The sequence below is a fragment of the Pteronotus mesoamericanus genome, unplaced genomic scaffold (genome assembly GCF_021234165.1).
Source record: "Pteronotus mesoamericanus isolate MK-2021 breed Mesoamerican mustached bat unplaced genomic scaffold, CSHL_Meso_final contig_35, whole genome shotgun sequence".
Classification (NCBI taxonomy): Eukaryota; Metazoa; Chordata; class Mammalia; order Chiroptera; family Mormoopidae; genus Pteronotus; species Pteronotus mesoamericanus.
Genome location: NW_026555139.1, coordinates 644,424 through 760,368, shown reverse-complemented (window position 1 = coordinate 760,368; position 115,945 = coordinate 644,424). Strand labels below are relative to the sequence as shown.

Below are 115,945 nucleotides of genomic sequence, written 5' to 3'. Positions count from 1 at the left end.
TTTGTCCCTAACAACCCTTCCCCCCAAGTTGGCCCAAGAGTAAAGAATTCACTAGCCTTACATCCCATGAGTCTGTGAGCTCCTAAAGATAAGGACCATGTCTTTTCATCTCCCAGGACTTTGCACATAGTAAGTGTCCAATATCTATGAACTGAATTGATTAAAATAAGAACATGCAAGAATCCCTCCATTGTCTAAAATCTTTGCCGCTTGACCAGCTCCTCAAGCACACACCATGTCTGGTTAAATTTACTGTCTGTCATAATTAAGCTTTCTCTCTGGTTTCTGGTTTTGCTCTAGTACAGATATCAGCCTTGTGCAAGTCTCCTGCCATGTCTACAGAGTAGGTTATGGTACTCAATTTACGGTGAAGTAAACAGCAACTCAGAGCCTCTCCCAGCACAGGACTTGGTATGAAATTAAAGCAGCAGGATTCAGGTTAGCTGTCATTTCTTTTAAAGTGTTATTTGACTCCTCCATTAGAATTGTTTTCAAAATAATTGAGGTTCCATCAATGGACTTAAATTGTTAGCTTACTGTTATTTTGACTGCCAAATCAAATATTAAATGTATATAATTTGAATTTGGAGAGAAGATAATGCATAATGCAAATTTTATGGCAGATAATGGATGACTTACTGGGGCCTCTAAATTAGTAATTCCCTTAGGGAAAATACTAAAGTACAATTATGGCGTGAATAATATCAGAAGAATGTAGCTTTTCTTGGGAAAAGAAAAAATTTTCCTTTCAAATCTCCAATCTGATGCTTTAAAGAAAATTACAAATCTTTCCCACTCCTCTAGGCTTCCTTTGCGTCTCTGCCAAAAGCAAGAGATGGGGCCTGACTCCATTGCTACCGCAAACCTGTTTTCATTTCAGTTGTCTTCCTACAGAAATTTTTTCTCTCACAGCAGGGCCACACTGCCTCCAAAGGCTCTAGAAAAGCATCCTTTCTTGACCCTCCTAGCTTCTGGTGGTTGCCTGCAATCTTTGACATTCTTAGGCTTATAGATGTATCACTCCAATCTCAACCTCCATCTTTATATGGTATTCTTCCCTGTGTTTTCTTTGTGTACAAATTTCCCTCTCCTTCTAAGGACACCACCCTAATCCAGTATAATCTTATCCTGACTACATCTTCAAAGACCCTATTTTCAGATAAGATCAAATTCATGGTTCTAAGGGTGAGAATTTGAACATGTTTTGTGGTTAGGCAGAGTTCTACCCATTATATATTTCAACCTCGTCAATTTCTGGTAAATACAAGTACTACTCTTTCTGCATTAAACTCTGCCATCTTTGCTCAGCCTCTTTTTTGGGAGTAAACATAAACAGATACAGGCATTAAACATTTCAAATAATCCACAGATTTTCCTCTGTTTCCCAGCATTTAACTGTAAGCCCAGGAACCGTGATTGCAAAACATTCTTTCTTGCTCTGTGACACCTTTCTGCAAATTTAATGAGAGTCTTTGCAACTTTGAATGAACATCAGAGTATTCAGGGCTATTTGTGAGATTCCAGAGGACTCCTCTATTTATAAGCAAGTTGATTCTGTCCTGTATATATCTTTGCTTTCTCTATTATATTTGATGCATATGCCAGGTAAGTACTTGACACTGTACTCAACACTGATAAGGAAAAAATAATTGGAGCAGAACCTGTTAAAATTCAGATAGAGCTTAACTACCATTACTCAAATCTCCCCAATATCCCTTGAAGCCAGAAGCAAAAGAAGGGGGGTCAACCTGTAGTTGAAGCCTCAGATCCAGAGGTCTTCTCATGCCCTGCTTTAGCCCTTGTAATACATGCATCCTGGAGGTAAAGAAACCAAGTGGACAAGGACATCCATTTATTTAAGACTAAAGGGCCACCAACAAAATCACTGTTACTCATTTCCTCAAACTCAGATACCATCCTGCAAACTGCTGGGGGCCACTTTGAGTGGCATTGAGGACTGTAGTCCCAGTCAAGCTGGGGCCTGGGAGAGGCTACTTAAGTCTTTGGCAGGAAAACTGGTAATGCGCTTGATAGGTAGGACCCGATAATAGCTCTGAGGGCCCCCAGGGGGAAATCAGGCCTAGAAGTAAATTACACTCCTTGAAGCATGCTTTCTTTCTCCCTCAAGCTCTGTTATTCTCACACCAGATAACCAGCTCACGCTGGGAAGGAAATTTACGTTATTCATCAACCCTGACCCTAAATCATTTGGCACCATTATGTTTACACTCATCTTGGAACCAAGCAATTTCATGTGTTTCTTGCCATTTGTCGTCTTCAAACATCACCTATTCTCTGTAAACATTAACATACTTATGTAATTAGATTACCTATACATTCTTGCTACCTATCCCCCACTGGTAACCCTTTCAACAAAAGCCATTGAGCATGGGGGCTCGGGGCATTCCCCACTAGAGGGAATCACCATCCCCCTTCCTTGACAGGCAAACTGAGTCTGGAGTGATTCTTCCATCCGCAGCAAATCTGGGGACTTCGTAGGCTGGAGTCCCCCATATCAAACCACTTGCTGAAGCCCCTTGCTGTAGTGAATCTTTACTCAGCTTTTTCCAGTGTGCTCATGGAACAGGACAGTCAATAACTTTGTATATGTGTGTGTGCGTGTGCATAAAATTTATTATTTTAACCATTTTTAAGTTTACAGTTCAGTGGCATCAAGTACATTCACATTGTTGTGCAACCAGCACCAATTTCCATCTTCAGAAATTTTTCACTTACCTAAACGGAAACTCAGTATCTGTTAAATACTAACTTCCCACTGTCCCTTCTCCCAGACCCTGGCAAACACCATTCAACTTTTGTCTCCATGAATTCACTACTTTAAGTACTTCATATAAGTGGAATCATACAGCATTTGTCTCTGTGTGCCTGGCTTATTTCACTTAGCATGTTTTCAAAATTTATCCATGTTGTAGCATATGTCAGAATTTCATTCTTTTTAAGGTTCAATAATGACGGTCAATAGCTATTTGCTTTTATCTGGGGAGGACAGCAGTCCTTCTGGACAGTCATTCCTTCAGGGTTGACTGAAGCTTACTGCTATTTTATCCAGGTCTTTGATCAAGGCTTAAATAATCATCCCTGGCTCATGTGGCTCAGTGGATTGAGTACCAGCCTGTGAACCAATGGGATGCCAATTTGATTCCCAGTCAGGACATCTACCTGGGTTGCAGGTCAGGTCGCCAGTAGGGGACGCTTGAGAGGCAGCCACACATTGATGCTTCTCTCCCTCTTTCTCTCTCCCTTCCCCTCTCTAAAAATAAATAAATAAAAATTTTTTAAAAAAGACTTAATCAAAAATTTCCTTGTGATTCAGTTCTTACACAATTTGTAGAAGGTGTTCTACTTTGCTGAGAGGATTCCATTTATTCTCATCTTTAGCAGAATATAGGCATAAAGTTTCAAAAGATAAATTATAATTTTGCCAAAACACAGTCCATGTTTTAGGACATGACTCTTCTCAAGGAAAAAAACAACAACAAAACACTCTCTTCTGGTAGACTAAACACTATCCAAATCTATTCTGGACCCCTCACAAAGTTACATTTAAGAGGAATTTGAGGTTTAACTAGTTATTACAGGCAATGGGGTACCAAATTTTTTCTGCAATTGTGTCACTTTTTAATGAAATTTTTAAATTAAAAAATGTTTAATTACAGCTGGCATTCAATATATTTCAAATTAGTTTTAGATGTACAGCATTGTTGGGAAACACCCTGCCTGGTTTCAGGAGCTATAACCCTGCCAATAGGCTAGAGGGCCTCAAGGCTGGAAATAATCAGGCAGCCTTGGAGAAACAGGCTCCTGAGGAGCCTTGAACTGTCCCCTGCCTCTCTGCTTTGCCATGGAGGACTGGTGATCAATTATGGGTAAGTTACCTTGAGCTGAGGTATACAACCTAAGACAGGTCCCAGTTGATATTGGCAGCAGACAAGAAACTGGGGAACACGGAGAAGAGGCAAAAAGGCCCCCACACCTCTTGGCTTGACTTGAACATGGCCAGAGTCCTCATTACAGCTGAGAAGCTGTCTCCTTATCCTTTGGTGGTTCCCCCCGTCCCCCACCCTGCCTGGCTCAGGCTTGAAACAGTGCAGGAAAAACAGCCCTAAATCAGATCTGGTAGGTCCTGGTGAAATCAGGTCTAAAAGTAAATTCTTTAGAATGTGCTTTGTTCCTCAAATCTCTGGTCAGCTCATGTTGCATAAGACCTTTACTTTATTTATATGCCTTACCCTATATCCTTAGGACATTTACATTGTTTACACTACTTACCCTATATCTTTAAGGGGCCTTTAAGTCTACTTTCCCCTTATCGATAGTCTCTATTGTTGATTCTAGTCTCCTCTTGGACCCATGTAAATCAGTGTACCTCTGTCACTTGTCTGTTAAAAACATCATATATTCACTGTGAAACTTACCATACTGATGTAATGAGATAACATATGCATTCCTGTTACATACCCCACTGATAAGATTTTCAGCAAAAGCCTTGGAACAAAGGGTGACAGGGTCTTCCCCACTAGAGCAATGTACCACGGCCTTCTCTAGTAAGAGGGAAGTGCCCCTGTCTGCTCTCCCAGCAAACAGAGAAGTATTTGCAACATTTTGTGTTTATCCCCCTCTTCCATGACAACCCCAGGATAGGCTCTGTGGGATTCAGAGCCATGCCCCCTTTTCAGCTGGCCCCTGCTGGTTTCCCTCAGGTTCAGGGAGCCCTGCACTCTCTGCGGTGCTCCCCCGCGGAGGCACGCCCCGTCTAGCCGCGCGCAGTGTGACACACAATAGTGGCTAGACATTTATATAACCTACTAAGTGATCCTCTGATAATTCTAGTGCCCACCTAGCCACAAACATTATACAATATTATTGACTATATTGCCTATGCTTTACTTTATAGCCTCTTGACTATTTTGTAACTACAAATTTGTATTTCTTCATCCCTTTACCTTTCCTTCACAGTCCCCCATCCCCCTTCCATCTGGAAACAATCACTCTGTTCTCTTTATCTATGAGTTTATTTCTGTTTTTGTTTGTTTCTTTATTTTGTTCTTCAGAGTCCTAATAAATGAAACCACATCGTATTTGTCTTTCTCTGCATGATTTATTTCACTTAGCATAATACCCTCTAGGGTTTTTCCATATGGTCACAAATAGTAAAATTTCATACTTTTTTTTATGGCTGAACATATGCAGTCATCTACTGATAGACACTTAGGTGGCTCCTATAACTTGGCTATTATAAATAATGCTGTGATGAATACAGAGTACATGTAATCTTTTCAAATTAGAGTTCTGCATTTCTTCAGATAAATCCCAGAAGTGAAATAGCTAGGTCATATGATAGCTCTATTTTTAATTTTTTTGATGACCTTCCATACTGTTTTCATGGTGGCTACACCAACTTGCAATACCACCAACAGTACACAAATGTTCCCTTTTCTCCACATCCTCACAAACATTTGTTGTTTGTTGATTTATGAATGTTAGCCATTCTGACAAGTGTGAGGTGACTCATTTTAATTAGATTGCTTGCTTTTTTTGGTGTTGTATGAGTTTTTTTTTTTTTTAAGTGTTGCATACTAATGCCTTATTGTATGTCTCATTAGTAAATAGCTTATTCCATTTAGTAGGGTGTCTTTTAGTTTTGTTGATAGTTTCCTTGACTGTTCAAAAACTATTTAGTTTAATGTAGTACCAATTGTTTATTTTTCCTTTTGTTTCCCTTGCCTGAGAAGATATATAAGAAAAAATATTACTAAGAGCAATGTCATGGATTTTACTGCCCATGTTTTCTTTCTTCTAGGAGTTTATGCTTTTGGATATTATGTTTAAGTCTTTAATCCATCTGGAGTTTATTTTTATACGTGGTATAAGAAGGTGGTCTAGGGATCCAAGATGGTTGTAGAGTAGGTGAAAGCTACACACATACCTTCTCCTGGTGCCAAGCCAGATTTATGGAGCAATAAACCTGAAAAACCAACTGAAGGACAACTGAAGAGGAGTATTATATCCACGGGTTTATAGAAGAAGCTACCCAGAGACTGGTAAGAAGGGTAGAGATACGAAGAGGACTGGTCCCTGCACTGAGATGCAGTGGGATATCTTGACTGCAAAAATCCCCCCTGAGAAGCATGGGGTCTCAACCCCATGTGGGGACCCACAAACCAGCACCAGGGCCAGGAAGGGGAACCTGCATAGCATCTGGCAGTGAAAATCAGTGGGGACTTTGCTGGGAAGAGGAGGGAATCTGTTAGAATCCTGGGCGCTCTATTAAAGGACCAAAGCACAGGAGCTCACTCTTGGGTGCCAGGGCTCAGGTAAAGGGAAGGTGACTCAAGGCATATGGAGGTCATAAAGAGAAGATCTGGGTGGCATGGCTCTGGAGAGAGATTTGGAGGGTCAGCTACTGAGATCCCTGTCCTGAGTCCGTATCCCACACCATCCTCAGGCACTATCTCCCAGGGTCAATCAACCCTATTCTTACTGTACCAGCAGGAGGAAGTGTGCTAACCTGGTTCTCCAAATACTGGTGACACCACCATGCCAAGCTGGAGTCCAACAGAAAGGACTATTGGCTGTATTCAACAGGGATCTCTGGTGCACCCTTTTTCTGGAGAAACTATAGGCAGAATCTCAGATGGTCATTGAACTGTATGGCTTTGCAGCAGGGGTTAAACTCTGCCACACCCCCACCTCCTCACAGGCTCAGCAGGCATCATCCACAACAGAAGACTCCTTTGTCAGGGTCACTGGCAGCACTGCTACTGCTACTGCTACTGCTACAGCTACTGCTACTGCTACTGCTACTGCTACTGCTACTGCTGTGGAGCTAAGAGAAGGCATGCAGCCTGTTCCCCTCATACAGGCCTGCAACACTCCCAAAAGAGGGCTGCCTTGATGTGGATTCCAAATCCCACTAGCCCCATCCTGCTGAGCTGAGCTTTGCAGGGGAAAGGGGCAGAGCTCAGGGCTGGAACCTTTGGTGATAACCCCTCCGACCTCCACTCAGGGTCTCTGGTGGCATGGCTATGGAACTAGGGGGAGGCATGCAGCTTGACCCCATCGTGAAGGCTAGTGCCATCCCCAACTGAAGACTGCTTTGATTGATTCTTATAAGTCCCTCTGGCCCTGTTCTGCTGGGCTAAGTTCCCCAGGGGAGGACATCTCTGCCCAGAGCCAGAACATTTGGAGTGCATCTCCCTCAGAAGCTCCAGTCCCGAACTGAGCAAGTGTGGCTACAGAGTTAAAGGGAGGAGCGCAGCTCATCCCACTCTCATGATACAGCCAGTGCTAGCCCCAGTGAAGAGCTTTCTTGATCTGTTTGCCCAAGTCCTGGTGGCCCCATCCATCTGAGCTTGCTCCTGAAATGAGGACAGCTGGCTGCACCCAACCTGAACCTGTGGTGCACTCCTCCTGGGGCACCTAATTTGGAAAATCTAGCAGAGATTGAGTGGTGTGGCTCTGGAGTAGGGGCCACATTCTCTCCATTGAGTACATGATGGTGCTACCTCCAAGTAGGGAACCCACTAGTCCTATCCTCCCAACCCTGTCATCCTGCACTACAAGCTTAAGCCATATGGAATGGTCAGTGAGGCATGGCAAGCTTGGGCCCACTATACAACCTTTCTTCATAAGACTCTGGAGGAAGTCCAGGCAACCTCAAGGCGGGGGTGGAGTAGGTGACAGGTATGTGCTGACCTCAGAAAGATTTGGACATTTATTAATCTGCCCCCCAGTTCAAAACTTTATAAAGCTTACCCTTGAACACAGCTTGGCACTTCCCACACATACCCAAGCCCAGTAGATGCAGCCACAAACAGTAAATAGCAAGGTAGTTCCAGACAGGTAGCCTAACGCTGGTTACATACAACGTCTAACATCAACCTTCACCAGAGCCCTGGCCAAGGGTACCCAGTACCAACATAACCAGTGGTGGGCTTCAAAGTACACCATAGCTTGACCCAAATAGCCACACAAGCAGCAAACCCAAAAGGGAACTCTGACAGATACCAGACCCTGCTGGAAACAACTCTGCCTCTGGGCGCAGCCCCTAAACAGTGGGTCATACGCACTGAACGAGGTCAATCTTTATAGTCACCCAGCCTGAGTGTTAACTCTACCCACAAATTGGCCAACAGCATTCAAGAGTTAACCCCTAACAGGAGAGGGCACATAACACACACAAGAATCACTCCTGGAGCACCTACCTCAGGTGATCCAAGAATATTGCGCCACTGAGACCAGCAAAGCACCTATATTGGGAGTCATAGCAGATCTACCTAATACCAGAGGCAAACACAATAGGGCAGACAAAATGGAGAGACAAAGAAATATTCCCAAAATTAAATAACAAGAGATATGATCAAGAGGAGAATTAAATAAAACAGAAGCAACCAAAGTACCAGATGCAGAGTTTAAAATGATGGTTATAAGGATGCTCATGAATCTTAGGGGAAGAATGGATGATCTCAGTGAGAGTGTAAACAAAGGGATAGTAAGCATTAAAAAGGATATAGAAACCATAAAAAAGCACAAGTCAGAAATGAAGAATACAGCATCTTAAATGAAGAATACACTAGAAGGAATAACGGCAGGTTCGATGAAGCAGAAGATAGAATTAGCAATTTAGAGGACAAGATAACAGTGAGCACACTAGCAGAACATCAAAAAGAAAAGAGGATTTTTGTTTTTAAATGAGGACAGTCCAAGGGACCTCTGGGAAAACATCAAGAATAACAACATTCACATAATGTACCAGAGGAAGAAGAGAGTAAGCAAGGGATAGAGAACCTGTGTGAAGAAATAATGGCTGAAAACTTTAACCTGTTGAAGGAAAAAGTCATACAAGTCCAAGAAGCACACAGAGAGTCCCAATCAAGATGAACCCAAAGAGGCCTACACCAAGATACATTATATTAAAATGCCATAGATTAAAAACAAAGAGAGAATCTTAAGAACAGCAAGAGAAAAGCAACTAGTTACCTACAAACGAGTTCCCATAAAGCTGACAGATGGTTTCTCAACAGAAACACCAGGCTGGAAGAGACTGGCATGAACTATTAAAAGTAATGAAAAGCAAGACCTACATCCAAGACTAGTCTATCCAGCAAGGCTATCATTTAAAATTGAATATGAAACAAAGAGCTTCCCAAAGAAAAGCTAATGGAGTTCATTACCATAAAACCAGTATTGCAAGAAATGTTAAAAGGCTTGCTTTAAGAAGAATAAGGAAAAAAAATAGAAAAGAACATATGTGTAAAGAATAAAATGGTGGAGAGAAGATGGTGGAGGAGTGAATGGGAGTCACGCTGACCTCCTCCCAAAACCAAACTGGAATTGCAACTAAATAATGGAGTAATCACCTGGAAAGCAGTGGAGCGATACTGGGAGAGGAGCCTTGGTGCCGCGGACAGTGGATTCTACTCTCACACATCCCAACGGGTGAGAATTGCTGTGGAGGCTCGAGAGGGTGGGCTGGGTGCCCACAGGCACTGGCACCAGAGGGACATTGAAACGGCCAGTTAGCTCCCCCCGAGAAGAACGGGGTCTGAATCATAAACAGGAACCCCTAAACTACAGCAGCTAAAGCCAAGAAAATACAGACAAAACGCAACCCCAAAAAGCTTAGGGGCGCTCTCTGCCAGAGACAGGTGGCTGGGGATGCAAAAAGACATTTAAAGGGCAAACGCAAAAGTTGCAGTGGCAGCCACCCTCCTTGGTCGCTGGGTAGAGGCGGCAGCAGGGTGGGCTGGTGCCTGGGAAAAGAATGGTGAGGAAAACTTTGTGAAGAGAACTGACATGGCAGCCGGCAGCCGGTGGAGCCCGGGTGATAACGCACTTCCCACTCTGCAGCTACCATCTCGCTCAGGCGTAAGGGAATCAATTAACCTGCCTTTTGTGCGCTCTGCACACAGCTTGTACACATGTTAGCTGCGGGGCTGAGTGCAGACTGGCTGGGAGAGCCTTGAGGAGAGACTGGAGACGGAGGCGTTGGGGAAAGAACGGGAGGAGGAACTGGGGAGTCCCGACTCCCTCCCCGTTCCGTAGTCTCCATTGTGGGCTGGAAAGGTGCGACCCCAAAGAGGCAGAAGCAGGGCGCGCATGAACCAGACTGCCTGTGATTGAAAAGCAGTCCGCACAGGGGGTGGATCCTTGCCCGAAGGGGTCACAGAACTGCCCAGACGCCCCTGAGGGGAGACTAGAAACGGAGGCATTGGGGAAAGAACTGGAGGAGGAACCGGGGAGTCCCGACTCCTTCTCCTTGCCATAGTCTCCATTGCGAGGGAAGAGGCCACACCCCCAAAGAGCCAAAAGCAGAAAAGCACACATAGACACCCCCAAAACACCCAGAGCAGGCACGCACACTTGCGCCAAGTGACCGGCGAGGGTTGGCGAGCGTGTGTGTGACCCACGTGGGCTGGCGAACGCTTGCACCGGCCGGCAAGACCTCCCACAGACTGGCACCCATACGGCCTGCGAGGGAGTGCGCAGAGCAGCAAGGGCAGGCATAAATTGACCTGCCCGCCGCTATTGCGGAGCGGCCCACAAAATTAGGAGAGCTGCCCAGAGTCTCTGGAGGAGAGACCAGAAACAGGATTAACCGGAGAGTCCTAGAACTGATTTCCTCTCATTTCCGTAGTCCCCATTTGGCGAGGGCAAGCAATGCACCCAAAGAGCCAAAAGCGGGGAAAATACACAATGGAAGACCCTAAACTGACCAGTGCCGCGAAGATCGCGTGCCAAGGGGAGCCAGATGAGTACGCGAGGTTGCGAATAAGCCCCCTGGTCTGGGGCAAGCACATGCAAGCCCAGGCTGGTGGGGGACCCTGCCGCGCTGGGAACACGCTCAAGGAGCTCTCGTGAGAGCGCAGAGAGATCCCAAAAAATAGCCCAGCCCTGACCGAAGGGGTCACAGAGCTGCTCCAAGCAGGAGTCAGACACAGGCATTAGACTCCTGAAAGGCTCAAACAAACAACCCAAGGCCCTATAGAGTGAACAACTGACATCATTAGAGGCAAGCCAAGAAAGAAAAGTAAAGGACAAAAATACTTAACAGACTCTCACAAAAATGGGAAGAAAAAGAAGTTCCCCTCCAATGAGTGGAAAAGGGGACTCCCCACAGAGAGAGCTCAATGAAATAGAGGCAAGGGAAATATCAGATATGGAATTTAAAACAATGGTTCTAAGGTAGCTCAATGAGCTCAGCCAGCTCAAAGAGAACTATGAGAAACTGTAGAGAAACTATAAGGATCTCACAGCAAACTATATCAGCCTGGAAAAGGACATAGAAACTATCAAGAAGACACAAGAGGATATGAAGAATACGATTTCTGAATTGAAGAACACAGTAGAAGGAATCCAAAGCAGGCTGGATGAAGCTGAGGATCGAATCAGTGAGATGGAAGACAAGGTAGAAAAAAGCTCCTGGAAAGAACAAGAAATGGAAAAACGGCTCAAAAAGAATGAAGAGGCATTTAGGGAAATGCAGGACAACCTGAAACGCAAGAATATCCGTATAATAGGGATACCAGAAGAAGAGGAGGAGCAAGGAATAGAGAACCTCCTCGAAAAAGTAATGATGGAAAATTTCCCTAATTTGAGGAGAGAAAGGCTCTCATGGATCCAGGAGGCACAGAGGACCCCACTCAAGAGGGACCCAAGGAGGTCCACTCCAAGACACATCATCATTAAAATGGCAAATGTCAAAGACAAAGAGAGAAATCTCAAGGCAGCAAGGGAGAAGGAGAAAGTAACATACAAGTGGGCCCCAATACGCCTAGGAGCTGACTTCTCAACAGAAACACTACAAGCCAGAAGGGAATGGCAACAAATATTCCAAGCCATGAAAAGCAAGGGCCTACAGCCAAGGCTGCTCTACCCAGCTAGGCTCTCCATTAAAATACAAGGGGAAATACGGAGTCCGAGACAAGAGAATACTAAAAGAATACATCTCCACCAAACCAGCACTCCAAAATATGCTAAGGGGACTGGTTTAAGAAGATGGAGGAAAAGAATGAGACAGAGAGGAACACAAGTACAAAGAGAAAAGATGAGTAAGTTTCTATCAGTAATATCTCTCAATGTGAATGGACAAAATGCCCCAATCAAAAGACACAGGGCAGCTGAATGGATAAGAAAACATGACCCACACATATGCTGCCTACAAGAGACCCACCTCAGAGCAAGAGACCTACACAGATTGAAAGTAAAGGGATGGAAAATAATATTCCAAGCAAATGGGCATGAGAAAAAGGCTGGCATTGCCATACTTGTATCAGACAAAGTAGATTTCAAAACAAAGGCCATAAAGAGAGACCCAGAGGGGCACTTTATCATACTGAAAGGAAGAATCTATCAAGAAGACATCAACATTGTAAACTTATATGCTCCCAATATAGGAGCCCCCAAGTTTATAAGGAAATTGTTGGATGACTTCAAAAAAGATATAGACAGCAACACACTGATAGTAGGGGATTTCAACACCCCACTGTCAAAAATGGACAGATCTTCCAAACAAAACATTAATAAACATATCGTGGCGCTGAATGACACACTGAATCAAAGAGACTTAACTGACATATATAGAACCTTACATCCCAAAGAAGAAAAATACACATTCTTTTCAAATGCTCATGGCAGTTTTTCAAAGATAGACCACATGATAGGACACAAAGCAAGCCTCAGGAAATTCAGGAAAATTGAAATAATACCAAACTTTTTCTCAGACCACAAGGCCTTGAAACTCGAAATCAACCTCAAAGAGAAACTTCAAAAACTTGCAAACTCATGGAGACTGAACAGTAGACTATTAAACAATGAATGGGTCAATAATGAGATAAGAGAAGAAATCAAAAAATTTCTGGAAACAAATGAAAATGAACAGACAACTGTCCAAAACCTATGGGACACAGCAAAGGCGGTCCTGAGAGGGAAGTTCATAGCAATACAGGCTTACCTAAAAAAGATAGAAACATTTCAAATAAAAGACCTAACACTACAACTTCAAGAACTGGACAAACAACAACAAATAAATCCCAGAGCAAGTAGAAGGAAGGAAATAGTCAAGATTAGAGCAGAACTGAATGACCTAGAGACAAAAAGAACAATTCAGAGGATCAACCAATCCAGAAGCTGGTTCTTTGAAAAAATAAATAAAATTGACAAGCCTTTAAGCAGACTCATCAAGAAAAAAAAGGAGAGGACCCAAATTAATAATATCAGAAATGAAAGAGGAGAAATAACAACTGATACCACAGAAATACAAATGATCATCAGAAACTATTATGAAAAATTATATGCCAAGAAATTTGAAAATCTTGATGAAATGGACAAATTTTTAGAAAAGTATAATCTTCCAACACTGAAGGAGGAAGAAACAGAAAGCTTGAACAGACAGATAACAGCTGGGGAAATTGAAGCAGTAATGAAGAAACTCCCAGCACACAAAAGCCCAGGGCCAGACGGTTTCCCAGGAGAATTTTACAGAACATTTAAGGAAGAGCTAACCCCTGTCCTTCTCAGACTATTCCAAAAAATCCAAGAGGAGGGAAGACTCCCAGACTCCTTCTATGAGGCCAGCATCACCCTGATCCCAAAACCAGATAAAGACCCTACAAAGAAAGAAAACTACAGGCCAATTTCGCTGATGAACATAGATGCTAAAATCTTCAACAAAATATTGGCAAACCGCATCCAGCAATACATTGAAAAGATTATCCACCACGATCAAGTGGGATTCATCCCAGGGATGCAGGGATGGTTCAATATACGCAAATCAGTAAACATGATACATCACATAAATCAAAGAAAAGACAAAAACCACATGATCATCTCGATAGATGCAGAAAAAGCATTTGACAACGTACAGCACCCATTTATGATCAAAACACTCAGCAAAATGGGAATCAATGGGGCATTCCTCAACGTAATAAAGGCCATATATGAAAAACCTACAGCTAATATCATACTCAACGGGCAAAAACTGAAAGCTTTCCCACTAAGATCGGGAACACGACAAGGATGTGCACTCTCACCGCTTCTTTTCAACATCGTATTGGAAGTCCTAGCCACAGTGGTCAGACAAGAGAAAGAGATAAAAGGCATCCAAATAGGAAAGGAGGAAGTAAAACTATCATTGTTTGCAGATGACATGATAGTGTACATAGAGAACCCTGTACACTCTACCAAAAAACTCCTCAACCTAATAAGTGAATTTGGCAAAACAGCAGGATACAAAGTCAACATTCAGAAATCAAAGGCGTTTTTGTACACCAGCAATGCAATAGAAGAAGAAGAAATCAGAAAAAAAATACCATTCGATATAGCAAAAAGAAAAATAAAGTACCTAGGGATAAATTTAACCAAAGACACAAAAGACCTGTATGCAGAAAACTATACAACATTGAAAAAAGAAATTAAGGAAGACACAAAGAAATGGAAGCATATACCGTGCTCATGGATTGGAAGAATTAATATCCTCAAAATGTCCATACTCCCCAAAGCAAGTTATAGATTCAACGCAATCCCTATTAAGATATCAATGACATATTTCACAGAAATAGAACAGACATTTCAAAAATTTATATGGAACCATAAACGACGCCGAATAGCCGCAGCAATTTTGAGAAAGAAACACAAAGTAGGAGGGATCACAATACCGGACATCAAACTCTACTACAAAGCCACCATACTCAAAACAATCTGGTACTGGCACAAGGACAGACCCATAGACCAGTGGAACAGAATAGAATGCCCAGAAATAAGCCCAGGTCTCTATGGGCATCTAATATTTGACAATGGGGGCAGAAGCAGAAAATGGAGCAATAACAGCCTCTTCAACAAATGGTGTTGGGAGAGCTGGACGGCTACATGCAAAAAATTGAAATTGCATCATCAGCTGACACCATGCACAAAAATAAACTCAAGATGGATAAAAGACTTAAATAGAAGTCGCAACACCATCAAAGTCCTAGAGGAGAACATTGGCAGGAAACTCTCAGATATCCCACGCAGCAATTTTTTCACTGCTATGTCTCCTAAAGCAAGGGACATAAAGGAAAGAATAAACAAGTGGGACCTCATCAAAATAAGAAGCTTCTGCACGGCGAAAGAAAACATCAGCAAAATGAAAAGGGAGCCAACCATTTGGGAAAATATATTTGCTAATGATACATCAGATAGAGGTTTGATCTCCAAAATATATAAAGAACTCCCTCGACTCCACTCCAAGAAGACAAATGATCCAATCAAAAAATGGGCAAAGGACCTGGGCAGATGCTTTTCTAAGGAGGAGATACAGATCGCCCAGAGGCATTAGAAAGGATGCTCAGCATCACTAGCCATCAGAGAAATGCAGATCAAAACCACCAGGAGGTACCACCTCACACCAGTCAGAATGGCCATCATAAACAGATCCACAAACAACAGGTGCTGGCGAGGCTGTGGAGAAAAGGGAACCCTAGTACACTGTTGGTGGGAATGCAGACTGGTGCAGCCACTGTGGAAAGCAGTGTGGAATTTCCTCAGAAAGCTGAAAATGGAACTGCCTTTTGATCCAGGGATTCCCCTGCTGGGACTATACCCTAAGAACACCAAAATGCCAATACAAAAGAACCTCTGCACCCCAATGTTCATAGCAGCACAATTTACAATAGCCAAGTGTTGGAAGCAACCTCAATGCCCATCAGTAGATGATTGGATCAAAAAGTAATGGTACATATACACAATGGAATACTACGCAGCAGAAAGAAAAAAGGAACTACTAAACTTCGCGACAGCATGGATGGAACTGGAGAGCATCATGCTAAGCGAAATAAGCCAGGGGGCGAAAGACAAATACCATATGATCTCACCTATAAGCGGAACCTAACCAACAATGCAAAGATGCAAGGAAAATATGACCAGCAACACTGAAAGGAAAAGAAATCAACAGAGACAAGAGGGAAGGGGTGGGGCAGGGAAAGAGAAGGGAAGGGGAAAGTCAAGGAACATATAGCAAGGACTCATGGACAAAACCATAGGGGAAGAGCTGAGGGAGGGAAGGAGGGATGGGGCAAGGGAAAGTGGTGAGGGGTAGGCAGAGACAAATGTATTTAAAAAGTAAATAAATTTAAAAAAAAAGAAGAAAATGGCAATAGATAAGAACCTATCAATAACTTTAAATGTGAACAGATTAAATATTCCAATAAAAATACATAAGGTAGCTGAACGGATAAAATCACCTAACCCATATGTATGCTGTCTTTAAGAGACCCACCTCGGACAAAATGTACACACAAACTGAAAGTAAAAGAATGAAAAAATATTCAATGCAAACAGGAACAAAAAAGTAGCTGGAAGAGCAATACTTATCTCAGAGAAGGATAAAAATCACTTGGTCATATCAATAAATGCAGAAAAAGCATTTGTTAAATTCCAGCATTTATTTATGATAAAAAACTCTCAGTGAAATGACAAGAGAAAGAGCACACCTCAATGTAAAAAGGCCATATATGATAAAACTACAGCCAACATCATACTTGATGGGCAAAAATAAAAGTGTTTCCTTTACGATCAGGATCAAGAGAGGGATGTCTGCTTTCACCACTATTCAACTTAGTACTGGAAGTCTTAGCCACAGCAATCAGAGGAGGAAGAAATAAAAGGAAGAAATTGGAAAGGAGGAAGTACAACTGTCATTATTTGCAGATGACATGATATCGTACATACAAAACACTAAAGAATCTACAAAAAAAAAACTACTAGACCTAATAAGTGAATTTGGAAAAGTAACAGGATATAAAATTAATATTCAGAAATCGGGGGCATTCTTATACACCAGTAATAAACTATCAGGAAAGAAATTTTTAAATATATCATTTACTATTGCAACAAAAAATAAGGTACCTAAAAATAAATTTAACCTAGGAGGTAAAAAGACCTGTACTCAGAAAATTATAGGACATTGAAGAAAGAAACTGAGGAAGATATATACTGTATTTATGGATTGGAAGAATTAACATCATTAAAATGTCCATACCACCCAAAGCAATCTATAGATTCAATGCAATTTCTATTAAAATACCAAAGACAACTCTGGCTGGTGTGGCTCAATGGATTGAGTCCCAGTCAGGGCACATGCTTGGGTTGTGGACCAGGTCTCCAGTTAGGTGCATACAAGAGGCAACCACACATTGATGTTTCTTTCTCTCTCTTCCCCTCTCTCTAAAAATAAATAAATAAAATCTTTTAAAAAATACCAAAGACATTTCACAGACATAAAATATTCCAAAAATTTATATAGAACCTAACAATATCCCAGTTAGCCTCAACAATCTTCAGAAAGAAGAACAAAGTCAGAAGTATCACACTACCTGATATCAAATTATACTACAAAGCCGCTGTAAACCAAACAGCCTGGCATTAAAGAACAGGTATATAGATCAATGGAAGAGAACGGAGAGCTCAGAAATAAATCCACTTCTTTATTGTCAATTAGTATTTGACAGAGGAGATGAGAGTATACAATGGAGAAAAATAGTCTCTTTAATAAATGATGTTGGGAAAATTGGACAGCTACATGCAAAAAAATGAATTAATAAATAAATAAAACCAGACCACAACTTACACTATATACAAGAAAAAAACCACAATGAACCAAAGACAAGTGTAAGTCACAAAACCGTAATAATACTAGAAGAAATCATAGGCAGTAAAATTTCAGTCTTTCCTTATAGAAATATTTGCTGATATATCTCCTCAGGCAAGGGAAACAAAAGAAAAAGTAAACAAATGAGACTACATCAAACTAAAAAGCTTTGCAGAGCAAACAAAATCATTAACAAAATGAAGAGGGAACCCACTGATTAGCAGAACATATTTGCCAATGATGCATCGGATAAGGAGTTAATTTCTAAAATATATAAATAACATATACAATTCAACAACAGGAAACAAACAACCCAATTAAAATGTGGGCAAAGAATCTGAATAGACAATTCTCCAAAGAGGACTTACAGATGGCCAATAGAAATATGAAAAATGCTCAGCATTACTAGCTATCAGATGCAAATTAAAACTACTATGAGATATCACCTCACACCTGCCAGAATGTCTATCATCAATAAATCAACAAAGAACAAGTATTGGTGAGGATGTGGAGAAAGGGGAACCCTTGTGCAAGAGCCATTGTATGTAGGACAACGACACCTCAGTCCCCTTCAAAGTAGGAACTTTGGGACCTCATGCAGTTCTCCCAATTGCCATCAGCTATCCCATAGTATTTTCCTGAATCTCAGTGAGGGTCTGAAATCTCTTCCCTTTCAAAGATTATTTTAATTTTGGGAAAAGCCAGCAGTCGCGGGGTGCCAAATCTGGGCTGTAGTGGGGCTGAGTTACCTGGGTGATTTGATGTTTCACAAAAAAACTCTGCACAAGATGTGATGCATGAGTAGGTGTGTTGTTGTGATGAAGCTATCAGTCACCACCAGTTGCCCATAGCTGTGGCCTTTTGAATCATCTGAATAGTTTCCATGGAGGAATGTTCAAACTTAATGCAAAATTTGATGCAGATTCATCGCTCTACTTGCTCAGTCATTTTGAACGTGATGGCCACACAGTGCAGATGCTCACTCAATGGTGTGTGCCACTCCCACTGACTAGTACAGCAAGTTGTCATTGTTCACACATGCACATTCCAGTCTATTCTCCTTGGCTGCCAGCTTACATCAATGTCACGCAAACCGTTTTCATTGTATTAACAATGGCTGAGCTTTTTTGTGTATATATAGGTATATACATAAAAAATATATATCACATAGACACAGATAACAGCATTGTGATAGCCAGAGGGAAAAGGGGGTGAGGGGGAAGTGGAAGTGGGCAAAGTTGGGAGATGGGGATGGAAAGGGACTTTGCTTGGGGCAATGGATACACAATGCAGTGTACAGATGATGTTTCATTGAGTTGTACACTTGAATTTTGTATGGCTTTGTAAACCAATGTCACCCCAATAAATTCAATAAAAAACAAGGTGATCCAGTTTGATTTTTGCATGTATCTCTTCAATTTTCCCAACACCATTTACTGAAGATACTGTCTTTACCATTTTGTATATTCTTTCTTCTTTTGTCATATACTAATTGACCACATAGGCATAGGTTTTTGCCTGGGCTCTCTATTCTGTTCCATTAATCTATGTGTTTGTTTGTATGCCAGTACCATGCTGTTTTGATTACTTTAGCTTTGCAGTATAGTTTGATATCAGGTAGCATGATACCTACAATTTTGTTCTTTCTCAAGATTGCTGTGGCTACTCAGGGACTTTTTTGGTCCCATGTAAATTTTAGGATTATTTGTTCTAGTTTTATGAAAAACACCATTGGTTTTTAAATAGGAGTTGCATTGAATCTATGGATTGCTTTGGCATAGTAGGAACATTTAAATGATGTTAATTCTTATTATCCATGAGAAGAGAATATGTTTCCATTTATTTATATATTCTTCAATTTTTTTATTCAATGTCTTATAATTTCCTGAGTGTGTCACTCCTTGGTTAAATTTATTACTGGGTATTTTTTTATGCTATTGTAAATGGGATTGTTTCTTAATTTCTCTTTCTGATAGTTAATTCATGATGTGTAAAAATGCAACAGATGTCTGAATGTTAATTTTCTATTCTGCTGCATTACTGAATTAATTTTTCAGGTCTACTAATGTTTTGGTGGAATCTCTAAGGTTCTCTATACATTGCATCATGTTATCTGCAAATAATGACAATTTTACTTTCTTTCCAGTTTGGATGCCTTTTATTTTTTCTTGTTTTGTTTATGTTTCTAGGACTTTTTATATTATGCTGAATAAGAGTGGTGAAAATGGACATCTTTGTCTTGTTCCTGATTTTAAGAAAAACACTTTTACATTTTCCTATTGAGTATGATGTTAGTTGTGGATTTTTCACAGGTATGGCCTTTATTATGTTGAGGTATCTTTCCTATATTTCCACCTAGCTGAGGAATTTTTTTTATCGTAAATGGATACTGGATTTTGTCAAATGCTTTTTCTGCATCTATTTATATGATTATATGATTTTTATTTTTTGTCTTTGTTTTTGTGGTGTATTATTTTAATTGATTTCCAGATATTGAACCACCCTTGCGTCCCAGGAACAAATCCCACTTAAGCATTGTGTATGATCTTCTTAATGTATTGCTGATTTCAGTTTCCAAATATTTTGTGGATTATTTTTGCATTTATGTTCAACAGGGATATGGCCTACACTTTTCTTTCTTACTTTCTCTTTCTGTTAATGTCTTTGGTTTTGGAATATGGTGATGCTGACCTTGTAAAATGAGCTTGGGACTCTTCCCTCCTTTTGGAATAGTTTGAAAAGAAGAGGTGTTAATTCTTTTTTAAATGTTTGGTAAAATTAACCTGTGAATCCATCTGGTCCAGGACCTTTGTTTGTTGGGAGTTTTTTGATTCCTACTTTGATTTTGTTAGTAGTAATTAGTCTATTATGATTTTTAATTTCTTCTTTGATTCAATCTCAGAATATTGTATGTTTCTAGAAATTTTTCCATTTCTTCTAGATTGTCCAATTTGTTGTCATAATTGTTCATAGTATTTTATTATATTCCTATGTATTTCTATGTGTCAATTGTCACTTATCATCTCTCACTTCTATTTTATTTGGGTCCTTTTTTTTTTCCTGATTAGTTAAATTTTTATCAATTTTGCTTATCTTTCCAAAAAGCCAGCTCTAAGTTTCATTTATTTTTGTATTTTTAAGACTCTATTTTGTTCATTTTTTGCTCTGTTTTTTATTATTTCCTTTATTTTACTCAGTTTGTGCTCTGTTTGGGCTTTGTTGTTCTTTTTCTAGTTCCTTTAAGTGTAAATTTAGATAGTTTATTTGAGATTTTCCTTGCTTCTTGAAGTAGGCTTATACTGTTATGAATCTTCCTCTTAAGATTGCTTTGGTTATGTCTTATGGATTCTGAGTCATTGTGTTTTTATTATTATTTGTCTGAAGGTATGTTTTTATTTCTTCCTTGATCTCACTGCTAACCTATTCATTGCTTAGTAGCATGTTATTTAGCCTCTGTGTGTTTTTGTATTTTTCAGTTTTTTTCTTGTAATTGATTTCTTGTTTCATACCACTGCGGTTGGAGATGCTTGATCTGATTTCAGTCTTCTCACATTTACTGAGATTTATTTTGTTCCCTGACATGCAGTCTATCCTGGAAAATATTCCATGCACAACTGAAGAGAATGTATATTCTGCTGCTTTGTGGTGAAATGCTCTAAAGATATCGATGAACTCCACTTGGTTTAATTTGTCATTTAAGGCCACCATTTTGTTGTTGGATTTTCTCTCTGGAAGACCTATCTGTTGATGTCAATGGGGTGTTAAAGATTCTTCCTATGACTCTATTACTGTCTATCTCTCCCTTTATGTCCTTCAATATTTGCTTTCTATATTTAGGTGCTCTGACACCTCTTTATGAATTGACCAAATTCTCAGAAGTTGGTTCTCCCCTCTGAAAGCCCAAATATGAACAGGACTTCTGGAACCTGAAGACAGCTGCTCAATGACCTCCTTCCCTAAACATCCATAACAACTGAAGCTGTTTTGCCTATTTGTCTGCGAGCAATCTCGACTTGCCCTCAGAGTTTCACGGGTCCCATCCCCAAACTTCCTGCTTGCTATAGCCTTCCCTTGACTTGGTTTAAAGGCTTATACACCTTGTGATTAGCCACAAAATTTGTCGATGCTTCTGCTGAACTATTTTTAGGCTTCTTAGTTGCCCTCTTGGTTCTTCCTACAGGACAGACATTACTATTGACTGAGAACGCAGCACTTATTTGCCAGCTGATTAACCTCTTATAAAATTCTATTACTCTTCCTCTCCCTCTCACATTGTTATTCACTGTTGCAACACCGTGAATTCTGCCACTCTCCTTCTCCAGTAGAAGAAGGAGACCCTTGTGGTTATCTTACTTCAGATAATTAGGGAACTCTCTGGACCTCACTCAGATTTATTAGTGTCCTATTGAGAACCCTTATCTAATACTGTTTGTTGATAGGTCAGAACTAAAGCTGGAAGTTATCAAACAGCATATACTTCCACTAATTTATGGTTCTTTTAAAGAATATAGTCTGAGGGAAAGGTCAGCTCAGATGGAAGAACTTACTGAATTTGTTGGAGCTTGTCAGCTAGCTAAAGAGTAGGTAAACAAATATACAAATAGCAAAAATGCTTTTATAGTAGTATATGACCTTGGGATGCTAGAGCCCTCACCAAAATGGACAGCAAGTTAAGCAACTTTTAATTGCACTCTGCTTTCTAGAGAGGTAGCTATTATAAAGGTTGAGAACCATGCAAAAAAAGAGATAATGTTGAAACTAAAAGAAATGTTCTAGCAGATTATTGTGACAAACAAGCAGCCTTAACCAAGATCATGACCCTATCTGAACCCTCAAAGGATAAATACCTGCACAGACTGAGAGAGGCCATCATAAATATCAACATTTAGTTTCTGCTTCTGAAAAGGGAGGGTTGAAAGAATCTGATTGTGCTCCTCATTTATATAATCTCTGGTGCTCCCAAGATCGCTGCTTCGTAGCATCAGATGAGTTCAAATGGATATTAGCTAAATTTCTCCCTGAAACTACTTATCGGGTATAAAATGATTAATAGCTTAAATCAACATTGAAAGAGAAGCTTTAAAGGGACTAGATGTTATTTTTGGGTCATGTGTGACCAGTCAACAACATAATCCTGGAAAAAACTATAGTAGTGGGACATGGCCAGGAACCAAAGCCTCAAGGGTTCTTTGAACACCTTCAGATGGATTTTATTGTTGCCACTCTCCGTGGGGTTTGAATATGTTTTAGATTTGAATCTGTCACAGCAATGAAACTTTATGGCATCAATTCTCGGGTTCATGTTTACAGATGAGGAAGAAATCTGGAATTCCAAACAATTGGAAAGCTACTCAAATTGGCAACTTCAAACTGAGGATTCTCAGAGACCTCCTAAAACAGCCAGTCTTCAGAAGTAGACAGCTGATTCAAGACTTGTAGAATGAGCACATGACCTAAGATTGTGGACAACTTTTGCCCAAGATAGTGGACTAAGACTCCTGTCTAATTCCTGTTTTGTGTTTTATCTGTTTCATTGTAAGCATTCTTCTTATTTCCTATAGACCCCTGGTTGTCATCCACCATTTTCTCCTGTCTCTCCTCTTTATATAATTGTTAGGTGGGAATAAACTAATTCTAATGCCATTGTTAGATTTCCCAAACAGTGTGTATTGCCCTAGATCTTAGAAACTGCCATCCATCACCAAACCTCCACAGTGAAAACCTCTGGGAAATTCCAATATCATCGAAGGAAACATTAGGGAATTATAGCATATGGCAGATCCATTTGCAGCAACATGCACAAATGACTTCAAAAATCTTCTCTGTGACTTTAACAGTATCTCACTTTCCCAGAAAAAGAACCAGTTATTACAGTCTATCAATCATACAGCCTTCAGAAGATGATGAGTCAAACACTTGCTGCCAACAGGAGACCAAGAGAGGTCCAAATATGTAACCAGCTACTGTAAAGCCTGGTTCTGGCTTTCTGTCATTACCAGATTTTTTCCCCTAGATTCCATGTGTCCCTGCCAGATATTAAAACTTTTATGGTCAGGATGCCTGGTTCTGTTTGTGTCACACTAACATCTTATGCATGTAGGAATAGTATTTCAAGACTTGTCTGTACATAGTGATCCTAATTCTATACACCATCAAAGCTGAAAATTCTAATTCAGACACAAGTTCCAAAAGGAAGCCATCCTTGAAAATTCAGCTCTCTGGGTGGAATGACATACCTGGGGGAATCACTACTCATTGTTTAGCAGATTCTCATTAGTGGGAGTTAAACATACAGCATTATAAGAAACTTATTAGTAACTCTGGCAAAAGTCATTAATGATACGACGTCTTCCCTGGATGAAACACAGATCAATCTCAACTTTTTGGCACGAACAATGATGGACATTACTCCGCATTTTTTGTTGGTTCATCATGGCCTGTGCAATTCCTAATACTGTACTCGGATCAGTGAAACCAGGAAGTTGGGACAGGGAATATAATGCTTTAAGGCAAAAACTACTTGGCTCTCTAAAGTGGATCGTCATGTCCTATATAGAACTTGTTTCTGGCCTGGGTTGGAGTTCCTGGTTCAAAGCGCCTTACAGGAATTATTAATTTTTCTTGTCTTTGTTACAGTGATCATGATGTTGGTCCCTTACATTCTATCCGGTGTCTGAAATGCTCCTTATAGCCACTTTCTTGTCAAATGATCACCATGATGACATAACATAAAGACCTCATGATATAGTTAACCATAGAGATAACTGAACAATCGATCTCTAAGTGGTAAAGATCTGGATTTTTTGACTTCCTTGAATTTATCAACCTACAAGCAAAAAAAAAAAACAAAACCCAAGAACAAAAAACAAAAACAACAACAAAAAAAGACCAAAATTGGGGAATTAGAGACTGAATATGCAAATGGACAATGGCTAGACCATACATAACCAAAGAACTCTTGACTTTCCAACCTGTGCAGTGATCAGCCCAGAACAATCAAAGCCTTGATCAATGACTGCCAGCTTCGCAATTTTTTGCTCCCATTTCCAACTTGGAACTCATCTAAGAGAGCCAAATATGTTCCCCAGGTGAATCACATAACATGTCTTGCTTCTAGTTAGCCAGCCTCCAGCTTCACCATGCCAATCACCTCTGATGAGAGTGCACCTGGAACCTCCCCATCTTTTTATTTCTACTGTCGAGGTCATGCAGTCTTGATAGTAGCCTGCCTTTAAGTCTCTGCCAAAAAAAAGTGATAGTGGAATACCTTGCTATAGCCAGTTTAGGATAAATAGCTTCTGCTTATTCTCATTTGGGTTTGGACAGTCTTTGTTTCTACAATGCTAAGGTTATAGATCATTGGACCTCTCAAAAAATACAATATTCTCCCACAACACTTCTTTTACTTCTTTCACTTTTTTCAATGACTGTCTTGAGAGAGACCAGAATCCTCCCCTCCTCTGTGTTATTCCTACTCTTAAAAAATCATTTCCCATAATCTTCCTTTCTCCCACAGACATTCATGAAGTCTCCCAAACCCTTGGGCTGTTCCTGGCCTCTCAGGCCCTATGGCCACAGAGTTTCCAGGAAAATTTTCAAGCTCTTTAAATCTCTCAAAAGAAAGGCACAAAGTATGGAGCAGGTCATAGGACCTTGGTGAGAGGAGCCTCTCAGGACAGGTACTGTGACACAGGCGCTGTATAGACCCCCTGAAGTCCTCTGGACAAAGTCTCTTGCCTCAGGCTGTATACTCTTCTTTTTCCAGGGCTAGGCCCTTTCTCAGCCCATAGGAATGATTTTCCTCAGTAGGGGAATGAAAAGTGAAGAAAAGGACTGGAGAACAGGTGAAAAACAAGAGAAGCCAAAAAAGAAAATAGTTTACTTTGGTACTGTTTAAAAAATTGACAAAGAACAATAAAAACATGGACACAAAATTAAAATGGACTTTGCATTTTTATTCAAGAACTAAACAGTGTGCCTGATAAATATTGTCTGTATGAAACATCAAAATGACTTCCTTCTCAAAAATATTTATTTATTCATTCATTCATTTAAAGTTTTAGAATGCACTTTCCTTACTTTGCCTGACCACATTTTGAATTTGAATTGTTCAGTCATTGGAAGGATGTAGGATTATGGTCTTTCCTTGTGTGGAACAGAACTTCTGAAGTCAGAGTGGTTGGGGTAGTCTCAGATCATTGCTCCCTCCACACTGCCTGGCCCAGTTCTTTGTGATGTTGATGTTCCTGCAGTCTGCAGCCACCACAGCCTGATTTCCTACCTATCATGCTCTTTTGCCTGGGCTCTCGTTGAGAGATCTTGGTTGGACAGCTCCTGTGATTTAGCACATCTCAGAAACATCTGCAAATACATCTTGTCGCTTGGCATGACAATCAAAACATGACTTGCAAGGATTAACTGTATTTTTTGAGGAGGTGTTCAAAGTGTGTTCCTCATTAGCTTGAGGAATGAAACTTATTCTCCCAGCTGTTAGACAACTACCTATCTAGCTTCAGCTGCAGGACATGGCAGTGTGCTCTAACTTGAAAACTTCTCTACCTACAGGTTCTGGTTTTGTATCATTTTAGCTAAGATAATCCTTCACATGAGTCCTAGCTCACTAAAGAGATGGGAGACTCTACAAAGTTCTAACAAGGCTGTTGAGACTGCTGCAGTGGAGAAGGGTTGGGGACAGGACAAGCGGCCTCAGTGGTGAAGGTGCTTTCTGTATATAATGGCACATGAGCAGATAATAAACTCCACATGTGTCTTTATGCTGAGTGAGATGTAAGGGGCCTGAGCCCCCTGCACGTGCCCTTCATACCCACTCTTACTACATCTTCCAGAGCCACAGAGGTAAGATTTCTTAGGCACTTCCCATAACCACCCAAAATACCACCAATTAAATATCCTTTGTGTGAATATGCTGGAAGGAGAGAAAACCTGCCTTAGAAAAAAGCTTTATTTATATTGTAGTAGATTGTGCTTTTCCTTCAAATTTTATTTTATGTATAAATTATTTGTCCAAGCCTGTTCTCAGACATTTTATTCAACTAAATTTATACTCAAATAAGCTGGTCTTGTAGTGGGAAGGGATTGCTTGTGGAGGATATCAGAGAATGTGCTTTTTAGGAAAAATAAACCAAACACAAACACTTCTAGAGCAAGTTCTATGCTCCTGAAAAGGGGCTGTTAGTGTTTCAGTATTAGTTTTTCTCATCATGGGTTTCTAAGCATTCAGAGGTAAAGGCTGTAACAAATAATTAACCCTAGAAATTAGGTTTATTTCCAGGCCCTGTGGTCCAGACTCAAGGAAGAAACTGAAAGCAGATGCAGGTGCCGAGGGCTAGCAGCTGTAGGACCAGGGCATGCGTAGCCCTTGGGTGAGGCACGAAAGAGCCTGTGTGTGCATATGTGTACGTATGCACTCGGGGAATGACATAGGCCCTCAGCAACCACAAATCAGATTTATGTTGGTAACAACTCATGTTTGACAATTGACCGACCTGCTCCTTGTCAGGCATTTTGAGGAGGAGCTAATAGAATTCTGACACAGTCAAAAAGGAGGATGGAAACAGAAGAATTTCGTATTTTAAACTTCACAGTGGTTGGGCACATAATTTTCCTCCAACTTCTAATGGACTTTCAGTTAAGACCATAGTCTTCCACATCCTCTTTCACACAACTGTCCAACTCCAGCTTCAAGAAATAAGCAGCAAGTAGGTCTGGCTGGTGTGGCTTAGTGGATTGAGCACCAGTCTGCGAACCAAAGTGTTGCTGGTTCGATTCCCAGTCAGGGCACATGCGTGGGTTGCAGGCCAGGTCCCCAGTAAGAGGTGTGCAAGTGGCAACCACACAATGATGTTTCTTTCCCTCTCTCTCTCCCTCCCTTCCCCTCTGTCTAAAAACTAATAGAATCTTAAAAAAAAAAAAAAGAAAGAAAAGAAAGAGAGAGAGAGGAAGGAAGGAAGGAAGGAAGGAAGGAAGGAAGGAAGAAGTACATTGCCAGGGAACCACAAACATCCAAACCTGACACTGGCTGCTGCTCTGTTCTTGAGAAGGAAACCTGAAGGAATTCTTTGAACGGCAGAACTAGTGAGATTTTAAGTTTCTATAATGTGCATGTTCACATACATACTGTATGAGACAAATTGCTAATATCACCAAGAACTTCCTAACCTTCCATCACTGTTAGTTCCTCAGTGGTTACTCCAATAGATTCACCTGTAACATTTTAATCCTTGCATTGAAAATTCAAAATAAAAAAACCTGATATTTCCAACTAGGATGTTAAATAGAGGAAATTAGTTTGCACATTTTATGACACAACTTTATTTACATAACTAAAATTGTTTTCTTAATTACCCTGATTTACAAAAGCAAATTAACATAGTATGGTTTAAATAACCTTTCACAAATAGATTTTACAAATTTTAATAACTGACAGATTGCTACTTAATACTCAGTAATACTTAATACTTAGTAACTTCTGCATATATGCATGGAAATTCTGAAAAGACTAAAAAGTATGAGTACTTTTATAGCTCAGGACTAGACAAATAAATTATTAGTTAAGAGTTAATCAATGAGTCAGTACTGAGACCCGAGGTTATCACCCTGATAATAACAAACCTGCTATAGCAACACACTTATAGGGTAGGCATAATAATTTGAGTTTATCCCTAATTAATGACTAGCATTAAGCACATCTGAAAACCAAAATCTTACAACCAGATATTTGTAAAAGAACTAATCATAGTGTATCTGAAAAATGGCCCCAGCTACAAGCCATGTTATATCTTCAGTAAGTGCTTTTCCAGCCCTCTCTCTTGGTGTGTATACAGAGGCACGCACACGCACACCATGAGGCTCCAATGCATGCTCAGCCAAGCCTTTTTGGCCACAAAAATGCCATAATTTTACTGCTTTTGTGAAATGCCAATAAAATACATTATTGTGATAAAACTACAGTTGAGTCGTTTCACAGTGCTTTACATCTCAAGATGAGGCAGTGTCTTGGTAACCAATCCTCACCTGTAAAGTTACAGTGTTCAGACAACAGAAAAGCCATCAGGACTTTCCAAAAACTACTCCCACAAGATGGAAGGAGTACAGTGTCTGTGACCACAAACAAGCAGAGAGGAATGAGAGGAAGCTTATGAATCATGGACAGATTCTAAAAATGTCTTGCTATAGCAGCATTAAATTACAAACACAGGAAAAGTGGATACATGTACTTTTTCATACAAGCTCTGTAAGAGCCAAAACACTGTCTTTTTCACATCAGAATTATAATTGGAGGTGTAGTGGTCCTTGGTAATTGTCAATGTTACTTCTAGCATAATGAAATAAATAGTCCCTTTTAAACAGCACCAGCTCCACCCACTCCTCATGTGTAATATGAGCCACTGCTTTTTGGTTCTGGACATACAGTGTACTGACGGCTGGGGGTGGGTTCACAGCAGCCACATCTCTGCTGTCAGCAGTCCCTGAACTGGAGGTTACTCTACTCCAATGCCCCTTTTCTTCATACTGTTCTAGACAGGGTAGTGACTACTCAGAAATAGAACAAATATGTCTGTGAGCCCTCTTCCCTTACACTGCCTGTCTACACGCCAAATATGGCATCAAATCTCTCCATTGTGCTAAACCTAAGAATCATTTAATTAAAAAATATTCCCAGGATCTTGAATGCTGAACTGAGGCCTGCCCCAAGATACTCTGTCCCACTCCAGCCCTGGTATGGTTTTGACACCACCACTGGGCCTTGCCAACGCTCCCATTCTCAATAAGGACAGGTTGTTTGGGCCAATATTTTTCCTTGCTGTCTTTGTGGGGGGCATGTGTATGTGCTTCATGTTTAAATATTGTTGCCGAATTTGGTAGCAACAAGAAAAATCAAACAGACCAGGTAGTAACTGAGGGACCCAAATGTGTGAGCACAGAATATGGTGATCTCTGGTGAACACAGACCAACACTGGTGCTGCCAAAGGCTAAAGAGGAAGGAAGGACCTGAACACTGCACTAGGAGTGCCCATCCAGAGCACAACGTTTGCTAGGAGGAAAAGTCACCAGACAAAGGAAAGGGCTAAATGAGTGACCGGTGACAGTCTCAGCATGTTTCCTTTCCTTATAAGTCCATTACCTTTTACAAACAAATGTTAACTATCAAATGAGTCCATTAATTGTGCCGCTGAGCGTGAAACCATCCAGTTAGCATATACACTATCATTTGCATATCTTGGACACCCAGGGTTAATGCCATCGGCTCTCGTGAGTGGTACAGGACTCTCTTCAGGCCAGTTCGGGTCTGACATGCCTAAAAATGAAAACAGATCATTTGTTCTGCACTGAAGAATCAAAATTTCATGTGCAGACAGTAAGGCCTTGGCAAAACTCCCTTTGAGGTTCAAACCAAACTTCTGGTTTCTGTGCCAATTACATGAACGGTTTCATGCTCCAGGTTTCCAAAACACGTATTTAGAGGACATATCATGAGCTCTCTTGGTAACTGTAACTTAACAGAAACTACCAATTTTGACTTTTATAAGCTTCAAACTCTCAAACCTGACATATTTGTTGGCCTGTCTCTTTTTCTAAGGCAGTGTAAAGCATCAGCACATTGCTGTACTAAATGTCTCCCAGCAGCAGGCAGCTTCTATAAAATGTCTGTAACCCTGGTGGAGAGAACCTCCCAGTTCAAAGGTGCACAAGGGTGAGTTCCACAGCAGTGACAGGACAAATGGCATGTAGCACCAGGCCCAAAGCCAGCAAGGAATCAAGTGACTCAGAAGACATGCAAAAGGAAACAATATCAGCTGCAAAATGCTTGAAACTCCAAGATTTCATAAAATAATCAATGATGAAGTTAGGAAACAGTAACATTTTTCAAGTATTTAATTGAAGACAAAAGAAGGAGTTTTGGCAAGAACCGCATTTACTGTCCATTGCAAGACCACAGCACCACAGACTACATTATTTCAAAAAGCATTTGCTTTAGCTTTTAGCACTGACTTCATAAGTGACAACCCTCATGACAGTGTGTAATGCAAAGGATGTGAAAACAGCAGCTTATGTGTGACCTCCCCGATGTGGGACATGTGGCTGGGCACCTCCCACCAAGGGGTCTCCCAGAACTGCCCACCCTCCCAGATGGGGTTGGGGGACCACTGGCTGCATTCAGTGCAGGCAGGGTGGTGGGGGCTCCTTCTTTTTAAATTACATTCTGCACCACACCCCCTCTCCCAATTGGGTAAGTGTATCCCAGTAGTTAAATTAGGAGTACTATGAATTGATACCCACCCCAGAAATGACTTATTCATCATTTTCTCAATATCCCCTGAGTGTATTGCCCTGCTTTTTATCATCTTAAATTGCTGAGCAGTATGGTAATTACACTTATTTTCACATCCTTAAAAAAAAAACACACACACACACACACACACAGCTGCAAAAATGCCTAAATGTGAAAGGATGTAAAGTCAGACATTACAAATAAAAAGGTTCAGAGTAGACTTTGGTTTCATTCATACCAGGAAGACTCTTAAAAAGCATTCCAGAGAGTAAGGATAGTGCAGAGAGGAACAATGTCGTTAGAATCTAGTAAAGGCATGTGAAATTCTACCATAGAGTTTGTTTTCAATCCACGTGGAGGGGAGGGTTCGAGGGAGGGGAGCATTATTACAATCCACCAGGGGCGTCTCCTCTTCTGAGAGGCCATCATCGTAAAGCAGAGAGTCAGATGGGGTGGATGCAGCCAGATCCAAGTAGTCCTAGAAGAGATAGATGGCTGGTCACCACCCCGCAACATGTGCCACTACTGGACATGTGCCACTACTATACATCTCCATAGGCAGAAGCCCTGGCCATGTCCCATCGCATACCATCCTATTGGTTTCTCTGAGAGCTGTCAGCCCCTCACCAGATTACCAGCATTAGAGGTCCCCACAGCCCTTGCCCCACCTAGCCCTGTTCCATAGTCCTCATTGCTCCCCCTCTAGAAAGTTACCTCCTTGGGGGCAGAAATGTCCTCCTTTATTGTTCTGGTCCTATCTCTGCAGCACTGAGCAACATGCCCCACACTGGGGAACTGGTTTGTTTGTAAAACCCAGGGCTCTGGGGAAGCTCGCTGCAGCCCCATTACTCATGCAGAAGTGCTAAGGCACATCCCCCTTCTGCGGGACACTTTCCAGCTTTCTTCCAAGAACTTCTGCCATCTAAAACATCACATCAGGACTCTGAAATCCACAGTCATTGATGTGGATTTTTCATAGGCTTCAGCCCCCAAGCATGACAATCCTGCAGTGCCTGCTATTCCCACTGCTCTGGTTAAATGTGTAAAGAACAGTCTCAGCATTTTCCTCTCTGCTTCTCAGCACTGTTTTTAGGAAAGGCCATCTCTTGGCATCTGCTATCACTACTATCACCTCTTGTTTAAGAGGACCCTTCATTCACAGGATTTGGAGGCTCTGCCTAAGTGATACACTGATGTTAGGTATTATTACAAACGGTCTAGACCATGAGTCTTACTTTTCCTGTTTGAAGAAATTACAACTGTCAGTAAATGTGAGGATGAAACTTCTATGTATACACTGCAAGGGCAGGGTCTTTGTTAGTTTAATTGCATTTCCACGGTCTAAGACAGAATATGGTGCACAGCAGTTGCTCAATGAATACTACTTGAAACTTTGTTGACTCTCTCATTTTCCGGCAGAGTTGTAAACTGGAGGCACACATTGGGATTTTGAAAATTTAAATGAGTTGCTAACATTAAAAACTGGGAAACTTAACATAAATATCCCTTAAAACTCAGAAGATCTGGCATGCTGAATTCATTTTCCTGTGGGTCACATGCAGCTACAGCAAGGGGTCCTTTAGCAGGGGCTGGTGTGCTATTCCCTAGTCATTTCCCACCTTACACAGGCCCCTCAGAACATCTGAAGTTAGGATGCTCACATCAGCTCTTCCAGTGATTTTTGTTTGGCTTTGGAATATTTTCCTCCTACACCCATCTTTTGGGAGCTCTTCTTAAGTGCCAAACTAAGAATCTTGTTGCCTTCATGACTTGAAAAGAAGCCCAAGGGGCCTGGTGCCCTCAGAAGTCAGTATGACAATCTTCCCCTGTATAACCTTGTTCTGTACCTGGAACCAGAAACCTCCATGGACCTATTTTGAGGCTGGAAACACCCCACCCATTCCCCCCTCCCACACCCTACTGCCACGGTCAGCTTGTAGGTGGCCAGCACTGGGAATATGCTCTAGGTACTTACTCTTCTCTTAACCATCATCTTCTCCAGGTCTTTGCTGATGTCAGCAAACACTGGCCTCTTGTCTGGCTCCTGCTTCCAGCATTGCAGCATCAGACTGTACCTGGTGGGAAGTATAGATGGGTGGCTACAACCCTGTCATGGCCAACACACCCAGCAGTGCTTGGGGCTTGCGGGGCTCTGTTCCCATACCCAAAACCTGTTTCTGTATCATTACATCCTTCTCTGAGCTGGGGCAAGGTCTGAGGGGTCACTGGGGGCTCAGCGTGGTCTGTACCATAAGCTTCCCTTTCCTTGAGAGAGATTTGTTTTCATGTCCCTTTCAGGAATACTGGTAAATAGCTAACAAGATGCTGCGCTCACTATGGTGGCGGAATGGGAAATGCCAGCCCTTAAAACTTTTATGAAGGATGAACTAGATGTGGAAATAAACAAGAACTTCTGCCAACCACACTTCTGTCTTATACCTTTATCACATCCTCACTTCTGTGGGGCCCCAGCCTGGCTGCAAGGCCTCCCGTGCTGCTATGTGTGAAGCTCTGGGCAGCTGGCTACCAGTCCAGGCTGCCAGGGTGGTGGTGCCACTCACCTTTTAGCCCCGAGCTGGGCACATGGCAGGAGCACACTGACTTTGTGGAATAAATGGACCAGTATGTCTCTGCATGCAGACAACCCTTTTGTTCTGAGAATCATCTGAGAGAACCTCTGTGTGTGAAACTTGTGACTTTTGGTTGAAGTCTGGGTTTACACTGCTTACCCTTTGCCTGACTTTGCACCTCCACTTGGACACTCCCCAGGAAGTGTCCAATGGGCCAGTCTGAATTACCTGCCCCTCTCCAAGTGACCTGAAGGGATAGGTCTCTGTCCTTGGGCTCAGCTGCTCTCTTAGTCTGAAGTTCATCTAATTCTTCCCACAACCTCTCCCTGGGCTCTACTCTGCATCATCCACCTCCCCCAGTGGAGTTGGATCCCCAGCATCTGCCACTATGGCCAAGGGTCGATTTGTGGCTTCTGCCCTGCCATGATCTGCCCTGTCACTGCTCACCGCCCAGCTCACCACAGACTGGCACCCAGGGCTGCTCAGGAGTAGGGAGAGAATACATGCATGAGCCCTTTCCCTCTCAGACCCAGGGTGTCTGTATCAGGGAGGCTGGGCCCACTCAGAGCCTGCTCACATCTCCTCGCTGCAGTTGTCAGGCCTCTCCATCCGATAGCCTGTCTTCAGAAGGTTGAAGAGCCGCTCAGGAGGGATTCCTGGGTAGGGGTTGCCCCCCAGGGTCACAATCTCCCATAAAAGGACACCAAAGGACCACCTATATGGAATAAGACAACCAGTGAGTGGCCACACCAGGCCTGCTGCACCCTCCAGGAAGCTCAGACATCCATCTGCCCAGCAGCTACTCACCCATCAGCCCCAAGTCCCCCGCAGCCACCTGCAGACAGCAAGTCTCAGCCTGGATCCCACTGCACCAATGTATGCAGGATGGAAGTGGGAATAGCAATCTGTCTGCCCTGTCCCTGCTGCTGTGATGCTTCCTAACTTGGCCTCCACACCCAAAAGGGGCACTGGGCAATGGTTCCCTGAAGCAGCAGGGATGGCCCAGAGCAGCCCAGCAAGTGCAGCAAGATGCAGGCTGGAGTAGTTACTTACGGATCCAATTGACTTTTCGTCTCTTTATCATGCTTTAGTCTAAATTTTCCAATTGTCTTATAGTTAACTTCCATCATCAAAAAACACTTTAATACTGTAAGAACTGCCTTGTCACGGCCCACATTATTCAAGATATGTACATCTGTTGATGTCAGAACACTTAGAAGAAACAAGTCGGTTGTGTTTTTGAAAATGATCAAGTCTGTAATTTGACCTGGAAGACTGAGTTTTGGTTCCTGTCTTTGAGCAGTTTGGGGCACAGCAGCCTAGAACTTACTCGAAGCCATTTCCACCTGTGTCAGGGACAAATCCCAGGGCCCCAGCCTGAGCCCAGTCCTGCTGAGGCCCACAGGATAGGAACTGTTTGACTGGACCCGGGTGTCACTAAGACTTCCACAAAAAGGAGGGGAGCAGAGGGGGGAAGAGAAGATAGGGAAGGGAAAGGGATTTGCAGCTACTGCTCACTGCTCTCATGAATGTTACTGTGGCTTTCAGAACTACTGCCTGGGCCCTGGTCATCTGCTCAATGAAGACATGAAGCTCCCTCAGGTTGGGGGGTCACTGCAGATTGGTAGCATGGCCTGAGAGGCATGCAGGGCCAGTGCCTTTCCCTAGCTGAGTTGCCCAGACAAGTCTCATAGTCCCTTTAACACGTAATCTCCACCCCAAGAAGGCAACACCCACACTTACACATCACTTTGGGTGGTATAGATATGATCAAAAAGGGACTCAATTGCCATCCATTTGACTGGAATCCGACCCTAAAAAGGGGATGAAACAAGGGCATTAATGTAGCTCTGACACCTTGGGAACTAGAGGAGTGAGTAGCCCTGTCCTAGACACTTCCAGCTCTGGGGGGTACTGAGTAATGACACCCAGAATACTCCTGGGTGCACATCTGGCAGCATGGTTTGGAGGGGCTGGAAATTCAGCCTAGGCCTTCCAGGCATGGCTGAGATGCTAGAGGGAGTCAGCTGGCTTGTCCATGGATACACAGGGCTTGCTTGTCACATAGCACATTCCTGCTGAGAAGAAACCCAAGGAGTTGATACCAAGCCCAAGCCAGGTCCTCTACGGCCACATCTGAGCAGCTCTGGGTGCTGCTGCCCAGTCATGGGACAAGGACATCATCCAGCAAGATCTGCCCTAATATCCAAGGGTGAATGACGTTGGGAGACTTCATGTGCAAACTAAGGCACTAAAGGCTCTTGTGAGAAGTTCTGAGAGAAGAAATCTGCTTGTGTGCCTTGAGGCTGGTTTTTCTCTCATTTTTATGCCAGGACCCTTTCAGCACTTTCTAGAAGAGTGCCCCCTCTACCCCCACTGCAGAGGTACTGGCATCAGACATAACAAATCATTTCCAACACAATTTAAAAAATTTTTGTTTTTCAAAGTTGGCATTCAATATTCTATTCATTTCAGGTGCACAGTATAGTGTTTAGACATTTATATACCTTACAAAATGATCCTCCTGATTAAGTCTAGTACCCATCTGATACCATAAATAGTTATTACAATATTACTGACTATATTTCCTGTGCTTTGCTTACTTTACATCCCAGAAACTATTCTGTAACTGCCAATTTGCATTTTAATCCCTTCACATTTTCACCAAGCCCCTTAACCCTCCTCCCATCTGCAAACCATTACCTTGTTCTCTGTATCTATGAACTTGGTCCTGTCTTGCTTGTTAGTATATTTTTTTTATTTCTTGGATTCCACACATAAGTGAAATAATACAGCATTTGTCTTTTTCTGTCCAAGCTATTTTACTTACTTCAATAATCTCTAGGTCCATCCATGTTGTTGCAAGTGGTAAGACTTCATTCATTTTCATATCCAAGTAATATTCCATTACACATATGCATCACCTCTTCGTTATCCATTCATTTTTTGATTGGAGCATTTAATCTATTTTCACTTAAAGGCATTATTGTCAGGTATGTATTTATTTTTGTTTTATTATTTTCTTATTATTTTTGAGTTCTCTATTCTTTTTCTATTCTCTTGTTGTCTTCTCTCTTGCTGTATTCTCTTGCTCTCTTCCTGAATGCAAGTCTTCTCTTGCATGTTGATGACTCTCTATAGTGTTGTTTGAACTCCTTTCTCTTTCTTGTATATCTTTTGCAGATTTTTGATGTGGTTACTATATGCTTCATATATTCTCAAGCTATGTTTATATAGCAGTCTATTTTAAGTTGATGGTCACATAAATTTGAGCATGTTCTTTTTTAAAAATTAAATAATACACTTTTTAAAAATTTATACATCGTTTTTTCTATTACAGTTGACTCACTTTTTCCCCCCTTTATGCCCTCCACCCATCCCACCCCATCCCCTGCTCCCACAGTCAATTCCCACTCTGTTGTCCATGTCCATGGGTCATTCATACATGTACTTTGTCTACTCCCTTCCCCTTCATCCCACCATTGTCCTCTTTCCCCATCCCCTCTGGTCACTTTCAGTCTGCTCCATGTTTCCATGCCTGTGGTTTATTTTGTTCGTTAGTTTATTTTGTTGAACAGAGTCCACTTATAGGTGAGATCAAATGGTATTTGTCTTTCATCAACTGGCTTATTTCACTTAACGTAATATTCTCCAGTTCCATCCATATTGTCGCAACAGGTAGGAGTTCCACCTCGCTTTCTTAAATGCAGATTGATTTTAGTTATTTTTTTAAATGTCAAAGTTGTTTATAAAATATTTTAAAAAATTAAAACCATTATAAAGTCTCAGCGATTAAACATGACATCAGCACAGAAATAATCAAGTAGATCAATGAAATATAATGAGCATTCTAGAGACAAACGTATATTATCTGTCTAACAATATATGATTAAGTTGATATTTCAAATCAATGGGTAAAATAAGGCTTATTCAACAAATAAGGTGCGTGGACCACTATTACTTGAAATAAAACAAATGTAGAGCCCCATTTCACACATTGTACAAGAAATATTCAGGTGAGTTAAAAATCAGTATGTAGACTCTAAGGAGTTTTAGAAGAAAATAGAACTAATATTTTTCATGACCTGAAGTAAAATAGTCAAACCCAGAAGTGATGAATATTGACAATATGACTATATTAAACATTTAAGTATATAGAAATATACATATAAAAAAGTTGAAGGACAAGGAATAGAATAGAAAAGTACTTGCAACACATCTAAAACATGGTTAATAGGGGTGGTTGTTTTTTAGAGAAAAAAGTTCTACAAACCTTTAATCAATAAATGGATAAAGAAGACCAAAAAGTCATTTAAAACTTTTTTTAAATAATAGAAATAGGCAAGAAATACACAAAACAGGTTTAGTTTCAACAAATAGTAAAGGAACAATTAAAATAACATCATTGTCACAATCAGATTAATGAGTATTAAAAATATCAGTAATAGGAAGTATTGGCAACTCTGAAAGGACCTGGGTATTCATAGAAACTTTCTTCATATTAAAGCAGTCCCTTTTAGCATATTTTGCAGTGCTGGTTTGGTGGAGTGTAGCCTTTTAGCCTTCTTTTGTCTGGGAAACTCCTTATTTTGCCTTCCATTTTAATCGAGAGCCTTGCTGGGTAGAGCAGTCTTGGTTGCAAGCCTTTGCTTTTCATGACTTGGAATATTTCTTGCCATTCCCTTCTGGCTTACAGCGTTTCTGTTGAGAGGTCAGCTGCAAGCCGTATTGGGGCTCCCTTATATGTTACTACCTGTCTCTCCCTTGCTTGCTTTAGGATTCTCTGTTTGTCTTTGATATTTGCCATTTTAATGATGATGTGTCCTGGAGTGGGCCTCATTGGGTTCCTCTTGAATGGGACCCTCTGTGCTTCCTGGACTTGTGTGACTTTTCCTCTCCTCCAGTTAGGGAAGTTTTCCATCATTACTTTTCCCAACAGGTTCTCTTTCCCTTGCCGCTCTTCTTCTCCGTCTGGTAACCCTATTATATGGATATTATTGTATTTCAGGTTGTCCTGCATTTCCCTCAATGCCTCTTCATTCTTTATGAGCTTTCTTCCCATTTCTTGCTCTTTCTGGGAGCTATTTTCTACTCTGTCTTCCAGCTCACTGATTCAATCCTCAGCTTCATTGAGCCTGCTTTTGATTCCTTCTACTGTATTCTTCAATTAAGAAATTGTATTCTTCATCACCTCTTGCTTCTCGTTGATAGTTTCTATGTCCTTTTTCATGTTGATATAGTTTGCAGTAATTTTCTCATAGTTTCCCTGTAGTTTTCTGTAATCCTCTCTGAGCTCACTGAGCTCATTGAGCTTCCTTAGAACCATTGTTTGGAACTCAATATCTGATAGTTTACTTGCCTGTATTTCCTTTATTTCCCTGAGGATTCCTCCTTTCCTTTCGATTGGGAGAGGGGTGTTTCTTTGTCTTCTCATTATTTGTCAGTCTCTTCTATTTTGCCTCTGCTTTTTAAATTGATTTGTCTTGACTTCCTGTCTTTGTGGTATGAACTTCTATTGTTGGGGACATGTGAGATTCAGTGGTGCTTTCTCCTTGATCTCCTGAACTTGCTGCTCTTTGAATGCCTTTTATGCTGTTCATGTTGACTCTCTGGAAGTAATTGGGTTTTGATTGTTGTTTGGTCATTCTTTGGTGGGTCCTTCCCTCCACCTGGTTGACAGGGTCATGCTGCTCATCATGTCTTGTGTGTTTTTGTGCAGGTGTTTCCAGAACAAAGCCACAAAGCCCAGGAAACAAACCCACTTCCACAAAAATCAATTTCCCCTGAAGTCCCACTAACAATAGCACACTAACTGGTGTTAATGAGGCTGTAAAGATATTAAGGATATTATAGAAAAGGAGAGAAATAAACTATTAGTATAAAATCTAATGACTTATTATGTATAAACTTGGCGGACCTAAAGTGAACATTAAAAAGCTGTGTAGTAAAGAAAATATTGCTAATCATGGAGACCACAGTGGATTTCATCTCAGTAACCTCTAGAATTTACTGACGTTTTTTCTTCCTGTATCTGCTTCTGATGATGTCAGATGTTGGTCCCCTCTGACCTTAGGCAGTCTGTTTGAGACTTCCAGGAATCTACTGTCTGTGGCTGTTCCTTCAGTTGTTAATCTAGTCACTCTGCACTCGTCAGGCTTAGGCATCACAGGGTGGGACAGAGTCCCTCCTAGGAGTGTGGCTATTGTGTCCTCTTATGCTGCTGTTGCTCAGTGGAGTGGTCAGCCTGGGTAAGACGGCTGCTGCCATATAGGGGAGCAGTCAGCACCAGGATCCGTCCGATTACTCTCTCAGCTTTCTCCCCAAAGCCTCTGCCTCCAGTCTCTCCTCAAGTGTCCGATCTACTCTGCACCCACTTTAGCCAGGGATCTATTATCTGTGTCTGTCACTCTGTACTCAGCAGTCAAGCTTAAGCACCACAGGGCCAGCACATTGTTACTCCTGAGGCAGGGCTGTTGTTTCCTCTAATGCTGCTGCCACTCATCTGCCTGAGCCTGATGGCTGCTGCCATACACGGGAGGAGTCAGCACCGGGATCTTGCCAACTATTCCCTCAGTAGCGGGATCCCACTGGCCACTCTCTCAGTTCTACCCGCAAAGCCTCCTTCCCCAGTTTCCCCTCAGGTGTCTCCAGCCCACTCTGCCCCCACCTTTGCCAGAGCCCAGGGTAAATGACTGCAAATAAAAATTAATATGTTGGTCTTTAAATGGCTCTTTGTATCTCCAGCCGCCCATCTCTGGCAGAGAGCAACCCAGCCGCTTTCTGCAGCTGGCTGTTATCTGTGTACTTTTTGGCTCTGGTGCTATAAGCTGGGGATCCCTGCTTATGGTTTAGACCCCTCTTCTCAGGAGGATCCAACTGGCCATTTAAATATCCCTCTCGTGCTTCTGCCTGTGGGCACCTAGCCGGCCTACTTGAGTCTCCAGGGCATTCCTTACGAATCAGGTTGTGCTAAAGCTGATTCTTCTGTGTGTCTCTTGCTATTGTTCAGTCATTGGTTCCAGGTGATTTCTCCACAATTTAGTTGTAATTCCAGATTGGTCCTGGGAGGGGGTCAGTGTGACTTCCATTCACTCCTCTGGCATCTTGCCCGTGTTTAGCCTTTTTTATTTTAATTGATATTTCTTTGTGTGGACCTCTTTGGGTTCATCTTGCTTGGGACTCTCTGTGCTTCATGGACTTCTGTGTTTTTTTCCTTCAACAGGTTATGGAAGTTTTCAGTCATAATTTTTAAAAATATGTTCTCAGTCCCTTACTCACTTGCTGTCTCCACTTTCTGGTACTGCTATGATATGTATATTGCTATGTTTGATGTTGTCCCAGATGTCCCATACCCTAAACTAATCTCATTTTGAGGGATTCTCTCTCTCTCTGTCTCTGATTTTGCTGCTCTGATTGGGTGCTTCCCTTGTTTTCCAAATTGTTGATACAATTCTCTGCTTAATTTAACTTGCTGTTGATTCCATCTAATGTATTTGTTTCAGGTATTGTATTCATTTATGTTTTTTAATTGTTTCTATCTCCTCTTATATGCTTCCTATCTCTTTGCTGAAGTTCTCACTGAGATCATCTATTCTTCTCCTCAGTTCAATTGAGCATCTTTATAACCATTGTTCTGAACTCTGTATCTGGTAGATTGTTTGCCTCCAGTTTGTTTGGTTTAGGTTCAGGAGTTTTGTACTGTTCTTTCATTTGGGACAGTTCTGTCCCATTTTGGCAGCTGCCCTGTGTTTGTTTCTGTGTACTAGAGAGATCTATGCCTCCCACTCTTGGCATTGGCAAGAGTGGTCTTAGTAGGTGTCCTGTAGTAGGTGTCCTGTGGGACCTTGTGGCACAGTCTCCCTGTTTACTTGAGCTAGAGGCTCTTGGGGTGTCCCCTGTATGGTTTTTTGTGACCTCCTGTTGTAATTGAGCTTTGACTGCCATTGGCATGTAAGTGAACACGAGTGACCTTCATGCTGATGTAGGCCATGACTACAGCAGACAAGCTCTTGTGCAAGTGCTTACCCCAGGAGTGAGATTTGCTATAGTGGGGCTCAGGTGCCTGCTGAACCCACCTTTTGGATATGAAGTTTGTAGTGCCAATTGGGTGGTGTTCTGGTGTGGTATGAAGCTAGCCACCAGATGCGTTGGTTTGGAGGCCTCTTGGGAGGGGCTTCAGTGTAGGCCAGGGTCAGCTGCTGCCTGTGTCTGGCCCAGAGCCACCTGGTTGGAGCTACAAAGTGACTTTTGATTGGTAGCTGCCTATTATGGGTTTGGAGGTACCTCATAGTGGTTATGCTGTGAACCAAGGCCAGTTACCACTGTTGTCAGGTTTAGGGCCACTTAGCAAGAGGAATGGGGCACATCAAGGCCAAGGGCTTCTTCTTGGGGTCTATAGACCTTTGAGAGATTTTAGAAAATTTTGCAGTGCAAGCACAGGCCGGCCAGCTTGTGTGAATTAGCCTCTGAAAGAGATTCGGGCCAGTCAGGGTATAAGAGAATCATCAGGGAGGGATGGGAACCATGTTAGCCTGGTTAATGGAAACTCAGACTTCATACCTGGCTACACTTCTAAGCTGGGTTGGGGGACAGCTCAACAATGATGCTTGCAGGTACTTTGCTCCTAGAGAAAGCTGCCCCTCCTGCCCTTCCTCTGAAGCCGGACAATTCAGTTCCTCCCTGTTTGTCCTTGGCATTTTTTGAGTTGTTATGCCTTTCCTGGAGCTCAGGGTGAATGTTTGAGAGTGAGTGAGTCTATGCTTGGGCCCTTTAAGAGGACTCTTGGGTTTACAGCAGCCCCTTTGTCTCATCTGAATGGAATCCCCACTGATTTTCACAGCCAGCTGTTGTGGGAACTCCTCTTACTGGTACTGGTGATCTGAGCTGGAGATCCTGGTGTGGGGATGGGACTCCTCACTCCTCAGTGGGGACCTCCACAGCTGAGATGTCTCTCCTGATTCTTAACTGCCACACATGGGTATGGGACCAGCCCGTTTTGCAACTCTGCCTCTCCTACCACTTTCAACATGGCTACTTCTTTATATTCTTGGTTACAGACTTGTTCATCAGCTAGTATTCAGGTGGTTCTGAAGAGTGATTGTTCTATAATTTAGTTGTAATTTTGAGGTGATTGTGGGAGGAGACAAACATAATTTACTTATTCTGCCAGCCTGACCAGAAGTGTCCCCAGTACAAGTTGATAGCTTTTCAGTAGGTAAGTCTTCAGGCACAAATCAATTAAAAAATGTATGTACTGGATTTTAATGCAGCATTTATTATAATTCCTTTTTCTTTAAAGCATTCTTTAGGATTAATGTCCTTAGTGAAGTGTGGCTGTTTCTGGAGCACATGTTTGCAACAATGCTGCCTGCCATCTGTACTCTCCAGGGCCCTGTGTTTAGACTCCTTGTGCCTCTCTGTTCTGCGACACTGGGCCTTCTTGGAGGATCAGTGCGACAACAGGAAGGCTCTGTCCACATCCCTTGCCAGGGTGGGGAGTAGCCCCTCTCTACTTCCCCTTTGGCAGTACTGAGATATCCTGTCACAATAGAAACCCTAGAAAAAACGAAACATTGTCCACACAGCTGTGGCAACATAAGGGCTTCACCCCACCTTTCTGAGTTAAGCTGAAGTGTATACAGTTGCCTTTGGTGGTTTTTTTTCCTTTTCTTTTCCTTTTCTTTTCTTTTCTTTCTTTTTTTTTTTTTTGCAGCACCTGTTCTGAATATCAGGTCAGTTGCGACTCCAATGGCTTGTGAGCTGACCCTGTCTTGTCCGTCAGAGGGAAGCTGCAGGAGAGGGGCTAAGTGGGCAGTGGAACTGAGAGGGATAAGATGAATGCCATAGGAAACTGGCCAATGTCATGGACTGGATTCCCCCAGAGGGGCCCAACCACCTACTTCAGGGATTTGGAGAAAGCTTTTTGTGAATCCTATACTGAGCCTCTGGATCCCATCTCTAGGGCCCTCCTTGCACCTTTCAAACTCACCCAGCCAGGGATTTCCAGGCCCTTGTCCCAGGGGAACGCCCCCTCCCCATAACATGCTTTATTCCTTCCTGCAAAGAATGGCCACTTCGCTCTCCTCTGGGAAAACTGCTAAATTACACAGAAAGGAAACAGTGACCTTCCCTCTGTAGAAGGGAGAGGGACACTGTGGAGAAGAAGATGGCTATTTCTGAAGCATTAGGTGACCTTCAAAAGTGGTAGTGATTAAAAGCAAGAGAAGCTTCAGGGCCCAGCTCAGAAAGAGCTGATGTGGTCCTCAGGAAGAGAAGGAACAGATTCAGGGATCGGTCCTAAACTGGGTCTCTGGAGACCCAAGATCAGGGAGGGATTTGGGAATGAGGGCTAGAAGTTTATACTCTAAAAATCTGCTTGATCTTCTCCAGGTATTCTAAGGGCTCTGATTCCATCCTATGTGCATCCCTACCACTGCCCCCAACTAGCCAAAGACTTCAGGCCAGCACACCCCAGAACTTGGTACCTTGCTCCTTTTCACATAGGAGTCTTCTTCATACACATCCCGGGACAGGCCAAAATCCGAAATCTTCATCTTTCGCCCCTCAGCCACTAAGACGTTTCTGGCTGCTAAGTCCCGATGGACGAGCTGCAAGAAATATAATAGCAGAGTCCCCTAAAACCCAGGCCCATCATAGGTAGTAGGGGTGCTGGGCTGGGGCAGCACACACCTTCATCTCAGCCAGGTACCGCATCCCCCGTGAGATCTGCCAAGCGAAGGAGATGAGGTCACCCATGGTCAGGGCCCGCTCATCTGGGTTGTCCAGGTAGCTGGAGTTGCGGCTGCCTCTGCTGCCAACGTAGCCAGGACCTGCTTTGCGGCTCTCTCGCAGGAAGCCCCGAAGGGAGCCATACTTGGCATACTCCACAATGAGGAGAAGTGGCCCTGGGGGCAGAGGGGACTGTGGGCTGGCTGCCTGCCAAACCCTAGGCAGGTGGAAGTCAAGTCAGTTCTGTGCACCTCCCACAGCACAGAAAGGAGGGGATGCAGGTCTTCTCAGGACAGCTCCGCACCCTACCAGTAAGTAGGCAGATGGGCACAGCCTTGCTCTCAGTGGCAAATGTCTGGGTTGTGGGCAGCTCCAGGACTTACCATATTTTGCTGTGTATAATGTGCACTTTTTTGCCCGAATTTTTGAGGGAAAAATAAGGATGTGCATTACTCATGGGTAGTACCCGATCCCTTCGGGTAGTACCCGAAATGCCTTTTATCTGTTCTTGTGTTTTGTAATTATTTGTTACTTAAAATTTCTTGTACCATAATATATTAAAAAAAATAAATGCTACATTTCCTTTATAAAACCAAAATCAAGTGTCTAAAAATAAATAAGTAAAAAATTGAATTAAAAAATTAAAACAAAAGATTTTTTCCTGAAAGTTTGGGCCAGAAACGTGGGTGCGCATTATACACGGCAAAATATGGTAAGTCCCAGGTCATTCTCACATCATTTGCTCTCCACCCTGTGAGGCCTGTGCTGAAGCCACTGCCTGGGTGGTTAAGCATGACCTTATCCCAGGGTGCCCAAGGCAGTGGCTACTGCATTCAATGTTTCCTGGGGATGCACACCCCAGCTACTAGGATGTCAAGCCTTTCTGCATCCTTGGTCCTGCCATAGCATGGCCTGGGAATGGCTGATGGAGGCAGAGGGTTTGGATCACAAATGGCCCATCAGCTTTCTGTCCCCATCCTAGACCCAACTCTAGGACCAGCATCCCTGCTGCCATCTCCCGTTGCCTCCCTGTCCCCTCATACCCCCCAACATACACGTGTGTACACACAGTAAGAGGACCATGGTAGCTGGTCTCCTGGGTCCTTATGTGAGAAATGGTGACAATGCCTTTGTCATGCAGGGCTGGGGTCACCTGGAGATTATGGCATGCCTAGCCCCCAGCAGGTCCCTAGAAGGCATCACCATTTCTGGAACTCTCTGCTTGGGAGCTCTACCTGGAGCAGGGTGCTAACAACCAGAATGTTACCAGAGACCTCTGGGGAGCCCCAGTAGGCCTAGGACTCCCAGAGCAGTGGCCTCATGTAAGCACTCCTACAGCAGCCCCTGCTAGCCTTCTCACTGACATAGAAGGCTCTAGCCAGGAGCCAGAGCCAGAGAACATGCTTCCAGGAAGACAGAGCACAAAAGGCCAGAGAAGAAAAGGATGGGGAGAGGGAGGAAGAAGAGCACAACAGCCCAGGGCTGTGCCAGGCAGTTGCTGTCCTGTGGCCAGTCTCACCATCTTGGCTGCAAGCCCCATACAGCTTGATGACGTTGGGGTGGTTGACCTGCTTCAGGAGGTTGAATTCTGACAGTAGGTCCCGTAGCTCATTTGGGGAGGCATTCTCTGAAATGCATGTAAACAGAGAAGGTTGCAAACCCATCCCCATGGAAACCCCTTCTGTGACCATTCAGGGTCACATTAACCCACACTGAGGCTCCGCATGGACCCACTATCTCCTTCTCAGATACTGTACCCAAGGATCCCACGGCTTGGGGCTACTCTCAGCCCATAAGATGGTTGGTCTGCTCTGCCTCTGGGGAATAAGAACCCAAGTACCCAACATCCACATAAGTAGGATCTCTCCATGGACAGCCTCCCAGGGCTGGGCTATGTATAAGTGGCGTTATTTCCCTGTAATCACCATCTTCCAAAGACAGGAGTGCACAGAGACTCCCCCCTCCCCCATTAGTCCTCTTGGAAAGATAAGGGGACTCCCTGATGCCCACAAACATCCAATGGCCAAGCACTCAGCAGTTGGGGGCAAGGCCCTGGAGGAAGGTAAACATAACAAGATTTCACAGAATTACTCTTCCCATGAGGAGGGTGTGCATCCTGAGAGCGGGTGGAGCTAGGTTTAGTCTCCCACCAGGAACCTGGTGTGGAGGTGCCTGTTTGAGAAGCTGTGGCTAAACAGTCCTGAGTCAGAGTCCCATGGCTTACTGCCCAGCTGTGCCATGACCTACCTCTGGCTGCAGAATTGTCTGGAAGTGAGAGGACAACTTCTAGAGGAGATGGCACATCAGGAATCAGGGCCCCCTGTATCACACATGGGAGGCCCCTGGCCAGCCTCACTGTGCCTCTCAGGATGTGTGGGTCTCTTGGGTAAGGGGTGACCCCAGTCTGAAGGCCTGGGGAAACATCCAGAAGCACTGTATTGTGTGGCCCCATGACTGCTGCACTAGAATCCATGTGTGCAGAAACGAGCATTCACCCACCACACTGCTGCTGGGACCTTGGGTTAGCCCACTTGGGCCAGAGCCCAGCCACAGCATAGCACCGTCTGCCCAGTCTCTGTGAGAAACATGAGTGTGTGTGTGTGTTTGTGTGACCACTCAGATCCAAACTTGTGGCACAACTGGCAAGTCTGCTGGGGACCCTGGGAGTAGGGCCAGTCCTCTCAGGTTGTCTCTTCACCAGAACCCCAGCAGACAATTAGCTGTGAGAAATAAATGGGGCAGAGTGAGGTGGGAATAACTATTAGTTCGAAACAAAAAGGGCTCTTAAATTTTTAAAAACTCGGATCTTTACCCAATGTTGGTACTGAAGCAATACCATTCTAGAATCTTCCAAGGGAAGAAAGGCCTCGCCCTGCTCCAGGAACCACCCTGACCCACGTCACCTGATATGCGGGGTCCCCAGGCTTCAGCCACTCAAGAACAACCATGGGAGTCTCTCGAGGAGGTGCCAGGACAGCTGCCAGCATATTGGCTATTGGGTGGCTTCGTCTACTCCTTGGGGCTCCCACAGTTGTGCATGACAGAGCTACCTGTGTGTGCTGCCTGGACAGGTACCTTTCAGCATCTTCACAGCCACAGTCGTGTACCCCGCTTTGCCTTTCAGCCGGAAGGCTGTTGCCTCCACCACTTTTCCAAATTCTCCTTCTCCCAGAGTTTTTCCAAGAACCAGGTTCTTCCGAGGGAATTCCCACTTTGGATCCTCCTATATTGGGGTTGAAGGAAGGGAGAAAAGAGATGAGGAAAGGAAGATGGTGAGGGTAAGAGAAAAGGATTAAGGCAAGACCCATGAACAAGCTCCCAGGGGACAAGCTTCACTCTGCAGAGAGCTGACCATGATTTGAACAAATAGGTAAGAGTCACTCATATCCATAAGGGTAGGATCCCACAGTTGGGCTGTGAGGTGTCATTCTATGACAGGTCTCCACCATGGCAAGGCAGGTATTGTCACTGACTGGTCTGGGCTCTGGATTCCTGTACCCTTACTGGTCCTTGTTTTACTGAACATGCCAAGGCCCATGTCCTTGTCTCTCAAACAAGGTGTTAAGGCTTTACGCAGAACTACAGGTGATCACGTGAGAGCATGGTTTCTACCGTGGAGTCAGGCCCAATTCTCTTGGCACTGTGTCTGATTTGGACACCAGGCCCACAAGGCAATGACTGGGCTATAGCTGCAGCCCTGGCATGCCCTCTCCAGAAATGCCAGAGGACTGAATTGGCACCAGTGGCCCAAGTTGCTTCCCAGCCCAAGACCTGCACCTACAGGTGGAAGTGCCCAAGGCAACTTTCCTGTGTGTCAGCCCCTAGACAGGTACTACTATACTCTGTGTTCCTGAGGAACCTCCACAGAGCTGTGTGGAAGAGGCTGCTTCTTCCATGGAGCTGGCCATGACCTTGAATCCACACATACCTGCTTATCATGCTCCCCTTCACTCACCTTGCTTTGCTACTGAAGTCTTATCCACATACTCAAGACCATTCTAGGATGCCTTCTCAGATACCCAGCTTGGCCTGTGTATCTGAGATGCTGAAGCCTGTCTAGAATCTCCCCTCCTATGCCAGATTAGGGTATCCATTTTTCCAAGTCTCCCTGCAGTTGGGCATGGATGTGGCTTCTAGGTGCTGCTCACAATGTGCCCTCCCAGGCTTGCCAAACCCATAGAGATGATACCACTGGGAATGTGTTTGGCCCTGAATGACCAGAACTATGTTTTTTGATGTTTGGGTGTGGAGGCAGCCTCCTCTCAACAGCATGGCCAGGGAGGGGCACCTTCTAGACAGCTCCCAGGTATCCTTGTGTTGTCTCAGCTTCCCTAGGAACCCACAGTCAGGGTCAGAGTTGACAACAGTGTCATCACTGCTCTGCTGTCCTCACCTCCACACTGGACTGGATAACTTCATTTACTCTATAGAGACTGTGCTAAGCATATGTGACTATCACCAATTTGATTCTCTTAAAAATACTAAATATTATTCTCCCCACTTTACCTATGAGCTAACTTAGGCTGAGCAATTGAGTAACATGTTTGAGACCTCAAAGCTGATCAGTGTGGCCCTTGGGTCTCAGGCCGGGCTTTGGTCACCCTGCATTCTGGGCAGGAGGTAACATGGGCCAAGGTGATGCGTGTCCACCAGCATGAGCAACACTTCAGCCCTGCTCTTCCAGTGGGCCTCACTGCAAACAACTGGGATATATAAAGGAATTACATGGCTCATTCCAGAGGCCTACTGTGGAAGCCAAGATGCTGCTGGCTCAGGTGGCAGACCCTCCACATGCTGAGTGATTAGAACTAGAAAAGCTGGAAGGGAGGCTGCTGTGGCCACTGCAGCTGCAAAAGGCCTTGACGGGCCAGACTCTCACTAAGAGGCAAGGCTCCTCCTACAAACGCCAGCTACCTCCCAGCCCTGGCTGGGTGCTGCCAGGGCCATGTAGTCCGTGGATACTGAGCTTCCTGCCTGGAAATCCCTAGAGGTACACACGCAGAGGTCTCCCTTCCCAGCCTTGTAGTGGGACTTGTTTCCATGTACTGTCTACTCTCAGAGCACTTTCCTCAGTCTCTCTCAAAAAGTGGTTTCTCACTCCTCCAATAGTTCCCAGTGAGAATGCCTAAGCGGTGCTGCAGGACAAGGAGAGACCTAGCCAGGATGGGAGCTCCGAGGAACACTGGGTGGCTACAGATCCTGGTTGTCCCACTGAGAAGGGGACTTGGACACCTGCTGGCTCTGGCTGGCACTCTGTCAGCTGGCCAGTCACAGAGTCGAGGGGTCTGGCTCCCCGCAGGTGGCTCACGCCTCAGTGCCCCCCCTCCATGCCACAGATGGACTCTCCTCCCTGTTGCCACCTTGACCAAGCCCCTGCCTGCTGCCATCTCTCACCTAGCTGCGAATAGCATTTCATCACCAGGCTCCCACTTCTGCACCCACTCTATAGACTCTACAACAGATAATTTTGTGGAATTGAAGGCAGATTATAGGACTCCTTTGTTCAACCTCAAACCTTCAGAGGTCCCACTCTCTGAGAAAAATCCATACTTTTCCTAAAGGCCCCCAAGCACTTGGGACATCTGCACGAGCTCCCTGTCAGGTATAGCGTGAATGGCACTCACTGTGTCCTCAGGGCCCAAATCTCAGTCCACCTGGGTCAGAACCCATCAGTCTCCACTCTGTAAAGTGCTTCCATGCTTTCTGCCCCATGGCCTTCTGCTTCCCCTGGATGTCATTTCGATGAAGGCAGGGTGGCTGCTGGAATGCTTATGCATTAGCTGTTTGTCCCCCTCCCCTCTGTAGCTCCCAGAGGCCAGTGCCACCTTCAGGGCCTCCAGCAGCCTGACATGGAACCTCACCGGAATCTTGAAGGCATCCACAGAAACCTGGTTCTCCATGGAGTCTAGTGAGGGCCGGCGGGCACTGGACGAGGAGTAGCTGACCGGGAAGGCCTGGGCTGGCCGACGGAAAGTCATCTCAGCCGAGGCAATGGGTGACTTGTGAGCATTCTTGTGATAGCGGTGGATACAGAAGGTGGAGAGCAGCACGGAGATAATGAAGGAGAAGAGCACAGCCACTGCGATCACCATACGGCAGAGCTCGTCACACAGTGGGTCTGTGGGCAGGGGTGGCCTTGAGGGACAATGCTCGCTCCAGAAGAGTTCCCCCAAATCCCAATGAGAGCAAGCATGGCACTGTTCTCTAGCCTGCCATGGCCACAGCAGCTGCTGGCATGAAGGTATGAGAATAACTACAAATTCCAACAGCACTGACTTTATGGCAGGTACTGTTACAGAAATTTCCCTTATCTGGAGACTGTTATCACCTTCTCACAGAGAAAAAGAGAGGCACAGAGAGTGTTAGCAGCTTGCCTGAGGCCACACAGCAGAAGTAGTGTCCATAACAGCAGCACCAGCCCAGGTTGCTGCACTGAAGTCCGCTTACCCTGAAGGGCCACCAGAGAGGTAAAATTCTTCCTCTAAGTTTCCAAAATCTTTTGTGTTTTCTTTATAAAAAGTGGGGAGGGAAGGAAAGTGGCTCAGGACCTAAGGCCATGCAGTAACAACTCAAATACCAGAAAAGTGTCCCTGGCTCAGGCAGGAGAGCTTCCCATGTGCGCAGGGGGGCCTGTAGTGTCTACCACACCTGCTGTCCCAGAAGAAACACCTGGAGGTTCTGCCTGGGAGAGTGGTATCCCAGTTGAACAGCACCAGGGGCGCAGCCAAGGCCTTGCACAAGGACAATCTGAGCAGACACTGAGTTATTTGGTGGAAGAACTAATTTTCCAGCCCAACCTTTGTCACAGAACTTTGGGTCATCATAAGGCACTGTATGGAGGCTCTGACCCTGCTCCCTGTCTGCAAAGATAGTGAAACAGACCCAGAAGTAAGGATGAGGGTCTCCTGGGTTTCAGCTGCCTTCTTGCAGTTTCCTCTTTTGCAGGGGGGTAGAGGGAGCCCTGCCCCACTCACCCTGGCTGTCTTCTGGCTCACAGAAGCACTTCTTCTCCTCAGGGAAGCAGTTGCAGTTACCAAAGCCGGCTTTAATCCCCCAGCGTTCCCCTGGCTCATGCCCACCAATGATGCTGCCGCCCCCTGGTGACAGAGGAAGCCTATTCAGCCTCCTTGGTGACCTGACTAGCTAGCACTACCCAGACAAAAGTGTGAGAGGTCCCTCCCTGCCTGATGTCAGCTGCTCATGCCCATGGTGAGAGGCTGGGGTTGGAGTATTGAGCTCAGAAGTCCATATCATCTGGACAGGAGTCTCAGCATGACCTGTCCCCAAGCCAGTTTGCTTAGGCCACACATTTGCTTTTCAGAAGCAGAGAAGGGGCAGCAAGGGTGACCAGAAGACTGGGGGGCAAGGAGCTGCACCCCTATGAGTTGGCCAGGGTGACAATGGAGTGTGGGTCAGGGTGCCAGGCTCCCATATTTTGTGGGGGAGACAGTTCTTCATTAAATAAAATGTTAAGAAAAGGCTGGGCACATAACACCCAGGAACATGGCTGGTTTGGCTAAATTGCAGGTGGAGTCCAAGCCTTTCCTACTTGCCACCCCACCTCCCTGGGCCCTGGGCCCTGGGCCCTGTCCCAGCTCAGGTGGGCTGGGTGGGCCTCACAGGGTGCTTACGGAGGCAGTCCTGGGGGCAGATGTTGGGGTTTCTGATCTCCACAGCATCACAGTGGCCGTCAGGGCAGGTCCTGATGCTGGGGGAACAGGTGGAGAAGTTCCTGGAGATGCCTGCAACACACAGTGGGCTGGTCACTGCCACACAGGAGCACCACTTCTACAATGCACAGTAGGCTAGTCACTGCCTCAAGATGGCACAGTCCTGGGCAGACTTTCAGAGCCAGGAGAGTGGTACCCTAGGCCTCGAGGGCCAACCCTTCTCCTCCAAGGCCTGAGCAGAAAAAAATCACACATCCAGCCCACCAGCAGGGGCATCCCTGAGAAGTACTTGTGGGTCCTGAATGCATAGCACAGCCTGGGTGGTGAGGGATGGAGGGGCTGGCTGTCCCAGGGTTGTGCCAGCCTCACACTCAGGAGACCACAAGAGGCCAAACAATGCCAGGCCCATCTCAAAGCTACACTATGAGAGGGACCCTCATAGTGGTAGCTGCAGCTTGGATTTGGCTGCTCTTCACACCTAAGCCAGTTTAGGATTTTCCTGCTCCCTGCCCTGGGACTTCCCAAGTGGAGACTCTCTGTCCCCTGCACCATCCCCAGCTTTGACCCAGACCTTCCCAAGTCCAAAGGGATTCCATCCCCGAGGACCTTTGTTCTGTTGGCAATGAACAGCCTGAATTTCCTCATGCCACCTGTACCCTGAACTCATGCCTGCCTCCAGGCATCAGGAGCCATAGTGGGGACAAAGCTCTGGGGAATAGGTAAGGATTCAGAAGGGCCTGCACAGACCCCATTTCCACACAGCCATCATGATCCCTCTTGATTGCCTGGCCACAGGGCCCTGGCTCTGCAGAGGACCTACCTTTGCCATCTCCTTGTCTCCACTCGCACTTGCCTGTTGGAGAGCCAAGACCACCGCACTCCTCACACTCAGACCGCCTCTTGCTGACCGCGCAGGACAGGGGGCAGCCTGGCTCCTCAGCCACATCTGGGGTAGAAGAAAGGTTACAGGGACCAGACTGGGCCCATTGTCCAGCCAGCACCCATGGACAGAGGCAGCACTTGCTGAGCTGCTCCACTGAGTTGAACCCAAATGGGAGGGAGTAACTCAGTACCAGGTGAAGGGAGTGATGGGGCTGCTGAGAAAAGGTGGCAGCAGCAGTCACAAAGGGAGGACAGCTATTGGGCTGGGATAGTATAGAGGGAGGATGTGAGGTAGCCAGGCCTGGCTAAGGACACCAGGGATGCCCAGTTAAACCTGAATTTCAGATAAACAGTAAATACTTGCTTTGTGTAAGTATGTCTTTAATATTTCATTGACATACCTAGAAATTTGTCTTTCAAGAGACTGCAGAGGTTGTGTGGGTCATACATCAAAACATTGTTTTATTTTGGTTTTTTTATCTGAAATTCAGGCTTAACCAGGATGCTGTGTTTTACCTGGCAGCCCGAAGGCAAGTGCATGTGCAGATGCTTTGACATTGGTGATGGGGAACAGCTCTGTTTACTATTTAGTCTCTTTTGATTTAGGTGCTTCACACTCCCATTTCTGTCATCCTTCCATCTCTGATATACAGAGTGCACTGTTACTCCCATTTTATAGAGGAGACTCAGGCACAGGGAAGCTACCAGTCCATGAGAGGGAGCATGATCAGGTCCCTTCTCAGGAGAAGCCCACAGTATTATCATATCTCATCCATCCCCACCCACCCTCCATGGGGCCCTGGAACTCACATGTCCCCTCCATGGTGACAAGCAATGGGGCCTGGGCTTGTCTGCGGGTTGGCCGGTCAGCAGCTACCACTGTGTACTGGAGCTGGGTACACTCGGGCCGCCGCAGGGCCTCCGTGTCATTAACGAACAGGGTCCCGGTGGCATCCTCGACAGAGGTGACCACTGCCAGGGCACTACAGTTGGCACCAGAAAGCTGCAGTTTGTATTGCACGTGGATGCCGGTGAACTCCTGGCAGTGTTCCACAGAGACTTTCCCAACCTAGGTGTAGGGCAGAAGGGTTGCCTTAGCTGGGTGCCTGAACAGGTTTGTGATGTTGGCTGGAGGGACTCCTGGCAGTCTGAGTCCTGGAACAGTCCCCTGCTCCCCTGAGAATAGCAGCTCCTCACCCCTTGAACTGCCCATCCTCCATCCCCCATCTATCTGCCTGGCCCTCCCCTGCCCAGGCCATCACACCACCATACACCCCTGCTTTTAGGAGCAAGAAATTGAGGTCTGGTTTAGCAGCTGGCCCTCTATGGAAAGGCTGATGCACTGGCTCATTCCTCACTGGCTCCTTCATGCAGGAACAAAGGCTGACTGGCTCCCTCCTATTTACCACACTTGCTGTTTCTGGCTGTTTCTAGTTTCTGGTTCCAGGGCTGTTTTTGCCCTGGAGACCAACAGTTCCTGTTCTCACTGCTTATGGCTGGGATGGCCCACCCCTGCCAGGTCACCCACCTGGTCAGAGCACTGCAACTGGCCACATGATCATGTAGAACAATTACCTGTCTCACATAGAACCAGGGGCCTTCCTAGGACTTTGGCTGATACTCCTGGGAAAGAGGGGCTGCCTTGTCACATCCTACCATCCTTGATGTCTCCCTCCATGAAAGGCTTAGGGTGGTGGCAAGTTAGGGAGTTTGGGTATGTACTAGGGAGGAGAAGGATGCCTTCCCCTTCATGTGCTGGATCCAGGTGGCTGCTGGAAGTGAAGGGGTCATGGGAACCAACCACAGAAACCACTACTAAGACAATAATACGTGGCCCTAAACATGATAGCCACAGCTGCTCCATTAGGAGGAAGCAGCATGTTAAACAATATGCCTGCTGTAATTTCAAGTAACTTTAAAAGTGCTTACTTTTGAAAAAGAACTGCACCAAAATGCTAAACATTGATTTATCTTCTTTGATGAATACTGATTACTCTTATTTTTTCCACTTCTAATCACTATTCTCCTATGCAAATATAAACATACTTACAGAAGAAAAGTGGAAGTGCTCCCCACCTACCTTCATCCCCCAGAAGAAGGCACCACCACTGTTCATAAATTCCCATTGATGAAGTTTTGCTTTTGAACATATGGAGCCCCATGACATCAACATTTCTGCAAACCACTTTTTCACTTAATCTACCAGGAACACCTTTCCAAGTCAGCATATGTATATTTACCTGGTGTTGCTCTTACTATGAATACAAAACACGTCTTAAAGATACCAAGAAGGCAGAAGACCTATGTCCATGCCTCTCTCTAGGCCACTCTGTGTACTTATTAGTCCAGGGATGGGGTGTTACCCACCGCCAGCCCTGCTTGCACTATGCTAGATGGAGTGTCCCAACCTGGGGGTTCCCCAGCCCCCAACCTCCCTCCCAGGGTGGCAGTGGGCTGAAGACTCACCTGGGCAAAGCGGTGAGCCCGCCTGTTCAGAGTGAAGGAGTAGGCACTGGGCAAGCGCAAGCTGACTGGCAGCACGGACACGTTGAAGTGGAGGAGGAGGGTGCCCTTCCCTGGGCCCTGGAAGTCCGAATCGTTGACCAGCACAGCCAGCTGCAGGGTGCGGCTCTCCGAGATGGGGAGGCTGCGGTTGAGAACCAGCCCTGCGGGGGCATGGTGATGACTGTCCCACACCACTGCATGACCACTCCCAGATGCATGCCCTGCCCACACACGCACATGGGTGAAAACTTTCACACACACACACACACACACAGTATATGAATAAAAGACCTAGCAACTGGCAGTGTTAGAATCATAGTTTAAATGTTAGGTGTTGTACTGAGCTGGAAGTCCAGAGAACCCTTCTCAGCTGGGAGGTAATGTGCATGTAATGTGTTGAGTATGGGGTATGTGTGTGTGTGTATGTGAGATATGTTGTATGTGTATTATGTATGGGGTATATGTGTGTGGGGGGTATATATGGAGTATGTATCTGTGTGAGGGTGTGTGTGTGGAGTGTATGAGTGTATGTATGGGGGACTGTGTGTGTGATGTATATGAGGTATATATGTATACCTGTGTCAGGGTATGTATGTAGTATATATGTGTGTTAGGATACGTATGTGTGAGGTTATATATAGGAATGTGCATGTAGGAGTATGTGTGTGTGGTGTGTATGGTGTGTGTATGTGTTGGGAGTATTTGTGTGTGATGTGTGGGCACACAAGAGGTAAAGACATGATACCACCAAGGCCCTGGGAACACTGTGCTGGCCCTCCAGAGAACTCTCAACCGTAGCAGCCTCCAGTGGAGCCTAGACTCCATGGCTATCCCTGCCCCCCGGCCTCAGAGCTTATACACCTCTGCGCACTGGCCATGGGCCAAGGCTATGGTTTTATCTTCATGGAGACAGAGGGATGGAGGCAGGGGGCTCTGGTAGAGAGTACAGGGTGAGCATGCTAGGGCATGAGTTATGTTTTCCCCAACACAAGGCAGGAGGCCTTCAAAGGCTTGGTAGTGGAGGGAAGGATGTGAAACAAACAGAACCAGGCCAGGCACAGGAGCCAGACAGGACCATTGTCTCAGGGTCTTTCAGCTCAAGGGCATGGAGCTGCTACTGTACACCAGCTGCTGTTTGTAGAGAGCTGCTGGCGGGAGGAATGTGGTGCAGTACTTCTCAGGCAGTTGGGCACCTGAGGGGCTGCAAAATAGGTGCCGGGGTCCAAGGAAGGACTCAGGCAATGACATACATATTTGCAGGGGGCAGTGAGCCCCGATGTGGTCAGTGTGAGGAAGTGTGATGGGGTCCTGCCAGGGTCAACCATGGGGCAGTTCAGGAAGAGAAGATAGCTTGGAAAAACCCACTAAGGTGGCTGAGGCAAGCCCCGCAGAGACAAAGGGTTGGGCAAAGGGTGGAAGGAACAGCTGCCTGGGGTTCAGAGGGCCAGGCCAGGTGTTAGTGTGTACAGGGTACTTCCCTACCCAGAAACAGGGGCTGCCAGTTTCCTGGGGGCCCAGCCAGGCCATGCTCAGCCCCTCTTACTGTAGTCATGCACAGTTGCTCGAATGAGGCTTCCATTGGCCTGGACCAATGTCTCATTGGGTGAGTGCTCCACACGGAAGGTCTGGAGGGTCCAGGCATCTCCAGGGAGCAGTGTGCTTGTGTACCGCCTCAGGAGCTCTCCAGATGCTGGCACCACATCTGAATCAAAGACATGCAGTGTGGCCACCACAGTCCCCTGCAGAAAACAGGAGGTGCCAGTCAGATCTCCTGGAGCCTAAGACTGAGAGAGGGCATGTGCCCACAGGGGGACCAGGTATACACAGAGCTGACTCTAGGGACAGACAGACCTGGGTTCAAGCTTCCACAGGGTCACTTGCCACTCTGGCCTAGTCACCCTCCTTGGGCCCCTCTGCCACACCTCACCTGTGCAACAGGTGTGATAGGTTTCTACAGACTTCCTGTTAGATTGAATTATAGCAGGTGCTTGGTACTCTGCTGACAGGCCTCATCCAGGTCCTCAGAGAGCAAAGTGAACACTCCACTCTCCCCAGAGGCAGCTGTGCCTCACAGGGTAGAGGGTTAGCACAGTGTCACTCAGCAATACACAGCAAAGCCGGGATCCACGCCCAGGTGTATTTCAGAATGCTCTCCTCCAAGTGTCTGTAAATCAGGCTGGAGAGGGTTATAAGGAAGGTTCTAAGCAAAGTCACAGGGCATCTCTGCTCTCTTTGCTAACTGGGTTCCCTGCTGCCACCACAAAGCAGCCCTGCCAGACCCAGTGACATTTCCTCACAAGATGTGCTTTTTTCCCACTGGCACCCTCACCTAGTCCTGGGGTGCCCAGAGAGGCAAGGAAAGACAACACACCACCTGCCCACCTTCATTCCCACTGCGACTGCCAGCTGGCTGGCTGTAGGACAGCCTGAGGCCCAGCAGGTGGCAGTTTGCTCCATTTATGTGATGAGAGGATTGGGGTTAGACTGGGAGGTGGCCCCCCAAGAGTTTCCAGTTGTGCCTTTCTTCACTCTCAGGCTACCCTCCATGAACCTCAAAAGTGCCCCTCTGAAGGCTGAGTGCTGGTGGAAGGGGGGTGTCCTCTTGACTTGCTGCTGTTCTCTCCCCTTCTGAGGGGCACAAGTGTGCCCCCGGATACATGCCCTGAGCCTTGCCTGCCTGCTGGGATACAAGCTGGGCTCCCAGGGCCTCAGCTTCCCCAGTCAGGGGCAAGCTGGGAGCAGGCCAGGTTGTCCTGGAAGCAGGCAGAAAGCTCTGACAGACAATCAACAAACAAAAAATAACTAGAGGGATGGTCACCCTCATGGCTGGATGGCTAGATAGCCAAATAGACCAAGGCATAAATGGCAGAGGCAGAGACAGACACCGAACAGACAGACAAAAGACAGTGGAGAAGCACACGATAGTGGGGGCAGGCACCTCCTTCCGCTTGAACTCCACTATGGCGCTAACGGTGTCATCACCCTCGAGGAAGGTAGGAGGTGAGTCGTCCTCATCATACACAGTCACTGGGAAGGGCACCATTATATCCTCATAGCGTGCACCCAAGCGCACCGTGCAGGCAGCCACCAGCTCATACTTCTCTTGTCGTTCGCGGTCCAGGGCCCAGCGTGTGCTCACCTCTAGGCTGTCTGAAGCGCAGTTGAAAGGCAGATTCTCACCTGCACACCAAGCAGAACCACCAGTGTGATTCCCGGCTGGAGACATGTTGAGCTGCCTCATTCAGGGGCCCAGGAGGACTGGTGGCAGGAGAGGGGCTCTGTGGGGCTCCCCCTGCTTGGCCAAGCAGGGGGCATAGTGCTCCAAGAAGTCTGCAAGACTGTGTGCTAATGAGCTTTCCATAGCTGCAGCCTTCCCTAGTGCTGACAAAGGGAGTGGGGACCAGGAGGCCTGCATCAGGTCCTCACCCTTGTCACCTATGAAGGCTCACCTTGCCTTGGCTGTGAAGTGGCAGCAGCTCAGCCAGGTTGTAGGCCCAGAGATCCAGCTGCCAGCATTTGCTGCTTTTTGTAAAAATGTTAGTTTTTTTTTTAAATATGGAAGAAATATGTGCTCATTTTAGAGAATCTGGGAAGTAAAGCCACAATCCCGCCACTTGAAAACAAACACAGAAGACATTTGGTGAATGATTTGATGTTAACACACAATATTTCTGACTGCCAGATTCCACATTCCTGCTCTGTAGGTCCTGGCTGTCTGGCCTGAGGCTGGTTGCTGTGCTCTGTGTGCCTGTTTCCTCACTAGAAGATGAGGGGATGAGAATAATGTGCCTGCGTCTTGCCAGGCACTTATGTACATTTACTGGCTCATGTATCTTCCCACAACCCAGTGAGGGAAAGAGCAGCAACAACACACTCTTCAATCTAAGCCTGTCCTGGAATTTTATCCCCCAGGAAAAACTCAGAAAAGGGGAAAAGCCAAAGACTTGAAGGTCAACACAGGAGGGTATGTCAACTCCACTTGGTAGGAAATAACAGGACTCACATCAGAGCCACATATTAACATGTAGATTACACATGTGAGAAATGCTTATCATATCATGTTTCTCTCTACTGTTGATGGTTACAAAAAAACATGCTCAACAAAATCTAATTATGTAATTTTTAGCCAAAAAGAGCTACATGCTAAACCATACGCTTTGCAATAATTTCGCACAAAGATAGCTATCCCTGTCACGGGGCAAATCAAATGTGATGGGGCAGTGTGCATGACTACTTTTATTTTGAGGTTTTTTTAAACATTATTACCATGTATGTGCAATAAACCTCGTATGATTCCACATTCCACATACTAGCAGTCCAGCCTCTGTGTCCTCTTTGAGTCCCAGGTTCTTGTCTTTAAACGGTGTCTCACGTGACTGCTCAGGGGTCTTTCCTCATCTCCCCTGGGATCCAGCTCCCTCCTCTCCCCTATGCCACCCAGAACCACCACATGGCCATCTGAAGGCAGAGCCATCTCATCAAGTTGGCTGTCTTTGTAGCTGTTCAGGCAGAATCCTGGAACCTTGTTTGGTCTCCTCTTTGCCTCAACACCACACATTCAACTCATCAAGAAATTCTGCTGGATCTTCCTTCAAAACATGTCCAGAACATGACTGCTTCTCACTGCCCCTTGGCTTCCATCCTCCTCCCAGTTCTCATTCTCTTGCTCAGGAATTCCTCCTATAGCCTCCCAATTGTCTCCATGCTTCTCCCTGTAAATCACCCCACCCCAAATCATTCACAGCAGCCAGACTAATCCTTTAAAGATAAGTTAGGGCCTGTCAATGTTATCCTCAAAACCCTTCCATGATTGCCTAGTCCCTCATTGGGAAGCTCTGCCCACTCCCCAGGAACTTCTCTGCCCTCATCCAATTCCACCCTCCCTCCCTTGTCACTCACAACACTCCAGCTTCATGGGATCCCACCTTGGCACTCTTGAAGGGGCTAGCCCTGCTGCCTGGCACCCTCCTACCCTGGCTCCAGTGCCTCCTTCCCTGGCCACCCAAATTGAAGACAGCAGTCTCCACCATTCCACATTTTCTTGGCTTTTCTTCCTATCTGGCCCCTTTTAGAGGCCTCCTGATTTCCTAGTACATGTGTTTTCCATCTTTCACAGGAGTGGAAGCTGCAGGCAGGCAGGATTTCTGCTGGTTTTTTCATATCCTTAAGCCCTTAGAGCATTCCTGGCCCACTCCAGGTGTATGACAGATACTTCTGTAGTATTAAATGAATGAGGTGGTGGTGAAGAGTAAACTGCATGACTCACATTGAGGGCTCGCAGAACTGCTCCTGGCACACAGTGCATACTGAAGAATGGATCACGAGGCTGGCACTCACCTCCCAGCAGCCTGTAGGCCATGCTGACATTGGGGCAGAGGAACTGCGTGGGCAGCAGGCGAAACTGGTGGAAGGTACCAGGAGGTCTGTTTTCCCGAATGCGGAAGGAGAGGCCTGTCTCAGGGAAGCAGAGCTCTTTGGGTTTGAGGGAGCCACATGCTGGGAAGGTGGTGTTGATGAAGGAAAAGTAAACACGGGTACAGCCTGGCCACTGGCATTCACCCTCACGCAGGGATGTGGGCAACAGGAAGACCTGGACATAGACGGTAAGCAGGGGAAAGCCACCATCTGCAGAGAGAGAGAGAGAAGTCAGGCCCAGTGGGATATCAGGTTGTATGGAACAGAAAGTGGGCAGGAGCTCCAGGTTTGGTATAAAGCCCAGTCCCCATCATGGTCTGCAGGGCTCTGCTGGGCTCTCTGACCTAGCCATCACCTCCTACCTGCCCCCACTGACTAGAGGAGCATCACAGGCCCACCTTTCTTGTCATTCAAGTCTCAGCTCAAATACCCTCCTCAGGGAGGTGCCCAGTGCTGGGTCTAAAGCCCTGCCCCCCATACTCCTCTCCCCTCATTGATACCCTCCCACACAGTCTCCCCCACCAGCCTCTCTATTACTCACAGGGGTGCCCTAAGCCCGGGGTCTAATACCAGGTGGAGCGCTTCCCCAGGGCCACTTCTGCTAATGTGGGCCTACCTTTCATACCCTCCCTGAGATAGTTTCATCATGAAGCTCTTCTGCAGAGACATATCCTGTGGACAGAGTAACTAGCACCTACGGGTGGGATTTTCAGCATATTTTATCATGGGGCACCTCAGTGCCTGCTCTTTCGATGAGGTCTAGACCTCGGCAAAAGTCGGAGACTCTTTCTGAACCCTCTTTCTCAACCCTAGGGTAGTGGCTGATTATCACATCTGCTTTTCCCGTATTCATTAGTTCTCTTTGACTCTCACTAGCCTGTTTTTCATTGCTCCAATCCTGTCATAGCCACTAATTCTCCATACAAATGTTTTCTGTTTAAATTACTGTGATTTCTCTCCTGACTCTGCCCAACAGGTGCATGAGGCTGTTCTCCAATCATGAACAGAAGAGGTCTCCTATGAAATAGTACCCTTAGCAAATTCCACTCTGGCCTCTACCCCAAAGACCCTGGCTCTTCAAGTTGCCACAGGGGCTTGGGATGAAGATGATGGCAAGTTAAGTGTGTACATAAACAAAATCCATCTCAGCTACCACCTCTTTCAGGAACCATCTAGGGTGTGCTCTTTACTTGGAAGGCCTGATTTTACTTGACAAATGGTTGCAGTCATTCTGCCCTGCTGGGCAGTGCCACCCACCTGCATTCACAGGTTGTCTGCCTCTTTCCCACACACCGAAGTTCAGGGCTAATGTGAGGGTCTGCTGGGGAGCTACTGGGTGTGCAATCACCATTTTGTGCCACAAGGCAAAACTCTACTTAACACCCCTTCCTCCTTCCTGTACTAGGGTCACACATAGCTTTCATTTAGGCTCTGAGCCCTGCTCTGAGGATCTGGCTGGGTCTTCCTTCCACTACTCTTTCCTCCTTTGCACCAGATCCAAGTCCCTACCAGGTACCATGGGTAGCTTGCTCCTTCCCCAGCAAGTTTCAGATTATTTGTTAAATATAAACCTTGGGATTTTTCCAGCCCCTATTAACCCCTTCCTCACAGCCCTAAATCCTTATTAACCAAACTGGTAACGTCATCTGGGGCCAGCATGGAGTGCCCCCATCCTCCATATAGGTCTTTCAAAATGCTAGCAGCATCAGAAAGCCCCCAGGGTCACCAACAGCTCCAAACTTGTCCTGGCTCCCTTGCCAGGCTGGACACAGACTGAGGCCAGCTTCTTTTACTCTTGCAAGCAGGAGTCCACCCTCTGAGCCTTAGTGTAAGTGTGCCATTGGCTGTGTCAGGAGCAGGAGGGATGGGGGAAGGGCTTCTGCTCCCTTACTTCGGATACTAAGCTTCTCCCAGGAGCTGTGGTCCAGGCTCCAGTTGAGGTAGAGAAGACCTGTGTCCTCCTGGATGCGAATCCAGTTGTTCTCATTCAGCCGTGTGCCATAAGCGCTGTAGAGGTGCTGGCCAAGGCGGAAGCTGGGCACCTCCTCAGGGGCATCGCGCAGGGCATGGACATAGAGCAGTGGCATTCCGGCTGGCTGGTCCACATACAGCTTCTCCCAGTAAGTGTCTCTGGAGAAGTAGAGTCCCAGCGGAGCTGCAGGGAGCAGGGGATTGAGTAAGGGAAGAAGAATGGATGATGACTGAGCCAGAAGCAGGGCTACTAGGCAGACTGGCATTCCACAGTGGCTTTATTTCACACCTTGATAAAAGATTCTTATGGAACAAAAAAAAAAATCTTTTTTTCACTAATTCAAAACTCTGAACTTAGTAGGACTCTCTCATCTGTAGTTCCAACAACATTGACACAATTATTTGTATAGTTAAACACTAGCGGAAAATATACTGCTTTAAAACAGAAAATGGAGGAAAAGGAGCAGTGTACAACAGTTGCAAAATCATTTTCAATTCCCTGAGTGTGATAAGTACATGAATAACACTCATGCAGAGTTCTTTGTAGGCTTTGGAACATATCACCCGGAGCCAGAAAAGCAGGGCAGGCAAGAATCACCTAACATGAATCAAATAACTTTATTAAAAAGTAAGAAATTTTTATCTGAAGTTAAACACATTCCTACCATATGACCCAGAAATTCCACTCCATTTGTCCAAGAGCAGTGGAAACATATGTCCATAAGATGACTTATTCACCATTGGCAAGGGCTATTCACAGTCATGAACTGGAGGCAACCACGATGCCTTTCAGGAGTGAATGGATATGCCAATAGCACAGCAGCTTATGCAGTAATGGAAAGGGATGAGGTATCCATACATACAATGACCTGGACAGGTCTCAGACATCAGAGCAAGCAGAAGTCAGGCACAAAAGAACACACATGGCATGATTTTTAGGTGATAGAAATCAGACTGGCTACATGTTGCAGGTGAGGAGGCAACAGAATGGGAAGGGCAGGAGAGAATGTTATGGGGAACATAAAGGTTCCATATCCTGATAGGGGTGTGAGTCACATGGGCACATCCATCTGTCAACAGTGTACAGCCAAGATTCATGTATTTCAACCTAAGTAAATTATGCCTAAAAATCTGCTCACTGAGAGGCTGTGGGTAGAGTTGGGAATGGCATGAGGAAGGCAGATGCTGACCAAAGCCAGCAGAAGGGCATGCACAAACCACTAGTGATCTGAGATGCTGCCAGTGGGTCCCAACTCCCAAGGCTTGCAGGGAACCCTGGGAGGGCAGCTGTACATCCACAAGAGGGCACACTCACCTGGGCAGGCTGGGTCTTCCAGAGGCCCATGAGACTACCAGCTACTCTCGGTGTGTCTGATTCCTCCACCAAAGTGGAGTCTTCATTCTTGTTCCAGGATACCAGCAAGGGAACACTGTGTGATGAACTGACAAACTAGCTTGTGTCATGAGAGGCAACATAGCCTCTGTGGGCTTGTTCTCTTGGGACACACCTCCTGGTCCTGGTCACTAGAAGAACCTGTGCCTTTGGAGCCACCCTGTGAGGAGGGCCTTGAAGATGGGTCTTGTCAAAGGAGAGATGCTCCACCCAGAGTGTCCTAGCTGCCGAGGAAGTAGGAGCACATCCAGTATGGGGCTCCTTCCCTGGGTAGTCTCCTTGAGCACGCAGTGGTTCAAGGAGACTGGGAGGTGGGATGAGCCAAGCTCCTGGGAGCCCCTACCTCCAAGGTGATCCAGTTCCCTATCCGCAACAACACAAACTACATTTGCCAGGGCAGAATAGGCCCTATCTGCTCTTGGATCACAGTGCCCAGCCCTGCAGAATCCATATGGGACCCAGTCTGTTGCTACCAAAAGAGATTTGTGGCCTGGGTAATGACTGTGAGCAGAAAGAAACTTAAATGTATTTAAAATGCCTTTGAGATGGTCCCTGAAGCAGGGCATGGCTGCCTTAATGCTCCCCCTTGTCACAAACACCTTTGGATGGAAAAAAAAAACACATTCTACAAGGTGATGTTGTAGGAGGGAGGGGAGGATGTGGCTTCAGGGCTGGACTCAAGTGAGAAGAGCCTGGGCAGTCCCTAAGGGCCCATGCTTGGTTTAATGCTCTGCTGTCACTGTGTTGAAATTCTTCATAATTTGAGAACAAGGGGTGCACATCTTTATTCTATACTGAGTCACACAAGCAATGCACCTGATCTTGGTGGGTGAATGAGGGGAGCCTAGGATGGGCCGTTGGTGTCAACTTCCACGGCCTGCACAGTGCTGACCTCCTATGGGCCTCAGTTTCTCCAGAGGAGGACATGCTGAAGAGAGGAGCAGCCAGTGTAGGTGCAGACAGGTCTCACCTTTGTATAGGTACGTATTCTATAAACTTCTCACTTCAGATCCAAAATCACTGTGTGCATATCCCTTTGTTTCCCCCATTTCACAGTTAAGAACACTGAGACTGGGAGGTGAGGTGTCACCAAAGTCAAACAGCTGGAGATCCTCCATCTTGGAGTTTAGCACAATGGCTAACAAAGTGGTGGTGGGAGTCAGAATAAAGGCAGCTGCTGAGACTGCTGGGAGGCCCAGGCCTGTTATGGATGACCCCCACTCCCACTGCTGGCACCTTTTTGCCAGGCAGGGCCACCTACCACCTGCCTCTGATACTTTGGGCAGGTCAACAGCAGGACTTGCAAAGCCTTTCCCACCCCTGCCTTCCACCTCTGGAAGGCCACATGGTAAAGACATCCTCCCTGACACCTAATCTAACATCTTTTGCCTAGGCAGCCTTGGCTAGCTTCATTCTCCAGCAGTACTTTGTGGTTCTGATTCTTCAGGTTACCCTGGGGCCCTGGCATCATGCTGAGGGGTAAAGAACTGGCCTTTGCTCACACAAGACAGGTAGGTCCTGCCAAACGACCACAGGATGCTTCAAGATTTGTGTGTGCCTACACACATGTGTGTTATAGTGTTTGTGCACATAGGTGTGCAGGATATAGAACAGAGACAGGGCCCACCAGCCCAAGACCCTGTCTTTTCCCACCCTGTCCCCACCTATAGGGAAAAGATGCAGAATATTCAATGGGGTGAAGTGCCATTCTACCCCCAGCAGGGCCTTCTTCAGTATCTCCTTTACAAGTAAATCCTACAGAGTTTGCCAAGTGGGAACTGCAAATTTCAGTCACCTAGCTATGGTTTTGCTTCTGCCTTTACCTTTCTGTAGCCTGGCAAGGCAGGTTCCAATTCTCTATACTTGGTTGGGATGTTTAATTGATTTATATTTGATGCAAATAGAACAAGGTCTGAGTCCTCCCCTCCCTCTTATTAAATACAACCCTTCACAAGAGCACACATGTACACACACACACACACACACACACACACACACACATTTTCATGCCTTCCTCAGACTTTCTGAGTGCCTCCTCTTCAGTGAGCAGGATCCTAAGCCTCATTGGTGGAGGCCACTGTAAGCGCACAAGGGCTTTGCTCTTGCTTCTCTTTATCACACTGTGCAATTTCTAGCTTCTGCTGCACAGAGATGTGGAAAAATCTTGTGTGCTCTGCTCCAGCTGCATGCAGTCCCTAGGTGCCTGCATAGCCCATGCCCGAGCCAGCAATCACTTTTCTAAAGCCCCACAACACAGACGCTTCTATATGTCTGTCCAGAGCCCTGGTTCCCCTGTACCCTAGAAGGTCACCTCCTGCTGGCCTCATTCCTGTAAGGCAGCTCTGGCCCTGGTCAACCCATCAACTTCTCCAGGCACCGTGAGCTGCAACACAGCTCCCCTGGTGAGCTCTGAACTCAACTTGGAGAGGGGTCCCTTCCCTGGGTACCCTCCCTTAGCCTGACGATGTTCACAGAGCCCTTGTAACAGGGATACCCTTCCCTAGAAATAAGGGAGGGGTTGTGAAACACCAGGAACTGCACATGCAAGCATTACCCTGGTAACTGGGACAACACAGCATGACTCAACAGAAAGAAGCATGTAGGACACATGCATCAGGCTAGGGAGGTGATTGGAAAGGGAGACATATCATACAATCTACTTCTGCCATACTGGGGATTCTGGGGTCATCTTTGAATAGCAGAGCATACAGAAACACTGCATTCCTTGCTTTCCCGTCCCCTTACTGGTCTGGTTGGCTGGCTTGGATTCCAGGGTTCGCGGGCCTAGGAGATCATGTGATCCAGGAACATTTCTGGTGCCCCTCTCTGAGAAATCCATGGCCTGTCTGGCCAGAAGCACAGCAGGTGCTGGGCCAGTAAGGCATAAGGGGAGGAGGTCCAGGCTAGTGGGCCTTGGAGGCTGCATGGCTGGGTGGCAAGCCCCGCACCCATTCTCTGCATAGGAAGCCACAATGGTGCTGGGAACCAAAGTGAGCACTATGGGGAATGGAGCCATGGATGAGTGTGGAGTGCAGCTGCACTGGCAAGCCAACACTAAAGAGATTGGGAGTGAGTGCGGGACTAGTGGGCAGAATCCAAGGAAGGAACGGCACACCATGAGTGGGACTTTCACTCTCACACTCAGACTCCAAGGATGCCTGGAGCAGACCATGACCAGAAGCATGCTAAGCCACCTGTGTTTTTCAAAGGATAGTACTTTTAAATGGGAAAAGGAATTGCAGGTGCAGCATGGTATTGGTCTGTCTTGGCAGATGGCAGAGGGTGGCAGGGTTATTTTTCTTTGGATATTTTAGAGGAATGGGCTTTGATGTGGAAGGCTGCATTTATATCTAATTGTATCGTTAAAATAAAAAGGTTCCTTTTCCTTTCCACCAAGCTATGTCTCCAGAAATTTGCCTGCTTGGCAGAGAGCAGTAGGACCCCCACTGTCTGGTTTTCAGTAACTGTAACAGCACCCAACATGGGGCCCTAGTTGCTCATGGGAGGTCACCACCCCACCCTGTGCCAGGAGTGGGACTGTCATTTCCCAGTTGCTGGGAATTTCTCTGCATGCCCACTAGAGGCGTTAGCCACTTAAACACACCTGGCAGGTGGGGAGGAAACGGGTCTGGGAAGGGAACAGACTCTGGGAAGAAGAAAGGATCACCTGAGTTCTGAGGCTGCAAACCAGGCCCTGGGTGAAGACTGGCTGAGTTTTGGGTATAGGGAACACTGTTTGTGAGATTGGCTGGCAGAAAACTTGCTTGTGAGCATTTGTCAGACTAATGGAGTCATGGGTGTCAGTTGTGTCTGTATGTTCCCAGGTTGCCTGGCTTCTTCTGGTCATAGGGTTGGGCCTGCTGTGTATCCGTGCAAGCAGGGGTTGTTCTGGGTTGGTTCCTAGAGGGAGCCCAGTGGAAAGAATTTTAATGGACTGGAGTACATACAATCATTATCCAATGTCTAAAGAGGTATTGGTTTATTATTATAATACTGTTGGCCTACATATGTTTTGGATTGTGGGTAAAGCTGGCCCATTGGTCTTGCACTGGGACGCTCAGCACAAAAGGGTGAGTTGATACCCCTCACAAATGTCTTAGAACTGTCCCAGGGAAAGAAGGTTAACATCTACACAGACTCCAGATACGCCTTCATGGTAATCCATGCCCATGAAGCATATAGAAGGAGAGAGAGCTCTTAATCTTGGGGAACAAGGAACAATTTTCCTCTGGAAGTAGTTGAAATGCAGTGTTCACCTGTTACATACTGAGTACTCAATGCTGATTCAATACCATTACCATCACTTTCTCATATTTCTCATCCATTTCACCACTGTCTTTTGCTCCCTTCAGTGCACTAGGGCACAGCACTGGACAGGACCACTCTCAGCTTGACCTGATGAGATTTTGGTGGGAAAAACTTTTCAAAATGTCCAGGTGCCTTAACAACTGTACTTAACTATTAAATACCTGAGTATATATTTATTAAATTACAGTATGTATCTTATTTATAAAGAAGTGTGAAAAACTAAGTTCTCCATATAGTGTCCAATTAAACATCACATTTATCTAATCACTATATACATACAAATTCATATCTTTATCAATCTACAGAAATAAGTATGTATGTATGCATATTTCTACCATTTCTTCCTTTAGAATTAATTTTTGCATTATGAAATACCTTTCATTCTTTCAATATTTATGTAACCACTATATTTGTCTAGCCATTCTATGTATTTATATATAATTTTTATTAATCAGTGTACATTTCTTTTTTTTAAATCAGTCTACATTTCTATCTGTAGGAAGATAGATGTCTAATACATTTCTTGCATATATGGCATGTCAGATTCCCTCTGTGCTTTATTAAAAATTTTTTTTAAATACTACATGTTTCACTAACATGTGTGCCTTGTCAGTACTCTTTCTGAGGACCTTTTTCCATGCACGAAGTGAACTTTCACCAGACCCTGCTGCTTTTGGCCATTATTTATGAGCAGGCATCTTCTGGCAGGACCTGGTGGCCACTATGACCAAGCCCCAGCCTGGGGGAAGTGATAGCAAGCCTTGGTGTTCTCATCTGTAAAATGGGTCTGAGTCAGGATTATGATCAATATTTGACACACAGGGTTTAATATCTATAGACAGATGTTTATGTCCTCCTAATCCCCAATGTGTCCTGGGAGGTAGGTCTTTGGGAGGTGATTAAGTCATAAGAGTGGAACTCTGATGTTTCGGACTAGTGTCCTTATAAAAGAGACACAGAAAGATTCAAGGAATTCCTTGAATCTTTCTGTGTGAAGAGGATACAGTGAGAGGACAACAGTCTATGAATCAGGAAGTGGGCTCTCATCAGACCCCAAATCTGCCAGTACCTTGATCTTGGACTTCCAAGCCAACAGAACTGTGAGAAATAAATTTCTGTTGTTCATAAGCCATTCAGTCCATGGTATCTTTGTTATAGCAGCCAGTGACTAAACAGGTATCCATTGTGGCAAAAACTAGGCTAAGAATAATTCTTCCTGTTTTCCTCCTCCTCCTCCTCTTCTCTTTCTACTTCTTCTTCATCTCTCCCTCCCCTTCCCTCCTCCTCCTTCTCCTTCTTCCTTTTCTTTTTCTTCTCTCCTTCTCCTTGGTTTATTAAGTGGTTAAAGCCAATTTTTATTACAGCAGGATGTACTTATTTTATTCTAAAAGAATAACATGCATAAAGAGAAACAGCTTTTATTTTTGTTTGCAATCTATACAGTTGAGCTTTTTTTGCTGATATAAAATACCAATGACTCACTTGAGGACCATGCTACCTTCTGAAAATGCCACACACCTGCTTCTTAAACATGTCAAAGTTACAGCACATCTTAGAGCTGTCCAGAACTGAAGCAACAAGCAACTGATTGCTTTTGGACTACAGGTGATTTCCCATGTGCATCTGTGACTGCAAGGAAGCAGCTGTGAAGCAAGGAAGTACAGCCAGAGAGAGGAACTTTTTAAAGGCAAAATACCCGAATCACTTTCTTGCATCTACTTTCAGATTTGTACATAATTCCCTAACCTTAATTTCTTTTTCATTTTGTTTTTATTTTGAGGGTACATTTATTAAATCTGGGGACAATTAAACAAGGAAGGGCCTAGGACTAAAGAAGCAACAGGAGACCCCAGGCTCAGCTGCCTTAGCTTACTGAGAAATAAAAGTGACAGGGAAAGAAATGAGCCAAGGTGGGGCAGCTATCAGCTTGTAATGGGGGGTGATCTGCCTGGATCACCAGGCAGAGGGCAGCAGGGACCCCAGGAGAAGCATGAGAGTCTGGGCTCCCCCTGCCCACTACCCCAAGATGCGGGAGGGGTTGGGAAGAGCTGAGGACTGTATATGAACAGATACCCCTGCAAAGAGGCAGCACAGTGTGATGGAGGGAAATATCCTCCTGGTTGCTTTTACCATGCAGAAGGTTTGGGCCAGACTATATAAAGTGGAGTGCATGGAAATGCTGTTCTCTGTGTTCTCCCCTCTTTCCTGGCCACTGGGGTCTGGAGAGGACTGGCCAAGTTTTGGGGAGATCATTGCCTGGGGGCCACTGTTTGTGAGATTGGTTGACAGAAAACTTGCTTCTAAGCATTTGTTGGGATAACAGAGTCATGGATTACAGTTCTGTTTATGTGTTCCCAGGTTGCCTGGATTCTTCTGATGATAGAGTTGGGTCTGCTGTGCATTTGGGCCCATGGGGGCTGCTCTGTGTTGGTTCCTGGAGGGAGCCCACTGGGTAGAATTTTAGTAGACTGGAGTATATACAGCTATTATCCAATGTCTAAAGAGGTATTGCTTTATTATTTTAACACTGCATGGCCTACATATGTTTTGGATTGCAGGGAAATGCGGCCCATGGATGGTTCCCTAAATTACTGTAGCATTACACAGTTGGAACAATATTGCCAACAAGTATACAAATGGGATGAAATCTGTTATGTAAAGGCACTTATATTACTGCCTAATAGGTTTTCGCCAGAGACAGAGGCCTGTTTGATGGAGCAGAGAAGGGAGGGGGCCTCAAAAACTTCTTCCTGACAATTAAGCCATGGGAAGAAAAAGAGAATGAGTGCCCAAAACCCAGGTGACACAGGGTTAGTAGCAGGAGGACCTCCTCTATCACCACCTCCACTGCTCGTTACCCCTGAAATAGGGCCCAGAAAGCCAAAGGTCCCACCCCTGTATGATGGGTCCCCTTGAAGACCCATCAAGGCACCCAATTTGACCAGGTGACCAGGGAAGCCTCCCAATCTGGAGCAAGACAGTTCCCTTTGAGGCAATATCCTATAGGTGTAGCAAATCAGGAAGTGCAGCCTGCTGGCTACTATTGGGCCCATTCTCCCTACTCTACTTCTGACTTATTGAATTGGAAGGATTCCAACCCTTCCTGTAGGGAAGATCCTCAGAAAATCGCCCCCATTTTTGCCACTCATAATCCAAACTGGACTGATGTACAGGCTCTCCTTAGCATCTTGTTAATTGCAGATGAGAGATGGCTGGTTATAAATAAGGCTAACGAAGAGGCTTAATACTTCCACCAAGAAAATCCTAATGTGACCCCTCAGTCCAGCTGGGGAAATCTGACAGCGACAGATTGGGACCTGAATAATAGGGACCTAGCTTTCCTGGATCATTACAGAAGGTGCATTTTGGAAGGGCTTAAGAAAGGGATGCCCAAGCAAGAAAGCCTGTGTATGATACTACTGGCTGTTCAACCAAAGCCAGATGAGGATTCTTCTGAATTTTTAGAGAAGATCTATCAGGCCTATAAAAGGCACACTGATACTGACTCAGAGGCATCAGAAAATGTGTGGATGGTGAACATGAGTTTTATTGGGCAAAGTGCCTTGGATGTTAGAAAGAAACTTCAGTGTTTAGATGGGGGAATTGGGAATAAATCCTTTCCAATTTGTGGACATAACATTTAAAATTTATAACATCCGAGAAGCAAGAAAGATAAAACAGGCCACAGTGTTTTTAGAAATGGGGGTGGTGAGACCAGGAGCCTAAAGAGAAAATGAGAGGGCCGCTAGGCATCCATCAATGTGCCTACTGCAAGGAAGAAGGCCACTAGAGAAAGGAGTACCTGAAACTCAAAAGGGAAAATAGAAATGAAAATCCTTACCAAGAAATTTTGAAAAGAAGAAGGGAGTCTGATGATAAATGAGGAGGCCCAGAGGCTCCTTTGGACATTTCCTGACCTATTATTATTTCCCTATCGGAGCCCTGGGTACAGTTAATTCTGGGAAACAAGCTAGTTGATTTCCTTGCAGATACAGGAGCTACATGCTCAGTGCGGAATGCAAAGTTAACTAAGAAAAGTTTAGATGCAGATATGGTTAGTGAACTGACTGGACAATTACAAAAACAGTCATTTCTTCAACCTGTAGAATACCAGCTTGGTGAGCAAAAGTTTATGCATAGTTTTCTCTGCATGCCAGACTACGTATTTCATTTCTAGGCCAAGATTTTCTTTGCAAATTGCATGCACCAACCTTTTTCTCCTGAAAAGCAACAGTTATGTGTAGAGGTACCACTGAAACATGCTGTTCAGCTCCAGGCACTCCTAACTTGCTCAGAAGGTCCTGCAGGTGAACTCTTCCCATCTGAGGTCTATGAACAGGTAGATCAAACTGTTTGGGATGACGGTTAAAGTGGTTAATATCCATCTATAAAAATTAACTTAAAAGAAGGGGTGCAAGCCCCCTGGAAGAAATAGTACCCTCTTAGAAAGGAGGCTGTAGAAGGGATTCAGCCAATATTGCAAAAATTCTTAAAATAGGGACTATTTCAGTAGTGTCAGTCTCCAAATAACAGTCTCATTTGGCTAATCAGAAGATTCACTTTGATGAATATCGATTTGTACAGGATCCTAGAGCCACAAATGACATTGTTCAGGACATTCATCCTACAGTTCCAAGCCCCTATACCCCATTGACCACAGTGCCTGAAGATAGCAAATTGTTTTCAGCCCTAGACTTGAAGGATGCTTTTCTCTGCATTCTAATAAGTGGACAGGCCCCACTACTGTTCACCTTTCAATGGCAGGGCCCAGAACTAAAGCCACACTCCAAAACTGTTGAACTGTGCTGCATAAGGACTCCATGAGTAGATTTGGGGAAGTATTAGCAAAGGCCTTAAAGGATATTCTAATGAATTCAGAAGTTCATCTGGAACATAGATGGTATATTGATAGCTAGCAATACCTATGAGGATTGTTTGCTCAACACCATCATGGTTTTAAATAACTTGGCAAAAAGGAGATAAAATGTTTGCTTCACAAGACCCTGATTTGCAAACAGGAGGTGGCGTATGTGGGATTTCAACTGAAATGGTACTAGGTGCTAGATGGCAAATAGAAAGCAAGCCAATCCTATAGTAAAATTTCCAGAAAACTGACGGTAACTTTGTGGGTCCTTAGAGATTAAAGGGTTCTGCTGAATTTGGAATCCAAACATTGGATTTATAGCAAAATCACTGTGCAATTCCTTAAAAGGCCTGGACTCCGAACCTGTCAAATGGGCAAGAGATTGTCAGGTAGCAATTGATACCTTGAAGGAAAAGCTAGTTTTAGCTCCTGTACTAGGATCACCTAATTTACCGAAAACGTTCATGAATTGCAGGGGATCAGAGACCCATAGCTTCTCTCTCAAAGAAGTTTGATCACATGACAAAGGGATGGCCACCATGTCTTAAAGCAGCGGCCGCTTTCTGTGACATCTTACAGGAAGATGAGAAGTTCACTTTGGGGAAGCCTACTATGGTATTAGTTCCACACCAGGTCCTAACTCTATTGAAACAGAAAGGAGGGCATTGGCTGACAGCAAGGTGCATGGGTAAATACCAGGCCATTCTATTGGACAACCCAAATGTTACCTTATAGACTAGAACAGTCTTGAACATGGCCACTCTGCTCCCAGACACAGAGGGAGATTTCCCTCCAGCATGACTGCTTGACAATCATTGACCAAGTTTATTCTAGCAGGTCAGGTCTACTGCACCAGCTGCTGGCAGCATCAGACTGGGAGCTATACACAGATGGAAGCAGCTTCATGGACAACAGCCAACAACAAGCGTGGTAATCACCATAGACAAGGTAATAGAAGCCTAAGCTCTTGTACTGGGAACCTCAGCACAAAAGGCTGAGTTGATAGCCCTCATAAAAGGCTTAGTAACTGTCCCAGGGAAAGAATTAAGATCTACACAGATGCCAATATGCCTTCATGGTTGTCCATGTTCATGGAACAGTATGGAAGGAGAGAGGGCTCTTAACCTTGGGGAACAAGGATGTCAAACATGCAGAAGAGACTTTACAAATCGCTAGAGGCAGTGAATCTACTGGACCAGAGTGCCACAATGCACTACCCAGGACACCAAAGGGACAGTTCCTAAATGACTCATCAAAACTAAACTGCTGATAAACTGGTAACGCAAGCAACCAGAGGGCCACTACACCTAGGGGTTTTGATCCCCTGCTGGACTTGACAAAATTTAAACCTCGTTAAACAGGTTAAAATGAGATGAGGAATGAGGCCATGAATGGGGATTCAGTAATACTGATCCCAATTCCATATGGAAGATCAACATCCATGGTATGATCTTACTCCCCCATGCTCTAGTGTATCCCATCCTCAAACACCTACATGAAGGGACCCATTATGGAAGGGATGCTTTGATGGACCTCATTGGGCCACACTTGAAGGACCTTCATTTGCAAAGAACCATTCAGATTACACAAGCCACTCAGATATGTGTCAAAAACAATCCTAAGGGAGAACACGCCCCAGCAGAAAAGGGAGTACAGTATGAAGGGTTATGCCCACTTGAATACTGGCAATTAGACTTCACACAAATGCCTAAAACCAGAAGGAATTTCAAATTTTTAATAGGTTTTGTGGATGCTTTTTCTGGAAGGGTAGAAGCATATGCCTCTAGAACTGGGTGTGAATGAGGTAGAGAAACTTTTACTTAAAGAAACAATTCCTAGATTTGGACTTCCTCACAGCATTTAGAGTGGCAATAGGCCATTGTTCACTTTGGAGATCTCCCAGAAGGTTGGACAGGCACTACCAATACAATGGAAATTACATGCATCTTAGAGACCTCAGTCTATGGGAAAGACTGAGAAAAAGAACCACACAATGAAGAAGACACTGGCAAAAATATGCCAGGAAACACATTTGAAGTGGGACCATATACTTCCTATTGCTTTGTTCTGGATTAGGATAGTGCCCAGAAGTGGGCTTAAGTTAAGCCCTTTTGAAATAGTTTATGGGAGACTCTTCCAAATCTTGGTTTGGGGAACACATCACCACAGATTTGGAGCATGAATCAAAAATTAAGCAATATGTGCAACATTTAGGGTAAACACTAACTATTCAGCACATGTTTGCAACTGCAGGCTCGCCTACCCATCTGATGAGCCCTTACACCCATTCCAGTCAGGGGACCGAGTCATACGAGAGTCCTGAAATATTCAAGGCCCTGAACAGCAGCTAGCCAAACAATGAACTGGTCCCTATGATGTCCCGCTGACCATGCACTCTTCCCTAAAGCTCATGGGAATCAAGGCTTGGATCTACCACACACAGATAAAATGGGCTCTGCTTGAGGAGTACTGGAAACCCTCTGCTATGGTTAATGCTGAGGATAGCTGGCCCTGTACTCCAGAAAGAGATTTGAAATTTCTCTTTTGGAAGAAGACAACAAGCCCAGATACAAAGTGACAATGTTCCTTTTATTTTATTTACATGTTTGCAGATTTGGGGACTTAATGGCCGCTAGATGCAGAGTGCGGTTCTTTCCATTGTTAACAAGGACAAGGATTCAAAGTGAGTTTTGGTTATTCCTGAATGAGTAAAAAGGTCTATTAAAGTTTCAGAAGGTGTGTAGAAAGTTGAAAGTTGTATAGAAAGCTGAATAAGTTTGTGGAGTTTGCAGGGGAATATGAAAGTTTTAAACCTGAAAGAAAAGAAACCTCAGCTCTTGGTTGTGGTTATTCTTTGCTTGATTTGTTCTTTGCGTGGTTTCTGATCTTGTGAGGACTTGATTTGATCTTGGCTCTTTTGTGTATAATGGGAATCTTCTGCCTCTATCACTGGGGCTTCGTGCCATGGGTGCTGGTGAGAGTTTTGCTGAGGTGAGAAGTCATGGCTCTGCCATTGGGACCTAGAAAGGTGGTTGACTGCCAGTTGGAGTCCAGTTGGGGTGAGAGAATGCCTCTTAAATTGGGGCTTTGTGCCATTGGTGCTGGTTAGAGTCCAGCTGAGGTGAGAGGTCATGTCTCTGCCAAGAGACCAGGAGATGCATTGGTGGGTGAGAGAATGTCTGCCACTGGGGCTTCATGCTATTTGGACCTCAGAGAAGTCATCTGTGTGACCAGTTGGTGTAAGACAAGATTCTAAGGCTAGTAACAGTTCTCTTTTTTTCCCCCTGAAACTCTGTCTCTGCTTTGAATTGTTTTGTTTCCATTTTGAAAATAAATTGAGGTTTCTAAAGGTTATAATTTCACATTAAATTAGGAAGTAATGTAATGAAAGATATAAGACATGGAACTGCAATGTTGGTGGATACTGGGCAGACAAGGATTTTCCTCTTTGCTTTGTACTTTTGTCCCTACCTGATCCATCCAGAATTTGGCATTCATAATGAGTGATGGCATACAGTTCCTTTGCATAAAACCAGTAAGACCAGTTTCTATTGATGGTTTTAATAACCAAGACTTTGACTGGAATGTAATGCCTGAAGGGGATATGCCAGGGCTCTGGCTGTTACCAGAAAGCCTTGAGGAACTGAGATTGACTTTCAAAGTTAACAAAAGCCCCCTGGAGAAATGGCCTGGTGCCTTGTTTGGTCATATAGTTCATGACAGTCTTTCCAGTGAAGGAACAAAGGTTGATCTCCAGAAAAGATGACAAAGAGGAACCTTAAGACACAGCGGGAAGCTCAATGACTTGAGACATACAGGTACTGCAGGCAAAGCTGTACGGCAAGTGTGGGGCTTGACTTCTGTGCTGTGAAGCGTAGACTAAGGGTCAATTTAAAGGTTCCTTGTGTCAGTTACAGCAAGGCAGATTTGAACAGTCTATGTGATCAACTGCTGCTATTGTGTTTATGCAAAAAATGAAAAATTGAAAACTGGCAGTTTTCTTGATGACAACGTGAGTAATCTTAGGGAAAGGAATCAAGTTTTAAGGAAAATCACAATGCTTAGTGGTGAATATTGGACTCTAGTGCAGCTAACTGTCCTCGAAGTTTATTTTAACTTAAGAATTAAACTGGTGGGGAGCAGGGGGTATAAAGAGAAAAAAAAATTAAACTCATTTATCTCAACACCTAATGACATCACCAGAGATGTCCAATTTACAGACATGCAAAGGTTCATCAAATTGTCACTGTCTGATATTATTCCAGCAAAGGCCTTACAGTTGGATATCTTCTCAAAAGTCAGCCTTGCAGACTCAGAGACTGATTTGTGATTTGTTGTGTGAATTAATCTGTGTGTTCTTATTTCTGTTTTCATGGGGTGCATGCCTATTATCTCATTACCCAGGTGATTGTTTATACAGCATAGATCTCACTGAGGAAGCCCATCTGCCTCCTGAGACTCAACAGTTTGGACTAAATGGTTGAATTGGTGAACTATGGGACAGCCTATAAGCTCTGCTTAAAACAGGTTTCCTTTCTGCCTTAATAGTTTATACAGAAAGGGCCCAGAAGGGTTAAAGGGGGTAATCTCAGAATATTGTCCTTAGTCTGATTTAAGTTAAATGCATTGGTCTTTGGACAAGTGTGACATCCCTTGCACACCTTCCTCCAATGAAAGCCACCCTTTCTTAATTTGGGATGTTGTAGAATTGGTCCCTACCTTTGTTATTTAGTTGTTGTGGTTCTGATTGTGCCTCCTAACCCTTTCACAAAATTTGTCATCTCCAGAATACAAGGTTACCAACCTGTCCAGTAATGCCATCTTTTGGACATCAAACATGCCACTTTCCAAGGACAACCAACTGACCTGGAATTTTCAAGGTCCTTTTCCCTTGCATGAAGGCTTCTCTCTACTCCCTTTGTTAGGGACCCTCTGGACCAGGGGATATATAGGACTACATCCCTTGGCAAGAAGGAAGTAGTTACAGAGTGTTACCTTCATCCATTTGCCCTTGTAAGATTACAAGTGGCAAGAGTGTTAAAGGAGGGAATTGTAACAACCCCCCAGAAATGGGGGAGGGGTTAGGAAGCACCAAGGACTGCACATGCATGCAGTAGGACCCCCATGGGCCAGTTTCGGCAACACTCTTAGATGCCTCACTGTGTTCTCTCATCATTGCTTAATAATGCTTATGTGACCTCCAGTTTCAATTGCAGCATAGGTGCTGTTTTCTGACTGTACCTAGACTGATACACATCTCTCTCCCTCCCCACCTCTCCTTCCCTCCTCTCGCTCTCTCTCTCTCTCACACACACACACACACACACACAAACACACACACACACAGTTGCATACTGTCTCACACACACACATTCACATTGCTGTACATACTTCCTCGACCCCCATTCTCTTGCTCACTTAGTGCAGACACACTGAGCCCTGCCAGGCTAACTATGGGCTCACCTTCATCAGCTCTCCATGGTTGTGGCCAGCCTGGGCCATTAGGGGACACATACAGCCCACCTGAGGTTACTTCGACCTCCTTGCCTCCTTCTGTGGTGGATGTGCTGTCATCTGACCATGTAGGGACCTCCTGGCCAGGTGCCCTTGATCTCTCATCCCACCTCTGAGCCTTCTTTCCAGGCTGGCCTGAGCATTTGGTCACCCTACCATGGAAATCCATGGAACCCCAGACAACTAAAAATCGTAACACAAAAGTCAGATTTGGGGCTCATAAGAAAAAGAAACTGAAATGGTATGATCCAAGAAGTGTGTGTGGTCAGCAACAGCACATGCATATATGTGTAGGGCAGGCCCTTGCTGTAGATCCACTCACCAGACAGCCTATTCCCAACCTTGTTGAGCACCAGATGGTGCAGGTTGACAGTTTTATTAAGGCCCAGCAGTCTCTAACAGACTATTCCCTAATGCCGTCATCTCTGTTAGATAGGACAAGGGTCTTAAGGTCTAGGAGGTTCTTACTAAGTGCTACTCTTGCTAAATATTAAAATGTAACACAGTATTTTTGCAAATACATCTGTAAACAGGATAAGCCTGGCAGGAACCCAACCTGGTAAGTGTAGCCAACTTCAAAGAAGAAATCAACATGTAATTAACTAAACAGTATATATAAAAAAGGCTAAGCCTCCTTTCAGGGAGACAGAGCTTGGGTGTGCATCCAGCCTCCTTTACTGGATGCAAGTAAGTAAAGTAACCTAACAACAACCATGTCTCAACATGCCAAGTGGTAAACCCCTTGAGTTTGGTAACACCTTCACTGGGAATGCAGATATCATGGGCTCCTCCCCAGGTGGCCCTTCCCCCTGCAGTCCAGCTCTACTGTATGTGTAGGGGTACCTCTGGCCTGTACCCAGGGCCCAGACACCAGTACTTGGCACCATCAAACTTTCAGGATTTGGCCTGTTCACCCAGGGCCTCTCTCTCATAACCTATTCACATTTCCTCTTTATTCTAGTTGAATATTTGATACAAAAAGGAATATGTTTTGCCTAACATCCACCCTGGAAGTAAACACTACAACAAACACCATGAATCTATGGCCAGCCTTAGTACTAAACAAAACTGCTGCCCTCACATCCACACCATCCATTCCATCCCCTCAGGGTAAACATGGACGTAGGTCTTGTCTGTCTCCTGCCTTTTAAAAAAATATATATTTTTTTTACCTACTCTAGACTCATAGGGGTGGTCACTTCTTAAATTATATACATGTCTAACGTGAGCCCCTAGTCAGGGCCTGCCAGAGCTTTAGTGTGTCTGTACTAAGTTAGCAAGAGAATGGGGCTGAGGGGAGTGTTTACCTGCAACTCCTATAATATTGTTATGACAACTATGATTGAAAACATTTTAAAACATTAATATTGGAAGGCTCTTTAGCTGGGCAGAGAATTTTGTAGGAGAGTTGTTTTCTTAGTCCTGTAAAGGCATGATTCCAATGTCTTTTTGCTTCTATGACTGCTGAGAACTCCATGGTTATTGTATTTTTCACTCCTTGGTGTTCTCTCTTGTCTCTGGTTGCTTTTAGGACCCCCTGTCTGGTGTTCTCCAGTTTTATCACAACTTGCTACCCTCCCATGTGGGTCTCCTCCTCTAGGTAATGGGAGCTCCTGCTCTTTTTCCAAATTCTCTTCTAGCAAATGGCTGCCAGTCCTACTATAATGGGGGTGCCTAGCCAAATCTCTGTGCAGGGGGCAGCAGCGATCCCAGGAGCAACACAAGAGGCTGGACACTGCCTCCCACCCTGGAGATGGGGGAGGGTTGGGAAGCTCCAAGGACTGCACATGTGCAGGTGTCCTGACAACCAGGCAGAGTGGCATGATGGAGGTAAACAATTTCCTATGTGCTTCTGCCACACAGAGGATTTGGGGGCTGGACTATATAAAGTGGAAAGCACAGAACCGCTGCTCTCTTTGTTCTTCTTTCTTTCCTGACTGCCAGGGGCTTGAGTTCCCCAGTAGGCTCTGGAGACCATTGGTCTGGGAATGTTCCTGGTGCCTCTCCCTGAGCACTGGCGCAGGCTTACCTGGTCAAGGGCACAGCAGGCGCTGGGCTGGTAGGGCAGAAGGGAAGCAAGCCCAGGCAGGTCAGCCCTGGAAGCTGCATGGCCAAGTGACAAGCCCTGTGCCCCACCACCACACAGGAAGCCATGGTGACGCTGGAGACTGGAGATGCACTGCATGTGTCCTGCCCAGCCAGGCACAGATGCACCAGAGGGCAGCCACCTGAGCAAAAGGGCAGCATGCCATGAATTGGATGCCTGGACACAAAAGACTCTGAAAGATATGTGAAGCCAGACAGCAACTGGAAAAAGGCTAAGCCACCTGCATTTCTTAAAGGATGGTACTTTCGGGTGGGAGAAGAGGTTCCTGGTGCAGCCTTGAACTGAGCCAGCAGAGGGTGGCGGGGTGATTTTCTTTGGGTGTTTTAGAGGAAAGAGGCTTTGAAGCAGAAACCTGCCATTATGTCAAACTGTGTAGCCTTTGAATAAAAGATTCCTTTCCCTTTCCAACAAACTCTGCATCCAGAGTTTTTGCCTGTTGGTGGCAAGCAGTAAGACCCCACGGGTTGTTCAGTTACAGTACAGCTCTAATTATTGCCTTTGCTGACAATGCAGTGTTCCCTGGTTCACCATCCCTGACACCTCGATCCCAAGTGCCAGATGCATATCTCCATAAACCTGTTCCACTGCCATGTCCTAGTCTGGCTGCACCCACTCTTCCCATCCCAGTCGAGGCCCCTCTCCCTAGCCCTGTTTAGCCCAAACACCTCAGACTTGCCTTGAGATCTTCAATTCTTCACCCGTTAGACTAGCCCACGGACTGCCCTGTGCCACACCCAAGGCAAGCCACCATGCTCTCTCACCCTCCCGCCCCCTGACCTGGACTACAGCACAAGGCTCAACCAGTCTCCCTGAGCCCACTCTTAATGCCACAGGCCATTTGCCAAAGAGCAGCCAGGCTCAGCTGATTCATGTCACCCTTTGTCTGCAGTGCAGCATTAACCGTCCCCTGCTAGTAGAATAAAACACAGCTTCTCATCAGGGAGAGATTCCATCTGCCCCTCCTCAACCCATTCCTTTCTACTCTCTCAGGTGCTCCACCTTCTGGCCATAGTGGCCAAGTCACAGATGAGAGAACCAATGAATGAATCAATGAAGAACAAACTAATGAATAGTTTTATGAACAGGGTGGGAAATAACTGCACACTGGCAGGGAGGCTGGCAATCTGGAAGAGCAGCTTGTGGAGGAGGAGAGACCCGGGGCCAGCCCTTGCTTTAGAGGTCCTATGGTACCTGTAAGTACAGGGACTCCTCTATGCTTGTGAAAAGCTCTACTTCACACAACTCTTTTAGCTATCCATATAGATTAGGGAATTCACTCTCTCCGTTCCATGCCGGAAAACAAGCCCAGAGTTTACTCTCACACTCACAGTGGAACTGAAAACCAGGCCTTGTTCTTCTGAAACCCCACCCATGAAGCCCTCTGCCAAACGTGGGGAAGGGGCTGGGCTTGTCTGAGGTTTGGGGGACTGAGGTCTGCAGCTGGGCAGCATGGGAGCTAGCAGCCCAGACTCATCCTCTGCCCACAGGCCCTGGCTCTCTGTTTGCAAACAGAGACCCCGGGACCCCAGGCTGCACCCAGAATGCACCTGCAGCTATTACCTACACTCTCCTCACCCCTGCCCAGACCAGATGCAATGGCCTAAGATGATGGACACTCCTGCCCAAATGTAACTTCCCAGCTGCCAAGTTAATCACCAGTCTCAATGGCAGTTCCTTCTAGCTTCTATGCAAAGGCAACTGACAATTAGGTTACAATTAATTTCTTACTCAGGGCAAGTCCTGTCTGGAAAAAGAATGGCCACTCAAGGGGCTTGCTCATGACCATGTGTGAGTCACCAGGCGCCTTTGGCTCCAGGGCTCTTGTGTCCTGCAGCCCCAGCAGACGTTTGGTATACCAGCCCTGGCCTGCCCATTTTGGTCCCCTCACCCCTTGCCCTTTTCACAGCGGTGTTCAACATTAATTAGCGAGACTTCTACAGAGCATTCTTTGTGAGAGGCCCTATTCAAAAGTGCTTCACATGCACTGTCCCACTTAATCAACACAAATGCCAGAGGTAGGAGCAATTATGATCCTTGTCTGATAGAGGGGGAAATCAAAGTAAAGAGAGAGGCTAAGTATCTTGCATGAGGCCACCGAGACAGTGAGCCAGGCCTTAAGCCCAAGGTCCCCACAGAGCAGTGTGCAAAGCCACAGGGCCCCTGCTCAGTGTCAGCCATGGACACAAGTGCACCATGACCTGGAGACCCAGGCTACCCACCTATGTGTTTGCAGACCAGGTAGATAATACTACCATAAATAGGAGAATCAAGATGGTGAAGGAGTGAGTAGAAGTCACACTTTCTTTCCGGACCAACCTGGAATTACAACTAAATTGTGGAGAAATCCCCTGGAACAAACAACTGAACAATAATGAGAGAGGAGCCTTGTAACCTCAAAGACAGAAGAATTGGCTTTAGCACAATCTATCTGGTAAACACTGCAGTACAGACTTGAGAAGACGGGCAGGGCGCCCACGGGTGGCAGCACCAGAAAGATATTGAAACGGCCAGTGGGATCCCACTGAGAAGAGCAGGTCTAAACCAAAAGTGGGGATCTCTAGCCCACAGCCCCAGAGCCCAAAAAGTACACAGAAAACAGCCCGCTGTGAAAAGCGGTAGGGTTGCTCTCTGCCAGAGACAGGAGACTGGAGACGCAAAGAACTGTTTAAAGGGCCAACGCATAAATTTTTATTTGCAGCCACTTACCCTAATCTCTAGCAAAGGCAGGAGCAGAGTGAGCTAGAGACACCTGAGGAGAGACTAGGGAAGGAGGATTTGGGGAGAGAACTGAGAGAGTAGCCAGTGGGATCTCATTGCTGACGCATCCCCCATGCGATAGCAGCCATTTTGCTCAGGAAGGGGCCACTCCCCTTGAGTGGGACCAGCGTCAAAGGACCCAATAGCCCCACCCCCAGGTGGGAATCCACCCCACCCTGTGCTGTCTAAGCTGCCTGCTGGGTGCAGAGTGGCAGCCATAGACAGTAGATCCCTGGTTAAAGGGGGCGCAGAAAGATCTGGCGACACTTGAGGAGAGACTGGGGGCGGAGGATTTGGGGAGAGAATGAAGAGAGTAGCTGGCGGGATCCCAGTGTGGACTCCTCCCCCATACGGCAGCAGCGTGAGAGGACACAATAACCCTGCCCACAGGAGGGACCCCACCCTGCCCTGAACTATCTAAGGCAGCCTGCTGAGTGCAGAGTGACTAGGTTAACAGATGAAGGAGACAGCCACAAACAGTAGATTCCTGGAAGTCTTGAACAGACTGTCTACAGTCAGACAGCATCAACATCTGACATCATCAGAGGCAGATCCAGAAAGTAAAAACAGCGGGCTCCAACCAGAGAATTTCACACCACAAAGTCAGGAGATCAAGACAGATCAACTTAAGAAGCAGAAGCAAAAGAGAAGAGTCTCACAAGTAATGGGAAGACAAAGAAATATGCCCCACTCGAAGGGAAAGGAGCAATCCCCAGAAAGAAAACTAAATAAAATAGAGGCAAGTAAACTATCAGATACTGAGTTCCAAACAATGGTTCTAAGGAAGTTCAATGAGCTCAGTGAGCTCAGAGAGAATTACCAAAAACTACAGGGAAACCATGAGGAACGAACTGCAAACTATATCAGCATGAAAAAGGACATAGAAGCTATCAATAAGAGACAAAAGGAAATGAAGAATACAATTTCTGAATTGAAGAACACAGTAGAAGGAATCCAAAGCACGCTCCAGGAAGCTGAGAACCAAATCAATGTGCTGGAGGATACAGTAGCAAAAGGCTCTCAGAAAGAGCGAGAGAATGAAAAAAGACTCAAAAAGAATGAAGAGGCATTGAGGGAAATGCAGGACAACCTGAAATGTAATAATATCCATATAATAGGGATACCAGAAAGAGAAGAGGATCAGGAAGGGATAGAGAACCTGTTTGAAAAAGTAATGATGGAAAACTTCCCTAACTGGAGGAGAGGAAAAGTCACACAAGTCCAGGAAGCACAGAGGGTCCCATTCAAGAGGAACCCAATGAGGTCCACTCCAGGACACATCATCATTAAAATGGCAAATATCAAAGACAAACAGAGAATCCTAAAGCAAGCAAGGGAGAGACAGGTAGTAACATATAAGGGAGCCCCAATACGGCTTGCAGCTGACCTCTCAACAGAAACGCTGTAAGCCAGAAGGGAATGGCAAGAAATATTCCAAGTCATGAAAAGCAAAGGCTTGCAACCAAGACTGCTCTACCCAGCAAGGCTCTCGATTAAAATGGAAGGCAAAATAAGGAGTTTCCCAGACAAAAGAAGGCTAAAAGGCTACACTCCACCAAACCAGCACTGCAAAATATGCTAAAAGGGACTGCTTTAATATGAAGAAAGTTTCTATGAATACCCAGGTCCTTTCAGAGTTGCCAATACTTCCTATTACTGATATTTTTAATACTCATTAATCTGATTGTGACAATGATGTTATTTTAATTGTTCCTTTACTATTTGTTAAAACTAAACCTGTTTTGTGTATTTCTTGCCTATTTCTATTATTTAAAAAAAGTTTTAAATGACTTTTTGGTCTTTTTTATCCATTTATTGATTAAAGGTTTGTAGAACTTTTTTCCTCTAAAAAACAACCACCCCTATTAACCATGTTTTAGATGTGTTGCAAGTACTTTTCTATTCTATTCCTTGTCCTTCAACTTTTTTATATGTATATTTCTATATACTTAAATGTTTAATATAGTCATATTGTCAATATTCATCACTTCTGGGTTTGACTATTTTACTTCAGGTCATGAAAAATATTAGTTCTATTTTCTTCTAAAACTCCTTAGAGTCTACATACTGATTTTTAACTCACCTGAATATTTCTTGTACAATGTGTGCATTGGGGCTCTACATTTGTTTTATTTCAAGTAATAGTGGTCCACGCACCTTATTTGTTGAATAAGCCTTATTTTACCCATTGATTTGAAATATCAACTTAATCATACATATATTAATCAGATATATATGTTTATCTCTAGAATGTTCATTATATTTCATTGATCAACTTGAAAAAAATAATGTAATACACGTATGTTTTATGAAAATTTTGGGAATGCAGTCCATTGTAACAAGTGATTCTCAGTATTGCATAATTCAAAGACAAATACTGTTATTGTGTTCTTGTATTTATCTCAAGTATATTCTTATTAAATATCATTTTTTACTTAAAAAGAAGAAAATACTACCATAAATAAATACCCACGGCCTCCTTCACCCTCTTCTAAAAGGCAAGTGCCTCTAAATGTAAATGTTTTTCACATGAATTTACTCTTTAACATTTCTGCGAAATAGGGTGAAGACCAAGGAAGGGATAACAGGGCAGGAGTTTGCTCAGGCTGTTTGTACCTGACAGGGACAAACACAGTAACGGTCATCTGCCAGGGGCCCAAGGATGCTAAGGATGTGACAGGCCTACCACTGTTGGGCATAGAAATGAGTCTTGAGGGGTCTTTTCCTATGGCCCTATCGGGTCTTAGTACCGCCAAAAAATTGAAAAGGTGTATCCAGGAAAGTCTGTTTCAACATGTGGATGGCGACTCATGATTATAACTTCTGGTGGAGTGATAGTCAGGGCAGCCCCTGCGAGAGCAGCACCCACACAGGGCCACCTACACAAGGTGACTGGGACAAAGATGTCTCCATGAGTCCTCAGCATCCTGTTTGTCAGAGCTAGGCCTTGCTGCAACCACTGCAATCTGGACATGCCTCCTTTTCATATTTGCAAGTCACCCCCCTCAAAGGAAGCCCCATCTTCTGGGGGACAAGGGGACTTCTACCAAGCCGATCTGCCCTCCTGCCCCCAGCACACACTCCCTCCTTCTGTGGGGAGGGCAGCCTTGAGATGTGACAGTGTTATCCTCTCCTTTCTTCACTCCTGCTGTGAGCATGAGCACAGGTAGTGCAGCCAGGGTGGGCTGCAGGCAGGACTCCCAGGGACAGCCACCAGTCTTGAGAGCAGAAGCTAGGCTCTTCTGGGGGTGTGGGGACCCCAAAGAAGGCCTTAAGATCTACTTTGCTGGGATGGTGGAGGTAAAAGACCTGGGGAAGCCCCTGAGAGAGGCAAGTACTGGCAGAACATGGACCTAGGGCCAGACAAGTCAGTGAGTACTGAAGGCCCTGATGCATGCCCAGCAGACCAGTGCTGGGGCCCACACCACCTGAATTTTGTTGCTGTCATTAAGCCCCCTGGGGGCACCAGACCTCGAAGACCTCAACTTTAAGAGTGAAAAAAGGAACCCAACTCCAGGAGTGGCTGTGTGGAGAATGAGTAATCGCAACCAAGTCCTCAACTGACTCCTCCCTGCATGTGACAGTTCACAACTCTTTCTGAGCCTCAATTTCTCCATCTATAAAATGAGAGGCTTACACCTACTGCTGAGGCTCCTTTCTGAACAAATTTTGATTTCCATATGAGTCTATGTAATGTCTGTGTAGGAACAGTCATGGAATTAATTTCCTGACCAGTGGCCAAGAGGCAGGATGGTGGGCATGATGGAACTTGGAGTGGGCTTTGGCCTAGGTGGCCACTGTAGAGTGTGGGACATGCAGCTGGAATAAGTTTAGAACCACACAGGTCCTCCTAGACCATAATGATAAAGCAGAAAGACATGAACCTAAATCTGAAGGAGAGATTTCAGCATGACAGGAGGAAGCAGAAAGTAAAGGGCAGAGCTGGTGCATGGTCCTTCACCCCCAGCTGTGTGATCTGATAGGCACTTTACCTTTCTGGGTTTGTTCCCAGCTGTGAAGTCCCCCCTGGAAGCGCTGCTGGGACAGCCCAGACACAGAGCACCCGCTGACAGAAGCCAGTTCTCCTCCTTTATCCCTCCCCCAAACTGGAATCAGATCTGCCCTGGCCTGTAAAGGCTTCATGCTACCCCTTAGTCAAGGCCTCCCTGCCTCCATGCTGGGCTGTGGCAGTTGTGCAAGGTGGGAGCACTGCTTCAGTCAGCACCACTGTCTCCCAAAATTGCTTCAACAGATGGGCAGCTTGATGTCACACAGTGGCAACCATAGTAATCCACCCCACCTGCCTGGTTGTTTTTAGAGTCTGGACGGAGGGTTAGCATAACAGGGCAGCCGTGGATTTCCTCTGTTGCGGACCTCTGCCTTGTCAGGTAAGCTGGTGGGTCACTGGTTCCCAGCACCCCTCCCTTTGCCTGTTCTTCACAGTCTTTAGGCATCAGCACCTCACGCACTATTTCTTATAGGAAGTTTGAGTTCAATGTGGCTTTAGGGTCCAGGTCTTCCAAGGATATCTTCAGGGTCCCAGTGTTGTCACGGTGACTCAACCCCTACAGAAGATATCAGATGAACTCATGTCCTTCCCAAAGAGGCCTAGGGCTCAGACACTAACACAAATGCCACTGGATGAAAGCGCTTCTCAGAAATAGTTGCAGATTTGATACAGCCACGTAAACCCCAAAATAAAAAGACAAATCATTCAATTAAAACCTTGGCAAGGAACCTGAATAGATATTTCTCCAGAAAAGATATAAATGGTCAAGAAGCATGTGAAAAGATGCTACACATAACTAAGCATTAGGAAAATGCAAATCAAAACCACAGTGAGATACCATTTTGTACCCACTAGGATGGTTATCATTAAAAAAAAAAAAACAACAACAAAGAAACAAAAAGTATTGTTGAGGATGTAAAATGGGAATCCACACACACTAGTAGTGGGAATGTAAAATGGTTTGACTGTTGTGGAAAGAGTTAGCAGTTCCTCAAAAAGTATAAAACACGATTACCATATGAATCAGCAATTTCACTCCTAGGCATATACCTAACAGAAATGAAAACAGGGATTCAAACAGATGAATGTTCATAGCAACATTACTCATAATGGCCAAAAGTGGTTACAACCCAAATGTCTATTAATAGATATGGATAAATAAATGTAATTTTACATGCAATGGAATATTACTCACCCTTCAAAAGCAATGCAGTGCTGATACATACTACAATGTGGATGTGAAATATCCAGAATGGACATACCCGCAGAGACAGAACACAGAGCGGTGGTTACCAGGGGCTGGGGATGGGAGAACTAGGCAGCACTGTCTAATGGATATGGGGTTTCCTTTTGGGGTGATAAATAACTCTTGGAACACTGGAGGTTGTATGCAACACTCTCAAATGCCACTGGATTGTTCACTTTAAAATCTTTAATTTTATGTTACATGAATCTGATCTCAAAAAACAAAAGGAAATGGTCATTATCTGCCACCCTGTCCCTCTCCCTTTCCTCCCCTAGCTGCTAGGCACAACACAGGTGCCTGCTGTGTTGACCGGGAAAGGGTGACCTGGAAGAGCTGGTGTGCAAGGGCACAAGTCCAGAGAAGGGACCCTCAGGAGGATATGGAATGTGGGCAGCTTACCCTGGGCCCCTCCAGGCCTGGCTGGTTAGAGCTATACACCCCTTCCCATGTACCCCTGTGTGTGGGTGTGGAGTGGCTGATGAAGGTGTCATGAGTGGGAGACACACAGACTGTTTGAGTCAGTGAGACTTGTGGGGTTTCACTTACCACAGGCAGCATTGCCTGCCCTCATAGATGCAGCTAGGTGGGAGTCTAGGGAAGCAAAGAAAATCCCAGCAGATCTTGGTCAAGACTTTTCAATGTTCTGAGGTGTGCCAAGAGAAAGAAATATGGCCCAAATGAAAGAACGGATCAAAGCTCCAAAAATAGAACTAAGCGGTAAGAGATAGCCAACCTATCAAATGCACAGTTCAAAAACACTGGTAATCAGGATGCTTACAGAATTAGCTGAGTATGGTTGCAAAATGGACAAAAATGTGAAGGCTATGCAAAGTGAAATAAAGAATAATTTAAGACAACCAACAACGAAGGGAAGGAAAACAGGACTCAAATCAATGATTTGGAGCAGAAGGAAGGATAAACATTCAATCGGAACAAAATGAAGAAAAAAGAATTCAAAAAAATGAGGAGAGGCTTAGAATCCTCTGGGACAACTTTAAACATTCCAACATCTGAATCATAAGGGTGCCAGAAGGAGAAAAAGAAGAGCAAGAAATTGAAAACTTACTTTAAAAAAACAATGGAGAACTTTCTCAATCTGGCCAAGGAAGTAGACTTCCAGGAAGTCCAGTAAGCTCAGAGAGACCAGCTCCAAAGAAGCTGGACCCAAGGAAGCACACACCAAGACACCTCACTATTACATTATCCAAGATTAAAGATAAGGAGAGAATCTTAAAAGCAGCAAGAGAAAAGGAGAGAATTATCTACAAAGGGGTTCCTATAAGGCTATCAGCTTATTTCTCAAAAGAAACCTTGCAGGCAAAATGGGGCTGGGAAGAAGTATTCAAAGTCATGAAAGACAAGGACCTACATCCAAGATTACTCCACTCAACAAAGGTATTGTTTAGAATGGAAGGGCAGATAAAGTGCTTCCCAGATAAGGTCAAGTTAAAGGAGTTCATCATCACCAATCCCAATTTCATCATTATATGAAATGTTAAAGGGACTTATCTAAGAAAAAGATGAAGATCAGAAACTATGAAGAGTAAAATGATAACAAACTCACAACTATCAACAACTGAACCTGAAACAAAAACAAAAACAAACTAAGTAAACAACTGGAACAGGAACAGAATCACAGAAATGGAGATCAGAGGGGAACAGGAAAGGGGAGAATAGGGGAAAACATCCAGGGAATAAGAAGCATAAATAGTAGGTACAAAATAGACAGGGGGAGGTTAAGAATAGTATGGGAAATGGAGAAGCCAAAGAACTTATATGTACATATAACTCATGGAATGTTGGTGGGACAGGGAGTACAGGGAGGACGGGGATAAAGGGAAGAAAAAAATGGGACAACTGTAATACCATAATCAATAAAATATATATTTAAAAAAAGAACTAGAGCAAATACTCCAAGATTTTTTAAAAAAAAAGTCTTTTAAAGGTTCTGTGAGTTACATCTGTGGTCCAACAAGGATCTCCTGCGGGCCACCACCTGAAAAGGCTCAACCCCTCCTAGTGGTGGTGCTAAGTGCCTGTTAAAAGGTTTGTACAGGCAGGCACCACACCCACTCTTTGACTAAGTGGTGGCTGGCAGATCCCTACTTCTGGCTCTACCCATTCTCCACTCCAGAAGGGTGAGAAGGGAAAGCAGCAGACCCTACAGCCAGTGCTGGAAGGGCAGGATGGGGAGCAGGCAAAGAGAGAACTGGTGTCTAGGAGCAGCTGGCTCGTGTCTTTCACCTTTCACTGTCTTTGCCTGTTTCATTAGTTAGAAAAGTTTGAGGTAGAAACTCAGTAAACTCTCTCTCTCTGCTCAAAGGCCCATCATCACTATGTACCCCCAACTCAGCCCCCTACATTCACCCCCACCGTTGGATCCTAGCACAAAGTGCACATATCTTTCCCAGCATTTCCAGCTATTAGTTAAATTTTAGGAATTTACATTTTTTTCTTTTTCCTTTTCTGGAAAAGTGAGAATCATTAGACTATATGGCAATCTCATAGGTACATGTGGTGTAGGGGGTACCTAGGACCACTTTTGATTTCCATTATCTTGCCAGGGGTTTTATGATTGTTTTAGCAGCAGATTCCTTTCGCCGATCAGAGCCCAGGTCTGGGCTGGTGCTCTGGGCAGGGCTTGCAACTTTGCCCCACTGCCTCCTTCTCCAGGGCCACACTGTCCCTCAGGTACTTCTCTGGAGCCCTGGACCATGCAGAACCCAGACACTTGTACCCATGTCACAGAGGAGCAAAGGCCCAAGACTGAGATGAGGTACAGCTGCCAACACCTGAATCTTGGAGGGGAAACTGGGGCCCCTAAAACCTAGGCCTAGAGGAGCACAGGTGCTTCCCCTGAGCAGGTCTGAAGAGCCCCAGTGGACATTGCTGATGTCATGGAGAGCCTATATTGGCTGACCCACTAGGCAAGCACACACCTGTACATGTAGGTGCACAGGTGACCCTTCTGTGGTAATGCCCTGTCTGCTATACTTTGTGGAGCCACCCACAAGGCAAAAGCAAACAGAGGTGTTTGCTCGAGGCTGGCCACCTGCTCTCCTTGAGGATCCAGGTGTTGCCAAGGTCCCATTGGCATCATTCACTCCACAACCCGCCTTTTTAGGGGTATCACTCCAGCAGGCTAGGAACTAAGGAAACAGTGGCCTTGCCCAGGGTTCTCAGGATGGACTGCTCAGAGGTCCACTGGCTTCACAGACTCCAGCCTTGGGGACAGAGAAGGGTACCAGAGGCTCCCACAAATACATGGCTGTGAGACCAAAGTCCTATGGAAGTCAAGGCCTTGTCTGGCCCCAGAGCTCAAGGTGGGTCATGGGAGAACCAGAAGAGAAGGAAAGGCAGGAGGAAGGTCCAGTTCACAGGGGTTCCCAAGAATCCTGGATCCTCAACCAGAAGAAGGCCTGTCCTCTAAGGTCCTCTGAACTGAGGCAGAGCCCTGACTCTGGAGTCACAGCCTTCCCTAAACCCCTAACACTGGCCCTGGGCTGCCACTCTCTGCCACTTGGGTGGGGAAGGGAAAGCCACATGAGATTGGGAGGCTTTCTCACTCCTTTAAGTCCCCCAGGAGTACCTTTCCCAGACTTCTGGGGTGACACCCTGCGCCTGGCCTCTCTGAGTCATACTGACCTCTCCACCTCCCATTCAGCTTGCCTCTCCTCCATCTGAAATCTCTCTCTCTCTCTCTCTTCTCTCTCGATAAGGGACAGCTTCCTTTAGCACCCATGTCTCTCCCTGCAGGTAACAGCTCGGAGGTGAAAGGGCCCTTCTGTTGTGCCCCACTGTGCATCCCCAGGCCTCTGAAATGCCATGGGCTGCAGGTGGTCCCTCGGGGAGTATGTGTGGATTGATCACTATTTCTGTGATTGTTACTATTAAGTCACTCAGAAAAACAACTGCGAACATGATGAGGAGGAGGAAGATGATGATGACGACATGAGGGAGGGCCTGACATGCGTGGCAGCCAAGGTCAGGAGCCTGCACAAGACCCCCACTCTAGGAAGCATCCTCCTTGAAACCCAGAAGAAAGAGGAAAAGGACCCACAGTAGAAATGTAGCTACTTCCACAGGTTGGAAGGAAGTGCTACTTTAGTGGGACACTCCTCCAACTCTTCCATTTTTTCTTGGTGCCAGGTTGGGTGCTATCTTCGCCCAGGTTGTCCTGGAGTCCTGGGGAGGAGGGCCCTGGAGAAGAGAGCCTGACTGTACCCATGCCCCCCACCCTGAAGCCCAACCCCTCCCATTCTGTCCCTCCCCCTCCCCTGAACACCCTTTCCTCAGCATAGTAGTCTCTTTCAGGTGCTGGGTCCCTAGGCAGAAGATGAGTGCAGGGGAACACACTCCAGGCCTGTACCACTAGCACGGAGACCTCTTCCTGTCACACCAGAGCACACATGCCTTCTCCCCTGGGGCCATCTATGACAGGGTCATGACTAGTGGCAGGCCCCAGGCCCACAGGACTCCCAGGTATTAGCTAAAGCAGTGGTTCTACCTGAGAAACCAGCTGATACCCAGAGGGGCTCCTGTTTCAGGTGACTCAGTGCAGAGCCACACTTCACTTCCATACCTGGGCCAGGCTGTCCCCAGATCCCTTGGAGACCCGAGCAGGTGAGTCACTGCTCCACTCATCAGGTGAGTGGGCTCAGGACAAACTTCCTCTCCCAGAACACCTCTTCAGCCCTACCCATTGTCCTCACCACTGCTGGCCCAGAGAACGGGAAGCCAAAGGATCAGGGACAGGGAGTCACTAAGTCCTCTCTTTGGGCTACAGGCTATGGGAGCCTCAGTTTCCTCACCTGTGAAATGAGGACACAAGGCACCTCCCTCAGGGTTTCAGGAGGGCACAGTGAACTGGTGGATAAGCAGCACTCAGCATAGACCAGCTATGAGCCCCCAGTGGGGTGTGGCTGCTCCTGGCATCAGCCTCATCAGTTAAGACCAGAAGACAGAAGAGTCCTTTTCTCTCAGGTTGCAGAGAAGGGGAAGGCCACAGGGGAGGTGGCAGCTTTAGGGCCCTCCCTTCACCTTGGCAGGCCAGGCTCTGTTTTAACAGATACCATAATTTTTAATTAGTTCTCTCTTCCCTGACTAAAAGGCCATTAGCTTCCCATTAGGTAAATGCATCCCATTTTCTTCACACCACCAAAGAAACAGTGATTTACTTAGCCATCCCTAAAGCAATTCTGCAGAATAAAGCAACTTAGGAATGGGCTCAATAAACTTCCCTGTTTGTGCTCTGCTCTCAGGTCCCACCCTTTGGAGCCCACCGGCTGGCTCAATCTCTCTGTTCCTGGATAAGTTGGACCCTGCTGGAGCCTAGAGCAGCCAGTGTGGGACACAGACAGCTCCAAGAGGCCAGAGGGGCTTAACAGGGTGGAGGAGGAAGAAGGTAAGGCCCTGGCGAGCCTTGCAAAGTAGGATCCATTTTCCACTAGTCCCTGGCCAAAAAGAGGAGAGAAACTGAAAGAGAAAGAAAGCCTAGATGGAGCAGCGTTCCTGGCCAAGAGGCTGCTCTGGTACCTGCTGGTCCAGGCAGGAGCGCCTGCGCAGGCCACACTGCAGAGGACTGGGCCCAGCAGCCTGGGGGGGGAACCTGCAAAATCATGGAGAGTTTTCCCTTCTTTGGTGCCTGGGAGTCAAAGGCCTGAGGGGTCCCCAGGAAGAGAGGGCAGGTCCTTCCTTCCAGCAAGCAGTTATGAATAAAATGAGACCTGAATGCATGTGCAAAATCCCAGTGTGTGTGAATGGCAGGGAGAGGGTCTGTGTTCTCTGGGTGAGTGGTGGAGTGTGAAGAACCAGGCCATGATGAGGGAGTTTGCCATAGGCATCACGAGCATGTGTCCTTGAGGAAGGGCAGGTGTGTATCTTGGCAATGACAGAGTGTGAATGTGAGCATGGATGTAAGGGTGTGGGTGAGAAGAGGAGTCCTGACCTCTAGGAGTCTATACCTGGGTTGGCACCTTTTTCTGAAGGTGTACATGGTTACACATAACAAGAATGTTCACATATGGTGAGGAGGCAGGAGGCTGGGTGTTGGGGGGTGCGCTGTCAGTCTATTTTCAATGACCTTGCTCTGGGCCTCTTTGGGTCCTCCAGCCCACTCCTATAAGTCCTGAGGCAGCACTGCTCCTTTTCCTACACTCTGGTCTTGGCCATTGACCCTTTATCTGGGGGGCCTCTTTAATCCCCTCTTGTCAGGCCCCAGCACAGAAGAGACCTTTCTGTCTTGGGGAAGTGTCTGGACAGCAAGGGGATGGCCTTCATCCTCTAGAGGCTCAGCCCATCCCCCAAGCAACAGACCAGGTCACTGGAACACCATATCCACAAGAGGGCGCTGGGAGGCTGAGCTGCTCCCAGCCTGGGTGGCTATAGGTACAGCGGCAATCTGGGGCAGTTCAGAGAGAATCACGGTGTGTGTAGCTCCAAAGGACGTCCACAGGCCTCTCCAAAGGCCCTGGCTTTCTCCTCTAAGGTGCTGTAGGGCCACTTCACTCTCAGTGCTGCCAATCATGGTTTCTTTGTCATCACAAGGGAAAAGTGGGTGGGGCGGGGCTCCCACTCCGACGGTTGGAGAACCTGTCTTTGACCCCCAAACTCAGTGGGCCAGGGGTGCAGAAAAGCCAACTGTTCCTGCCAAGTGCTGCAGGGCAGTAGCTGGCTTCACACACTGCTTCTGGGTTACACCTGACTACAAGCCCACAATTACAAAGTTGCAACCCAAGAGTTACAAAAGATCTTTAAAACACCCTGTTTGTGTTTAATTCTTGCCCTGCCGGTGTTTACAGCCTGTGTCCTCCTGTAGCACTGTGACCCCAGAGCACTGGTACTGGAAACAGACTCTCTCCTCCCATTCTTCCCCAGGGCAAAGAAAGAGCTTCCCACCCTGGGGACCATTATGGCTTCAGTATCTGCTCCTTGATACTGGGATCCAGTCACAGCAACTAAGCTTCTGGCGGGCCTGTGAACCCAGAGTTTGTGCAGGACCTGGGACTAGAAGCAAGGTGCGACCCTCTGTTCTGTTCCCAAAGGCCACCTAGAGGGAAAGCCCTTTGTCAGCAGTGGGGGAGAGTGGCCAGTGCTCCTCTGTCTGAGGAAAAGTTGGTACATATAGAGGTACTGCAGGTGCAGATCAGTCACTGACGGTTTGAGGGAAACTATAATGCCAAAATGCATGGCCAAGGGCGTGAGATCCTACAGCTTTGGAGTTCATCATATTAGGGTGTGGGGGTGGGGGACGGTGACCAGCCTTTGCAAGGGCGTATATAACACACCTAGCACCTAGCACCGACATGGTGGCACAGAGGCCTACAGCCCACTCCAAGAATGTCAAAAGCTCTTGGAAAAGATTGGTCCGCAGCTGTCACTATGGACTCAAAGGCCGCGCCTTCAGGTGGCCTTGCCAGGCAGTGGCGTGTTCTAAAGCAGCCTAATGGGGCTCAATCATGGCGGGCTCCCCACCCCGCTGTGCTGGGCCAGTCAGTCTGAGCATGCCACTGAGGGCAGCCAACCAAGAAACTACAGGCTTTTAGGTTTTTTAAAGAGTTAGGCGGCAAAAACCTCACAAGGTAAAAGCAATCTTTTATAAAAGAGCAGATGCCCTCTACAGCCCGTGGCGGACCAGATCATACCAGGAGGAGGAATGCACCGACGTGAAGCGCAAAAGGAAACCAGGGCTCGATCTTCTGCAGAAACAGAACTCCCTGCGCAGGTCGCTGGCTTTCTAGGGCTACTTCATCCGTCCTCCCCTACCTGCGCCGGAACGGCGAAAAGATACGTCCACTTCGTTCCAAGAATCACCAGGCTGGGGTGCGCGGCTGCAGCTCGGACTCCGGGCACCGACTATGGCAGCCCGGCCTAGCACGCTTCGCGCTCCAGCCCGGGACTCGCCCAATCGGGGCCCTAGGCGCCCTGCCCACTGCACCATCTCGTTCCCCGCCAAGCCCCTTCGGCCCCCAAATGCGCTGCCTGCTGCCCACTGCAACCAGAAAAGCGTTCTGGAACGCGTCCACTACGCCGCTCCGCGCGCGGCGCCAACTTCGCCCTGGCGGCTGCGGGTTCCGGTCACCGGCAGGACTCACCTTCGCTGAGCAGCGGCAGCAGCAGCAGCAACCACCGCAGCACCACGGTGCCAGCCTTCGCCCTCGCCATCTCTCGTGCGCGCCGGGGCCGCGGCAAGAGGGATGATGGCTCTGGCAGGCGGTGTCGGCAGCGGGGTGCGGCGCTCAGCCGGGCCGCCCCATCCCGCCCCGGACGCAGGGGACACTGCAGGAGCCTAGCGTCGGAGAGTGATTCTGGGTGCTCTCCGGTGCTGTGCACCGGCCTCTGGTCGCGGGGCTGAGGCCAGGCGAGCGCAGGCTGGGGAGGAGGTGCTGGCAGGGGCGGGGCGGGGCGGGGCCAGGAGGCGGGCTGGGTGCGGGTAGGGCGGGACTAGGGGTCCCCGCCGGGTGACTCCTGGTGCGGATGCGGGGAGGGCCCCGTAGCAGACGCGCTGGACAACGGGTGCGAACCTGGGCTGGGGAGATTTAGCAGCGAGGTGCAGAGCTCCGTGTGCGGGCCTGCCATCCGTATCCCGGTCCACGTCCCTCTTCAAGCGCAGCCACTCTTTCTTAGCTTGAGCGCCAGCTTGCGGTCCCAGCGCTTCGCCTTTCCCACTACGCGGGGATATGGGGTCTGGAAGGCCTGGCTGAGTTGCGCCCGAGTGGACGTAGCGACTAGGAGGGGGCTCCGCCTCCAGGACCCTGGCGCGGAGCGCATCCTCCGCCATTTCTCAGAGGAGGTGCAGTGGGAGCACTGCCTTTTGGAGTTAGGCCTTTTCTAGCACGACGCAGGATGAGAAGAGCCAGGGCAAGGGCAGGAGAGTCGGCGCGCTTTTTGTGCTTTCAGAGCACCCCCGGGACGAGCCTGGAGTATGGCTTACGAGGTCCGCGTTTGTGGTGGAATAGAGGGTAGGGGTGATACCACATCTTTAGGACTGGTGCAACCAATGAGAGCAGGAAACTGGGCCCGGGCACACCTTTCAAAGAGATCTGGCGCTGGTGGCCTAGTGGAGTGCTTGGAGGCGAGATCCACCCCACCCCCAACAGAACTCTTTAGATGTGGGACCGACTGGGTAGGAGAGCAAGTAGCAACAGAACTGGGGCCCCAAATAATTTAATTTTCACCCAAAGAAATGATGCCCACAAACACATATTGGCAATATAATCCTAAAAAGAGGGAAACTCAGGACCCTTACCAGGGGGTTCCTAGGGTGAGATCCGTTCTATGTCTCCGTGGGAAAAGTCCACTGTTTTCCTCCTACCCTGTAGCTGTCTTTTGAGATCTGGCCTCCACCTGGCCCAGAGAAATGGAAGGCTTGAGGTGGTAGGGTCCAGGGTAGCTAGGCCTGTGGTACCACTACTTTAGGGTCTTTTCTTCCTTCTGTGCACAGAGCTGGACCCTCTTGCCTGCCTAAGCTCAGGGCTGATTAGGAGATCTGCATATCACTCTGCAGATATGAAGTCAAAGTGAAGTCATCCTCGCAAGCAGGAGGAGGAGCTGCCAAAACAGACGCTGGCTGGGGGCTCTGCCAACCAGGATGCGTGGAGTGGGCCTGCTGGCAGGAGGCCAGAACACAGTGTTGCCAGCTCAGTAGAGCCATCCTGCAGCCATCAGACCTTCGTATTGCCTGGCACCTATGCCCATGGCCTCAGCCTTTGGGATTTATGGAGCTGGAGCTGGCCAAAGAGGCTCCCTCAGGTGTGGACAGGCCCTACTTCTGGTGCTAGTGGATACCAAGGCTACACACTCAGGGGTCTGTCCAGGGAAGGAAACTGAGTAGGAAGGGAGGGACTGCAGGGGGACTTCTTTGTTACAAACAGGCTCTTGTGCAGGAGAGTACAGAAGGAAGAGGGGTGGCTTGGCCTATTCTTCCAACTAGCCCCCACCCCCATAGTACCCTGGCTAGGCCTTGTCTGATCCTGGACAGGCTGGATGTCTGGTTTGCTCAGTGTGTCCCATCTGAGGCTGTGTTCCTGCCTGGGCTCCTTCCTCCCTTCCACCCTCTCTCTACCTCCACCATTGGGGGTCTTGAGTGGATGCCTGACACTATGATGAGCACATTGCCCTCATCTTACATCAGTGTCTGGGGGGCCTCACATGTGTACCATTGTACATACATGTATATGCACATATGTATGCATACATGCCTATGCACATGTTCACACACATGTACATAGTTGCATACCTTCCCCTCATGCATGCCCAGGGACCAAAGGGGCACCCAGTAGAGGGCAGTTGTGAAACCCTGAGCTTGCTGGCCTCAGACTGTAGGCAGAAAGTGACTCAGCCCTGCCTGGGACTGTGCATTGTCTCAGGATCCAGAACATCAGAGCAGCATGAAGATACTTCTCTCCCCAGCAGAGACAAAATGAATGCTGCCTCCCTGAGGTCCCACAGGACAAGGTCAGAAACCCTGCTGGGAAAGAATCCAAAGATGCTAGTCTCAAACCCTAAGGTTTAAAAGGAACCTCGCCATTTTGTCCCAGGGGCCCTGGGAAGAGTATTCAAGAGGTTTCCTGTCCTGTTCCCTGTCCTAGCTTTTCCTAGTCATCTCTCTCTGTGCCTCAGTATCCAACTGTATACATCCCCCTCTCAGAAGTAATGAGGATAAAAAAAGGTGGAGCTCAATGTTGGGCACATAATAAGTGCTCAATAAATCACAATCATCATCTTGCCAAGGCTTAGGACATGGCCTAGCCACACTGTTGAGGAGCGTGGGCTCCCATAGGCATTGAAGAGCTGTATGGGAGTTGGTGGAAGAGGTGGGTCACAATGTGATCAATTGTCCCCACCCTTGTTAACAGCCTCCCCCTTGGAGTATCACCAGGGCAGCTTTTATCAATAGATTCCTGGGTCCCACCTCTATAAAAATCTACATCTAAAGAATAGTTTTACAAGAGGCTCTGATATGGGATTCTGCTTGGAATAAGTCAGACCTGAGTTTGAATTTTGCCACTGATAGTCATGTGCCATTGCATAAGTCGCTTTATTTCTCTGTGCCTCAGTTTTGCCATCTCTAAAATAGGGGCTGAAATAGTGTTCCCTTCTCTTGGTGGCCGGTGGGAGTGACTAAAATAGTGTTTGTGAGACCCTGCCTCCAACACAGGATAAAGTGCTTTGTGGGTGGGGAGCTCACATAATTCCTGCAGCAGTCCTTCCTTATGAGCAGATGAGGTCTACCTGGAGCTCCCTTGAGTCTGGCTCCAAAACACAGCTCAGGGAAGGAAGGGTAGAAGTCAAGCCCAGTGGACAGGGATCCCATCTGGCATCTGGTACAGACTTACTCAGATGTGGAGGAGCTGTTGGTGGGGGTAGGAGGTAGGGTAGAATACTTTGTGACCATAGACCCAGGTGGCTGTGGGAACTTAAGGAGAAGAACTACCTTTAGGAGTAGAGGCTAAGTACAGGGACAGTAAACAGGGTCCTGGGGCTTTACAGGGATGGGGAAACAAAGCCAGAAGCACAGCCCAGTCCTATAGGCACTAGAGGCCAGGCAGCGTTGAAGGGACTGCTGATGTAGGCCCCTCAGTCCCCTACCTGGGGCCAGAGGTGGTCAGAATAGGAACGAGCTAGGGTCTCAGTGCCTCCTAAAAGTATCTTGATGTAGAGGCTGGAAGCAGAGACTTTGAGGCTGATTGTGAGTGCTGTAGCTAATTGCTTGGTATCTCAGTTTTCCCTCTCTAAGCATAAGTAATGATAGTACTTACCACTGCACTGCTACCCCCGTGGATATTAAGGTACAGGCAGTTCTGTTTGCTCTCTTCTAGGTGCAGCTTCAAGGATAGCCAGTATCTACCACCTGGCTCTGAGGGCCCCCAGCAAGTCTTACTGCCTGACTGTCCCCATGCCAAATATGCTGTCTCTATAACACACTCACAAAATGCTGGGCTTGGGCTACCAGGGTGTGGCCCAGAGACATTATTCCCCTGATTCGGTTGAGGCCCTGCCTGCCTGCCTCATGCTCATAGCTAGTGTTTGCAGATAGGGCTTCAGCTTGGCCAGTGAGGGGACCCTCCTCATGCCATACTAGGAACTGGGTGCCTGAGGCCTGAGCCCAAGGCTCTAGAGCACAAGTAACTGGGTCCTGCATATCTGTTAGAGACCATGTGAAGTTGAGATAAGGTCCACTTCCACCCAGAAGGCCTGACCTCAACTCTTAGCCCCAACTCACTCTTCCAAGGGCCCCCACAACAGACTTATTTTTCTCCTCTGAATTTCCTTCCCCTCTCTCCTCTCTTTTCTTCTCTGCTGTTCCTTCTCTACTCCTCCCCTCCCCCCTTCTCTTGGAGGAGTCTGTCACTATTTCTGTCACTATTCCTGTCACCTAGCTCAAGAATTGGCTAACTGCAACACTGGGCCTTGGGTTCCTCATTCATAACATAGGAATGTCGTTTGGTAACTGCCTTGCAGTGTTGTGAGTCTAAACCCAAATGAAGCATCAACAGAATCAGCACAGTTCCTGGCTCAGCAGAAAATGGGTGTTTTCCTCATTCTTCTTCCAGGGTTTTTTGAAGTCCAGGGAGCTATCTGGGTGGGAGGCTGGGGCAGTGGCATGGTGTGAAGGCTACAGGTAGCCCTGAGTTATATCCTGGCTATGTCTTCTATCTGTGAGAACCAACGCTCGGTATCTTTTCCCTCTGTCCCCCAAGGTGTCTGATAACAAGTGAATCTCCAGACAGCCAGAATGAGCTGTTACTACTGATTACCATTCGGTGTAGGAGTTGAGCCCAAGAAGTTACAGAGGTCAGTGGACACTGCTAAGTTAGTGTGGAGAACAGGTGGCCCTTAAACCTAAATGACTGCTTTCCTTGGGCTGGCCCCCTAACTGCACAGGTAACAATGCACACCTGTATCGGGATGGCAGCCAAACTGAGACTGGCCTGCTTGAGCCAACACCTGTCCTTTACCCTCACCACTTGACCTGCAGCCTTCTCAGCAGAAGGAGAGCGAGCCCTGGAACACAAGAGTCCTCTTTGCCATAGCAGCACTTATCTGACCATGGCATTACATATTTGGGAGCCCTACCTGGCTCCTAGGGGCTTTGCTCACACTGAGTCTGAGAACGCCCAGCCCAAGGGCACAGCTGGCCAAAGGCAGCTGCCTCTTGCATCATCGAGGCCAAGGAGTAGGCTAGTCCTGGCTCACAAGCAAGCTGTGCATATATTAGGGAGCTTGAATTGGCAAGTCCAGCAAATATGGCCTGAATGCTTTTTAGAAAAAACATCTCCCCAGGCAGTTTCATAATCTGCCTTGTAGTGCAGATTTAGACAAGTTTTTACGAATGCACTTTTTAAAATAGGTCTTAATGGATCCTTTGCAGTAGTTACAGTCCATTGCATAAATGCAAACAGAAGGCTTTTTGAAAACATGTATTATTGATCAGAAGGGTAGCAGCAATTAGAAGCCAGTGTGTCATATCATTCAATACACACTTCCTATACAGCTCTGCTTGTACTCACTCATAACTTTCTGACAAATTATCCTGTCACTAGGAAGCCTTTCTTTTCCCTTTTGCTTCTGGAATTAGAGGAGGACCACTTATTAGCTGGAGGCAAATGAAAAATTAAGCTCATTATTACCATCTCGAAATCTAAATAGGACTTCTCCAGTTTCAGGCTAGAATGGCAAAACCCTCAGGTAAGGTGGATGATGTTTCTTAATTTGGCCTATGGCCCACAATGAAAACAAACAAACAAATAAAAAAAAAGCTGGTGGCAAGATAGCCTGATGTCTGAGCTGGAGACCCTACAGGGAAGCCCGCTTTGTGGGAAGCATGCTGAGGCAAAGGGGAGTAGTGACTCAACAAGCGTCCACAAATAGATGTGACACTTGCCCCCTCAATGTCTCCAATATTTTTATTTTCCCCTCCCCAGTTATGGAACCTAAAATGATCAACTAGCATAAAGCTGAGACTTACTTTTACTCAGAAACTCATGTGAGCCCGTATTTCACATTCCCCACTTACCTTTCTATTTAAAGAATTCATTTATTTAACAAACATTTGCTGGGTGCTGACTACTTTCCAGGTGCTTTTTTCAGCAATGGAGATGTTACAGTAAACCAAACAAAGACCCTCCCTTCATAGTGCTTCTCACAATCACCAGCACACAATGCACATGTACCATGCATCTGTAAGTGACCCAGGTGGTGAGGGATAGAGGGCAGCGTGTCCATCAGGGCTGGGTGCCGTGGAGAGCTGACTTTGGACAAAGAGAATGGAACTGCAGGGACAGCACTGCCCTCCCTGGAAACACTGGGATATAGAAAGGAGGTTGAGGATGGCCTTAGAGTTCCCCATGCTGCCCCAGCAGGGATAGGAGTCACGTTCTTATCCAGTTCCTCATGAGAGCATCTCCTTAGCAACCTCACCCTTGCCCCACTGGAAGCTGCAGCTCTGGTCTGAGATGATTACACTCACAGGATCTGCTGGCAAATACTCTGGCCAAGGTGGTCTTTTGGAGCCAGAAAAACCTGCTGTGCTATTGGCACACTGACAAATAGAAAGTCCATTGACTTAATGCCCTGTAATGGCTTCTGAGGCCTCTTTGCCCAGGATGGCATGGGCTGCAGCTCCACGTACAATGTGCAACTTTCAGATCCATCTCAGGCCTGGGTGCTGATGCGGTCCACTGTGAGTTGTGGGGGTGAGAGAGAGGGACACCATTGCTTGTCATCAGGCAGGTACAAAGTGTAGGGGCACAGCCTGGGTGGCTCCCCCAGACCCCTGTGTTTGCAGACTGGGCCAGGAGCATGGTACTTACTTGCCCCAACCCTCATCAGCCCCTTCACACTAAGACATTGTCTTCTAGCTATTTCAGAAGCCCTAGGGAGTTGGTCTCAGGTGGATCACGGGTGTCCTCATTGCTTCCTCTCCAGCATCTCCCTGAGGTAACTATCTGAGCCGAGACCCCACATGGCTCCCACCCCATCCTGCAGACCCTTCATAGAGGCCATATGAGGCCCCCTCCCTGCTTGCTGAGAAGTTGGCCAGTCTGGCCTTTACCCCATAGAAGAGTGTTGTCTGATAGAGTGTTCCCAATGACGAAAACATTCCACTCTGTGCTATCCAATATGATGGCCACTAGCCAAGTATGGCTATTAAACACTTGAAATGTGGCTAATGTGACTGAGGAAGAAACTGAATTTTTAATTTTACTGAGTTTATAATAATGTAAAATTAAATAGTCACATGTGGCTATTATTCTTATGGGGCAGCAAAGTTTTAGAAACAGCTCCCTAGCTTCTCCCTGGAGGTCCTGGGGGTGGGACTGACTCTTAGCACAAACCTGCCCCAATGAGGTGCAAACAGAGAAGCTGGAGCCTGCTGAGGTTCCCAGCCTCAGGCCCTGTGGGCACTGTGTGGCCCCAGAAGCCTCTCTGATCCAGCAGCTTTCACTGTTTCTGACTTCCTGGTGGTTTGGAAATAAATGAATCACATTTATTTCCTGGTCTGAAGATCCACAGCCCCAGAGGGAAGAGTTGCATTGCTGGGATATACTCTGGTCACCCCAGTTGCCCTGGAGTATCTTCTGTTCCTCTCCAGAGTCAGTCCCTGGCCTGACCATGCCTCCTGAAAACCCTGCCCCTTGACAGCAGAGCGAGTGCAACTTAGCAGAGGTAGGACCCTCCTCTCATGGGCCTCTTTGGAAAGGGGCTGATGAATTTGTGCATATTAAGATGCAGTGATAAAGGGCTGTCAGGGGACTCTGTGCAGCAGCCTGAAACTCAAGGGCCTGTTTACTAATGCTGGAACATCAGCACTCGGCCACTCTGCACGTGCCTCATCCCTCTGTTCCTGAGACCCTGCCCTCCAGTGGCCCCAGCCTTTCCTCCTACTCCCTGACTACTGGCTTCCTGTAGCTGCTCCTTCTGCCCTGGAAGCTTTTCCAGCCTCCTCCTGGCCCTTTCTGTTGTTCATCTCCCACTCATCACTCAGAAATCTCAGCTCCAATGTACCCCTCTTCCCAGTCTACGCTCAAAATATCCATGGAGACACTCCAAAGGGGGCTTGGTGTGCCTCCTGGTTTAACTGTGCTGGATTTAAGTCTGCTGGTCAAATGTCTTACAGTGACTAATAGACCTCCAGGGAGAGGACAGCCTGGCCAAGGCAAAGCAATATGCTATGGAGTGCAAGTGGGGTAGTGGGGGGCCATCTGTTGAGACACTCTGCACCCCTTTTTCCTTAGGGCTGTCTCTCTCAGGGGGAGAAAAAGATGCCCCAAATAAATCATTTAATGCCTGACCTTTGGAACATTTGAGCTTCAGACCAAATACAGATGCCCTTTAGATAAATTTCTTTTTGAGAGTTGTTTCACAGAAGTTCATGACTTTAATAGGTTTTCAGTGTAAGACAAGCATCAGGAAGTGTTTTGTTGAGAGACTTTCTCTCTCTTAAAAGCTCCACTCCTTTCCCTCTGGCTTTTTAAACATAAGGATACAAGAATCCCCAGCGAGGGAAACATACTCCTCTGGGTTCCCTGAGGATCTGCCCTAGGCTAACATTCTTCAAATGAGGAATGTTCCAGAAGGTTCTGGAGACCTCAATGCTCCAGGTCAGCAGAGGTTGGGGGATAGGTACCGGGGTGGCGGGGCGGGGGGGGGGGGGGGGGTCTCTCAGGAAGCTGATATGGAAGCTTAGAAGTGTCCTCTTCACTCAGAGAAGTTTCTCTTCCCAGTGCCCACAAAGAGGAGCCTGAAAGGTTGCTCCTCAAAGATGAGAAGGGCTCCTTGTAAAGGATCAGATGCCTCCAGAGGCTGGAAATATTCTGTGGACTGGAAACTTTACAAAGTTCCCCACACTGAAGCCCAGGAGTGTTCAGGAGCTGAGCTCATTGTGGGCCCTATGCCAGAGAGGAGACATGAGGAGAAGGTCAGATGTAATCATGTCTGGAAGCTTCTCCCTTCGAGCTTAGAGACAGGCTCCCACCTGCTTATCTTGGGCTCTGCCTGGCCTAGGACCAGCAACAAGTCCTGGGTTCTGCAGCTGCCCTCTGCCCAGCTCTGGGCTGGGTAAGAAGCCCTGGGTGCTGTTTTGTTCTCAGCCCCCACCTTCACACCCCAGGACAGGGGCTTCATTGTGAAGGGGGAGATTCCCCCATCGAATTGCAATTCATCCTTGAATGAGACCAGCACCGAAAGACTACAGCCCATATCATCTGTGCTGTGGCTCTGGGCCACTTGGGGGTAGAGGGGTCCCCTGGCCAAACTGGATTGACTTCAGGCTTGTCTTCTCAGTAAAGTGGGTGTGGGTGGTGGGAAGTGGCATGTGGAGCCCAGGCAGGAGCAGGAGGAGCCACTGTGGAGACCCAGGATCTGGTTCACAGGAAACGAACAGAAGGAATTGGAAGAAAATCCCTGTAGGCTTGATGGTGGTGTGGCTCCAAGAGCACAGGTAGGCAGGCCTCCTCCTAACGCGGCTTCATGATGAGCACTTTGGGTGGTGGGGATCTGGAGAGAAGCATCGCTAGACAGGATAGGACCCCTCCTGAAGGCAGCAGAAATGTCTAATTAATCAATGCACCAAGACTCAATGTTGGTGGCAGGAAACAACCTCGCATTTCATCAGGTGACTTCTATGAACAAGTGTAACCATGTTTTCAACAGCTCCAGCTGCTGTAGCAGAGAAACTCAGCCTCAGTTTTTCCATTTCTATAGCTATTCTGTCCTCTCACCTTGACCCTCCATCTTGTACCCATAGCTGTGGCCCTCAGGGGCCAGATTCAGAGCTTGCCCCAACCCTGGCTTGTGAGGATCTTGGCATCTTCCTGAATAGTTTGTGTATGAACAGGATCCAGTGTGGTCAGTGGTTCCAGTCATTTTATCCCAGTTGTCTTAGGCAGTGGATGCTGAGACCTCTGGACCTGAGCGCCCCTTTCCCCACCCTAAGGGTCAGTCCCCTTAATCCTCCCCCACTGTTACCCTACCCCCCATTCAGCCCTGGGACTTGTTAAGACCCTCATCAGGAGGCTACAATCTTCTAAATATTTGCTCCTGCTTTGTGATTCATTTATTTGCAAGATCTGGATACTTGGATGCGGCTGATTTATTGTACCATTCACAATAATCTTTTTTGTTTTTTCACAGTGTGTTTTGGGAGCAGCTGCCCACAAACTGAGAGCAGTCCATCAACTATGAACCATCTTTGGGGGCTCTCATGATTTTCCCTGTGTGTGGGGCAGGAGGGAATAACCTGTTTTACTTCTCAGGCCCGGAGGAGGTGTTAATTGATTACCCACTTGCACCTGTAATTTATCAACATTCTCCAAATCCTAAAGATTAAGGTTTTAATAATACTTGTCTGACCCCTGAATGAAAGTACAAATGAGGTCGCTCAGAAAGGCAGACCTTTGCAAGCCCAAATCATCTCTCCTAGAAAAAAGAGGCAGGCCTGGGGCGGGTGGGCTTTAGTGAGAACAGCTCACAGCTTTTGGCTATGGAGAATCTACCTAGGGGCAGCCCTGGACAGAAGCCTCTCATTCAAGGTCTCAGTTCCTGCTCAGGTGATAGCAGTGTCCCATTTTACAGGTAAGGTCACTGAGGTGTCAGCCCAAGTGTTCTTTTTCTGGAGGCTTTGCTCTATACCACTCTGTAGAAGGCTGGTTAAAAACAATTTGAGCCTGCCCCCGCCCCCGCCGGCCCCGCCGCCCAGGTTCTGACTCTGGATGTGGGCTGAGATGAGAGACTTCACTTGGAATACATTACCAGGAGCTGTAGATGCTGCTGGCTCCGGGCCCACGCTGTGGGGTCCACTGCTCCAGGGCATGGTTGGATGGGAGAAAGGCAGTGAGGGTCTCAGGGAAGGCGGTGCCCACCCACTTTGCCCTCCAGCCAGCATACTTTATCCCCAGCACACCTATCTTCTTCTTCTGTATCTGCTCCCTGTTACAAGCCTTTATCCACCCCTGATTTATGCCCTGGACTTGGATTTGCTGGGAGCCCACGCTGAGCTCACCGGCTGCCCTCCTTTGCAGGGATCCATTTGTGACTGAAGACAGCTCTCAGTCTCCTTCTAAGAGCCATTTCTTTAGCTGGGTTCCTCATGAGAGGCTCAGGCTCCTCAGAGTCCAATGGAGAGTCCAGGGACCTTACTGCACAGGCACACCGGCTTCCCATGACTGGGCCAAATTAAACCCTAAATCTGTGACCCAGCCCTTGTACATACTGTGCTTTAGGGAATCTACAGCAAACACAATTCTCTTGTCTGCAGAGCAAGTCAGCTATTGCCATCATCCTAGTGACCATGTGCTAGCTCTAGGGGACCTGGTCTTTGCCAAGCTGTGGTCACTTGGCTGACTCAGGACCTCTGTGTGGCCAACAGGGGCCTGAGGAAGCTGAGGGAAGGGAGGAAGCCATGGGGATGCCAGGGGATCCTTTGTCCTTGGTTGGGGGCCTGTACGCCCCTCCAGACAGCACACACAGGTGGCAGTGGCAGTGGTGGCAGTGACTCTGGCTGGCCTGTGTATTGCCATTTACCAAGACTGAGCCTTTGGAGCTAAGGAATTTTCAATCTTCAATGAAAACCTTGCAGCCAGAGGATACTTAATGAGATATGCACTGTTCGGAAATGTTTCCTAGTCAATGAAGAAAATAGTCCGTCTAATAAAAATTAATCTGGCCCAATAGGCATTAATATAAAAACATCAAATTTCTAAAGGATGCCACCTCCACCTAACACTCCCTGGATTAAACACCTCGGGACAATGATTTACGTTCCGTGCTGCAGGGCTCTGCTAGCATAATTCACAGGAATGGGAAATGGGCCACATCTGGCTGTGCCTGCCCAGGTGGTTGGGGTAACAGGAGCTGAGGGGAGCACATGGGCTGCCCTGGAAGCTACTGGGGTCCATCTGCGCTAACTCAGCCTCCCTTTTTCTCCTCTTCTACTTCCCTGGTGAGCTCCAGGCCACTGACTGACAAGTTTATGAAGGCCTGGTCCATGGCACTGCCTCACTAGGCATCTCCCCTGTGCACCATTCCTCCTCCAAAGGGCTGCAGAAGGTGGCCAGGAAAAGAAGGCAGGGAAGGCTGGACTAGGCACTGTCTGGCACCAAAACAGTGAGATTTCCCTGGGCTCAGGGAACCTCCTGGCAGTAATCAATCACACACATGCGCATCTTTGCTCTGTGACAACTACTGCTCCAAACTTCTGGTTTAGGTGAAGCTTGCCTAAGCAAGCATGAATTCCCACCATTTGTAATTTGGGATCTGCTGTTTCCTTCAAGGAGATGTAAGCCTAAGCCCTTGCTAGCCACTGCCTGGATGATTCCCTGCAGGGAGCTTCAAGCTGGGGCTCATGCACAGCAGCAGATGGGTATCTTGCAGCTGCAGGTCTGGCCTTCCTGCTGTGCCAGGTGAGCCAGGTAAGAGGAGAGGTACTGACACTCCCCTGTGGTAAGGGCTGTGCTTGCTCATTCTGTCTCCAAACCCCCATGCACATGCTGTACCTGGGCAGAATAAACAGTGGGTGGGAAGGCAGAGTCAGGGCCAGTGAGCCCCCTTGCTGAAGAGGCATCTACCCTGGACCTGGTCCTGGGGGGAAGGAACACATTGTCATCTGTACCTCGATATTGGGGCCCTGGAGGAGAACAATGCTAGGAGACAGTGTTTGTTCCCCAGCCCCTCCCTGCCAAACCCTTACTTTCCCCTTTGGGTTTCTCTTCATCAGCCACACTCCCTGCCAGGTCTGGGTCTGGAGTTCCAACAACCACAGAGGCTAGGGAATACCAGCTCCTCAGTGTGCCAGCGTCTCCTCATGTCCTGCCTAGTCCTCTGCTCTTACACTAAACCCCACTCACTGCCCTCAGGTGTGCCCTCAGCTTCAGTTGGGCTCTGACCATACAGCACAAAAGGGAAATTGCTGCAGGGATTAGTAGTAAGGAGACTCTCAGGGAAGGGTTGGTTCCTTGTTCTTGATGATATGAGAATCTAGCACTTCCAGAGTGGCAATTGATGACATCTTTGTTTGCTCTGCCCTGAGCAGCCAAGGAGAGCAGCCTGTGTGATCTCAATACTGTTGTTCCTGCCCACACTGGGCCTGCTCCACAACCTAAAGCCAGGATCAAGAGACCCTAAGCAATCTTAGGGATAGAAAGGTCCTGACCAACCACCCAATCGAAACATCATTTTACAGATGGAGAAACTGGGGTCCCAGAGAGACTGGTCAAGGCCGCAGAGCAAAGCAGCCCTCTTGGCCCCAGGGCAGTACCCTCTGCCTACCAGACCTGGCTGCAGTGTTGCCCATGATGCTGGTCTGGGCACCACAAAGTTGTACTGAATCTTATTGAGGAGATAAACGTAAATCCGGATATCATTCTTTACATTGTGTGACTGGTTGAATTATGTCCTCCAAATCCAGACATTGGAGTCCTAACTCCTAGAACCTCAGCATGTGACCTTAGTTGGAGATAGGGTCTTTATAGATGTAATCAAGCTAAAATGAGGTCACTGGTGTTTTCATAAAAAAAGGGAAAATTGGATGTAGAGTCAGGCACAGAGGGAAGATGAAGTGAAGAGACTTAAGCCAAGGAGAGAGGCCTTGGGCAGATCCTTCCCTCACAGCCCTCAGAAGTAACCAACCCTGACCTCAGACTCCTACTTCCCAATCTGTGAGGTAACACATTTTTGCTATTTGAGCCACCCAGTGTGTGGTACTTTGTTGCAGTAGCCACAGGAAACTAATACAGACTGTAAAGAACATGATAATGAACTTAAAGTGCCCTTAGTTTTGTTTGTTTTTGATTTTTTTGGAGGGTGGTGTTTCAGATATTTTTTGTGCTTTTAATTTTTTAGTTTGTTTTGTTTTTATGGATCCACACATCAAAATGTATTGATTAACAATAAGAAGTTTAGAAGTAGATGCTGATGGGAAAGGCTGCCTCGTACGGGTAGGATCAGTGGCCTTAAGGGAGGGTGGTTCCAAGGTTGCTAGAATGGAGGTCAGAGATTTGCTGGAGGCACAGAGTGAACAAAGAAACCACAGCCCAAGTTCCTGCTGTCTTGGCGATGTTTTTCTGTCTCCATTGATCAGGAACCCCTAGGCACCCCAACTAGGACACCGCCCTCCAGTCAAAGAGATGGGAGAATGAGCTCCTGAGTGCTTGCTTGTCCTTTTATATAACAGCCTAGGGTTATTTCAATAGAAAGGATTTCCTGGGCATTGCTGGTGTAGGCATAATCATATACATATTTTAAATGGAATCATATACCTTCGCTTATAAAAATTTATTCCAGATAATTGCAGCGTGCTTTTTATTGTTTTAAAAGATTTTATCTATTTATTTTTAGAAACCAGAAGGGAGGGAAAAAGAGAGGGAGAGAAACATTAGTGTGTGTTTGCATCTCACACTCCCCCTGCTGGGGACCTGGCCTACAACCCAGGCATGTGCCCTACACTGAGAATTGAACTGGCAACCCTTTGGTGTGCATTCTGGTGCTCAATCCACTAAGCCACACCAGCTAGTGCTGCAGTGTGTTGTTTATACCCTTTGACCCACTCTGCTCAGTGCCAGTTTTGGTGTTCACAGCAGCCCTGTTACTGCTGCTTTCCAGTAGAAGCTTAAGAAAAACAATTTCTCTGCAGGCCAGAACTCAGCTTGCTGCAAGTCCACAGGAGGGATTCAGGTCCTTTGCACTGATACAGGGGACTGGCTGTCCCCTATATCTGGGAGGTGCTAGCAGCAGCCTGGATGCCTGTGGCCTCTCCCTCACTTTGCCCAGGTGTCTGTTCACATGTTGCTCCTTAGCAGGCCTTCCCTGGCCATGCTATTTAGCAGTGCCTACACATTATGTCTGCTCTGCTTTGCTCTCCTTGGAACTCTAGTTGCACCATTGCATGTATTTGCATACTGTGTGTGTGTGTGTGTGTGTGTGGTTTTCCACTAAACTGTAAGCTTCTAATGGCAGGGAGTTTGCTCTTCTGTGGCCCCTAGTGCCTAGACCAATGCTTGGAACATAGTAGATTTTCAACATATGTTTGTAGAATAAATGAATAAATGAGATGGCGATGCTTCTGCATCAGGACACATGGCTTAACTTGGCTTAAACTGACAGTTGTATAACACTTCTTGTGTGGATGTGCTGAGGTTTAATTGCTCACCCTTCTACTGGAGGACATTTAGCCTTTCTATTCTTTTGCTATTATAAACAAAGTTGTATTACATATGTAACTTGTATGAGGGGGGACCCAAAAAACCCTAGAATTTATTTGTAAAAAAATTGTGTATTTATTCTTACATGTTTAAACTCCAGTCTCCTTCAAAGTACTCTCTATTTGATATAATACACCTATCAAGGTTTTTTTTTCCATTGCTCAAAACAATTTTTTGAACTTGTCAATTTGTATGCCTCTTAGTTCTCCTGCCATTTTTTGTTTTGCCTCTTTCACATTGGCAAAACGTTTCCCTTTGAGGACTTTTTTTCACCTGGGGAAACAAAAAAAGTAACTTGGGGTGAGACTGGGTGAATAGGGTGGGTGGGGCATGGGGGTCATGCCATTTTTGGTCAAAAACTTCTGAACACTCAGGGTGGTGTGGGCACCCATCATGAAATGGGCAAACACATTGAAAAAGTCTTTGAAAAAAATTCACTGAAGTCAAACACAGCATCTCACAACATCAGCTGCTATACTGATATAAATGGGTTCCTAGATCATTCACCTAGTGGGGGAAGCCTGTACCACCAGGGGCCCACCCTTGAAAAGATAATTCCATTTTTGGGGGGTCCCCCCTCATATATAGATGTATACTGATCTTGGCATTCATGTGTGAATATAGTGAAAAAAATCAATAATTCCAGGCTGGGTCAAGGAGTATGTGCATTTAAAGCTTTGGTAAATAGTGCCAAATTATCCTCCAATAATATTTTTTTTAAATTCCCCAAGGAGGAGATATAGAGGGGCCCACAGACACAAGAAAATAATGTTCAACATCACTAGCCATTAGAGATATTCAAGTTAAAACCACAATGAGATATCACCTCATACCAGTTAGGATGGTCAATATTAATAAATCAACAAACAACAAGTGGTGGTAAGGTTATGAAGAACAGGGAATTCTAGTACACTGTTGGTGGGAGTGTAGTCTGGTGCAGCCTCTGTGGAGAACAGTATGGAATTTCCTCAAAAAAATAAAGAAGGAACTGCCTTTCCATCCAGTGATCCTGCTGCTGGGACTATACCCTAAGAATCCCAAATCACTAATTCAAAAAAACCTATGCACCCCAATGTTCATAACAGCATTATTTACAATAGCGAAGTGCCAGAAAAAGCCTAAGTACCCATTGGTAAATGAGTGAATCAAAAATCTGTAGTACATTTACACAACGGAATACTACACAGCAGAAAGAAAGATGGATTTGGAGAGCAGCATGTAAGTGAAATAAGCTAATGGTGAAAGACAAACACCATATGACCTCACGTGTAAGTGGAACCTAATCAACAAAACAAACAAATGAGCAAAATAGAAACAGAGACTTGGACATAAAGAACAAACTGGCAGTGATCAGAGGGGAGGGTGAGGAGGGATAATGGGGCAAAGAAGGGGAAGAAGCAAGCAAAGGAACACAAATAGAGAGGACTCATGGGCATGGATAATGGAGTATGTTGACTGTGGGAGTAGGGGATGGGGTTAGGGGAAAAAGGACAAGTATAACTGAACAACAATACATTAAAAAAAATCACAGTTTTTAATGTATTTGAAAACATATATTTAAAAGAACAAAATTAGCACCACTCCCCTTTGAACCCTTGAGACCGTGAGATCACTCTCTGGGACAGAGTGTGGGACTGTGCTTTCTTGGTCACTGTGGCTGTGATAACCAAGGTGGCCTCAGCACTGAGGTTTCACATACCAGCCTTTCTCATTCTTAGGGAAATCAACCCGCAGTGTTGGTCACTGGATCACTTTTGTGACACAGGTAGATAAAAGCAAAATACTGGGGGTAGATGGCGGTAAATCATCCTCAAGAATTTTCTGAAGTTCACCTGCACCAACCCAAAAGCTCATATTCAGCAGCTGCTATGTGCTGTGATGAAGTTCTTGTAGGTGGTAAGGATACAGTCTGCAATAATAGAAAAACTGCCTGCAAAGAGCTTGCACGCTACTTGCAAATAGACAGCAAACAGAATACATGAGCAAACTATAGTATGTTAGATGGAGAGAAATGATATGAACAATGTAATAGCTCACCCTGTTAAGCCAGTTTTAGAAGTGGCTTCAGGTGCTTATACTCTTGTGCAGCTCCCTTCCTTTGACTGTAGGCTGGACCTATAATTTGCTTCCAATGACTAGAAAAGGAAGAAATAATGGGATATCACTTTTAAGATTAGGTTATAAATGGCTGTGACTCTGTTTTTCTGGCACTTTCTCCCTGTGTCCTTTGCATACTGTGTTGTTTTGGGCAGCACAATAGTGGGCCTATGTGCCCCGGCCTCCACCAACAGCTCCCTAGGAGCCAGTTTCTGCCCATTACCTCATGAGAGAACCTGAAGCATATCGAACCCTGAGATGACTGTAGCCCCACAGGCACCTTGACTGAGAGGCACCAGTGAGAAGCCCTGGGCCATAGCAACAGTTAACCCACACCCGGATTCCAACTGAAAGAAACTGAGATAACAAATACATAAATGTCTTCAGATACTAATTTGTTAATTTGTTACTCAGCAATAGCTAACTAACACAAAGGGGAACAGAGAGTGCCAGGGTAGGAGTGCAGTTTAAAGTAGGATGGCAAAGGAGTTATTTGAGAAAAAGACTTGAAAAAGAGAAGCCATAGGACCTCAGAGGCAGAACTGGATTTCGAGACATTAGTCTGTGGAAGCTCAGAACAAGGGTGGCTGGAATGGAAGAAAGAGGTGAGAGGCATGAGGGAGGGCAGAGAGGAGAGGAAGGTGTCATGCTAGCATTTGGGCTTCAACTTTCAACTTGGGGAAAAGGAGCCTTTAAGTAATACTTTGAGCAGCTGCACATTTTAACAGGGCCCAGGTGAGCAGTAAGAGTGTTTGGGGAGGTAGGAGTAGCACGTGGATGACCAGCAGAAAGTAAGGCTCTGAGTTTACTTTAAAGGTGACTACAGGATTAGACATGGGGTATGGGGGAAGAAAGCTGTTCTTACCTCAAAATAAAGGAGGTAGAAGGCAGGTCTGGGGAGACCTGGAGGCCAGGGTTCACAGCTTAAGCCCTAGAAGCCTGTCTGACCTGGAGGGAGAGAGATGGGCCAGATCGCTTGTAGAGTTTTTAGAGCCCTGAGGCAGGAGTGAGTATGGAGAGAGGTGAGGAGAGGGCTGAGGGGTGGAGGGGTTGGGACAGGGAGTCTGGATACAGATGGGGACAGTGTGAGAAACAGGCAAGTCACCACTGACAGGTCTGTAAGATGAGGCCAAGCACTGGCTGGCGTTTAGCAACTCAAGGGTCAGTGGCACTGAGATTATCTCAAGCCTTTGCAAAGTACTTGAGGGAGCATATGAGGGACGCAATTTGAACCAGTTTTATTGTCAAGAGGAGCAAAGAAATAAGGCTGCAACTGAAGGGCAAAGTGAGTCCAACAGAGGGCTGTCTTCGATGGAGAAGTAACAGTATATTTGGACCAAAGAGAACTGTTTACCTAGACTGGGGAACACCAGGATTTGGGAACTGGTCAGAGTGAGGGGAGGGAAACTATACTGGGAGCCAGTGGGAAATGAGCATCTTGTGCTCAGGAAGTCCTGGAGGGTGCAGGGGCCCTGCAGCATGTTCTGGTGCTGTGACATTCTGCCACACTGGTGAACAAGGGACCCTGTAGGTGAATGAGAGAAGTGAAGCTGAGTTGGGAGGCTGCACTTGGAATTTCCTGACCTAGACAAGGTTTAGCCTTTAATCTTATGTTGCATTTGCAGCCTTGTTTCATGTAGTTTGTGAGAAGCTGGGAAAAGAAATGATGATTAGCTTTACAGAGGAGAGGAGAGACCAAACCAAGACACCCTTGACTGACCCTCCAAGGTGCTGGGGGCAAGTCAGAGGCACTGGGGGAACAGCTGTCAGTC

At 46.2% G+C, this 115,945-nt stretch overlaps 1 protein-coding gene across 2 annotated transcripts; it reads right to left on the bottom strand.

Annotated features, from left to right (window-relative positions):
- Nucleotides 1-28,632: 28,632 nt before the first annotated feature.
- RET (ret proto-oncogene) lies at nt 28,633-97,050 on the bottom strand. 2 transcript variants are annotated; one of them, XM_054576857.1, is made up of 20 exons: nt 96,972-97,050; nt 62,601-62,864; nt 60,632-60,919; nt 58,233-58,474; nt 56,838-57,033; nt 55,256-55,455; nt 53,600-53,858; nt 52,728-52,853; nt 51,869-51,979; nt 51,212-51,334; nt 50,099-50,355; nt 47,313-47,460; nt 45,757-45,864; nt 44,199-44,413; nt 43,994-44,116; nt 35,253-35,323; nt 34,087-34,224; nt 32,915-33,014; nt 31,270-31,417; nt 28,633-29,964 (listed from the first exon to the last, which is right to left on the bottom strand). In XM_054576857.1, exons 1-20 carry the CDS (start codon nt 97,039-97,041, stop codon nt 29,807-29,809), a joined length of 3,345 nt encoding a protein of 1,114 aa, XP_054432832.1. In that variant the 5' UTR covers nt 97,042-97,050; the 3' UTR covers nt 28,633-29,806. The 2 variants fall into 2 exon arrangements, with proteins under 2 accessions (XP_054432832.1, XP_054432833.1); XM_054576858.1 differs by lacking the exons at nt 28,633-29,964; nt 34,087-34,224; nt 35,253-35,323 and having other exon boundaries at nt 31,289-31,417.
- Between the last annotated feature and the right edge of the window lie 18,895 nt (nt 97,051-115,945).

What these genes read in the sequence shown, in the direction of transcription:
- RET (XM_054576857.1), bottom strand. Translation starts at nt 97,041, where the DNA reads ATGGCGAGGGCGAAGGCTGGCACCGTGGTGCTGCGGTGGTTGCTGCTG. An exon ending in GGGCTCACCGCTTTGCCCAG is followed by an intron (nt 53,859 to 55,255) that starts GTGAGTCTTCAG and finishes CCCTACACCTAG; the next exon opens with GTTGGGAAAGTCTCTGTGGA. An exon ending in TGAGCCAGAAGACAGCCAGG is followed by an intron (nt 50,356 to 51,211) that starts GTGAGTGGGGCA and finishes CCCTGCCCACAG; the next exon opens with ACCCACTGTGTGACGAGCTC.